Below are 144179 nucleotides of genomic sequence, written 5' to 3' on the forward strand. Positions count from 1 at the left end.
AACAATGACCGGCGCACGGAAGAGAAAGTGTGGCCAGGATATCCGTTGGTTACACCAGAAGCCCAGAAATATTGACCGTTGCCCACAGAGACTAAATCGTAGTCCCACCGATAGCCGGTGGGCTTTGAGGTTGGTTTGGCAAATACTGTGCATAATTTCCCCCCTGCCATGATATCCATAATGATGTTTCAATCTGGCACTGCTTCAGGACTGGATTATACAATGAACAGACTGCAATAGCAGACATTTGTACTTTAATTTGCTGTGATGCAGAAAGAAATTGATGGCTAAGCAACATCCTCAGGGGGATAATTAGCTTCCATGTTGTACTGTATGTTAATGTTCTTTGAGAACAATGACCCGTGTGCACAACTCATCACATCTTACAAAAAAAAACTATCCAGAGGACATCTTAGGCCTGTAAAACAACAGTGAGTCTGGGACAAATTAACTCTTAATTTGTGTGCTGCAGAACAAAAGAATAACTGCCCATTAAACAATTATGCAAGCATTAAAGAATGTCTTTTTTTCTTCTTGTTGTTTGCATGATATTAGTGCAACAAACCGTATTCTACATTCTAATCTAGCTGACCCGTCTCCATCCAGTAAAGAAACAGGGATTGCACGCCGGCCGAGCCTTTTCATCCAGGTAAAGTCTGGGAGAATTTATCAACCATGTGGTGCACACATTCATACAAGACTTCATCATATACGCTGGAAAAAAGAGGAGGCTTGATTCATGGTTTCTTGCCCAGTTTGATGGCTCTTATCTTTTTTTCTGACAGCCGCATTTGCTTTTCAAAACCAAAACAATAAAAACTGGAAACACATGGCGAGGTGGAACAAAACCAAAATGACCTGTTGCGCTCTCCCCGTCCAGCCACAGAAGAGCATTTGTTTTCAAATGCCTTCTTTAAAGCTATAGTGCGTAGTTTCTGTCGCCCCCATGAGGAACTCTAAGTAATGACAACAAAACTGTCGGCGCGTCAACATGGTACAAGCCTTCCGTGACTGTGCACCGCCCCCACGCCTCCACGCCCACTCCACACAGTTGCTAGTAGCCAAGGAGGACACGGAGGATTAAAAAACCATGATGGAGTCTTCACTTTAACTTCTGCGCGGGAAAGTCACCGAGGTCACCATCTTCTGAACATAGCCATACTGAGAAATACAGAGCGAGTTGTGTGGACCAGATAGGCTTAATTAGCTTTGTAGCAACTCATTTGGCAATGGCTTGAATGTGTTCAATGTATGACTGAGGTGTGGAGAATGAGGCAACTCTTCAACTAAAGACAGAGCTATAAAGGGATTAATGGAGGAATTTGTTTTAAAAGATAGTTTTGATTAGGGATTTATTTTGCCCCATTAGGGAATGAAGTTGTGCCAATTTAGAGAAAACAACTTTTAATTTGCAAATACCAGACCTTTGGATCATCTGTATAATGCACAATACACTTGCAGAAACGCCCTCACTTTCTCAACAATCACTATAAAGTATCTGAATGCATATTAGCTTTCAAAAGTCAATGAGACAGCAACTGTTATCCTTCAAAGCAGGAAACAAACATTAATTTAGGCTTATCATCTGTTGAAGTATTGAATATTAAAAAAAGAAGAAATGGCAGTCAATTCATGCAAAAGGTGTAGCAATAATCAATTCCATCTGTACCTCTCTGTTATGTTTTGGGAGCTTAGTATCAAGACAAAGAGTGAGGCAGATGACAAACAAATTGGCCTTTAAACGAAAAAACACTGGTAAAAAGTGGAATAATCTCATCCTAGATTCTCTCAACCGTTGAAAAATATTTTTAATAATAAAATATAAGTATTTCTTGGATGTTTTTTTTAAGATGTACCTCAGGGGAAGGATGATTGATGATAATCAGTGCTGCATTGTGGAAAATGTGCATTAAAAAAAAGGTTTCAGTAAACTGGAAATATATCTCAACATCCAGGCACATTACGTGTCTTTTTCTATTGTCTGCAGGTGTTTATGGGACCTTATACTGGCTGTAGAATGAAAAAAAAGAGATAGAAGGGAGTTAGACAATAAGAATCACATTATGCTATAGAATGAAATAGTCCAGAGCAGAAATGTAAATGTACAACTAACATGTTCACCACCATGTACCATTAAACTACAAACATCTGCATATCTGGACTTGCCGGGGAGCAATCACGGTGGATGCTCGGAATTTAGTTTTTTGTTTTGTTTATATATTTTTCCTCGGTACTGCCATATTCCAGTGAAATAGAAGATTCCTGCCAAAACAGACTGCTCCACCATCAGATTATCATTCCTCGCTGTTCATTTCCTCGCAGCATTTTCACTTCCTCTGCCAGAACTAGAGCTTGTTTAAAACCAGTTCCAAAGTGGTCCCTGTACAAGCAACACTCAAAAATGATGAATATGCTGAGAAGGGCCAGCACCACTCTGCCATTAACAAAACGTAAGGAGCAGAAACTGAAGTCAAGAACATGTCATCCATCATGAATTAAAAAATGACTTCATTTGAGGTGATTACTTAGAAGGGTGTTATGTGAACCCTGCATAGCTGGACATATTTCTCCCCCTGCAGACATTTATTACATTCATTTCAATTGTTTTATTTCAAGGTCAGATGTACAACATGTTTAGAATATGTAATTTGATATCTTGGACCAGTCTGAAAGTATGAGTAAAGGAACGTAGCAGGTTTCAGAGGGTGAAACTTAAGCATGGAAAATCATGAACATCAAATTAGCAACAGGGGATTTCTGTTATACATCAACCTATTCTTTTAATATAGCAATTTCTGGACACAATTGCGAGCTACATCATCATGCCGCATATTAAAGCTAAATGGAGATATTAGTTACAGTTATAGCTGGACATCCACTGAGTCCAGAATATAAATTGATTATTTTACAAATGGAATCAGGGTGTCACCAGAAATTACATTTAATCAAAAACCCATTCTTTGTTCAAAAAGAGGATGTAATATCAATGATATACACATATTTAATCCTAATTATATTTTTTTTTCTTTTCTGCAAGTTTCCTTGCTTTAGATTCTCTTTAGATTACACTCTATAATGGAGGAAAAACACCCGCTATAATTCTTGAATTAAGAAAGTCTCAAAGGCCCATTAATTGGAAAGTGGGTGCATTGCTCTTGATATTACATCATGGTCATGGGGGCTTTGTTATTGTTTTGAGAATGGGTCATTGTGCACAGAACACCTCTTTGTCAAGTCCCTGTAGAACAAATGAGTTCACATTCATGACTCATACGACACCGCTTAAAATTGACTTTCCCATGAGCGAGCTGTAAGGAGCGAGCTTAGTGTAAAAACAGCTCTGTGATCTGTGCAAACGTCTACGTGGTAATCTATTCAAATAATCCATAACATGTACCAGGATGCTTCACACGCGGTCTATTCATAGGAACATCTGCAACAGCTCCAGTATGTGGGCTCAAGAAAGGCACTATAGTTAGATTTATTTCAGGGTGGACTGGAATTGCAGCTAAGTGGCTTGGGTTTGAAATAGAGAGTTGTGACAGCTCCCATTTCACTTCACACTTTGACAGGCGTAAAACACATCAAACATTCAGCTTTGGTTGGACTCTGACTTTACTGTATAATGTTGACCAAGATCTATATTGTTTACCATACATCCCTTTTGACTTTGAATATAATACTCTGAGACAGTCCAGACCCCCTGAGGCTGAAAGGTCAAACCATATAAGTGTTACGTTTTCAAAATGGCTTTAACTGAAGTAAACAAGCCACTCATGGAGCACTAAATCCCTCACTGCAGCAGCGCTTGGATAAGTCTTTTTAATGGTATGAATGTAGACATTTTTATTCCCAGAATGTTTTGTTCAGCCAACCACCAGCCTCTGAAGCCAACAGCAACTTTTCAGCACCTCCACAAAGGATCCCTGACGTTATGTCAACGTAGCCAGCTACAATAGCTAACCAGCTGTCAAAGGTGTAAAAGATATTCACACTGCTTTCTAAAGACGTTGATGGAGATGACCCGCATTGGCAGTAAGGGAAACGTGGTTACTTTTTATTTGGTAACGATTTGTGTAAGGGAATACAATTTGAAGTTTAGTAATTGCAATACAGTTGGAGGTCAGCTTATTAGCTTTCTTACTGGTAGTTTGTTGGATGGGTGCTAGTCTATATCCACGACGTTCCACTTCCGGGAATGCTCCATTGCCTCCGGAAATTCCGCCCGATTTCCTTCATTCGGCCGGATGTCCGTTATCTTCCGGTTTCTTTGTGTTGGAATTTTAAACTCCGGTGGATTCATGAGGACTATGGCTAACGGCTCCTTAGATCTCTGCAGGGTAAATCGAGACAGCTAGCTAGACTATCTGTCCAATCTGAGTTTTCTGTTGCACGAATAAAGAAAGACGGTTTAAAGAAATGACAATAAACCAAAGCAGGTTTTTCTCCCATCCCGGAATGCTGTGTGCACTAGCCAGACTCTCCTCCGCAGCGCTGTGGAGGATGGTCTGGCAATCCGAGATTGGATGGTCTCTCTGCCTTTAGTGGAGAGACTGCTGGGAGACACGTTAAGCTAGGTTTATGGTCACTGTAGTGTCCACGATGTAGGAGCACGCAAAATATGTAATCACGTCTTTTGCGTCCAGCACTTGGTCGTATGGTGCACCTCTGAATTTTTGTAGCTAGGCATGTGCTGCACTTTCCATTTTAACATGTACCTTTAGTGTGTGGGGGCAGTTAGCCTATACCAAAAGATGGAGAAATGTGGCTCCTGTAACTCCAAAATTGTCTTAATTACATCTTAGCTAGCTTGCTAACATTCACCTCTGATAAGCCTACATTTCGAAATCACCTGGGTTTTATTAGAAGGTGTATGAACCCATAGCTTAACTGTGAGAATAGTCGCCAGAGCTAACATTAAGCTAGCTATTCTTGAACAATGTCTTGTTTTTACTCATGTCAAGTGCGACAAGTTGTAGCATACTTCCATGAGGAACTGGGTAGTTGGAAATATTACAAAGTTAAAAACTTTTCCCATAAAACATAACTTTATTGTACTTTTTAGAATAAAGATTCTAAAGCTAATTTATCCTCTGATACCAATCCTAGCTAAATAAGTGACCCACTTTAATCTGATAAGTTAATGTGTGCCACCATCTGCCATCCCTAAAAGCCCCTTGGGAAAATTGTGTGAAGTTGGCAGGAGTCTGGCTCACTAAAGATTCAACAGGACAAGAACAAGACCCTTCAAGGCTTCCAATAGTGACAAAAAAACAAAAAACAATAACCAGGATTAATAGCAATGCTCTCTCATCTATAACATATTGTACACACCACTACTGCTAAGCTACTGGTTGACATCATCCTAAGCCAAAAGTTAATATATCCAAATGTTTTAAATTATCTTTAAGGTTCTCCGTTGGACCAAATGACACTATCCTAAATCAAGACTCGCACGAATAACAGAATGTTTCGCTCTCTGGAAAATAGTCTGACTTCATAGAATGCCTTGCTGCGCTGTATGATAGATATACGAGTTGGGAAATCTATCAAATCTAGTGCAGATATGGGACACATAATGGGTAACCTTGATGAATTTCAGCCTCTAGTTAGAATCATATCCATGAATTACAATTTGGAAGAGACCATTCCATCAGTTTTAAATCAACATTTACTACATTTTACTGTGATTCTTGTGTTAATTCATGTCTGACAGACCAAATAAAGTCATCCCGCACTCAGAAATTAAAAGTATTTTACCCTCCCAAAGGATGGTTAAAATAGCAACCTGCTGTACTTCAGGTTGTGGAACCTCTCTTCTCTGGCATGGCCCTCGGTCTGACTGATGCCACGGCCTTCAGAGAGCCTGGCATAACACGTGGCTGGTACTTCTGTGGTATTTGCCTTCTGGTCGGAGCAGACATGCCGTGCCACCCAGTGAGAAGGCAGTGCCCATTCATCACAGTGATTATCACTGGGAGGTCCAGTGTCTCCGTCTCAGTCTCTCTCTTATTGCATGTCTTATCCGACTGTCTAGAGATACATTCCTTATGACTCCATGTTGAAATACAAGATATAATATGAGTCATCAGATCAGGTGTAACCATAATACACAACCTATGCACTCTATAACTCACCCTTAAACCTATCCCCCACCTTTAGAAGTCAGAGCTGTTTTACCCCCCCCTGCAGACAGCTGAAAGTCTCTGAGGCAGCTGGGCTATGTGTGCTGCACTCTCCGGTTTACAGACTCTCGCTATGTGAAAGAGATTGCGTTTTGGCAGGCGCACTGACAGAGGGCCAGGGTGGAAAGTATCAGTAGGAGCCTGGCTGTGGAAAAGAAGCTGTAGCCCCCTGATCCCTGGGGGAGGATACAGTTCTCACCACACTCTTATTCTGCAGAGTTTCAGGGTGATATTAAACTTATTGAGAGAGCTTTGAAACCATTTAGATCATGGCATCTCTCACAGGAGAGAGTAAATGTGATAAATGTGATGTTTCTCTACAGCAGTTAAAAAAAAAAAAAGGAGATTTAATGAAATTCCCTTGCAGAAATTTGATATGATATGAAAAGACATTACATACATTACTGTATGTAAGTGAGCAATCAAATTGCACATTCTCTGCTCAGTGTTAACTATGAGAAATAGTTGATTTCTTTAATATTAGGAACTAAGGTAGGAACTATGTGCTAGGCATGGGCCGATATGAGATTCTGACGGTATGATAACCTTCAGAAAAAACCTCACGGTTCCACAGTATTACGGTATTGCAATGACAGCTATAAATGTATATATTTTTTTAAATGTCTGGGTAAAAAACAACAACTTTTTTTCCATAGAACACAATGTATTTTAGTTTTAAACACACTGCACACTGACAGGGAAAGGGATTTCTAAACTGCATTTTCTGTCCTTGAAGCTCATACCTTAGGAACAGTATGACAGAATTTTTTTGTGGTTTTGAAACAGTGACTTTTTCAAACTTCGGTATACCTTGAAACCGGTAACCGGCCCATGCCTACTATGTACTGTAATGTGGCTTCTCAAAAGTAGGAAAATATGCACTTCCATGTCAACACAATTTAACAGAAATATAAAGCCAATTTGTTTGTAGCGTTATCATAACTGCATTCATTTGTTTGCATTAATTCCTACATGTCATTTCTGCTTTATCTGTAAAGTGTCTTGAAATGACTCTTGCTATGATTTGATACTATAAATTGAATTGAAACTGAAACATGAATAATGTTCTATACCAAACATAAACCAAAGAGGAAAAACTTCCTTCTACCATAAGGTACAAAGCTTTGCACTATTTTCCCTGAGATTTTACAGCTGAATATAAACATAAAATAAAACAAAATATAAAATGTTCACTGTTGAAATACACAAAAAATAAACTAAAAAACAATGACACTCAAAAGGTTAGCCTAAAGGTAACATTCGATATTTTACCAAGGAGGGTCTGGCTGCTCCACATAGCATTCGGGGATGGGAGGAAAACGTGCTCTGGTTTAATGGCATTTCTTTAAACCAATCAGAATCGTCATGGGCGGTGCTAAACTCCGCACAGAGCCGCTGCAAAATAGTTGTGGAAGAGAAAACTCATATTGGACTATATATATAGTCTAGCTAGCAGTCTCAATTTACCCTACAGAGATCTGAGGAGCAGTTAAGAATAGTCCTCATAAATCCACCGAAAATTCCAACACAAAGAAAGCGAAAGGAAACAGAAAATACATATATACAGTATCTGGCGGAATTTCCTGCAGCACCAGAGCAATCCTGGAAGTGTAACGTCAAGGATATAGACTAAAAATAAGGTAATCAGCAACAATAGATTGTTAATTGGCCACTTGGGGGCAGCGCAAACAAGCTGTGAACATGAGATTAAATATTATCTTTTTAATTGCTATTGCTCACGTGTTGGCAAACCGTTGCCTATCTTATCCAGCAGATACGGAGCAAAATATAGGCCAAGATTCTCCCTCTTTTTAGCTCCGGTTTTAGTCTCCATTAATTCATAATGAAAGTACCTGGCTCTTTAGCAAAATGCCTGACTTTCTTTCAAAGCTATAGTTGCTAACTTTTTCTGTCTGCTGTTTGCCGGAAACAGCTGCCTGCTGCTGCCTAAAACAACGCTGATGATAGCAAGGAGACCAAACCAAAAGTTGAGGACCGTAAAAAAAAAAAAAAAAGAAAAAAAAAGAAAAAAGTGGTGTAAGTCGCTATAAAGCTCTGGAAGGCAAGTGATAATTTTCTGTGGGTTCATCATTAAGAGAGACCTCTGTCACATATGAGTAGTCATGTGATCCACTGTTAATTACAAAAATATTGGTTGCCAACTAAAGCCAATAATTTACAGATAATTACAATCACAATTAAGACATGTCCAAATTTCCAATGTCATGTCTTGTAAAGTAATTTAACTTGCTTGTAGTCACTGATACCTGCAAATGTGTTTATATTCTTACAGCAACAGTGATGCGATGCCTGCTGGCTCAGTTTGTGTCTTATTCCCCGTGCTGGAGCAGCTTTTAAACTATTTATTTTGGCTAAAAGTTGCCAAGGGATTCATACTAGAAAGGACTGGCACGTACAAAGAACTTCTGAGCAGGCTTACATTTTTCTTTCTTGAACACAGAACAATGACAGATTTTTAACACTCACAAACACCCTATTTTAAAGAGCGGGTGGCCACATCCTGGGTTTGTTGACCAGATAATGTGCTGCTGCTGCTGCTGAACACAGACACGTCTGAAACACTGCTGACTATCGGGGAACATCGCAACCATTTCAAGATGTGCAGTGCAGTCTGAGGTATACTCCGCATGCTAATATTGACATGTACTTTACTTCATCTTATTCACCTCTTTAAGTGTTTTTCTTCTTTTGACACTTACTTTATCTTTCAGCAATGCGTTTTTAATCTGGTCATCCTCAAGACCCTATCAGATCCTTTGACTGTTTGTTCGTGATAGATCCTAAGATCGTTCATGTTATATTGAAGTAAGAGATATGGCCAACCACGTGTATTTACTACAGACAACAGAGGAATGACTCAGGTATTACCAACTGTATGAACTATGAGACAGAAGTGAATTATTTCACCTGGCTGGCTACCAGCCTCATAAATCAATCATGCATTTATGGCCAGGACTGTAAAGATTGTGATGTTGAAAAAAATATTTTTTACATACGTACCACCTTGCATATTACTCTGTACAACACTGATATCAGGTGATTTGAAAGGTTTAGGAGACACTCGGGAGGCCTGCTATTCTCAGAAGTCAAGGGTTGATAAGAAGTAAGTGGGTGTTTAAATGGTGCAAGACACAGAATTTAGTTTTATTACCGGATACACATAAATTTAAGTGTCGGTGTACTTGCAAAAATGTGTTTAATTGCTTTATCGCCCAACGTTGTATTCAGATGAAGTTATAAAATGGGGTGCTGTGCCAGCTAGTTCTGCCAGACCATGTTTCATTTCACTTATCTGTCCTACTGCCTGTTTTATTTTAACAGTCACCAGAACTAATAGACAACTGTGGGGGGGACCTGTCCGTTTTCAGATTCACAAAGGAAAATCTCTGATGTCATCGTACTCTCTGGCGTCGTACACGAGTCAGATACTTGATTTCATTAAGTGACACCAGGTTAACTAACTGTACCGCCAACCTTTTTTTTTTCAGCTTTTCCTTCCAACTGACATTACTACCATACTGTATTCTATTCTGACAACTCGCAAAAAAGGAGAAGCTCTGTAAAATTACATACTGTACATCTAAAAAGCAATACATGCTCACCAAAAGCATAACTAACTGAAATAGCAAATCCAGCTATTTCTCTGTGAAAAATTTGAAGTTCAAAATCATCATCGCTCAGGCAGGGTGAATTGTGAACTACGACCTTTTACTATATGAAGAATGGACATGTAGTCTCTTCTGTGGTTAGACAGCAAAAAGTAGTTTGGCTTAACAATTTCAGACAATTTATCCTAAAACAGAGCCATGGCATGATTGAAATAACACCCGCAACTCATTTCTGCAAGCGGCATTTATCTTTAAGCTGTGTAGCCAGTCCAGAAAATTGGCCTTTTTTTCTTCCTCTGAGTACAGAATTTGACTCCTGTGGGTTGTAAAAGGGGACTTGTGAAAAGCCTGAGCCAAATAAAAGATAAAAAGATAATGTTTTCACCCGCACAGGTTATGGAAGTGGCAGCAAATAAAGCAGCTGGGACGCATTTTTCAAACACCACATTTGGTGAGTAGCTGGGGAAGTGGCTCAAGTGTTCTCTTAAGAAATAAAAAGTACTTTATTGTAGGTCTAAAAGTCCATTTGCTCCTTCAGATTACAGTTCATCAGGCTGGAATCCACTTTGTCGGTTAAGGGGTGAAAAGATTATGAGGTTAAAGGAAAAGTTATAGTTAGAAGGAACATAGGAATATTTTTGCATACATTTGCCAAGAGGTGAATAATCAAATCAATGCCACTTTCATGAGTGTACACTAAATATGAAGCAAATGATTAGCTTAGCTTAGCATAAAGGCTGGAAGCAGATGGAAACAGCTAACCTGTCTCTTTTTTTTTTGAAATGTGCCTACAGACACATGTATAATAACATAAATAACATGTTGCTGTATATAGTGTTTGTTTAAATTGTACAAAAACCAAAGTAGCTAGCTTTTTTCCAGAATTTCAAACTATTCCTTTAAAGCTTTTTAGGGGGTTAAAAGAACACACCACTCCAGCTATACAGTTAACACGTATTTACTTCTTTGCTTTACTGGTGTAGGTCATTCATGTGATTATGATCTGAAGGCAAACTGCAAACACGATAAAAGAGTCTGCCGAGGTAAGCGCAGTGAGATAATGGCAAAGTCAGTGTGGTCAGGTTGAACACGTGAAGAAACCAATGAAACAATAGGAAACACATGTTCCCATAGTCCCTTGGGGAGGCGACTACGGAAAGTGGTACTTACGTGCAATCATGTCTAACGACATGAATTTTAGTTTCAAGAGGGAATGGAAATCCCTGATGCAAATGTACAGTAAGGTTGAGTGCAGATATTCAACACTGGTGACCACAACATGCTTCTCCAGTCACTGGGAGGTCACGTGTTCATCCTAACAGTATCAGCAGAGGCTAACTGGTAGTGTGATGCAATCCATCCAATGGGGCAGCTTTCAACATTATGTCACACATGAGGCTAAATATTCTGGCCCTCAGTGTATCAGAAGCCATCCTGTAAATGGAGCGTGTAATAGCCTGTCTTGCACAATAAGGCTTTGTGTTATTAGAAGCGATCGCAGCAGCGTGCTTGCTTTGCATGCACACTGCCATGCTTCCAACTCGGCAACAGTCATGGGCCAGCTTGCCACTTGAGTGCCCGCCAGCTATCACCAAATCCCTGGGAAATAAGTCAGATCTTTCGTCACTGTAATATAAAAATACTTAGCATACAGGGGGGAGAACGTGAAGGATGGAGTTGTTTGTGACAGATGTATGCCACTTGGGGTATTTTGCTGCAATAGCAAATTAACCGTAGCTCCCAGACAACAGCAGCAATTTCAAATCAACATTTTCCACTTTCCACTCTCCCAGTAAACCAATATAGGAAGCATATGAATTTCTGTCTGAAAATAATGTATTATTACACAAGATAACACGCGTGGACATGGCAGAAATGCGTCGATATTAAAATGGAAGAACTTAGATTATCCATTCATAAAATCATTCCTACCACTTAGCAGTGATAAATGAATCATGACACCATCTACCGCCGTGTCCAGAGCTCATTAATGTGAGCGGTTTGGCTGCAAATGAAGACCACAGGTGCTGAGCTAGACTCTTTCACAGCAATAACCTACTTTAGAGTGCCACCTCGAGGTTCTAGTGAGAAAGTGAAACGCCAGTGAAGTCTCCCATTCAAGGAAATTAGAAATGAAAAAACTCAAAGATTACAGAAAAAGGGTCCATTAATTTGTTTAGTTTTGTTACAGTTAATATTTAAATCCTTTCTGATGCATGTGCCAGTATGACAAAAGACATTTGTGAAGACAATTAGGTGTAAGTCATCTTGAGGCTGCGACAGAACAATTGCCAGTGAACCTTAAGAGAAGGGGCACTGAAGTAAATGAAGCTTGAGTGCCACTTGGGAACCTCTAGGTGAAAATAAGAGCAAACGCACTTATCATAGCTGTCAGAAATGGCCTAAATTTGGAGACTTTGTAGGTGACAACAACCCTTCAAAGTGGGTCTGACCTACATGGAAGTTTTCAATTGTTTACCCAGACTGCAGAGGTGCAATGACAAAAGATTCAGCACTCTCCATAAAGTTTTACGGTCTTTCTGCTGCGGCACCAAAATGTGAATGAGTTCTTCAGTTTTCCCTGGCACGAAATCCGAGCCCAAAAGAGCACGTACAGACAACCAAAACCCAAACCCGAAGCCACAAAGATACACAATGATACAGCAAAGGCCATGGCTTGGAATGGAATAACTGTCCACATCCCCAGGCACTGGCATATCTCTGATCATAGCCACATAGCGTGATCCTAGAGGCACTGAAAGACCTCTGAAGCAGTGCCACAGATGACTCCGAGCCCCCAACCACACACTCTCCCATACTCTGAAATACAGAGCAGAATGGAACTCTCCAAGTGTGATGTCAGTCCTTCCAAGGCCTTAAACCAGAAGCAGTGTGGTGACACTGGCTGCATACCCTTGCTAACAGTATGTCTCTCCCTCTCCTCTTTTCACCACCACTCTGCTCTAGTTCTCCTCTCCGCTGGTTCAAATGGCTCCCAAAGTGAGCTGTAGTGGATCTCCGCTCGACCTTTGAGCGTGGCTGTAGTTTCCAATCCCCGTGTGAGCTTCAGTGATGATGGGGTTGGAGTAAATGTATACCTCATAAGACAGCTTGGGGAGAAAATCAATAAAGCCCTTTAAAGCAGATTGTAAGATATACTTTACTGTAAGAAATACCACGCTCACAGACTATGGAATTTGAAACCAGTGAGATCAAAATAAAGAATTATCACAACATTTGTCTTCCTGTTGTCTCCTTTCACTCATGCGAGAAATGAGTGCTGTTCCAAAAAACCAATTACTCAAGTGTCTCAAAGTGTAAACACATCTGGCTCCGAAATCTCAACTGGGGCATTGCCTCGCATACATCTGTTTGCTGCAAATCAGCCTCGCCAAAAAAACAACTTGACGAGGAGACAGTCAAAGCTCAAGGGTCCTCATCGCCGCCACACATGTGGAACATACATGTAGATTCAGCCCTGGGAGAGTTTTTACACCGGCTTGGCTGCTGTGCAATGGAGCAGACACATTTTTATGGTACATTATAAGACTGCCCCCCCCCACCCTGTAGATTACTTACCTGTTATAAGACTGGGCCAAAGTCATCTGTGCCATTTATTAGACTGTATGTGTCCAGATGGACAGTACAAAACCTGCTGCGGTATGCTTGAAGGTCAATAAGTATAATATTAACTTCTTCAGAAGCAGCTGATTAAACATGAGTTTCCTGGTTCATATGGGGGGAAGAAAAAAAAAACTGGTGTTCAAATGCTATTCATTTAATTTCAATGAATCCATAACAGGTCCTTTACTCCCCTCATGTGGAGGTCATTGGTATTACAACCGAATAAATTGAATTACTCAAATTATTGACAGGCGACAAGAACAAATTGCCCAAAATAGTTCAAATTAACTCCAACACATACAGGAAAATACAATTTCGTGATGAATAATATAACAACAACAACCAGTGCCATCCTACCTGCATAATAGATCTTTTTTTTGTAGCAGCAGATATTTGGACTTAGCATAGTAGAAAACACAACAGGTGTTCCTAATAACATTACTGATGGCTCTATTCCTTTCACGTGTCCCTCTAAGCCAGGAGCCACCGAGCAAAAAACCAGGACCCGGAAACTTAAGCCGCTAAATGGAATCCATCCACTAATTTTTATTACTTGCACCTGCATGTCCAATTCTGACACGTCAGAATGTCTTCCACAAGGAGTGCTTTTATTTTTTAATATAATAAGTCATTTTTTTCCTGATAATTATTTGTGTGTGTCTCAGTGTTATACAAACTAAGCTCACTGATATGGCTTGCTGAGGCATCGTTAATGTTATTAGTTTCACCTGTGACACGTCAAAAGGCCTGCTGTATTGTTGCTTTACCTATAGTATATATAGGATCTAAATAAGCTGCTTCCACCAGTGCTGGGAAACAGCCTTTATAGTGCATTTAAACACTGACCTTTGGTTGCACACAGTCTTACGTTTTTAGTTTCATGTATCACAGGGCTTATAATTCGATTTTCTTTTTCTGGTTATCCTGCTCAACCGGTTTCATGCTCTGTTTGTATAATCAGACCATACCAAAAAAAACTGTCCTACATAATGTCTAAAGCCAAGGCCAGTGTACAGTATGTAGTGTGGAGTACAGCATTGCACAATATTGTGGATGTGATTTTATTTCAGGCAAAGCCTGTTTCTCATTGACCACCAAGATCAACAAGAGCTCTACCTACATGACAGCACTATGCTTGTATAAGACAACATAATGCTGTCATGTGGTCTGAAACAACTGAATCTCCAGAGACCTTTTTCACAGCAGACACGTTGACATGTTATAGGGGGAAAAGCACAGGTGTATTCAAAACCATTAAAGAGCCCCTATTATACTTCTTTTCAGTATCATATTTGTACTCTTGGGGTCTACTAGAATAGGTTTACATGCTTTGATGTTCAAAACAGATCATATTTGTCTCATACTGCTCATTGCTGCAGTGCCTCCACCTGGAACACTCTGTCTGAGCTCTTGGCCCGCCTTCCTGAAAAGCCCAGTCTGCTCTGATTGGTCAGCTGGCCTACTCTGTTGTGATTGGTCAACCAAATTCAAACAAGCCATTGGGTGGGCTGTGCTTGCTCAGGCAGCACCTATGGTCAGCACACATGAAAAACTGGGCTGGCTTTCTTAATCAATGACATCATTAAGTGAGGAATTTCAAACAGGAGTAAGGGCGAGGCGTTTTAAGCAGTTGAGAAAAAGTGCTGTCTGTGGGAGAGAAAGCTCTATTTGCAGTGAAATGTGTTTTTTTGTACTTTAAACATAATCATCTATAACATACACAAAACAATATATAAATATAAATAAATATATAAAACACAGCATAATATGGGCTCTTTAATGATGGCTGAATTCCACTTAGAAGAGGCCCTGGTATTGTGCATGCTGACTCACTGAAATAGCTCACTGGGACTTGTGCCGTCGTTAAGGTTATCAATTTCAGCTGTGCTTTTCCTACTATGACAAGTCAAAATGTCTGCTGTGAAAAAGGTCCACAGCCTCCTGTAGGCTATGTTGAAAATGAAACTGTTTGGTTATTTCCTCACATGTTACTATCAAAGATAAATATCATCAAAGACGTTCAACAGAAAAAAAACTTTTAATTGAGAAAATAAGGAAATGTGTCACATTTTAGCCTCATCAGTTATCCTCTCACAAATAAATAGCCTACCTCCACAAATTCATTTTGAGATTAATATTCAAACATTCATGAAAGAAACAATGTGCAGTTGTTTTCTACCATTCTTGAAATGCTGCTGAGAAAAGTTTGCTACTGACGAAGAGAAGATAAAATAAGAAAAAGAAAAAAAGCGTCTTGCTGCGTGTTGACTTCCTAGAGTGTTGCTATGGTTACCAACGATGACTTTGTTGAAGTCCCTCCCTTCGGTTTGCCCCAGTCAGTCAGTGCTCAGTCAAATTCCTGTACTCACACCGGTTGACTTGTAAACAGTGAGGTTAACTACAAGCGGATAAGGCTGATACAGAGTACCAACGGAGACAATGAATTCCTCTAACCTGTCTCACTTTTCATTCACCGGTACGGTACGTAACGTTAACTTTTGTTCCCATACAGTCCGCTTATTGACGTTACGTTACTAGCGTTAAAAGTCTGCTCTTTGCTGGTGCTGTTAGCCTAACGGTAATGTTACAGCTATTATCTTACTGGATGTTAAAGCTAAGTGTTTCCTAACGTTAATTTAGTTTATGCAAAAAGTTTATTTAGTACAGTGTCAATGAGACTTTTTTCTATCACAGGAAGTTGCACACTGAAAGATAGTTTGGCTACAGGGTAGGAAGTAAATGTTTTTTACCTTGTTACACGTGTTGTTATATTAGAACCTGTTGTCTGCCCTAACGTAGCTATAGCTGACTATTGTTTTGCTTATCACAAGCCTACCCTCTTCTACTGGCATTGTGTTTAACATTTCGTATTGGAATTCTGTACGACATTTCTGTTGTAACAAGTTAACTGTCAAATACACTGTCAAATACACTGTTACTTAACAATGACAGGCAAATTGCAGTTCCTCAAAGACAACGTAGCTGCAGATGATTGTTAGTATATGTGGGAAATGGTCGTGACCTCACTCCAGGAAGATAAGTAAGTGAATTTGACGACTTGAAGTTACTTGTTAAAACCTGCCTACCTCCAGCGTGTCACACACAATATTTAGGTAATATTAGGCAAATCTTTTGAACAGTATCCCTCGCCAGATTTGTTGTGCTGTGCTAGTCGCACTGTTATTGCAGGCCATAGCCATAATTCTATAAAAACCGAAACACTCATTGAAGTTAGGGATCGTCAGAGAGTGCAGCCATGTAATTAGAAACTGTTCAACAACATGGACACATTTTTTTTTTTTTTTTTTCCTTTTTAAAGGTAGGTTCTAGAGACCTTTTTCACGGCAGACATGTTGACATGTCATAGTAGGAAAAGCACAGGTGTATTCAAAACCATTAATGATGGCTGCATTCCACTTAGGAGAGGCCCTGGTATTGTGCATGCTGACTCACTGAAATAGCTCACTGGGACACTTGATGGAATTGAACCATCGTTAAGGTTATCAATTTCAGCTGTGCTTTTCCTACTATGACTACGACTATGATAAGTCCAACATGTCTGCTGTGAAAAAGTTCCAGACGCAGGCGTTAGAGCAACTACATCTTTTATTGTAGTTTTTGAAATATTACTTTTAGGAAGAAAAAACAAACAAAGAGAGAAACAAGCAGCATGCTGCAAAACCTTCCATTGTGTTTATTTCTCAATCGCATTTGTCACCAAAGACACTTAGAACCAACTTTAATTTTATCTGTGCACATTTTTTTTTGTTTGTTTTTTTTTTTGGAAATGAATCATGTAATATAGTCCAGTAAGATATTGCAGCTAGATGTAGTCTACTCAGTAGTTTTGTAAATCTTGTCAAGGCCTATCCTTATTTGTGCATCTTTTAGACCTGTGCCACATAAATTATAGGTTGACATTGTTGATTGTGGCTTTTTTTTTTTTTTTTAAATCATACCATTGTTTTGATGATAGTGACTTAGGCAAGAATTACCTTTTTTTAAGTTCAGGGTTTCCCCGAGAAAACTTGTTAAGCCCATTGGCAAGTGTCTTTGGGGCCAGTCACAGACTGATGGCAGCATCAATGTAATTCAATTTTATTTATAGTATCAAATCTTAACAAGAGTTATCACGAGACACTTTACAGATAGAGTAGGTCTAGACCATACTCTGTATTTTTCAAAGCCCCAACAATTCTAGTAATTCCCCCAAGAGCAAGCATTTAGTGCGACAGTGGCGAGGAAAAACTTTTTAGGAAGAAACCTCGGCAGACCCAGGCTCTTGGTAGGCGGTGTCTGACGGTGCCGGTTGGGGATGTGATGAACAGTGGAAATAAAAGTCACCATAAAGATAATGGAACAGTGACTAAAAAATGGTAGTCGTAGTAGTTCATGTCATAGCAGGGCACCGCAGGGCGTTACAGGATGTAGCGTGGCACAGCTGGACACAGCTGGACGCAGCAGGACACTGCAGGACACTGCAGAGTGTAGCAGGGTGTAGCAGGGAGTGCAGCAGGACCACGGCGACAGCTGCAACCAACATCTTGGTGCCATCCTAATCCAATGAAATATGCTGGTCGAAAAAAAAACAAGGACTCCGGGGAGTAAACTCCCCAGAGCTATGTAGAGCCCAATAGCCTTTGTGATCACAGAATCATGGATGGATTTGCAACATTCTGAATTTAAAAAGCTATCAGACAGATTCCATACATTATCTTACGTTATGTCAGTTTTAAAAGCTAACTGGAAATTTGAAAATATGACTACGTCTAAGTTTCCAATTGAGCCGTAAAAAAAAAAACTGTAGTATTAAAAAAAAATGTCTTAAAGCAACACTAGAGAACTTTTCCGTCTTCGGTCCCCCTACAGGTTGGAAGCGGAATTGTGTCCATTATGTCTCATTCGAACTACAGATCCACTACCCAATCTGGCAAACTTGCATAGTGCGGTTATAGCCATTAGAGAGCCGTGCAGAAGAGCCATTCACCCTGTTAAGAGTTGATGAACCACTGAAACAATTTTGGAAACATTATTTTAAGTTACAAAAAGTTCTCTAGTGTTGCTTTACAATAGATTAAAAAAAACAATTCCCAGTGGCTTAGGCCTAGTGGGCCACCAGGCTTGCAATACACTGGGGGAAACACAGAAGTTGATGAAAAAGAAACAAAAGGGGCGTCTTTCGTTGTGGCCACGACTATAGACCACACTTACTGCGTGGTCGATAGTCAACTATAGACCACGCAGTAAATGTGTCTCTCTGTAGCCCTGACCACAGTGTGTTCTTAATATGTAGCGTTATGAACATTGTGTGACCTCTGTAGGCAAGAGAAACTCTCATCTGTTGAACACACAGAATCTTATTTGCATGTATCCTGTAGAATGTAGTGACTATTTGTGACTATAGGTGCACAATCATCTGTCAGGATGTTCATTAATACGCCTCTTTTGTGTTGCTTTAAACAGAGTTTTAGATTCTGGTTTACTTTAATTTGCTTAACTGGTAGTAAATGCTATTGCGCAGATAGCTGACAGCTGTTCCATATCAAACCCTGAAAGAGATAAGGTAACTGTATGCAAAGCAGTAAGCTCCAGCATTTAAAAGTGAGATCTTAGGAAAACGACATAATACTTTAAGATTCGGTACAAATTCCCTAAACTTATTGACTGCAATTTAGTGAAGTTAGAGCAAGACAATTTAGTGTTTAAACATGTGCCAGATGTGGTCATTGGACAACATGTCTTTCCATTACATAATACTGTAAGTATCTGTGTAGAAGCATGCATGTTGGCAAAAGCCATCCGAGTGTTTTTCTTGTCTGTCTGTTGACAATAGCATGCATTTCTCGTGCACCCGAGGACAAAAACACTACATCACTCCTAACAAAACACCAAGTCACCTTTTACTTCCTTTTCTTATTTCCTTTCTCAGGCGTAAGCTTTGTCTGTTGCTCACTGTGGGGACTGCTTGCAATATCTTGCACAATGTTTAGACTCAAACTTCCAAGCATGACATATTCACAAATGGCAAAATATTTCACAAAGAACATGCCACTCCGTAGAAAATGTTGAATAAAATGTTTACATGCATTTTTGAAGTACGTCTCTGAAAACCAAATGTTCGATAAGGTCCAGTGTATATATTCTGTTTGCGATGCGGGCAGTAAAATCAATTTCAGATTAAGTGTATCAATTAAAAAGGCTTCAGTGAGCTTTATGAGCTACAAATATAGATTCTATTCGTGCCAGTACTAGATTTAGAAGGCATGTGTATTATGTCTCTCACCCTGCATTCTCGTCCTTCTACCTGCCTACATGCACGTCTAGTTTTTTTACAGTCTGTTTAACTTGTACCAGTCCCACATGTCTACATTTGCGTAGGTCAACACACACACACACACACACACACACACACACACACACAGTCTGATGCTCTTGTTCATGAATCGACTGAGCCAATTTATGGTGCACTCTTCCAAACCAGTGCACATAGAAGTACAGTCCCCATGAAACCCACCACTAAGTGAGTTATATCAGTCAATACTTCCAGGCAGACAAGGCCCCTCCTCGTCATACCACAACTTTTCTTTTCGGTTTTGGCTTTGCTTGTCAGATGACGTTCGTCTCAGCAAAAGCCACCGTCCCTGAAGTAAAGCAGAAGAGCAGCAGTTGTTTTAGGTGTACAGCACGCAGTGGGCCATGTTTAACAAATGCGCAACTAGATGCAAATCAAACAGAAAATGTTTGCGAGAGATGGCAGAATGAGCGAGAAAGAACACTATCAAACACAAAGGTTTACATGACGACACTCACTGGCTGTTTAATATAACATAATTACAAACTGAATTGAAAGTGCCCTCCCCAGCCACACATGTGCTAATCAAAGTCTCTTAAGTATGTTCCTTTTCAATGCGTCTGTTGTTATATGATGATGACGACGATATCGTCTTTTGAAGTCTCTTTCTGATTTATCAGATTAAAAAACCACTACCTTTTCTATACTAGACTACACTCGGCACAGTAACATGTTTTTGATGCAGGTCATACATTTATATTAAACAAAATATCAGTTGGTTATAAAGCATTCTCCTACTGTGCCCCTCATCTGTGGAATAGTGTCCCACTCAGTTGACATTTAAAATTTTAAAATTTAAAACCCACCTCTACTCATTTTATTATAGCCAACGGTAACACACCATCCTTTCTGCGTCCTTCACAAACGAGCCTTTTTCACCCATTGTCTTATGTTTCTGGTTTTGTATGGTTTATTATTACTGCTTTAGTGCTGTTCAGTTGTTTTGTTGCTGTCTGTTATTTCTGTGTTCCCTCAATTGTAAAGTGCACTGAGACCATGTCTAATGGTGATTTTACACTTAAATAAATGTGATTGATTTGACTGACATATATATATTTTTTTTTTAACAAATTGTATTGGGCAAGGATCTGTGTTTATTTTTAACAGAAGACTCTCGTGTCTCTCTCGCCTAGGTTTCCTCGACTAATTAAAGAGGCGGTTGCTAAGAGATGACAGTCTGTGACATTGGCGAGAGCCTCTGATGCTCGAGCAGCCTGAAGCTCGACTTCTCCGGGATCTCTTGCCTCCGCACCTCGGTCCGTACTGTACTTTGCTCATGTGAAGGGCGCGGGGGAAACTCTCAAATCAACAGACATCACAAGTACCATGGCAGCTTTTCCTGCTCCCTGTGCCGCCACCATCACCACGGCCACCGGCGTGGCCCGAACTGCGCGGCAAAGGCAAGGAAGCAGCGGCGAGGCGGGCAAGCGCGAGGACTTGGACATGGGACGAAACGCTATCGTGGAGAAAACCCACGAGTTCTTCCAGATGTGTGACATGGAGAACAAGGGCTTCATCACCCGACGTGACATGCAGGTAAGGATGCTGGTCCAAGGGTGTGACGTGGGGGTGGAGACCCACCTTGGTTGCATGAAAGTAATACAAATAGAAGAACTTAAATGATGTCACGGTAGCTTAGATTTCATTGATGGGCTTACTGCTACAGAAAATAATAGAAACACATTGTTACCAACTTTTCTAACTTGCGGGGACACCTCAAAGTCAAAGTATTAGCGCGGTTTGGACAGTGTACAGAGCATCACATTCACATTTTAGTTATTTTTGTTTTAGAGATAACTCCTTATTCATCACGAATGAGCGTACAACGCAGGGGCGGTCTGTGCACTCATTCATGATGCCGAGCAGGACACCGATGGGACATGTGCAGCTTATTGAAAGCGGCATAAAAGAGACTGAGACACAGAGAGCCAGGCGGAAGCTTTGTCATGCAACTCCTCCACTCCCATTATTGTGCAGATTCACTCGCCACTCGGATATTTATCCCTGCCGTGGCTAATCCTTTGATGAAGCACTTGTAGGCTCTTGCTCCGAGGAGCATAAATACACAGCGGGGAAGCTTTGATCTGGTGTTTATGATAATGGCTTGGAAATTAGATTGCGAGCAAGGACAAAGGTCCAGTCCTTCTCACTTCTGTTTAATATGAGCGTCCTGTAATGAAGAGTAAAATCAGTACTTAAAAGTAGTGCTTGTTACTGTTAGTTATATTTATTTAACACTTTCCATACATCGGTCAAAGGTTGCAGATGATCTAACAAGACAAATGAGTGGTGCTGCCTACATTTATGTGCACTCTTGACAGTATTTTCACTCACAATATTTTCACAGCTTAAAAGTACGCTTCACGCAGTGGCCACCAACCTGTTGGCTTTACAATTCTACTCTTTGCTGACATTAGGGATATGTTTTGCCCAGATAACACACTTTACAAGAACAGCTGATAATCGTACGCAGATGCTACCCTTTCCCTGTCCCTCCCCTGGATCGTACGGGTCACCTCAGTCAACATTTGCAGCAGTGTAAACACGGCATAAAACCCGAGCTGCTTGCAGAGGTGTGGCTGTGTTGGCTTTCCTCGTAAACGATCCAGCAGTTACGGTCATGGTCAGTCAAGGTTTTTTTGGGAGGTTCTCTCTCTGTCATGTCCCTTTTTGGATTAACCCTTTAGTTAAAGGTCCAGTGTGTAACATGTTTAGTTGTTCATTATCAAAATCTGTGTGGGCCATTCACAAACTTTGTCCTTTTTCATGAATATTTACCACCACCATCAATTCAAGGTATTCCTATTGGCTTGAAATTTTACATTTGCATGAACTGGGGTAGACGCTCCATATTCATGCGCCATCTTGAAATACGTTAACCGATAAGGGACATACAGGACATACTGCTCCGCCTTTCACGTTTTTCCTGTCACATGATAAACTCACAAGTGTTGCTAATGCTGCTAATCATCGCTTCCCGGCCCCGGCAAGTTTGAAGAAGGAAACCTGGAGGACCACACGTATTCAAAATCCAAATTTCAGGAACCTGGAGTCTTCTTCTTTAGGATGTTGAAAAGAGCAAGAGACCGGCTTTTTGAAGCGTGAAGGCTACCGTAGCTGTAATACGTACTTTGAACTGCGTGGCGCGAGAGAGTTGATTGCGATATATGATCTCAACGCTAGATGCGAGAAACTCCCACACATTGGACCTTTTTAAGGAGCAGCTGTCCTCCCCTCTCAAATAGTATCTTAGTCTACTTGAAATATTCTGTCAAAGGACTTTTGACAGTCTCACTTGAACCAACATCTGTTCCTATGGAGTTGCCCAGTGGTCAATGATTGAAGACTGTACTGTAGCTGCACTGGGAAGATTCCAGGTGTTAATGTGTTTTTAACTGTATCAGTGTGAAGCACTGTGTTGCTGAAGATGATGCACGTCCATTGACTATGTTCCAGTTAGAATAAGAATGAGAACGAGGCTAATTGAAATATAACTTGCGTCTTGTGTCTTGTCTTGACTAATTTTAGTCTAATTCTGACTGGTAAAAATAACTGCGAAGAACCACCAACTGTTCTGTAGCCACCGCACTAATGACTGTCCTTTACATGTCTGAAGAAGCTGTTGTTATAGCTACAGTATTGTTAATGCCCTTGAGGCTTTGTTCTTGCCAATAGCAGCTGTGTTTGTGTGTATATATATATATATATATATATATATATATATATATATATATATATATATATATATATATATATATATATATATATATAATATATATATATATATATATATATTTAATTTTATATATTTTCTTTTTAAATAGAGGCTGAACACTGAGCTCCCTCTCAGTGCGGAGGAGTTGGAAAATGTGTTTGATACCCTTGATTCCGACGGCAACGAATACCTCACCCTCGAAGAGTTCTCCTCCGGCTTTAGTACGTTTTCAGACTGTTTCTTTCCACTTTAAACAATGCTGCTATCATCAGTAGGTGTAGTCTGATGTTTTGATTGTGCACCTGTCTTTTTCTAGTTGAGTTTTTATCCGGTCAGAAGATTTCTGTAGAGGAAGGCATGGCGGAGAAGAACCCCCGTAAAAGCCCGACAGAGGTCCTGTACCAGACCCAGTGGGAGGAGAGCCGGGCAAGAGAAGACGAGGATGAGGAGGAGAAACACTTTTGCATGCTCATGGAAAACCTCGGAGCCAACAGTGTCTTTGAAGAGTGAGTACTGCACTGTGTGTTCTTGTTTTGTTCCCACGTCATATCTTTGCTCACTTTTGTTAACGGCTGCTTTGAGTCTACACTATGTTTTTTTTGTTTAAGATGAACTTAGCCTGAGACTACAATCAGCTGTGCAAACTTAGCAAACAAGACAAGTTGGAAGTTTCCACTCTCAAGCAAAGCTGTTCCTGTGCTCCCTCTCTGAGCAATCTGTGCTCTGCCTCTCTGTATCAGAGTGAGACTGCTTCTGCTTGAATGTCATAGTCTAGTTTAATGTGATTTTTTTTTTTTTTTTTTTTTGTTTTTTGTGTGTGTACATGTTTAAACAGTCACACTTAAAAAGCCTTCACTACCGCATCGGAATCATTAATCATGAACTTTCTCAATATTTAATGGGCTTTAGTAATTCCTGTTGAGGTCAGTTTAGACGTTGCGTTGTTCGATTAAAAAAAAGATAGACTGGCTAATGACAGGATCTTATGAAATGCATGACTAGACTCACCTTTAACAAACAACTCCAACTCAATAAAAGTAAACAGTGGTGGAGGTGGATGCCAGATTTACCCATCCTATTGGCTTCCGCCTACCTGGTTGGCTCGAGTTGACATTTAAGATCAGATCAGTTTGTGCAGCACTAACTGATTTTGACGTTGGCCAGAGTTTAAGGATACGTATTTGAAACTGTTGAAGAGTTTTCTGGGGAGTCGTTTAACTTCCCTTACCTTCTCATACCTTACAGGCACATGCCATTTGTTTCTGATTACATAGGTATAACATTTCTGTCATCACTCAGGTTTGATTGTCTCACTACTGATATGAAGGCACATTTCAATACCTATATCATTGTTTATATTCAGTGTTTCAATCTCGCTGTCTCGTCAGTGCGTTAGCTGCAGAGCCTGGATCACACAAAAGCATTCAAACAACCACTTATGGAATAAGTTCAGATATTTATTTTTTTTGCAGCAGTAAGACATGGATTTTTCAAGACAAAGAACATCATGTCCTTTTTAAAACAAAACAAAACACAATGATCTGGTACCTGAGCTGCTGCCTCTATGCATGTTTATGTGTTGTGCTAGAATTTCCACCCCCACGTCCTTGACATTTTGTTTCTACTATTTATCTTCTAAAAAAAGAATAGTGCAGTTCTTGTGAAACCTCACGACAAAGACTGCAAATGTCATTCAAGAAGTTGACACTTGTATACCCCTGCTTCTTCATTGTGTCCCATCAGTGCTGCTGAGGTGCGCAGTTTGTGGGCCCAGGTGCGGCGAGACGAGCCTCACCTTTTATCCAATTTTGAGGACTTCCTGGCCAGAGTGACTTCTCAGATCATAGAGGCCAACCAGGAGAAGAGGGCGATGGAGAGCGCTCTCGAAAGGTCAGCGGCGGGTGGGGGTAGACTTGTTTTCATACTATAATTTGAGTTAAAATTCTGTTCTGGGCGGCTGTTTCACACACCCTGTGTGAGGTACACACTGTACATGGCACATCATCGCATCTGAATTTGATCCATACAGGAAAGCAGCAACACACGATGATGAGATCCAGCGCCTTTATGTGGAAATGGAGCAGCAAATAAAAACTGAAAAAGACAGGATTGTGCTGCAGGTACAAACCTATTAGTGATACAGTCAAACAAGTGTATTTTCTTTTGTTGCGAAATCTATCACATACTGTACATCATCATCTTCATCTTCTTCCTCCTCATCACCCTTGCTCTTTGTCTTCCTGCGTTTCCTCTTCTATCGCCGCACTAAAGGACTACGCGCGCTTTCTGTCTCGCAGTCAAGACCTGGAGCTGCAGCTGTCCACTAAGGAGAAAGAGCTGGATCAGCTCTTTCAGAAGCAGAGAAGGGTGAGTGAGCGATAGCAAAAGGATTTCTCAGAAAGTGCACTGCAGTGGCCACGGTCTCTGAGAAACCCTTCATACACGCACTTTGTCACTTCAGTTATCCCATAGGGAAATTCTGTCTGAGCAGCAACACATGGGAGATGCCTTAAACAAAAATGACAGGGAACAGAATGTTGTAAAATGAGCTAATAAAGTGATTTAGTGCCACTGTACCATAAACACACATATTCAACTATCATCATACAAAACAGTTATAGGTCTCTGTATTTGTTTCCACATGTTCAAACACACAAGAGAAATTGTAGAATTTGTTGAGTACATAACAATCGTGGGAATCTGAAGTGTTTAGTGATACTGAGTTTTGCTAAGTGAATGACTTAGTTAATTCCCCAGACTACAGTATGACTGTGCCTGTTGGGTAGTGCAGTCTCATGTAAAGAACAGAAAGGTACAGGTTGTCAGAACCTCCTTTTTATTACACGGCTCTGTTGAATACTCATTCTACGGTCTGTTATTTCTGACCACTGTTATTTCTGAGTAACAGACCTTTGCTAGGAGCAGTTCAGATCATAGACTCTGGAGGTGCATTTAAAAAAAAAAAAAAAATGTCTTTAATAAGTAGCTGTGTAATAAACAGGACAATGTAGAGCGAGTGGGACATTATTGATTTGAACTAGGGCTGGGCGATAAATCGATTTTATCGATTAACTCGAATGTTTATTTGACGTTGATTTGTTTAAATGAAACTCGATTTTCTCCTTAACATCCGCCGTTGTTTCATTGACATGAATAATCATAATGGTATACATGCCCCATGTGTGTGCGTGTGTGTATGAGTCAAAATAAAACTTGTTTTGAACAATTTCTTTGTCATCTGCAGATTGATTTTAAGTAGATGCAGAAAAAAATCGATTTAAATCTTAAATGGGATTTTATTTTTAGGCCATATCGCACAGCCCTAATTTGAACCCCTCCTGCAGTAATGACCGGCTCACTCTACATTATCCCTTACTTCGCTTTATATCGTAATTCAAGTGTTCTTAGAGAAATCTAGACTTCTGCACCTGCTCTTTGCTCCGTTTTCATGCTTTGGATAATCTAGCCCGTAGGGCTGGGTTGAAATAATCAATTCTCCAATTAAAATCGATAGATTAATAAAATCCCCAAATTGATCTTTCAATATATGCCTTGTCACCATGGATGTATAACATAACGGGCCGGGAGTTTGACCACTATATTTTTGCCATACAATTTTGCTTGCTTCTACAATTTACAGCATAAATTCTCTTAGAATAACTTTAATATCCAACTTTTGAACGTATGCATGTTCCACCAAAACAAGTTCCTTCCCGAGGCTATTTTGCAGTGGCTCCGTGCGGAGCTTAGCAAGACGATTGTGATTGGTTTAAAGAAATGCCAATAAACCAGAGCACATTTTTCTCCCATCCCAGAATTCTGTGTGGACTAGCCAGACCCCTCCTCCGCAGCGCTGTGGAGGAAGGTCTGGCAAAGCGAGACTACCGTACATTTAACAGTCATGCATGTTTAGAGCTAAAGACTAGATTGTGTAAGCACCACTAGGAGTCGCTAAAGTCGTCGTTTTATCTTCCTACATATAGTGTTCTAGATTGTTTTATGTTGATGTGATCAGAGAGGGACACGTGGTTCAGTAACATTTAATGAAAGGTCAGTACTGCCTCAATAAATGGACCGATCCTTGTGGGAAGCAACCAGACACATTTGATCTAGACCCCTGGGGGGAGGGGGGGGTGGCTCAATCATTGCAGGGGGACAGCAAAATTATTGTTTAATACTTTTTTGAAAGTCCGAATCCCCCCCCCCCCCCCCCCCTCCCTCAAAAACAACAACCTCTATAACATTGATGATACAGTTACTGGCCTGTAAGGTAGCCACTATGGTAGCCATCAGTAAGCTTATGTATTCCCTGCGTTTGACATTGAAACATGATGATATATGAATATGTAAACAATTATTGTTTTATAGCTTAGTATTGCAGGGCACCAATTAAAGTGGGTGTGTTTATAGACTTTAGGCCAACCTACACATTATTTTAGGCCCAGTTTATTCAACTTATTTTTATACAATATATGTAGGGGGGTCCCTGCTCCTCTTTCTTTCAGGTTAGGGGTCCTTGGCCTAAAAAACATTGAAGACCCCTGATCTGATCCTAGGAAATCCCAAAGTATCTTTTACACGTTTCCTATTTTTAATTTTTTTTGTGTACTCCAGTTGGAGCATCAGTGCCAGGAGCTTCAAAGTGAACAACATGTAGCCAAGGTGGAGAACGTGAAGCTGAAGCACACGAATGAGGAGTTGGCGCGGGAGCTGGACCACACCAGCCAGGAGCTGGCCTTGGCCCAGGACCAGCTGAGTCTGCTGCAGGAGCAGGCCACACAGCTTCACGAGGAGAAGGAGATGTGAGTGGTAGCTCTTCTTACTCTATGTAATCACATTGTTTTTGCTACAGACAAATGGAGTGGCCGTAAAACACGCCGACATGATGCATACTTCATTCACAATTTAGTCTGTCAATGAACACATTTTTGTAAGCCTGTACTAACCAGCCTGTATACCAACCGACTTCCACAAATTTGGATCTCTATGCTGTCATCAAACAGAATCAGAATCCGTTTTTATTGGCCAAGTATATTTACATACACAAGGAATTTTACTTTGATAGTTAACTCTCCATACATTCCACAAATAGATGCTGACAGACATAGTAATAATGGCAGTCGAGTTGCTTTGACCCACAATTATTTTCGTGTATCTTGATTATTAAGCTGATTCCGCTGATGTTATTCTTATATACTGCGCATCTACATTCTATTAAATCTATTTAAATTAAATGAATTCTATTTAAATCCTAAATTTCCTTCGCGATTACTAAAGTGTCTGTCTGTCTTGTCTGTCATAAAGTCTTTCGTTTCAAATGCTGTGATACTGTATCTTACAGAAAGTTGACAACAAAAGACACGGTGTCTGTCTCATATACACTCACTCTAGTCGATGAACTCATTTTGCCTTTCTTTGCTCTGGGTCGTATTTTTTATTACTTGTTTCTTTAATAAAGTGTAACCACAGCGCATACTGTGTATGTTTGGTCATAAAGTATTTGTAATAAAGGATGCGTTGTCCAACACAGTGAAATATACAGACTGACCGAGGGACTGCAGCGAGAGCGAGCCAGCCTCCTCAAACAACTGGACCTTCTGAGGTATGGATCTAGAGGAGCAGCTGTTCTGGCCCCACGCTAGACCAAATTTGAAATGATTTATTTCTTCATTTGTCAATTTTACAAAACAAACAAGGCTAGGCATTCAAACTAATAATGGCTTCAGCCAGGTACACAACATTAAACATTGTGTAAAATTTAAATCTTATGAATAGACTTCAGGTTCTCACGTTCTCTTTATTTCTTTGTTGTATCCAGGGAAATGAACAAGCACTTACGAGATGAAAAGGACATATTCAATCAGGTATGCGCTGTTTATTATAGCGGGATTAATACACTGTATTGTTTAAATGTCCCCTGTCCCCTCTTCATATGTCCTCTTATAAAAGATTAGAGAAATAGAATGTAGGATGTAAGTGACAACCAGAAGCCCGGAATAGCTACCCCAAAAGTTAGATGGAACACTGAAGCTCATGCTGCAATATGAATAATAAAATCTTCCTTTCTGCAGAATCCAAAGAATTCTAAGACAACCCCACGTTTAAAGCAGAGGCCTTTGGTCAATGTTGTGAAACGCGCCAACCCAAATGTCTTCAGAAGGTAAACCATCACCAAGTGATACATTCACACGTCCTTAGACTTTGCCACAGTTTGTGCAGTAGATGTTCTGTTCCTGTGTTGGATCTGCGTAGTTTCCATTAGCACTGTAGTGTGGGCTATAATGGTACTTTGTATCACCAGTGAGGATGAGGAGGAGCTGACCCCCAGCTCTGTGAGACACAACCTAGCCAATGGCTCCGCCCAGCCCTTCAGCCTGGCGGAAACCAGAGGGCACCTCCAGAGGATCATCTCCATTGAGGAGGACCACCTCCCACACTTGCTCCAGAACGACTGCCAGTCCCAAAGCCCACTGCAGGAGTGTAGTGAAGGAGAGGATTCCTCAGACAATGAGGAGGATATAGACTTGGTGATGAGCGATATTTGCCTGTGTGAGTCTTCTGCCCAGCAGCAGAAGTCAAAGGGAGTTGTGGAGAAAAGGGAAACCCCCACATCTCCGAGGGTTCAGCCTGTTGGCAAGGAGACCAGCATACATGTAAGCACATCCAGTTATATACTGTATCTAAAGAAAGCCTGACAAAGACTAACCTTTTAACTATGTGATCAGCATTTAATGGTCCCATGATCCCCTTTGGATGCTTTTATATAGACCTTAGTGGTCCCCTAATACTGTATCTGAAGTCTCTTTCCCAAAATTCAGCCTTGGTGCAGAATTACAGCCACTAGAGCCAGTCCCACAATGAGCTTTCCTTAGTATGTGCCATTTCTGTGTCTGTAGCTATTGAGGAGGAGGGGGTTGGGGGGGGACAATTCTCTGGGAGGGCAAAGCAGAGAAAGGGGAGGTAACCTTGCTCCTTATGACCTCATAAGGCTCGGTTTCCACCTATCGCCATTTCTAGCAACTGGGGGACCATAGGCAGGCTGGGGGAACGCATATTAATGTTAAAAAACCTCATAAAGTGAAATAGTCATGCCATGGGACCTTTAAGGAATACATAGTCTATATCAACGACGATTCATTTAGGGGATTGCAGGATGTCCGTTCCCTTCCGCATTCTAAACTCTGGTCGATTTGAGGACTATGGTTAACTGCTCCCTCAGATCTCTGCAGGGTAAAACTAGACTGCTAGCTAGACTATCTGTCCAATCTGAGTTTTCTGTCGCATGACTAAAACAACTTTGGAACGTACACGTTCCAAAGCACAGACCCTCCTCCGCTTGGCTGTGGAGGAAGGTCTGACCATGCCCTGATTATCCATAAGGGCACTTGGGCCAGTGCCCAGGGGCACCAACCATTCACAACAGGACACAAGTTTTAACAATATTTTCCGTAAATTGTTATATTATTTATTTGAAATTGTTGAAAGACCATACATTACATAATAATAATAATAATAATAATAATAATAATAATAATAATAATAAAAAATAATAATAAAAAAAAAAAAATATTACATGACCACTATCACTCCCTTCCCCAATCTGTCAGAGTTGAGTTGGTCCACAAGTATGCGCAAAATGTATCATTTGGGGGATGGGGGGGGTTTAACAATAATGCGAGCAATATATAGTATAATGTTTATCTTTGCATAATGAAAATGCTTTGTTTTTTGTTAGTTTTTTGGATTGTCTGATGGACTGATGTACTGATGTGTATTGATTTTGACCTTTTTGAATTGAGTGCTGTGCTTTTTTAATTCGATATTTTGAAATCAGACATTTGAATATAGTGCTCGCTGCTCATATGCCTACATGTATGTAGTTGGACAAGTTAGTAAATTACATTTGATAAATCCCATTGATTATGTCTGATATTTTTGCCAGGAGGACAGCATGGGTAAAGGGGGGGGGCTTTGAGGTATAATGCCCTGGGGTACCACATTGTCTTAATACGGGCCTGGGTCTGACAATGCGAGACTAAGGAATACATGAATGCAATTACTGTAAGGATTTAGGCAGGAGACGTTTGTTCATTTTATCAGTTACGTGGCATCATTATACAAGTCAGCCACTTAACTAATTGTTTACAGCAAGATCCCATAATTATCCTTTTAATATTTATTATATACTGTAACATATCTTGTTCAGGAGGAAGGTGGTCCGTCGCCGCCAGACCGCCTCTTCAAGATCGTCCTGGTGGGGAACTCCAGCGTAGGAAAGACCTCCCTCCTTAAGCGATTTTGTGACGACAGCTTCCATTCTGGCACTTCTGCCACTGTGGGTACGTACAGTGTAGTGCAAACACACCCTTGTTAGTTCCTGTGGGCAAAGGCAACTAAATACACCCAGCCCTGTTTGTGGTTGACCTTTATGTGTTTGCTTACAAAGCACTGGATAAAAATGTTAAGTACAGCAGTGTCAGCAAAGAAAGGCCAGGTTAACAGACTGTATATAGACGGATTTGGTTTGGCCTATGTAGAATATATGTATTTGAATGGTTTAAGAGTAACACAGTGGCTGTTGTATTCATTAACAAAATGGCTTTTTCTCAAATAAAAGTCAAATTTTACTGTTTCAGTTTCTTCCATTCTGAGCATTTTTTTCCCCCTAATATAAACCTCACGTGTAAATCTGCTACCTTTTTTTAAAATTATGCAACAATGACATGCATTCAGGTCAGTGTATAGATTTGCATATCGGTACGTATGTATACCGAGATTTGTTCGGTGCTGTTGGAACAGTATACAGTTAACAATAATAATCAAATGTGCTGACTAACATTTTCTTGTGTGTTTATGTGCAGGTATAGATTACAGTGTAAAGACGATAGCTGTGGACAACAGCCAGGTGGCACTGCAATTGTGGGATACAGCAGGACAGGAGAGGTGAGGCAACACTGGGGAAAAGACCTCATCACATTGGAAACGTTTCTATAATGTACTGCAACAATACTTCCACTTCAGCTGTGGCACTTTGATAAGGTTACTGTGTACCACTGCTTTCTTTCATAGTGCATTTGAATTCTAAGAAGTCCCATTAAATCAATAGTTTCCTTGTGAAAGTTGAAATACATGTTTGAACGTAATGCCCCCTCAGCAAGTTCCCTTTTTAGCAACTTGTAAAAATGCAGGGTTAGCCAGGGATTTTTGAGCCAGTACCAGTGAAAACACACACCTCACTTCCTCCTTTCGTCTACTTCCCCTTCTCCTCCTGCAGATATCGGAGCATCACCAAGCAATTCTTTCGCAAGGCTGACGGCGTGGCCGTGATGTATGACATCACAGCCGAGCAGAGCTTCACTGCTGTCAGACAGTGGCTGACAAGTGTAAAGGTGAGACCGTAACAGTCACCCTATGTTCTTCACAGAAAATACCACAGAACAAATGTTTGGGTTTTACTAATTTTACTATGTTTTGGGGGTTGCTCTAATTTTGATTCCCTACAGCAGTTGGGTGAATGTTGAATACATATTTCACAGTGTAATGATGTAGAAGCTATAGGACAAATAAAAGTCGGTTGCTGAATTTGTTTTTCAGCGATGCTTCTATACACCACTGGCTGGTTTCCCCACTGGGGAGCCAATAGCAACCGGGAAGCCGGTGGTCTTTGAACTGCAAAGGACTCTTTGAAGATCGGTTTCTTTGAGTCTGTGTGATTTTGATTTTCCTTCTTTGACAGGAGGGAGCAGGCGAGGACATCCCCATCATGCTCTTGGGAAACAAAACGGACAAGGAGATGGAGAGACAAGTTCAGAAAGAAGTGGGCGAAAGACTAGCCAAGGTCTGTTGGTCGGTTATATCCGCTAGGCTTAAGGCTCCTAACGGACACATCAGTGCCTAGCCCGTCAGACCACAGTAAAGTTTTCTTTTTTTTTTTTTTTTTTTTTTTTTTTTTTTTTTTTTTTTTATTAAAAAGGAAGAAACTAATTCCTGAATAAAGTTATATTTAGAAGCATCTCCAGTATGATTTATGATTTTTTTTTTTTTTTTTTTGATTATCCTCCTTTCTTTTCTTATTTGTTTTTATTCCTCTAGTCCAGTGGTTCTCAACCTTTTTGGGACCAGCACCCTCCCTATCCATTATCCAGGTCCCTTACCGCCCCCCCATCAAATAAGATGTAGGCGAATTGCCCTGAATATTAATGATTAGGTCCTATTATTGTTATAATAATTATTATTGTTGTTTATAGGCCTATTATTGTTATCAAAAATCCTCAAAAAAAAATCATATCATTGAATGAAAAAATGGTCAACAGCTATGTTCATAGACCTTTTTAAGATAAATTATGTTAACGTTTAATATGGACGACAAGAGCGCTTCATAACGCGGCAGTACGGAGTTTATAGCTGATACTCTGACGTCCCGTTCACATGAAGGCAGCACGGATCTGCACCACACAACGCCCAAAGAAACGCTAAAGAGAAGAAGAGTTACGATCCACCGTCTCGTCCAGTCGCAGTGGCGTAAACTGGCAGGTTTTAATGTTGCAGAACGCCGTTTTTCGAAGTAGTTTAAAGTGTAAACTCGTATTGTTGTGAACCTTTTGGTGTAAACTCTCCTTAAAGGTGCTCTATGCGTTCCTGCATGACGGCCCTTCTGTTGAAGCTCCAAGTAAATTCAAAACAAAACGGAGCAAGCTCTTGTTTTTGACGTTTAAGACCCCTGTGTTGTCTCCCGAGACCGGGCTTTCTCAAGGTGTATTTGGGGGGGCAGGCAGCTAGCAGATCGAGGAGAGAGGCCTATGATTTGAGACAAAAATGAAATTGCGCTGAAACCATGCAGGTTTAGTGCACCTTTTTAAAACAAATGCCCTCCAAAGGCACCTCAACCCTTTCCCCATTTTTTTTTTTTTTAAGCCTTCCCCAATGTTTCTTTCCTAAACCCAACCATGTATTGTTTTCCTAAGCAAGTGACGTTGGTCACTGTCGTGTTTTTGTCTTTTTCTCGTTTTTTTCTCGTGTTTTTGTCTTTTTTTTTTTTGTGTGTTACTAAAGCCTTTCCCAATGTTCTTTTCCTAAACCCAACCCTTTTTATTTTTTTTTATTTTTTAAACGGGTGTGACGTTCTCGCGATAGTACAGCACGTTCTCGCGATAACACTCAACATAACGTGTGAGTGTGTATGTTTACATCCGCTGTATACAGCATAGACATACACGTGTATAGCTCAAAATGCATACAGATAACACGCCATTTGGCTTTAGGAAAGTGGCGTGTATGTTTACGCAAAGTCATGATGCCATGACCATGTAAAGCTTAATGTTGTCACATGAGAAACGTTTTGTGCTTTTGCAGCTGTTAGTACCCTGATCAAAAGTTGAAACGTGTCTGCCTCTTTTTCAGGACTGCCAAATGATTTTCTATGAGTGCAGCGCATGCTCCGGACACAACGTGGTGGAGTCCATGATTCATTTAGCCAGGTGAGCAGAAGTAAAGGCGTGCGAGTTCATGCGACAGGGAAACACAATGACGTCGCTTTCACACCTATAGTCCGGTAGACTCGGCGCAATTCAGGAGGAAAGTCACAACATCGCAGCATTTTTTCATTTGGTTCGGTTGATGTTGACACTGCACTTTGTCAAACGCACTAAAATATTGTAAACAAATGTCACACGGTCGAAAGGGTCGCTTGTTTATTGGACATAATATCCAGAGTGAAACTCTCCTTCAAAATTATAACGTCTTGGGGTTTCTGTTGTGTTTCTAGTGTTTCTAATATTTGAAATGAAGGCGAATAATGTGAGCAGCTGACCATAGGGCGAGTGAAGGAGATGATGTGTTGTCATGCAGACGACCAGCGGGGGTGTGTGTGTGTGTGTGTGTGTGTGTGTGTGTGTGTGTCATAATAGCTGGTGGATCTGAAAGCTATCATCATAAAATCATAGAGAAGTCCGTAAAATTGTGTGCAAGGTTGAAGTTTTTGGTTCACTTCCTATATTTTGGTCGGATCGTGTTCTCACCTGAAGTGTACCGAGCTTTAAGTGCACTTGGAAGCGAACCGAGACCCCCGTTTTTAAGCGGCCCAGAGTTCGGTGGTTTGGTCCGCGCCAAAGTCAGAATGAGCTTTCACAGCACCCCAAACCAACCCAACTCTACGGCGGAACGGTCCGGTTAAAACCGCTTAAGTGTAAAAACAACCTAAGACTAAATATGTATCCACCTATCTGCTTGAACAGTTTGAAAATGGGATCCTAGCGATGTTTAATTTACAAACACGTGCTGCAATGTGTTTCTCTTCATCTTTATTACTGCTTGACATTATGGTTCTACTCTCAGGGATCACTCCATGCTGTGACAATACAGCAAAACAGCATTTAATACACATAAACATGACAAATGCGCAGTGAAACTAATGCCCCAGCATGAAATACAGCCCCTACAGGGTTCATACAGACCTGATACAGACAGAGCGGAACTGAAGCATGGATGCAGACAGTAGCAGTAACAGCTGCAAAGGACGTGCATGTTTTCAGAGCGAATTGTTGCGGGCAAAAATCCTTGATTATGCGGCACCTTTTCTTAAAAAAATGGATATTTATTATTTATTTATGATTTCCCCCAACACCCTGCTTTTTTTTTCTTTCTTTTTTTTTATAATAATTTTATTGAGCACGTAACAAGTATACAGTCACAAATGTATACAATACGATCAGGTCAAGTACGCCAGGGGAGATACAACCAATAATAGAACAAAAAAAGAAGAAAGAAAACCACTCAATTTACATAAAGCTTTTGAAAAGTACAAATAGTGTGTGAGTTCTAACAGCTTTCTTATTACTGCAACAGGATATAGTAGATATATAATGTTTAATGTGAATGGACAGCTCAATGAAGTTAGGTGTTTTATTTTGGAATTTTGACTTATGGATGTAAAATTTGGTCAAAATTAAAATCAGGTTGATTACATAAAGAGAGGTGAGATTTGTGTCAAAGTTAATGAAACGAAAAAGTAAATTTTCCCAGCACATGGAGAATTCAGGGTAAATAAGATCAGCTAAGTACCGAGATAGTTTACTCCAAAGTAGTTTAGTATGAGGGCATAGCCAAAATAAATGTAAACGCAACATTTTTCAACTTTCTGCTAAGATATGTATGTGACTTTTTTGCAATGAAAATGCGAGGATTATGAAATCATGCAAGCCCCGCATATTTTGCGCGGAAATTGGCAATTTATGCGGCGAAAGTGCGGCGTATTTGAAAAAATGCGGCCCCCGCATAAATATGTGGACTTTGGCTGATTATGCATTGAATTATGTGATCGCATAATCGCGTTTTTCTACAGCCCTTCTCCCGTTAAGGCGGCCCTTCTAAATGGGACGCCCTCTTCACTGATCCCTGCTACACTGACGCTGCGTCACTCTCTGCCTCTGCTGGCAACGCGTTGCCTCCACCTTCCTATTTCAGAGTCCTATTTTATTTCCATTGGGATTTTATTTATTTTTGCTTGCTTGTTTTCTGTTGGATCCTACATTTTTATCATTGTGACTTTGTCTGTAAAAGGTGCCATATCAAATAAACTTATTATTATTATTATTATTATTATTATTATTCTGACGATTACTATTATTTAGGGCTACGATTTAAAAGTTTTAATCGCGATATTGCCATTGCAATAAGCTTTAATTTTGTTTATCCACCAATTCAATTTTCTTTTCAGGTTCCTGTAAGCGTGGCAGCAGTCAGCAACAGACTTTTACAAAATAAAAGAAATAATAAAAACTGCGTTAATGTGCGATAAAATAATTGTCGCCGTTAATTAATGAGTTAACGCGTTAACTTGCTTATTATTATTATTATTATTATTATTATTATTATTATTATTATTATTATTATTATTATTATTATTATACGTTTTCTGCATGGTGCTCCCTGATTCAGCTTAGCATGCTGCTTGGCTGGTCCAGGGAGCATTATCAAGAGCGGAACCATCAGCGCCAAGCATTAACTGTGTTTCCATTAGTTGCAATAAATGGTTAAATCTGTGATGAGCTTGTTCCTGACTGAACCAGAACTGGTTCATTTGTTCATGTCTCATTATGTCCCTTTTTCTAGAATTCTGAAAGAGCAGGAGGACAGAGAGAAGGAGAAGACGGTGCAGCTGTTTAGCAGCCCCTCGGAGAAGAAGAGATCCTGCTGCTAACCGTTGTAACACCGCTCACACACACACACACACACCGTAGCACTACCCTTCACTAAGATACACAGTGTGATAGTGTGACCACGTGTGCCACTAAGGACACATTATTCTGAATGTCAGCACAACTGTTTCTCACACGGTCTTCCTCTTTGTGGCACTCTGGGTAAACCCACCACCTGGATGGATGGACTGTACATGATTGCACTATTATAAACTGTCTTCTCTACGTTTACCCAAGTAGTTTGAAAATAACCTCAAATTGTGGAGATATAGTGAAATAATAATAATAATATGAAGGAGAGTGTAAGAAAAGTTTGAGGAATAATAGATACAACTGAACAAATGTTAAATTGAACTAAGTCCCTTCTGAGTCAAACTAAACCGTTTTCATGTTTTAAATGTACGATGTTCCTCAAAGTCTTGACCGTGACTCCTTAAATATTTATTTAACTTCCAAAAACCCTTTATATGTCACATGTGGGCTTTAACTCTATATATTAATATATTCATTCAGTGTTATGAGTTTTTTTTTTTTTTTTTTAAGCTGCTTCCTGCTTCTTCACCTTTTTGGTACGTGGATGCAGTAACAACCGGCTGTAAAATGTGTTCAGTTGGTGTTGCGACTGGGAAGTTTGGATTGAACTATTAGATTAGTTCCGTGGCGTTGCAGTGTATTGCACCGGTGTCTTTAGTTTCTTCACCTTGTGGATGAACTAAAAGCGAAAGTACTGCCACGCAACACAGCAAAGCACAGAAGTCATGTGCTTCTGTGTTTGTCCGCTGAATAAAGAAAAAATTATCATGTAGTTAAAATAATAAGCTTAAAATGTGAAGTTTGTTGCAGGGCTGTCATATATAATAGTATTTTATTTTACAGGCGTGGGTGTTTTTTTTGTTTGTTTTTTTTGTCATCTGTACATTAATATTTATTTGTAATTCTGTTTTTTTTTGTAACAGTACTGAAGGTTGTTAGGATACCTGAGCCCTCCCCCTACAGACCAAATTAAGTTTAGTGCAGACATTTTTATTTCATATAACCTTAATCTGCCTCATTGCCAAGTATTTTATGAAAATTGTTGTCGCTATGTGTAATCTGTACGTTACAGGAAGGTTCAAATTTGAAAGGTTTTGGTGAAAAGTTCCAATTTTTACTGTTTGATATTGCACTATGGTCACTAATAGTGCTCCACTACTGCCAGTGTCTTGCACATTGCTTTAATCTACATATAAACATGTAAATTCATAAAATAAATAAAGATTTGTTTAATGTTTATATCGTTTGTAAAGGACTTCTTTCTGATACAATTCAAATAAGTTATAAAGCGCCACCCAGTGGAGGAGTTTGGACATTGCTGTTTATTCAGTTTTTAAGTTGACATGACAATATGTGAAACAACATTCAATATTTTGGGAACTAACATGGCAACTTTTTTAGAATTTGTATGACTTATAAACTATATGGAGAACTAGATTTTGGGGTTTTGAGCATCCAACTTTTAGAATACATTTTTCGTAAAGGTGTAACTGGACAGAGTCAAACAGTGCTTTTTGAATATACAGGAAGTATCATTCTAGAGTTAAAAAAAAAAATAAAAAAAAAATAAAAGGTATAAGTGATTGTAAACCGTGTAACATTGTGTTGATTATTTGAACCAGCCAGCACACTGTAAAATAAAAGAAGCCGTGTCCTCTGACACAGCAGCACTCGGTTTGATACTGCACTATTTGTTGTCGATTGTTACAAGCATTAGTTTCATGCTGTATATATTCAGTTTTCCCATTGCTGCCAAGTGCTCCTATTTTGAATACAGCCCTGAAAAGCTTCATTATGGTGTCTGCACAACACAGTAGAAGATCATCAGGAAAGGAAAAAGGATCGCTAAATGGTTTCAAAGCTATTGTACTTTATATGGTTTTCCTTAGTTGAGAGTTGCAGTAGTTTGAGGCTTATACTAGGAATATTAATGTGAAGTAATCTGTGGCCAGATCCACGTCTTGAGTGAAGAAACCCCCCCCCCCCCCCCCTCAGGAAGTACCTATAGGCAATGACCTCAGTAAGAGCACGGGTGGAGTGGAAACAGCTTCAGTCAGTCCTTCCAGAAAAATGTTTTTTTGTGATTGTTGCGGGCAAAAATCCTTGATTATGCGGCACGTTTTCTTAAAAAATGCGACGGAATATGCGGGATATTTATGCAATTTTATGCGATGAAATTGCGGGAACTTGCAAAAACTGCTGTTTGATGAAAAAGAAAAAAAAAGTGATTCCCCCAACACCCTGCTTTTCCATGATCACGATGTTCACGTTGCGTAATTACTAGGGATGGGGGGAAAAATCAATACAGCATAGTATCGCAATATTTTCCGTGATAATACTGTATCGATACACAGACGCCAAGTATCGACCTCTTATATGTTTTGGTCAGTTTGTCTGCTTGACGATCCCATTTTGCAGCAATAAAATTGATGTGAGATGAACAAACGGAGAAATGTATCTTTTTAGACAAAACAGATGTTGACAAAGTTTTCTTTTGGTGACAACATTTGAAATTGGGAAAAATTTGAAGTTGGAAAAAAGGTAATAAATTGCAATATATCGCAGAATATTGCAATATCTTTAAAATCGCAATGATATTGTATCGTGACATAAGTATCGTGATATCGTATCGTGAGGCCGCTGGTGATTCCCACCCCTATAGTAATTATGTCACTTCATAACGTTCCCATGGCAACAGGGGATAATGGCTGCTCTTGTGTGAAGTAAACGCAACATTTTTCAACTTTCTGCTAAGATATATGTGACTTTTTTGCAACAAAAACGCAGGGATTATGAAATCATGCAAGCCCTGCATATTTTGCGCGGAAATCGGCTGATTGTGCATTGTATAATGCGATCGCATAATCACGTTTTTCTAGAGGGACTGTTCAATACACCACCACTTTAACTTTAACTTTGTGCAATGCGGTACACTTTAGCCCGAGATACAGTCTGTAAACTCCTACCACATTGTCATCGTGTGCTACTAGTGTGCATGTTACAAGAAACATGATTCTCAATCTCATTAGGTTTTCCTTTTCCTTTTTTTGTATGCTTTTGGCGCTTTTTTAAAACGTTTTTGTACCTCTTTTCAAAAAACTAAAAAGGTTTATTTTCATGGTCAATAAACCTAATTTAAATGTACTTAATTCTCCTCATGAATTATTTTGACTAATAGTTAAGGTCAGAGGATGTTGAGTGAATCACAGACTGGTTAAGTCAGCATTTAGTCAGGATACTGTTTTCAAACCATTCCAAAATTATTTTTTTTCAAATGCTATGAAATAAAAAATAAAACAACCAAAATTCAATGGAAGTAATCATTCATTTTACCTGGGAAGACTGTTGTATGGGTTGCATACAACGTACATGCATGCTTCCAAGTTATTTTGGGGGCAATTTGGTTGTAAGAAACCCATATTTCTGATATATAAAAAAAACATATCATAATCGTTACTCCATTGTCTCCTCTTGGAAATACTTTTTCTGAGATCAGAGCTAGTTGCTAGGACTATGTGGGGTTGGATTGCTTGACATGGATTGTGCCCAGATGAAGACTAAAGAAGCTTCATGCCTTGAGCCTGCCATTTAAGTCAAATCTAATATCAATAAACCAATACAAGGAGAGTGGCCAGCGTCTATATATGAAACTATAGGAAAAAAAAGCTAAATGCAGCATGTCAACGTCACTGCTCAAAGTGACAGCACGGAGCACATCTGGAGACCAGGCTGTGCGACAGTGTGACACCCTCTGTTACACGCTCACAGTAAAGCTACTACTACACTGACTATGCAAACACGCGTTACCTTTCACATTACACATACTGCGCCGGGTTCGTCCTTGGCTGTGGCGTTCCATTGCTGTCAGTTTTCCGACATGGCTAAATTGACATTTGCTTAAGTGGCACTGCACACTATAAATGAAAGTGCGTCTTTGATAAATAGTCATTCCCTACGGTACATAATATGACATAAGAGTTGCACCTTCAATGTATTGCCTCCTAAAAGCAATGCGGACAATACAGTAATGGATTGCATTAGCTCTACTGTCATTTAAAAATGGCAATTATCCCTCCATAAGGTCTGGGGTTACTGTGGAAAACAAATACTGACTGTACAAAACGCACAGGTACATCACTCCATCGCACATATACGCACATCAATGGTCAATAACATTCATCAAGACGAGGAAATATTCCTGACCTCTTTTTGTCTGGGTTACATTCAGATTTGTTTAACATACAACACGAGTAACTCCCTGCCTTCAACAAACACTGTAGTGACAATAGTGATATTGCCAATGGGCCACATCTGCTTGGTCTTTGGCCCTGTCTGGTCTCCTATTCTACGGAACCTCTTACATCGCACAATGTGTCTGTCTGTGTTTGATGGGAGTGTCTCTGTCTCCCTCTGGTGTTCAGGGCTTGTATTCAGTGGGGCACCACCGTCCCCCCCCACCCCAGTCCAGCTTAACGCATCTTGTAGTCGTGGGATATGGCCGCTTCACACAGCTGTCCTTTGAAATCCAGCTCGAAGGTAAAGTCCAAGTCTCGCTGCAGGTCAAGAGAGGGAGAAAAGAAAGATGGTTGTCAGAGAAGAGAGAGAGAGAGAGAGAGAGAGAGAGAGAGAGAGGGGAGGTAGTGATTAAGCAAATCCGTACTTAGCAGAAACTGAAAAAAAAGAAAGAAAGTAAGACCAGAGGGTACAACAATGTTTTATACAGTCTACGGAGTACAGTCAGATTTTCCCATTTTGACCTGACAGCAGGATATGGTGTTAAGTAAGCCCAGACTGTTTGTGTGAGACAACAGGAAGAAGAGAGCCCCTATTATCCATCCCAGAGGGGGAGGAGAGGATACAGACAGGGTCAACAATAGAATCTGTTGTTGTTTGTCTGGAAGTCACTGCAGTGCTGCTGATTGCTTGACCACTATCCAACAGTGAGGAGAAAACAATCTGTTGTGGGCAGGCAGGCAGCGCAGGAAATTAATCTTTTCTTAGCTAGGAGATATATAAAAAAGGTAAGAGCTCAAATAATACAGTGAAACACTGTTATATATTATATTTGTATTATACATTTTCTTACATTCTATATTTTCCTATATATTCTATGGACTGTTTATAAAAATGGACGAGTCTCCACTTCATCTCCCTGTACAGAAGTGAAGCCAAAATATCCCAGATATGCCAGCTGGGATGCCAGCTTGTAATTTTGGAGCCGGAGTCTGCGCAGTAGTGATCTGGCTTTGGAGCTACGTTATCAAAGTCCCTCCCATACAACTGCCTGACCAATCGCAAGTCAATCCCAGCTGTCAATCATGAAGTTTCGCTCCGTTTTTATAGCGTACCAAAAACCATGAATACCTTAACAAGCATCAGCGTGGTAACAACTACCTGAAATGACAGAAACCATGTTTGGGAAAATGTATTTGACGTGTACTTTGATTTTTTTTTTTTTTTAGATGTCCTATCCACTAACATGGAGGATAGATATATTTTGGCTTCACTTGTACAGTCTATGCATCGACCCCTGATATACTGTATAAACACACAATACATTGCCACTAAACATGACTAGTGACTAATACATCACTTCACGGCAGATATCATTGGTGTTATTATTCCCCTACTAACCCTACTACACAATACCAACAATAGACGGTACAATACTCACAATGTTTTTCTCATTAGGCTTCATGTCAATGCTGCCGACGATCTCCTCTCCTCTCCGCACCGTCAAATAGTCCTCCAGGTAAAACACTGTCTGCTTCCAGTGGGTGTATTGAGCATCTGGTGCTGGGACACACACACACACACACACACACACACACACACACACACACACACACACACACACACACACAAACAGAAACACACATTTCAAAAATGTACATCAGCAATTTCAATCTTATAACGAAGTCGGACCACTTTCTAATAAAGCAGCCTTCATAAAGGATTTCGAAGTTGTGACTAATGACTTTAGTACTGGCTAATAAATCATGTATTGATGCTTTATAGATTTACTGGTTGCAAGGTTGTGAAAAAACCCTTTGAGCATTACCTAATGGGATTTATACACAATCTGACAACCCAAATGTTTTCTTATTAATCACTTATAACTGATTTGTAAAGCTTTAGTAAATTATTTATTAATCGCCAAGAAAGCCATCAGTTACAATTAAATCCTTCATAAAGGGTTACTGATAAAAAAGTACCAACAAAAGTTTTCAACTTTGGCAACACACCTTTCAGTTGTCTACCCAGTTTAACCCTCTTCAGTATCACCAAGGATCTTATGTCTATATGCCAGCAAACACTGGGCAGAAGGCAGCGAGACAGCCTGGACAGGTTGTCAGTCCATCATGGGGCTACCAGAGGAAGTAATACACTCTTCTTTCTACCTGACGTGAATGTCAGGCATGAGAATAAACACAAACTGTACAATGGGAAGAACAGAGGTATGGAACTGAGTCTGTGTCCTTCTGGTTGTGAAGCGATGGTGCAAAGAGAGCAGGTAGCTCAACCTGAATTCAAGATAACAGCGCTGAAGTGAAAGGCGGGAAATGCATGACTGCATTCTTGACTTCTCCACTGTTGCACATGACAATCTTCTTTCATCACTTTGTATTTATTGTGCCATCTTATGTGCACTCATCTGTGTGTATGTTTGTGTTGTGTGTGTGTGTGTGTGTGTGTGTGTGTGTGTGTGTGTGTGTGTGTGTTCATGCATGGAAACACAGACAACAGGTACAATCTGACACACCAACCCTAAAATAGGCCAGAGCATCCCCAGTGCCCTGACCATCACAGAGACTCAAAAGGTCAGTAGCCCTTAAATCGAATTTCTGCCAGCTGGGCAGGTAGCTCTGCCTTTAAGGGCGAGCTCTTTGTGAGTCCATAGATGAAAGGGCTTGTCAATCATCATGGCTGCTGCACAGGCTGGGCTCTCCGTTTCCTTTGGGCAGAATTCAATAAAGACACTGACAAGCTAGCTGTGTTTCTTATGCTTATTTAGTAGATGAGATGGCATTTCTATTGACTAGCATGAATTGTAATCTTTGACCCCTGTTTGCCGTTTTTTTCCTCCTTGGCTGAGAGTATGTGTGTGCCTGTCATATGGGGAATCAGTTGCACACTTTGGCTCTCTCACTGTCTGTAAGTTTTTGATCTGTATCTTAAAGTTTTGGCAGACAAATCTCGAGTCTTTGGGTCTGACATTGAAAAACATGCTTGACAGACAAACTTACAGAAAATCAATAGAGGGGAAGTGGGTAGGGCAGAGGAGGAAATTATTTGATATATAGTTCTCTTTATGGAAAAGATACATGGTTTTGGTGATGCCATCATTTGATATATACAAGATTATCAGTACCAGAGGCCGTACAGATCTATTGTTCAAACCAGCCTTTACACTGATACGGTCTGCTCTACGTCCCAATTTTAATGTACAATATTTACCACTACCACTAGAGGTCAGTCACACACAGATTTTGACACAACATCATTTGTTCACTCCAATCCATCATGTTCAATCCAGGCTGATTGTCATGTTTCGATCATGACAGATCAGCCTGATTTGAATTGCTCTAATGTAAAGTGACAATATCGTTTACTATTGTGATAGATGCCTTTAAAGTCTTAACACAGACCACATTAGAAAGGAATGCTCTTTTTATGTATTAGTAGAGGGCCACTGTATAACCTAGGGTGTTGTATGCCTGTTACTCCCATCTGACTTCACTACATTAATACTGCAAGTGCCTAGTGAAGCTGTCCAGCTGATGGTCATGATTTCAGGCTCCTTGGAACATTTGGTTCCACATAAAATGTTTGCCTGTGGATGTTTTCTGTCTGCTCAATGAAGTGGAATTTGGTTCCAGTTCATATGAAACAAATCCAGCCATATCCTCCCTTGTTCTCTCATTTTTCCTCCCTTGCAGTAGTGTGTGAAGTGCTTGCTACCAGCATGAACCGCACCACAACTCACATCCTAATGTCTATGGTCTGGGTTCCCTATGGCAAGGACATTTGCCAACAAATATAAGTTGATTTAGCTAAATGTAAAGTTAAAAGTTTGTGAATATTTAACTCTCATTGTTTGTTTATGTCCAGTACTGGATAATCAAATACACTTTTTAAACTAAGTGAGATGAAAAGATTGACACCACTCTCATCTGCACGTTAAATATTAAGCTATAGCCACGACTCGGTTAGCTTAGCTTGCTGAAAGCAGGGGGAAACAGCTAGCCTGGCACTGTCTAAAAATGTATGAAAATATACACCTACCAGCACCTCCAAGTTTGACTAATCAACACATTATACCTTGTTGGGATATCCTGAATGAAACAAGTTTAGTGGTTTTACGTGATGTTAAGTCGTTTTTATCTTTGGATTGATCAGGCCATTTTCCTCCTGCTCCCAGCCGTTAAGCTAACTGTTGCTGGCTCGTAGCTTCGTAGCTTCGTATTTAACATACAGACATCTGTCTGCTACAAACAGGAGACAGTTAGCTTAGCATAGCATAAAAACTTAAGCAGGGGGAAGCAACAAGCCTGGCTGAGGGTAACACATTTAAACCTAACTAATTAACACATCTAAACACTATTACGTTGAGCACTTTTTTGTCCACCTGTTCAGAGGTCCGTGCTTTCATGCATTCAAACCGATAAATGTTTTACAGCATTTGTTGTAAGGGCTGTTTCATTTCAAGTTTAGCCCATAACATTATTACTTTTGTTCCCTTGCTGAGAATCAAGAGGGCCTGCTTCTTTTACATTGCAAATTTCATCTCTACAGAGCTCACTGAAGCCATTAAAGGTCCAGTGTGTAATGTTTTTAGTTGTTCATTCTCAAAATCTGTGTTGCCCGTTCACAAACTTATATTCTCTGCCCGAGCCCAAGCCCGAACTTGACCCGACCAGACCCTGTGGGCTTGATTTTTTTGGGCCCGATCTAAGCTCTAACAAACTTGTCCTTTTCATGAATATTTACCACCACCATCAATTCCAAGTATTCCTTTTGGCTTGAAATTTCACATTTGCTTTTGCATGAACTGGGGTAGATGCTCAATATTCATGCGCCATCTTGAAATACGTTAGCTGGTAAGCGACATACGGGACATACTGCTCCGCCTTTTTGCGTTTTTGCAGGTGCAGCTAATGGGTATCGTAGCTTCCCGGCCCCGGCAAGTTTGAAGAAGGAAACATGGAGGACCACACATATTCACATTCTTCTTTGCCCAGAAAAAGGATATTGAAAAGAGCAATCAGCATCAGAAAAAAGCATGAAGGCTACCACAGCTGTAATACGTACTTTGAACTGCGTGGCGCGATAGAGTTCGAGATATATGATCTCGACGCTAGATGGGAGAAATTCCCACACATTGGACCTTTAAGAGACGACAGCATATCAAATTGGAACCAAAAGTGCTGTTTTATTGCTTTGAAGGTTGGTAATCAAAAAAGAGATTTATATATTTTTTTAGACTACCATCACTATAATACATAATATTGCTCTCATACTTACTTACTGTACACACATATCGCTGTATGAAACCATGTGTTAGGGATCTTACCGGTGGAGAAACCAGTTTTCTTGTGACACTTGGTGAACTCAATGTTGAAGTAAGTGACCAGTGCATGGATGTAGTCATTCCTTTGGACCTGTAGGCAGAACGCTGAGGTAAATGAGAGGTCCTCAGTCTTCACTGTGTAGATGTCCACCTCCTGTGGGAGTAAAGAGATGGGCTCTTCTCAAATATCCGGAGCACATAAACAAAACTATGACAACGATCTCCCTATTCACATCTTGTTCTCTTTTAAAATGAATATTTCGATATTTTGGGGAGTATGCAAAGAGTTTAAAAAATATGAAGCTACCGCCAGCAGCTGGTTAGCTTAGCACAAAGACTGAAAATTGGGGAAAAAGCTAGCTGGCTTAACAACGACATAAAATTAAACAATAATGTCGTAGATTAGAGAAACTAGATTAGTTAGCTGTAGTTGTGCTGGTAAATCGATGTTTACTACTTGGACAGAGCCAAGCTAGCTGTTTTCCACTGCTTCCAGTCTAAACTAAGCTAACTGGCTGCTGGCGTTATTTTTAGGGTACAGACCAGGCTATGGTACAGACCAGTGTTTACAGAGCAAAATAAAGCTAGCAGAGCTTCACTTCAGGAGGTAGGCTAGTGAAGACGTGTCGTCCATCTTTATACACAGTCTTTGTTACAGACGTGTGAGTGCAATCGTTATTCCTTTACTCTGTAGTTCTGATCTCAATCAGCTTTAAACCTCCAACTAATGATCCTGCAATCTTAAAACAATCTAAAAATGCAAATCCAGAAAAATTCTATAATGTCACATCATGCAATACATTAAGGAAACCAACAAAAAAACCAACACAAAGAAATACAGCACCGCTTCTACCTGCAGACAGATATAGGGTCACCAGACTCCAGTGGGACTGTGCTAATATAATAACCATCAATAATTAAGCCCGTAACCCTTGTGTAGGTAGGACAAAGATAGGTCATCTGGAGCTCTAACTATGGTCAGGCTCCAGATGTTATTCACGCATGGTGCTAGAAACCCTAAATCTGTAAATGTACTTTGGTTCAAGTCAGTTTAACAGGGTATCTGATAACCCATCGTCCCACGAGGACATGTTCTGAAAAGAACATGTTGTTTCCAGGTGAACGGCACTGCGCCACAACATATCACGTTAGCTTTGATCGCTGTGTAACACAGGGGGGTGCAGCTCATATGAAAACCCACAGTACCCAGAAGGGTAAAAATGTAGGCAGAGGTGTGATAATCTTGTTTCATGTACCAGCGGTGATATTAGTTATTCACTGACTTTGGTGCCAGATGCCACATTAGTTAGAGGAATGAGCCTTATGTTTGCTGCCAATGAAAACAATGCTGTATTAATGTCAGATCCCCCCCTGCTGTCTTTAGAAAATGATCACCCCCATAAACACATTTACCAGATATTTACTCTGGTCATGCAGTACAAACTTCTCAAAGTCACATTTCAAAGTTTAAGTAATATAGAATGCACTGCAATGTTTACAGCCTTGCAATTACTCTGAAGGCGAAATGAAACATTTAAGAGCCCTATCATGCAGGTTGTTAATGTAAATTAATTATTTTCTGCAGGATTATACTTGGTGGTTATAATCCTCACTGAGTCTTGCTACCAAAGTTTCAAGCAGCAGTTTAATAACACGAGGTCCTATGTGTACTTCTCCGTGGCTATGCAACTTTAATGAGGTCTGTTAGTGATCCATTTGAAAACAATTAAGCTTGTCAGCAGGGAATCATTGTTGTAAGGCTTCTATTTAATTTATTTATTTTGTATACAAGATCCCAAGCAGCATTCCCATCAGCTTCATAGATTTTTCTATTAAACTCTCATGACTGATCTCGTTGCTGGTTTTATGTAATATCTCACTGCATTATAAATGAAAGACTATGTGATATCAAAGGAAATAAAAACTGGAAAAAAAAAACAGCACATAGCCAGAGGTGGAAAGTAACAAAATACATTTACTCACTAACTGTATAATTGTTGTGTATTTTTCAAGTAGTTTTTAAAATCGGTAATTTAAAATGTACTTGATTTCGTTTTGAGTGAAGTATTGTATTTCGCTACATTACCCATCCGTTACTGAGTAAAAAAAACAACAAAAAAAACGTTGACGGTTTCGGTAGAAATGCTAGCTGAAACATCGAATTCTGCTGCCCAAAAAGACAAAAAATCCTTGGCCACATTTGAAAGGCTGTTTTACATTTAAATTCAAGAGGGCCAACAGTATCGTCATGCAATGCCAGATGTACCTGCCAAAGGTGACTGAACTGGCAGCATTCAATAACTCCATGCATGTTTTGGTAAGTATTTCTGCATTGGTACTTCAAACAAAGTTTTCATGACTAATAGAAAATTTGCTATCATTATTATTGGCAATTGCCAATTAGCAAAACAACATGTTTCGTGGCATTACTAATTTTTGTCTAGCTCTCGCAACCCGTAGGACAATGTATAGGACACTGGCTAAATTACTTCACATACATCTAATGTTTTATGTTTTTATTACATGTGTATATATATGTATAGATGTTTATACATTGTATTGATTTTTCTTTAATTAAAAACAAAAAAGTTTTGGATTCATGACCCCTTGTCCTATTTTCACTACATGGGAGAGATCCCCCGCCCCGTTTTACAGTTGTTTTTTATGTAACAAGGTAACTTTTAATCAAAGTACATTTTAAATGAACTACTTATTACTTTTACTTGAGTAATTTTTCAGATAAGTAATTTCACTTGTACTTGAGAAACATTTCATCAAAGCTTTGGTACTTTTGCTTGAGTACAATATTTTAGTACTTTTTCCACCTCTGTGCACAGCAAGGGTTGTAGTGAGGTGCTGATCACTGGAGGTAGACTTAGAAAATTAGAATTAAAATGTCACACAGTCTGGCTCCATATGCATATCTCTATGTTTTGGCCCCTCAGGCCTTCTTCAAATTAACAATGACAACAAATTGATAATCAGCAACATGAGAAAAGCAATACTGAAGTCATGGTATGATTAATCACACAGCAATTTTTTACCAGGACAGAGGTGAGACAGGGGAGAGCCGTCCAATCAATGGCGGCGATAAGAAGGTCACTGTGACAAGAAGCACAATCAGGTGGACGAGACGGGCTGCTATTGACATGCATTGCACAGCAGCCGGATCAGTCTAATCCACACAGTGAGACGCGCAGGGCATCAACTGCACATTGAGGTTATACCCATAGCAGCCACAGCATGTCATACAGTACAATATGTTTACCAATCAATCAATATCACTGAGTAGTTATAGTACTGTAAATGTATGTGTGTGTTTTACCACTGTAATCATGCTGGCATCTCTGCATTATAGTTTATAATAGCCATCTTACTTAGCATTCTCTATGGGTCAACTGCTAATGTATTGACATTGTACTACTGAATCAATCATTATTACATACTGTATGGTCAGCTCATTTACTTCTGGTACAGTTTTTTTTTCACCTAGCAAATGTGGTCCAGCTTTAGAAAATGGTGGTAACAGGAAAAATGTGTCATGTAAATGAGAAAACAATCCCCCCACAAGGTCCATTTAGCAGCCGTTCCCAAAAGGCTAAACTAAAGATTTGTGCAAGTATCTCACCAAATGGGTGGTGGCTCATCCATACTTAAAGGTCCCATGGCAAGAAAATTTCATTTTATGAGGTTTTTTAACATTAATATGAGTTCCCCCAGCCTGCCTGTGGTCCCCCAGTGGCTAGAAATGCCGATAGGTGTAAACCAAGCCCTGGGTATCCTGCTCTGCCTTCGAGAAGATGAAAGCTCAGATGGGCCGATCTGGAACATTCCCTATATGACGCCATAAGGGGAAAGGTTACCTCCCCTTTCTCTGCTTTGCCCACCCAGAGAATTTGGCCCACCCATGAGAAAGAGAGAGACATCATGGCTTGCAAACGAGCGAAAGCATGGCAGTTGGTCAAGGCCACACCCCCACCCTCCACCTTGCCCCTCCTCTCTCCTCCTCAATAGAGCTCAACAGTCCCGCCCCTCCTCCGAGAGACCTTGGGTTCCGGAAGTAAATTTCCCATTAATTTCTCCCATTGACGTCTGGAAAAATCTGTATATAAAGAGTTTTAGACCATGCCTTAAGCTAACCAGATGGTACGTGACTCATAAACATACAACATATCATTTTGAGTAAAAAAATGAACAGAAAACCCCCAAAAAGTCAAAAGTACAAGACTGTGTACATATCGTCATTTCATAGCGAAGGAACTACTCATCCCATAAACCACCGTGCACCACTGAATAAAGGAAGCTACGTTAGTTTAACTAACTAAGCTAATTTGGCTAACCGCTAGCTGAGACAGCATGTAATAACTTTAAAAGACCCTCAAAATAAAACCTGAAAATAACCGTTAAAACGGCTGTCAGCTGTAGCCTGCTTTCCCAGTTTGAAGTTTGAGTTAACGTTATTTTAGACTGAATCAAGCTGTCGGCTAGCAGTTTGCCGAATTAGCTGTTTGCTAAACTAATGTTAGCTTCCCGGCAGAGGCTAACGGCAGAAGCGTGGAACAGATAGTGATTTGTGCAGTGTCGTAAATCGTCGTAAAAGAGGATTAGCATTTTGCGCATTTGCATGACGGATTGTGCCGGCAGCTCCCCCTCCTCACCAGCATGAGTTCCACCAATCAGAGGCACCACTGTGGGATTGTGGGATTGTTCAGGATAATGGAGTACTTATCCAAGAAATTGCAAATAAAAGACATTTATCTCAGAACAAGGTTGGTGCCCCATGAACTTTTGGCGTCTATTTGAGCATATGTCGCTTAGTCATGTCGTAGCTGGTTTTAAGTCTACCATCGACGGTTATGGCTTATACTCCAGTTGTCAATGGAGAAATTGCATTGTATTTTTACTTTCGGAACCCGCTGTGAGTGGGACTGTTGAGCTCTATAGCATTTAAAGCTACAGACACAGAAATGGCACGTCCTAAGGAAAGCTCATTGTGGGACTGGCTCTAGTGGCTGTGATTCTGCACCAAGGCTGAATTTCGGGAAAGAGACTTCAGATGCAGTATTAGGGGACCACTAAGGTCTATATAAAAAGCATCCAAAAAGCAGCATGTCATAGGACCTTTAATGAAAAGCAGCGTCGGTCAAAGTTATGCTTTATCTAATATAAGCCGGAACAGTGGTAGGGCTGATGGGACGGCCCGGGGCGGGAGGATGGAAAATGTCCCTTTTTTTTTTTAAATCCCATTGTTGACAGGTTTGCTATATACACCAATGTAAACTCTCATCTGCACTGCATTGGGTCAACAGCAGAGATTTATTCAGGCATGAACTGATCATCTGCCATCAGCAAAGAGTATTGTCAATATTTTACTAACCTTGATGAGGCAGGAGTTGGTCACCACCTGTTTAGGGTCCACTACGTCCACCAGTGGTTCTTTCATGGCAACATTACGGATACAGGTCATGTCGAAGCCATACACGTTCTCCCACCCTGGCAAATACAGCATCAGCCAGCATGTTTTTTTAGTGAATCTTTGTAAACTGCAAACACATGACATCGTTTTCTTCTTTCCAAGTTTTGATTCAGTTTATTCAGTTTTCTAGGCTGGGAGAAGCCACAGGAGATACAGTACAAACTGTTAGGCTCCTGCTGTAAAACAATAGGTCTTACTCCCAGAGCATCCCAAAATACTTTGATTTACGCCCCCAGAGTTAGACCTCCTGTCAGTTTAGAACCGTTTTTTCTTTTGACAGATAAAAGTCCTATTGTATTCAGTGATGATTTATAAACATGAGCCTCCTTGAACGCGGCCTCCAATCTTGCCTAGAAAATCCTTGCAGCTTTGGCTAAATCATGCCATACATTATTCATTAAGCTCCTTAAGATAGTGTGTGGGCAAACATTTCTATCATGGCCCAAAAGGCAAGAACTACTTGAGTGTGTCGGAGAGCTGGTGATAATGAACAGGTCACAAACCCTGCAGGGAAGTGTAATGCACTGTATTTGCATTTGTTGTTGCCCACTTAACTCTTGGCTGCACTTAACTTGTGCAGCCCAGAGTAGCACTAATGACCGCAGGATGCTCTTAGAATACCGGAGTGCTTCAGAAGGCCACTTTAAAAGGCCATCTAGCCCAGAGAAAAAGAAGTTTGTGGTTAATATGTGCACTTGTATCACTATTCGTCTCAGTCTGGCTATGTGTAAACTTCACAAATACAGAATAATGGTATCCAGACATCATTGGAAAGCTTTTGCAGTGCAGTGAGCAAATTATATGACTTTATGGTGCAGTGTGGTTGTGTAATTTCCCAGATGTATGGGGGAGTGTGGGTAGGAGGTCTATTTGCTATTGTCCTGTTTGCGTGCCTGTTGTCGTCTAGGTTGTGCACTGGCTTAACACTGTCTCTGATGCTTTGTGTCCAGCAAGCAAAACATCGCCCACAGTCCTCCCAGCAGGTTTAGAGTGGGATGATACAGAGATGGAGAGGCTTGTTGACTTATAATATAAATTTCCAACCCCAGTGTTATGCCTGAGGAAAAGCTTTTCAAAATAATTTGCAGGGCTGGAAAGGTTGTGCATGAGTACACCCACACTCGTGTGAGTACAAGGCGGAGGTGTGGACGGTGTTCTGCATCCATGGTTCACTTAAAATGTGAAGACATAATCGTGGTTACAGCAACCCAAGAACTAGGCAGTGGGTACAGTACAAGTATGTGCCATGTCACAGTCCAGGTTCAGGTAAAACACACATCCAGTCCCACATATTAAACACTCTTCACAGCGAACTTACAATGTATTTTGAAGTCTTTGTACTGCCTGTCCTCTATGGCCTCCACGTACAGAGAGGCACGGTCAGGAAACATTAATCCACCGGGTTTCTGTTTGACAAATGAGGCAAGGAAATAACTCTGCAATTAATCCTGAACACATTGTAAAAAGGTCTACATTACAGCAGCGGTGACATTTCAGTCCTCAGCCAAGTACAAGTTGGAATTATTGAGGTGTTATTGTTCCCTCTGCGCACAGACTTGGAATAGCAGAGCTGTTCATGATGTATAACTGTAAGACTATAAGTATTATTTTCCAATTACAGAAGACAATAAACAATAATATGAGTAGTAGTTAATAATGTAACATCCCTGCTAACATCCCAGACTTCCTATTCATTTAACATACTGTATATTCCCCAATCTGGCATGTTTTGAGTATATGATATCAACAATAAAGTTAATTTATATCTCTGGTTTTATCCGTGGTATCGTAGCTATTTAGTAGTATATATTGCTGTATATTTTAAAGCAGAAGGTCGGGATCCCCATCTGGGGTTGCAAGTTTATTTTGAGAGGTAGCAAGATGGATGGAATGACAATTCTGCCCAGAAAGTCTCTTTTTTACACTGTAGTCGTGTTCAGCCGACAATAGGTTACTGGTAGCCGGCTACAGAGCTCCGATAGCCGTTGGTCATATCTGCGCTACATTGCTAGTTGAGTTTAGCTGACATAAGGGGGAATTTGAGCCAGGTACAGAGCATTGGGACCTGCCCTGCCGTCTGCCTTCCAACCTACCACCCTTCCGCACCTCGGCTTTGCTCCAGTCCAGCCACACTCCGGCGTTCCTCTGTTACTCATCATTCCTTCCTGCAAACCTCTGGGCATCATTCCTCCATCTACATCTTACAACCTCAGCAAAAAATCCCCATTCTCTTACAACCTCACCCGCTGATCATAACAGCCGTAGTCACTTGGTCATACTAACTTTGCACTCGCCAGTAAATGTATAGGTTAGTATCTCCTAATTGACCGTTCGCAAAACCCCGCCCTTGAACGGTCCTCGTCCAATCCTAGCTCAGCAACTGTAACTAAGGAGAAGGACCCCCGTCAAACATTACGATTTCAGCAAGATGGTGAAATGATGCGCCTATGGCACCTGCAAGTCTGACACCAGGTACCCCAAAAGTTTAGAGGGAGGGGTCGTTTTTTTTCGCCTTTCCAAAGCCCAAGACCCAAGCGGAAAGATGCCGACAATGGATTAAGCAGTGTGGGAGACCTCACTCACAGCTAAATGCCTCGAAGATTAATAAGAATAGCTACATATGTCTGCTCCAAGGTAAGTAAAGCTAGCGAGCTAACTTATATCAATTATCAATAAGTAGTTTAAGTAGCTAAGTACATAACAGTTACAATCTGTAAAACTGGACTTAAGTTAACAGTTGTGGTTCTATATAGCATTATTATCGAAAGTAGTAATGTTCTAACTTTGAACATATCCCTCCACTGCATATTGCAGATCTTTCTGTCGTGCCCTGGAGGATATTGCCTTTTTGGATAATTTACGTTTTAGGGCCTTTAAAAATTATTCATGCAATGAGGGGTTGCAAATAAACAGGGCTTTGTTTGGGGCTACTGTTTTAAAGGATGATAGCTGCGCTATATAAATGTCAGCCTAACTCTTGAAATACTTTACTCAAGTATTGGGTTGTAAGGATTATTACAATATTTGCTAATAATATTTACATTCATGATTCATTATTTCATGGCTATTGCGGTGTTAGTTTATTTTGTCTGGGATATTTGTTACTGATGTTACTTCCGGATCAACTTACATATCATGTCTATACACACACACACACACACACACACACACACACACACACACACACACAAACACACACACACACCCTACCAGCCACTTGTCTCTGGCAAAGATGACGGTGTTGAGCATGGATTCATAGAAGAGGCAGTAGCCCATCCACTCAGCTATGATGATGTCAACCTTGTCAACAGGAAGCTCCACCTCTTCCACCTTGCCTTTGAAGATGGTGATCACTGCAACACACAACATATGTTTTAAGTGATAATCATTTTTTCATATTTTGGCGTGAAAAAAAGGGTCTTTACAAACCCCCTAAACACTAAAATGTAGGAACGATAATGCCTAAATGTGTATAAATGAGTATTAAGGACATATCGAAAAGCAAAGTTATGTCTCAAAATGATACATCAATTAAACATGTGACACAGATAGGACAGTATTCTAACTGTGTGCAAGAAATAAACTGGTGTGTGAGACAGAAATAAGTTTGTACAGTATGTGATACCACGACAGCCATGGTGTCCTTATGACAATCAACCCAGCTGGGGTTTACAATGAAGGAGTGGATCTTTGCCCTCTCCGGATTAGCAGACGTCAGCTTTGTTTGTTCTGCCTTGGCCAGAAGTTATTAAAGAGTTTCCCTGGTGATTCAAAGTGTCTGTCAGAATGACATGTGAACCCTGTTAGTCTAACGGGTGATTGCTTTCCTGCTTATTCACTGTCTGCAACTCAGAGTAAACATAGTGTAAACTCTCCTTTCAAATACTTGAGCATAATTGATATTCATAGGTTTATAGAGAGAACATTGGCTGGCAGGGTGGGTTGTGGAGCTATCATTTGGTAGATGCACAGTCAGTAGCTTTGGAGTACATTTTCAAAGTTAAAGGGGTGTTATGATGTAAACATATGCTTTGAAGTTTCATAAGTTGGCAGCGTGTGTGTGCAGATGAATACAAATAAGCCGGTCCAGTGCAGTATGGAAAATGGAACACAGGATCAGAACGAGACTCTGTCCTCACAGATTAACGATTATTCAGAATCAACGGTGTGATACCTATCACCAGTCCTCTTCTTCTCCTCCTCCTCCTCCTCATGTGTATCTGCCAGCCTTCCCTTCCTCCTTCTCGTTCACTATGTCTGTCACGCCTATAACCTAGTCTGTTGCTCCCTTCGCTGCAGATGAAGTGCAGTGTCAACAGAATGGAGCCAAGGGGGAACAGCTGCAGGTCTTACCGCTGTCGAGGTGGTTGGCCTTGATGATCCTCTCTGAGTACTCGGATATACTGGAACATTCAATCTGGCAGAAAAGACATAACAACATTAAAGCTATAGCGCGTAGTTTCTGTTGCCCCCCCATGAGGAATTCTAAGTAATGACAACAACGCTGTCGGCGTGTCCACTTGATACAAGCCCTATGTGATCGTGCGCGCGCCCCCACCCCTCCTAGATGCAGTTGCTAGCAGCTAAGGAGGAAAAGGAGGATTAAACAAACATAATGGACTCTTCAGAAGAGGTAATTATCTTCACTCGAGCTTCTGAGGCGGGAATGTCACCGGACAACACAATCTTCTGAACATAGCCATACTGAGAAATACAGAGAGAGTTGTGTGGAGCTGATAGTCTTAATTAGCTTTGTAGCAACTCTTTTGGCAATGGCTTGAATGTAACAGACGTTTATTAATATCAAAAAGTTACGCACTAAAGCTTTAAAACAGCTATAGATGAAGGGCTATGATGCTTTGAGGAAGATATGTTTAGTGGAATGTAGTCCTGTCTGTGTATAATGCAGCTTCAGAAGACTTCAAATGTTACCGGAATGCCTCAGATAAAAGCTCAATCGGCAGCAATTGACAATATGGATTACAGATGTACTCGGGCTAAATTTGAAGGGGGATGCAAGAACAAGAACACTGTCTTACATTATTTAAATCTGAACATTTGATGTTTATCCATATGTTTTGTTAGAAGTTTGTGACGCCCTGGTAGCTCATCTGGTTGAACGTGCGCCCCGTGCACCAAGGCTCAGTATCGCAGCAGCGCAGGTTCAGTTCTGACCCGCGGCCCTTTGCTGCATGTCATCCACCTCTCTCTCCCACTTTCCTGTCTTAAGCTGTCCTATCCAATAAAGGCAAAAAAGCCCCAAAAGTAATCTTAAAATATGTAATGGCTAGCTGTGGTCATAACAGGTAGTCTCTAAAGACCAGTTGTGGAAGAAGTATTCAGATCCTTTACTTAAGTAAGTATAAGCAGCATAATGTACTTAAATGTACGTTTGTATTAGGTAATACTTTATTTGAAGGGGTGTTCATAAGACATGACACTGTCATTATCAGGACATGACACCTGTCATGAACATGAAGGAGTCATTTTGAGTGTTAATGACTAAGTCCAAATGGTTCCACTTTACCTGAGGTCAAGGATATTACTCATGACACCTTCATATAAGCATTTGATGATGAAATCAAACTTCATGACAGGTCCAAATTGTTTCACTTTACTTAAAATATACTGCTAAAATATTGATGACACAATAATAATGCTCTCATGACAGCCAATGTAAAAACCAACCTCTTAATGACAGTTTAATGTAATGTTAACACATAGAGCTAAATAGTTTATTAAAGTTTGATAATTGGGCCTGTCATGACACATTTATGGCAGGTTATGTTGTCTAGGTTAATGTCAAGTTGTCATTACAAAGACATCGACAGGTTGTATTGTCTTTGTTAATGTCAAGTTGTCATGACAAAGACATCTCGGACAATGCTAACTTTGCATTCAAAGAGTCATAATTTACCGAACGACACTTAATGACAACGGTTATGAATACTCAAAATGACTCCTTCATGTTCATGACAGGTGTCATGTCATAATAATGACGGTGTCATGTCAGTCTTACACCCCTTCAAATAAAGTGTTACCGTACTTTGTATACAGTACAGGCCAAAAGTTTGGACACACCTTCTCATTCAATGTGTTTCTTTATTTTCATGACTATTTACATTGTAGATTCTCACTGAAGGCATCAAAACTATGAATGAACATATATGGAATTATGTACTTAACAAAAAAGTGTGAAATAACTGAAAACATGTCTTATATTTTAGATTCTTCAAAGTAGCCACCCTTTGCTTTTTTTGATAACTCTGCAAACCCTTGGTGTTCTCTCAATGAGCTTCATGAGGTAGTCACCTGAAATGGTTTTCACTTCACAGGTGTGCTTTGTCAGGGTTAATTAGTGGACTTTTTTCCCTTATTAATAAAAAAGCAAAGGGTGGCTACTAGGAGGAATCTAAAATATAAGACATGTTTTCAGTTATTTCACACTTTTTTGTTAAGTACATAATTCCATATGTGTTCATTCATAGTTTTGATGCCTTCAGTAAGAATCTACAATGTAAATAGTCATGAAAATAAAAAGGAAACGCAATGAATGAGAATGTGTGTCCAAACTTTTGGCCTGTACTGTATGTTATTACATATGGCATCAGTGTGTACTGTAAGTGGCATAGTTATTGTTGTAGCAGCTAGTTTTAACTTGGTGGTTTAGTCCAGTGGTTCCCAACCTACAAGCCCCCTGCTAAGGGTCACAAGACAAATCTGGAGGCTCATGAGATGATTCATGCACAAGGAAAGAAGAAAAAAAAACTAAGTTCTGCTACCCAAAATTGTATTCATTTTTTATAGGGATTTTTTTTGTTTTGGGAAATAATGGATTAGGGTCATGAGAGGTCACTAGCCAAAATGGTTGGAAACAACTGGCTTAATGTTGTATTTTATAATCTTATCATACTTTTTGTTGTGTAAAATCTTAATCTGAAAAGAAACTGAAGCTGTCAAATGAAGTAAAGTATCGTAAAATGGAAATACTAGCAGAGCAAAGTGCAAGTACCTAAATGTACTTTCCCCCACTGCTAAAGACAGATGAGGCTGTTTTACCAGGATGCTATTTATTTCCTTAGAAGTTAAGTGGAATAGTGACAATCCTTTACTGTATGTCCCACTGTGGCCCTTACAGGCAGTGGCATTCCCTTCGGTCATGTTCATATGGCTCCTCTGGCTCTTGAGGGATTTATCAGAGTGAATTCCAATTCCTTGTGTGTTTTGGAGTAAAGACAAATCCAGAATTGAATCTCTATTTTTGATGTATTCACCTGCAGCCACCATAAGGTGCTCTCTGGAGTAGAAAACAAGGTCATCTTTGTTCATTGTCTGTCTGTGGGTGGCTTCCATTGCAGTCGTGAATACGACCCCGCTTGCAAAAGATTTCAAAATTGAAAACTGGGCAGCTGGATATTTGCCAGGAGGGGTTGGAATTACGAAGGGAAAGAATTCACAAGGTGACCAGCCTCTGTGCCGGTCCCTGAAACGCTGCCAGAGCATCCTACTTTAAGCAATTGAGTTAATGATTAGTCCTTCAACTTCCAGTTTCATTAGTCATTGACATTTCAAATTCTTTTAAATTATCCTCAGCCCCACTGCTCTTTTATTTGTCCCATTTCTCTCCGCCTGAAATACCTGCATCTCTTTCACATTTTTCTCCATGCCCTTTCACTGTATACCTTTTCCTCCGAGTCCTGAGCTCCTTGTTTGACATACTACTGAATGTTCTGCTCACCAATGCAGGACTCATGGCTGATTAATTGAGGTGCCAACGATAACGGAGAAACAAAATAAAGCCCCTTCATTCATCAGATTAAACTCTTGGTACTTCTAGTAAGCGGCTCCCAAACAAAATGAGAACATAATTCAAAGGGAGGCATTTGTCAATACCAACCCCTTAGAGCGTCAGGGAGCCCAAGAGTATAGATTTTCACCTGAGTGTGCTCACTCTGTTCCACCTTACCTGGGACTCTGTTTGTCGGAGGTGTGCAGACTTATACATGCTGCAAGAGATCCATTTGCTTGTAATCAAAAAGGGGACTTTTGAATCAACCCAAGGTTCTTAAAAAAAAAGGGCCAACCCAGACTGGGACATTTGTGGAGAGACCAGGCAAAAAAAAAAAAAAAAAAAATAGAAGCACTCAGTTTTGCCTCGGCCTCTCGTGGAAGGTCTGCGGGGGCTTTTATTTTGGAGGCAGAAATGGATTCGACATGCTGTGTAAGCAACACACCAACTGTGAGATGGACAAATAAGGAATTATCAACTTGGATGTTTCTTTTTTTTTTTTTTGTGCTGAAAATGTAATCCTGGCTTTCTGCTTTCTAGCTGAGGTCTTCAGTTTCACACTGAGCATGCGTAGGGTGCGAGGATTTGACATTGGCACTGCCACACTGGAGCAGCCCTATTCTATGCTGTCTATTAGCGGAGGCTGCTGGTGGCGCCCGCAGCCTTCTGTCAGTATTTCCGTCAACTGCTCACACACAACACCGATTCCCCTGCCAATTAAAAACCAGCTTTATGCGTCAGCCCTCTAATTGGCAATGATTCCGCATCTGTCTCTGTCCGAATCTCTGCGAGAAGAGACAGCCATTAGCCATGTGTCCATCAGAGTCATGCTTCAGTGGGAGCACTGAGGCCTCGAGGCGGGGTTTAGAGTCAACACACCCTCACACGGTGCCTCTTGCACCTCTCACTAGTGTCAGGAGGAGTCACTGTCACTGTAGCCCTCCCACTTAAATCCTAATTTAGGATTTAAGTTTAGGTTCAGTTTGTTTCCTGTAGTTTTGAATGAATTTTAAGCTGCATTGAGACTTTTTGTTTGTAAATTCTACAACAAGCATATGAACAAACTTGTATACTATTAGCTTATCAACTAGCTAACATTTAGCCATGCTTGCCTAATGTTACATCCAGGAGAAATCGAGCAACATGGGCATCTCATGTCAACAGCGGGAGTTTTAACTCTCAAGACCCATTTGTGGTCTGTCACATTCTGAGAAAAGTAAGGGTTACACTTTACTTGAAGTTTTCTACATAAGAGTGACATGACACTGTCATGAACGTGTCATGAAACATTATAAACAAGTTATGGTTATGGTTATGGTTATGGTTAGGGTTCATGTGTCATGTGAGTGTCATGTGTTCATGAAAATGTCATGTCACGCTTATGTAGAAAACTTCAAGTAAAGTGTTTATCAAAGTAAGTTTAATGGAAAGTAGCCAACGCCTGCTTGAAATGTCACTGGACTACGTCCCATGCTAATTTGCATATCTGCGTAACTGTTTACCTCCTGTATATACAAAACTGAAAAGAAAAAAAGTATTAAAAAAATCTTAACTTTACAGACTCTAACTGGCTTCACCATTAGCTATTATTGTTTTTTTTTAATCAAGCTGTTACCATTTCATCAACTTGCATCTAAATCTTCTGTCTTCAAACGAAGCTTATGTTGTATAGACTGTGGAACTGAAGTGTAATGAAGAGAGAGGATCCAGACACTGAATTAAACTCACTTCTGTGAATTCTGTGTAGTTCAAGAAAAATAAAAATAAAAATAGAGAGAAAGTTGCTAAGTTGGCAACTCTCTTTAGCTTGCTCTATGTACAACTTTATACACCAAACACTCCTTTACTTTACTTTTGTCTTTTGGGTTTTGAGTGTAACACAGAGAGCAGTTATCTAAATTACAAGACTCTTTGAATGAGACGCAAAATGATTTATTGAGCCCTCGTGGTCGAAGGCTGGATCATATCCTGTCGATGTGCACTGCAAACAACACACATTAAACCACTTGTTTAAAATCTGCTCCGCAATCATTTAATTTCAGAGTTGCTTTAGCTTTTTGGACCCTGATATACCTTCCTGCAGATCAAGTTCACGTTGGCCCTCTGTGATTTCATGCTGGGCAGGCATTACAATCAGCACCTGTGAGCTTGTGGATTAATGCTGCTGACCGTGGTTTTATATCAGGGGTTGGTGAGAGCTGGAATGATTCGAGTATATGGACTGACCACATAAAATACACAATTTATTTACTGTTACTTGTTGGTTATTTGAGATCCCACATACTGCTCTCCATGCTGTCCTTTCCCTTTAATGTACATTCCCTCTGCAAATAACATTATTTGATAAAAAAGAGAGAGTGCTCTGCGCTTCTGTAGACAACAATCTGGTGCAACCACGGCAGGACAAAACAGTGTAAAGTAACAATAAATTGCCGGTGCCACACAGATGTCTTCTTACTTGATAGTTTTATTTCTTAAGGTGCATAACAGTGACTAACGTTTTGATGTAGGATTACATCTTCATCAGAGGACTCTGATAGTTTTATTTCTATCATATATACATCTTCATGAGAGTCCTCTCATGAAGATGTAATCCTACATCGAAACGTTAGTCACTGTTATGCACCTTAAGAAATAAAACTATCAAGTAAGAAGACATCTGTGTGGCACTGGCAATTTTTTTTAACATTATTTGATATTTTTGTAACGTTATCAGGGAGAAAAATATTCAGGCAAAATAAAAAAGAACAAACCCAATAAGGAACCCTTGTTAGATGTTATTCATACTAATTAGTTGTTGACGATGTACGATACATTATATTACCTGTGGGCTCAGTGTTTCATGATTATATGGCTCCGATACATATGGAATTCAGCAGCAAGCTGTCTTTTATGGGTACTCTGTGGAGCCAGAATAGAGGTTATCACTTTTCCTTTTTATGTAACGAGGTCCATATGACAGAGTGATGTTTTTGTTGGCCCAGAGCCCAGTCCTTCCACCTCACAAGCCCATCACTCACATGGATCTTTATGAGCTTTAGGTACAATAAAGGTGTTGAGCAGTGGTGCAGAACTCAAACCGAGAACATCTAAGTCAAATGTGCACAAAATCCCTGAATTCTTAGACCCATTTATGTGGATAAATCTTTCCCAGATGGATAGATGCATAGAAAAATGCAAGTGTGAGGTAAAGGAAAAGGAACTGAAGTGATATTTCGGTTTAAAGTACAAAGACAGGGATAGAGGAACCGAGCGAGACAGCAGAAGAGGGAAGGAAAACAAATAAGACGCAAGAAATCACACAAACACACACACAAACACACACACACACACACACACACAGACACATATATTGTCAACAAGTAGCTCAGAACAAGTCTCTTGGCATTTCCAAGTTAATCACTCGTCCCCCTGAAGCAAATACACACTGTCGGGAGCAAAAATAAGTTCCATGTGGTTAACCCAAACTGGTGGTGTGTATCCAGCATGTATTCTCAGACATGCCCCGACTGGCAATTACCTCTGCTCCAGTACATGATAACAGAAAGTGCTCTTAAACCGCTACGACTACGAGGCTGTCAACCTGCCGGAGAGGCCGCACACTTTTATCACCTGCCTGTCACACGGGATATTCTTTGAAAGATTATACGGAGCCTGAGGAAAAATGTTTAACACCTATACACAGAGAGCCGGTCATGCACATACAGTAAAAACAGATATTGATTTTTTAATTATTGGATGATACTCTAGATAGACTGAGATGGCTGTACACACGTGAAACACATACATTAGCTAGTTATCTTGAGAAAGTCTACAAAATAAACTTAGTCAAGAACAATGGTTACATTTGTTGCTGTGATTAAAAATAGAGAGAAGGTTGCTAAGTTGGCAACTCTCTTTAGCTTGCTGTATGTGCAACAAGAGCAAAAACCGAGATGATTTGTAGATATTAGTTTGTATGTATATATTTTTTTTTATTTATTTCGTTTATTTTTGTTTTTTGTTATTCAGACGATTTCTCCACATGATTTGTGTATGTGAGACCGGAAGATTCCTATTAAATAGTGGTGTCTTGTTGGTGGTGTCAAATGTTTGGCATGCCACAGAAATAAAATAAAACTAACTAACTACAGTAGATGCAAACAGTGTGAGCAGCTTGTCAGGCTGGGCTCTGCAGTGATTAGAGCCTGATGGTTCAGCATGATGACGCTCCACTGAAAGGAAACACGTCTTACCCCATACACGTGCTTTGCCCCCGCTTTGGCCGCGAACATGGACAGGATCCCAGTCCCGCTTCCAACATCCAACACTATTTTGTCCTTGAAGACGTGCTTGTTGTGGTACATGGCGTTCCTGTAGGTGAGCGTCCTCACTTCGTCCTTCAGCATCTCCTGGATTAGCATACGACAAAAAAAAAAATATATGAAGAAGATGTTGACACAGCTAACCCCTGCGGGGAGTTATAATTGGTTTTGTTGATTTAGAAAACATTGGCTGGACAATGGGAATCTGGATTTGCTGTAATCTCCGCAGTGGAGCGGTGACAAATAACACGCAGCCTCCCCCCCCGTAATCTTACTCTATCACGTCTCAGCCGTACGGTTCTACATTCAAATCCATAGGCGGTGTTTCCGAATAAGCCGCCCCATGAGCCTCCCAGGCTCAGCCTGTCTGCATTTCTTACCGAGTGCAAGCATGTGTGAGTGTGAAGAATATTTAGAAATGACACAAAAATTACACCTGACCTACTTTCCAAGAAATATCAAAGATTCATCTCACAGGCCACACTAGAGGAACGTGATCTTTTTTTAAACATTCTGCCTCCTCTCCTTACAATGCAGCTGAACTCTGATAGAAAAGTTAACCACGTAGAACGCTTCGAGTATCATCTTGAATACTGGAAATATGAGACACAAAAAAAGTAAGATTTTTGTTTTTTTAAACAATATGTTTAATAACGGCTCACTGTTGCTTAAGATTGAAGTATGTCTTCATCAAAGTTGCACCAGTCCTCCAGCATTCTCCATCAATTCCAGAGTGTAGTGCTAAGCTAAGTAAGAGGTAAGCCTCCCAGAAATATCCTCTCATGCAGGGTTCAGATCTCATGTCCTTTGATGGGATTGGCTGACTGTAACCCCACCCATGGTTCTAACCGTCTATGACATATGGGATTTGGTTGTTATAGGTTGTTTGGGTAGTACAGCGCAGGAGGAGGCTGGGAGGGTCAGTTCAGGAAAAATGTCACACAGGAGCATCATTAAAGTGCCTTGCCAACACACAATAGAGGAGTCTATAATATTGAGGTCTAGAAAGAAAAAGAAGAAGCTAAGGTAAAAGCCACATGGAGAACAACGTCAGCAGACAACAAAGGCCAAGTTGTGGCCATGGGGGTCCGCATGACGTACATTTTGTCATCTGCCCAAGTCTGTGAGGGTCAGCTACTCCTGGAGTATGATCAAGGGTTTAGTTGGAATGGTCTACAGATTTTAGTAACTTTTGCCCTTAATTTTTCAAATTATTATCGGAAACATTGGCAAAAACCCATGGGAAAAATGGTATAGATTTTATTTAAAGGAAAATTTGTAAAGATACAACTTAGACTTGTAATATAGCCTTTACTCCTATTGGTTATGATGACATTTCATCCCCATGCTTCACTACGAAGATCAAAAGCCAAAGCAGCTTTTCTGCTTTGGCAGAAAAAAGTCTTTTTTTCTTCAGATTATTTTTTGGGCATTTTTAGGCCTTTATTGACAGGACAGCTGAAGACATGAAAGGGGAGAGAGAGGGGTGAATGACATGCAGCAAAGGGCCGCAGGTCGGAGTACAACCCAGGCCCGCTGCATTGAGGAGTAAACCTCTATATATGGGCACCTGCGTTACCAACTGAGCTATCCGGGCGCCCCAAAGCAGCTGTCTTAAAGGTGAATGGAGAAACCACACCACAGATCAAACAGGAAGTCTGCGTTTAACTATATTATCTGAGCCACTTATGGGGAAGTGAAAAGGCAAACCTAACTGTCCATTTAAACTACAAGTCGATCTTGCAGGGATATTTCATGGTTTAGTTTTGATCCACTGTATCTCCAGACATAGTTGTGTTTGCACCCAGGTTTACAATGCGATGGATAACTTGTGTTCATTAATTGGCATTAGATATCTAACAGCAACATACTGTGCAATGTGAAAAATAAGTTGTTAGCATTATGATAGTTATGCTACACTGCAATATAAATATGGCTATATTTGTCATGTAAGAGTTGTATTTGCTACACCATATGCAGAGCTTGATCTGATGTACAATGAGTATTTGAAGGAAGATGCATATTTTACAAGGTCAAGTGTTAACGACAGGCAGTACAAGAGTCCCGGAGCTTGTGGTGGTAATGCAAACAGGAATGTGCAAACGGATGTTTTTTAGTTCCCGACTTTAGTTCCTGAGAATATTTGGCCAAAAACAGTCATCATGTTGGACATCTGTCTAATTATCCCTGAAAAAAACACACAGAAACAAGAAAACAGAAAAACATACTGTAGGACATGCAGGCATACCTCATGTATACCAAAGTGGGCATAAGAGTCAAAGTAGTAGTCTCGTGAGGTCATCTCCTCTGGGCTTAGAAATTTGGACATCTTCCCCCGCCCAGGACAGCTGGGAAGGCTGGCAGCATGGGGCGTGTGTGGCGGCAGAGGAGGCCGTGAGGCGTGCTGGATGGAAGGCACCGGCTTGGGCAACGAGGTGGGCTGTGCCGACTGGGATGGAATTATACGGATTGGCCGTGGCTGTGGTTGCTACAAAGAGAGATAAAGAAGAAAAACACTTGATTGAGGTTGAGGAATCTGGGCTTTTGTTAATCAAACCACTTTCTGAGTAAGAAACAAAACGAGGATGTAACAGCAACTTGGCATCACATTGTGTGGTTTGGATTCATGGGCAGTAACTGGCTTAGACTCATCAGCCATTCCACTCAAAAATGTAATCTGCTCTCATCCCTCTCAGCTCATCTGTCAGTCTACTCCACGAAGCAGCCTGGTGGTTTCACAGAGTCCAGAGAGTCTATTGAGTCTGGAGAATACTCTGATTACTGACATGAAGTCAGCCTGTCTGTCAACAGAAGGCAGAGATGACCAGAAAGCTCTCCTCTGCACAGACGGTACACCAATAACGCCATGATTATCACCTCTAAGGCCAGCTGGGAAGGTCTAGTCATAGTGTGTGTGCATGTGTGTGTGTGTGTGTGTGTGTGTGTGTGTGTGTTTCGTGTCAAGAGAGAGATAGCGAGAGAGAGAGAGAGATGGAGAAATGGACTCCCTGCATCTCAGTTTTGAGCAGTAAGCCATTCTGGTGTGTATTCTCATTCCAACTTTTTAGCCTTCTAAAAATAAAATGATAAATAATTGGCAAGGTGGATGGAAATATGGAGTGTTATCAGTGATGCATCTGTAGATTACATTTTTAACCTGAAAGAAGCAATAAAAAAAGTAAAATTCAAAGGCTTGTGTCGAAGGACAGCGAATAAAGGTATAGGACAAGCTCCATCAGAAAACAAATGTCTCTTCAGTTTGCAATCATACAGTCTGATCTTGCAGCACACCCTGACACAATGCTGCTGCTGGAATTTAAACCATTTGTTGCATGTTTTAAGATTTGCTACTGTATCTTTCAGATCTTCAGTTTTTGTGCCACATCTTCACCTCAATCTGAGGCCATTCAGCTTTTATAATCGTCTTTAATGAGGTAATGGAGAGTAGAAATATGCTCAGCTTAAAGAGATATTTTGCTGATTTAAATCCAGCTCTGGGTCATGGTAGTGTGGGCAGTGTGAAGTGTGTGGCATTCCTCTGTGACTGCAGAGCATGGAGCAGCCGGGGTCTGCCGAGATCTCTGCTGACCTCCATGCCGCGTTTCAGATCTTGGCAGACATCGGCTGCTCTGTGCACTGGCACCACGAAGGGAAGTCAGACACTGTTCATCTAAAGACACTGCCCACACAGAGATGACGCAGAGCTGGATTAAAACCTGTAAAATCTCTTTATGTGCTGAGATTACAATAACCCTCAAAAGTGCATCCAATTCTAAAACTATGATTTCAAATAGGTTAAGATAATTGTCACAATTTAAACTTCACTTTGAAGTTTGTTATTTTTCTTTTTTTGCAGCAGCTCTGTGCGATGCTTGGTGCCATCCATGACAATTCTGATTGGTTTAAAGAAATGCCATTAAACCAGAGCACGTTTTCCCATCCCCAAATGCTATGTGGAGTAGCCAGACTCTCCTTTAGCGCGCTTTGGAGGACGGTCTGGCAAAGTGAGACTACAGTAAAGCTGACCTGGGCCAGTTACATATCAGATATTCACTAATGATGCATTGAAGAAGCGTTCTTAGCCAGTCAGTCTGTCCACCACTTTGGTCCAGACTGAAATATCTTTACAACTATTAGATGGGTTGTCATGAAATTTTTCTCTAGTGCCATCAGGAAGTCAAGATTGTAATTTGGCTTTGGTTGATGACCAAAATACCTACGAAATTAATCAGCCCCAGCTGTGCGTTGTGTTCACAGCTAATTAGCAAATGTTATGTCAATGTTAGCATTTGCTCAAAGCCCTGCATTTGCCCTGCTGTCCCTATTTATTGAGCTGCTAGCATTGCTGAAGACTCTCATATCTTGTGAATGACAGCTCATTTCATAGCTACCCATTTAGCCTTCTGCTACATGCTTAGTGTGAGTCTCCTAACTATAGATTTAATATCTAAACATGACTAACCAAATAAATTAATAATTAAACCATGCAAAATGTAAAGCCAAATTTGTATGGAAATTCAACCGCAATAGTTAAGTAATTATAATTTAAGTGCTGCCTTCTCTCTGGCTTTAATGGATTTGAAGTTGATTTATATAATTGATTTTAGTGAAAAAGCATCTGTACATACAAACTAATACAATTTCTGATTATAGCTATAGTGCGTAGTTTCTGTCACCCTCATGAGGAATTCTAAGTAATGACAACAGCACTGTCAGTGCGTCCACATAATACAAGCCGTACATGATCACGAACCACCCCCACCCCTCCTACATGTAGTTTCTAGCAGCTACATGGAGGATGGAGGACATGGACAGGACAGGAGGATTAAAAAAACATGATGGACTCTTGAGAAGAGGTAATTACCTTCACTTGAGTTTCTGTGCGGGAAAGTCACCGGACAACACGGTAACACTTTACAATAAGGGTACATTAATTAGCATTACTTAATGCATTAATACTCATTAATTAACTGTTAATTACAGTTAAATAGGGTGTCTAATACACATTTATAAACAATGTTCATGTTTGTTCATGTTAACTATGGTATTAATTGATGCATTATTTACCATTAGTTAATGCCTTAACTAATTGTTAATTACAGTTAACTAAGGTGTCTATTTTACCAATAGTTAATGCAGTAATACGCTCTGACTTACTGTTAATAACAGTTAACTAAGGTGTCTATTTTAACATTATTTAATGTACTAATAAACCTTAACTGGAAATAACAGCTAACTATTACAATAATAAGCATCACTTAACAGTTAATCATTCAATATTAAACAATAGGTAAATGTTAACAAATGTCTCTTGATAACATCAACTAAGGGTTTACTTTTCAATTAAGGTATTTTCTAATATTACTAGGTGGTTGATAAAGATGTTTGATAGCATGTATGTCTTAAGGTTCACAGCCAAGCCATCTCATTATGAGAAAACTGTTAATTGTTTATTTACGGGTTATGGTTGTCCACATACTTTTGTCCACTATCCTCCAACGTATGACTTACTTTTGGTAGAGGGTGAGGTCAGTGAAAAGACTCCATAGTCTCCATGCAGAGGTTTGCTTGTTCCTTTGTCTTCATGTAGACATTAACTTAAAGCCCAACCTATATAAGATATTGTGCATGCTATATAAGCATTACTAAACCATAATTAAACAGTTATTAATGATCTTTGCCTTATTGTAAAGTTGAGAACATATGCACCTTAACTTACACTTGATAAATGCAAAATAGTGCTGCTAAATCATCACTTAAAGTGATGGTTCGGAGTAATTTCACCCTAGGGTCCTTTGCACCATGACCTCGAGCCAAACGTTTGTATCTCATAAATGAAATGAAAAACCAATTCTTTATACAAAATGTATGTTAACAATTTAACTACAAATTGCCACTTGCCAATTGCCATTTCTAATAAAATTAAAGAGCCTCCAAAAGGAATGAATCATAAAGAAAACATTACAGTGGTCTATACAATTACTAGGATTGGGTATTAATTAACTTTAACATGAACTGTGTCACTTTATAACTTTATATAAATATAAATGCTTGCATGAGGCAAATTATTTTAATGTTTTTTTTTATTGGCAGAAGCTCTTGAATCTCTTTCAACTGCTGTACTTTTTTCAAAATGGCTTCATCAGCGTCAACCGCTTGTTTACATTGCTTGGCAATGTCTATGAGCTTCCTCCCCTTGAGCTGAAGAACCAGTTGACCAGTCTAGCTACCTGTCTCAATTTACATATTATTATTAATCAAGTGATAGTTAAAGTCCATATGTTCAGAACTTTACAATAAGGCTATCAAAGAGCATTAATAAGTGTTTAGTTATGGTTTAGTAATGCTAATTCAGTATTATTATACATTAATCAGTTGATAGTTAATGTGCATATGTTCTCAACTTTACAATAAGGCTATCAAAGAGCATTACAAACTGTTTAATTATGGTTTAGTAATGCTTATTCATTATTATTATACATTAATCAAGTGACCAGTTATGGTTAAGAAATACTTATATAGCATGAACAATAATTTATATAGGTTGGGCTTTAAGTTAATGAACAAGCAAACCTCTGCAATGGCTTGAATGTAACGGACTTTTATTAATATGAAAAAGTTACACACTAAAGCTTTAACATTCAACCCAAATAACATGTAGTTGATGTACCGCCAGGATTTCATTGAGCATTACAGCAGGGAACATGAGAACATTGAGAGACTCTGCTTGGTCAAGTTTGCACAGTTTTTGATTAATTGCTAAATATAAAAGCTCTCACGCTTTGCGAGGAACTTGTAATTAAAAGGGAAAGCCCAACTGTTGAACTTCTCTTAATCCTTTAAGCCATGCATGATGAAGATCTAAAGAGGGAGCACTTGGTACAGTGCAGCATATTAACCTACTATTTCTGTGAGAGAGATATCTCTCACAGTAATAGTAGAATAATATGATATAAATATTTTAATATGATATAATTATAATTAACATGTTATGTTAATCTTTTGGATCATCAAGGAGACTTTACTATAGCTGCCTGGAGATGCCTGTTTTTATTGATGTATCACTTCATTTATTTAATCTGAAAAGACAAACAGATGTTTCCATTTAGCAACTGATCTAAAGTCATACTCAACTGTTATGATAAGAAATCTTGGCATCTTTTAAAAGAAATTCCAACAGTGAAAGCAAACAAAAGCATGATTTGATGAACAGCTGGCTCCAAGCCAACATTTAAAGAGCCAATAATTACAAGACAGGGCCACAGAATCTGTGATTAAGGCTGCCAAGTTTAATACAGAATCGATCAGGACTTTCTATAAGTTGCAACGCAGAAAAAACAAAATTGCTCAATCTTTCATTAACGGAAAGATTGAAGTAGACTTGGTCGGGCAGTACGGTCAGAGGAGAGCAGCTGCAGCGAGTGTAACCGAGATGCTTACACAGGAAGGAGAGGGTGGCACACATCCTTGCCTCTGACCCCCTAGACAGATAAACACATTTGGGCTTGTATTTCAGATTGGATCCTCCTCCTTACACAGAGGTGAGGATTGTTATTTGAGAAGGGCATTCAATTGACACTTATGAGGGGACATACAGTCATTTTGTACCTTAAAGATGATGCCTGTTTATGAACTGTTTCATAAATCAGTGGTAACGTCAGTAGGTGGATTTGTAAAGTAAACTATGTCTGCTGAAAGGAAATGAGCGTTTCAATGCATGTCTGGAGAGAGGTACCACATAGATGACTAAAAGGCTATAATGGCCTACTGTAGGTAAGGCGTTTTTCTGTGATAAGGTCAAAGGAAATCAGCATCCCAGTCCGGAAAGAGAATCACTTTGGTCCTCTGCCATTATGGCACTTACTGTAGGTGCTTCTGAGAACACAAATATTCCAAAGCAGCAGAGAGCAGCGGAGGGCACAGACCCATCCATAAAGGCAGTGTCTTCTTACCATAATGTAAGAGGTGCCTGCTGCCCTCAGACATGAGCAAATTGATAAAATGTTGAGAGCTTGAGGAAGGCTTTTCCCATGAACAAACTTGCTTTGAGGTAACTTTTTTGTTAAATGAATAATGTACATGAGACTCCAACTTCACAGGGTGTTTTGGATCTTTTAAGCATTACTTATCAGCACTGCTTCTTTAGTATCCAGTCACACTGTGAATACAGATGTGGCACTGCACTCAACAAAACACTAGGCTTATGTTGTGCTCTGATGCAGAGATGGGGACTCAAGTCTGAGCCCCGCGACTCGGACTCGAGCCGCACTTAAGTCGCACAAACAGCTGATTTCAGACTTGACTTGCGACCCGACCCAAAAGACTTCAGACTTGACTCGGACTCAAGTGCCGAGACTCTTCAACAACCTCTTTTCATGCAATTATTGCTTTTTAAATATAAATTCATTCATGTATTTCTATTTTCTTTTATTGGCGCATATACGTCGGGGAGACGTATGACGAGCTGCATGTCCCCTGCCCTTTGCCATAATGTGCAACGTAATGCATGCGTTATGCCTTACGTGCACGCACTCACATAAATGCATTGACAATGGCGATGCCTAGTCCTCGCGGAGTTGTGCCTTTTGTCATTAGTGTTGCTTTCAATAACTTCGGACTTCATCAGGCATCTCAAAACGCACCCAGATAGGTCAGTCACTTGCTAATGTGAAAGCGACGTTACATTTAGCATATATCGTCACAGGTAACAAGCTGTTGTGCTGATGCTGGGAACAGGCAAATTGTATCTTTGTAGTTGTATCCATATGATGTGACATACTTAGGTTAACACCAGGTTGTTGTTAAATAGCAATACGCATAAGTATCAGTTCTCTCATGCTTGCACCATGGTTGGTGTATTAACTTTCAATACAGATGTTTCCCTCACACTTTGAACACTGAAAAATGTAACGCATGATGAGGTTGGGCTTTGCAGCCAGTTAGTAACACAGACAAACATGCATTCTTTGGTGCAGATACCAAAATGTTGAAAAATACAGTTATGAAATTGAAACAGAGTTCTTAATTTGTATTTCTTCAGATTGCATTGCAGTAGACCCCATAAAGTTATCCTAGGGCTGGGCGATATATCGATATTAAAAATATATCGATATATTTTTAAATGAGATATGGAATTAGACCATATCGCATATATCGATATAGTTCAAATGTGATCCTTGCTCCCATAGATATATACACAGATGTCGCCTTGAGGTTCTAAACATACGTCAAAACCGCCGCCATCTTGGAACAGGGGTGCGAAGCATTCAGATCAACGCTAAAGATGCCGGACTTTTGTACTGCTTAATTATGTTTGATAGAGGAAATGAAAAGAACAAACAGCAATGAATAACATTTAACAGGTGACAATGTGTTTTATGATTATGTATGCCGCCTTCGACCAGCAACCTGAGCTCCGGCGGCAGCGGGAGGCGGAGAGCTCCGTGGCCGGCCGCAGCGTCTCTTCCCCCGGGAAAAACACAGCTTTGCCTCGCTGCTGCGCCGGTCCCCGCTGATCCAAATCGGACCAGCCAAAGACAGAGTGGTGATCGGTAGGATCTTACACGTAGTCCAGGACGACCTGTATGTCGATATCGGCGGAAAGTTCCAATAAGTTTGCCGGCGGCAGGCGGACGGAGAGAAGCTACAGCGGGGCAGCAGAGACCGTCTGCAGCTGCAGGATCTGGAGCTCAGTGCCCGTTAAAATGACATGTAACGCATAAATACATACAGAAATAAATAGTGGAGGAATGAGCCTGGACATTTCAGTCTGTTTTAAACTTCACCTTGAAGCAGAAACTCTTAGTTCAGAAGGGTGAAGTTTCCGTTTGAACTCAGATCTGTGAACCGATCATAATAAATATTCTTTGTATTAACACATTAATTAGTTTCTTTGTTTTGTAGTCGATAGTTCATCTTTTAGTTTACTTAAGTGGAAGCAGTATCAAGTGGAAGAATGGGACTATAAACCTAGGCTTACAGGCATGAGGCATTACATTTTGAACAAAGTAGATTATATTAATATCAAAAGCTTAATTGACCTTTGGAACGAATCACAAATATGGAGCTTTGATTTCAAAAAAGGTACTCCTGTTATACAGTATTTAGGTTTACATTTTATTATTTGAACAGCTGAGCATTTAATCATGAACCAGGTGAAGAAACCGGTTTATTATTTATTTGATTTTGCAACTGTCTCTATGAAACTACTTGTGACATGTCATATTTGATTTTGGCTTTGACTGAACATTTGCTCTCACTTTGCGGAAAAAAAATATCGGGATATATATCGTATATCGATATTCAGCCAAAATATATCGGGATATGACTTTTGGTCCATATCGCCCAGCCCTAAGTTATCCTATAACGGATTTTGATACTGTACTGTATGGATGGTAGCTACAGGACCAACACGGTCTCACGGCAGTTCGTGAAATGGACACGTTATTTTTAATCTATTGATACGTGCTCACAGGGACGTTTTTGTCGTTTGTCAACAATAACAGGACGGTTAACGGGGAAACAAAACGCCACACATGGGACGCGATCCCCGGCCTTCGGGGTAAAAGTCCGGAATTGTTTGACCCATCCACCCCCCCAACCAACCTCCTTACACGGATTTACGGCATTTCATACTACTCACTACCGTAGTCGTGCTGTGACCACGACATATGCTTTCCATTTAAATACCTTAGTTTACATTTTCGTGCTAGCCACCACGAAAAAACATCTATTGATACGTGAACACGTATCAACACAAAACCAGCAACATAACACAATAAGTGAAAAAGGTTTGTTTGTGAACACGTATCAATAGATTACATAACGTGACCATTTCACGAACTGCCATGAGACTGGGTTGACAGGACATTCTTTGAATTCATAAGATTTAACAATATAGTGTTAGGGACAGAACAGATGGCCAGAGACTTGAGACTTGACTTGAACTTGCCACCTCAAAGACTTGAGACTCGACTTGGACTTCCAAAAAATGACTTGTGAGCATCTCTGCTCTGATGTTAATAACAAAGCTACAGTAGATGACTTCTATAATGAGATGTAAAAGAATAATGAGTATTTGGGGGCTTCAAATCAATCAATCAAATCAATAACATTTAGTGTAAAATCCCCATTAGACATGGTCTGAGTAAAGGAACACAGAAATAACAGACTGCAACAACAAAAACTGAACAGCATTAAAGCAGATATAATAAACAATACAAAACCAGCAACATAACACAATAAGTGAAAAAGGTTTGTTTGTGAAGGACGCAGAAAGGATGGCGCGTTATGGTTGGCTATAATAAAATGAGTAGAGCTGGTTTTTCAATCTAGATTTAAAAATGTCAACTGAGTGAGCTTCTGTTATATGGAGGGGTAGGCCATTCCACAGATGAGGGGCACAGTAAGAGAATGCTCTATAACCAACTGATTTTTTGTTTACCAGGGGAGTGGCCAGGAGACCAGAATTACATATGATGTAATGAGCTCAGATAAATAAATCAAAAAATAAATAAATTACAGCTGCACTTTCATATGGCTCTTCGTAGTTTGGCTTATTTAAAGCTAATGCACTTGCACTTACTTCTTGCTGTCTGGAGATTGTACCTTCAAGGTTGAAAGCACTTAATTGGAAATGGCTTTTGGATAAAAGCCTCAGCTAAATGACATGTAATGTAATTTAACGGTCAAAGATAAATGGTGCATTGTATATGGAGCCTATAATGTAGATTCGTAAGCCACTGACGCATCGTGTCTTCAGCTCCAACTTCTTTTCCTCGATAAACTGCTCCAGTCCACACATCAAGTCCCAGCGTCCTCCGCTTTGCTCCTGCAGTACCGTGGACAGCGCAACTTCTTCTGCTCTCAGCGCAGCACACCCTGTCCCGTTCAGCCTCATCATGTGCCTTTTTTTATTTTATAAACGGGTTGCCTTTATCCCAACACATTTAGACGTTGTCTGAGGGACCCCCCCTATCCGAGGACGGGTGGTCAGCTGGTCATGTTGTAAGGGTAAGAGTCCTGTCTTCTAAATAAAAGTGGAATCACTCTGAAACCCCTGCAGAACACACTATAACCTTGGGAGGTACGTGGCTTGTTTTTCCAAGTGTAGGCTACTCGATGTTGGAAATATACTCACTTGCCTCGCGCCTGCTCTGCACACAATGCCTGTTTTATCGTAGGGGGGGGGCTAAACATCCCTGCATAGATGGAGCCTGTCCTATCACCCGGACTGTTGTCTCGCTATCCGGACAGTATGTCGCATTTTGTCCGAGGTGCGACTTCTACGTAAAGGTAGGACACAACGCTGCAGACATGGAGGCATTTGGAACTCTTGACAGAGCACCCTCATTTTGACTTCTGAAATGCCAAAGGTGTCACTCTCACACTTACCTCGGTGCTCTCAGACTCCGCCATTTTTCTCCTGAGGAGCATGCAGCGGGACGAGTGCTTAATTCCCATAGGAGCCGGCAAAAACAGGTGCTCACACTTTGTAAGGAAGTGAGGAGGATGAGGAACCCGTATGCGCCTCAACGATTTTTTTTCTCCGTAGCTCTTTCAGTCAATACTAATTCTCATTCACATCCCAAACTGCAATGTTCTTTAAAAATCCTAAGACTCGGAAAAGACACAAAACTACACGAGGTCCCAAAAGCATTGCAGCAGCTGTTGCAATTAAGTGCAGAGTCCATGGCGCGAAAGTTTGCCGTCCCCCGGTGTGCTTTCCTGGAGAGCATGAGAGGGAAATAAGGCATCATTTGGCACTAGCTGAGATAAGATTGATATAAATGCATCGTCCTGTCCCCATGACACAGCAAGCGCAGATAGGAGTCTCAGAAGATTGCAGCAGTGAAAGCAGCAGATTGTCCTGAAAACACTGCTTTAAGCCCCACTTTGATTAACTCCTCTACGGTAACACTGTTTCTAAAAATAGCACCGCTTCCGCCGCTCGTCTCTCAGAGGGGAAAGACTTTGCCGCTGAGTAACATGCACAGAAATCTGCGAATTTCTTATTAGGCTACCACATGCCACCACTGATGCACCCCCCCTCTGCTCTTCATTTTATATGGAGCTCCTCTGGATTCCAGCTCTTCGCTTCATTTATCCCCGCTCTCCATCCTCCAGCCTGCCCAGAGGAAAGTTGGAGTTTGGCTCCGCGGTGGTTGAAAAGCCAGGACGCTCTGTGCTCAGGTTACGCGCGCACACACACGGAGAGAGAGAGTGTATAGAATGAGAGAGAGTGTGTAGAGAATGAGAGAGAGAGAGTGTATGTGTGTAGAGAATGAGAGAGTGTATAGAATGAGAGACAGTGTGCAGAGAATGAGAGAGAGTGTGTGTAGAGAATGAGAGAGAGAGTGTATGTGGGTAGAGAATGAGAGAGTGTATAGAATGAGAGACAGTGTGCAGAGAATGAGAGAGAGTGTGTGTAGAGAATGAGAGAGAGAGTGTATGTGTGTAGAGAATGAGAGAGTGTAGAGAATTAGAGACAGTGTGCAGAGAATGAGAGAGAGTGTGTGTGTAGAGAATGAGAGAGAGTGTGTAGAGAATGAGAGAGAGAGTGTGTGTAGAGAATGAGAGAGATAGTGTGTGTGTGTGTGTGTAGAGAGAATGAGAGAGAGAGAGCGAGAGAGAGAGAGAGAGAGAGAGAGAGAGAGAGAGAGAGAGAGAGAAGTGACCACTCCTGTCTCCCTGGCTGTAGGGGCAGTGTCAGAACTGGCTGCTGTTTGCACGCATGTTACATGCTTCACCTGCTCTGCTCACTCCAGGGGTGAACCAGGACAACCTCAACACACACACACACACACACACACACACACACACACACACACACACACACACACACACACACACATTCACAAGCATACACCCTTTTCTTTGATGCCTTGATGCTTTTTTTGTTTTTTTTACTTGACCCTGCCTTAACCAGGATGGTCTCTTGAGATATCCTAATAGTTATAACACCCATGATTGGGCCCATACTGCACCGGTTCTATAAATGACCACAGACTGCCATCCACTGCTGTCAGAACTGTTTTATACCCAACCAAGCGTGTGCTAGTGTATCTTGTCTCTAAAGCTTTTTTTCCTTTTGCAACGGAGTCTATTTTGAGTAGAGGCCGTCCCTCTCTGCCACCCACACCACTCACCAGTTGTTACATTATTCAGTAAAGAGGTTAGGCAGACAGTCTCCAGGCAGTAAGCAGGCACCAGGATGGGAACCTGGCCAGATGCTCTTTTCGTTACCCATACCTCGTGCCATTACGCAACGTAAACTGTATATTTGGGCAAATAATCATGACAGATACAAAGGCTAGGCATGTACATTGCCTGCAAGCATACAGGACTAATGCCCTGTTTCCACTGCATGGCACGGCTCCGCTCGACTCGACTCCACTCACCTTTTCGGTACCAGTAACTTTTCTCTTTTCGTTTTTCCGCTGCAGATAGAACACATGTGGGCAGGACTTTTAGCTGATCGCCATAGCGACACCGTGTGAAACTGTTGTGACATCATCTTACTGAATCTTTTCATCAGCAACCGAACGGAGGAACATCTGCACTTCGTCAATTGTATGGCGTACGCAGTTTTGCGTGATGCTGTTGTTGTTGTTTTTTTTGTTTTTTTTTATCTGGGTCGAGTGAATAAAAAAAATTGAGATCCCTATTGACAGAAGCTTGGCTATTTTTAAAATGACGGGTTTGTGCAGGATGTTCCGTACTAGTGACGATTCTCTCTGACCAATCAGTGGTCTGCGGTGTTTTAACACAACCTTTTTAGTATCAGCTCAGGTCGCTTGGAACCCAGCTACCAACAGAGAGTCATTACCAGGTACTATCCAAAACTTTTGCTAACGGAAAACCATTAAAGGTCCCATGGCATGAAAATTAATATGCATTCCCCCAGCCTGCCTATGGTCCAACCAGTGGCTAGAACTGGCTCTAGTGGCTGTAATTCTGCACCAAGGCTGAATTTCGGGAAAGACTTCAGATACAGTATTAGGGGACCACTAAGGCCTATATAAAAGAGACTTCAGATACAGTATTAAGGGACCACTAAGGTCTATATAAAAGAGACTTCAGATACAGTATTAGGGGACCACTAAGGCCTATATAAAAGAGACTTCAGATACAGTATTAGGGGACCACTAAGGCCTATATAAAAGAGACTTCAGATACAGTATTAGGGGACCACTAAGGTCTATATAAAAGAGACTTCAGATACAGTTTTAGGGGACCACTAAGGTCTATATAAAAGAGACTTCAGATACAGTATTAGGGGACCACTAAGGTCTATATAAAAGAGACTTCAGATACAGTATTAGGGGACCACTAAGGTCTATATAAAAGAGACTTCAGATACAGTATTAGGGGACCACTAAGGCCTATATAAAAGAGACTTCAGATACAGTATTAGGGGACCACTAAGGTCTATATAAAAGAGACTTCAGATACAGTATTAGGGGACCACTAAGGTCTATATAAAAGAGACTTCAGATACAGTATTAGGGGACCACTAAGGTCTATATAAAAGAGACTTCAGATACAGTATTAGGGGACTACTAAGGTCTATATAAAAGCAACCAAAGAGCACCATGTGACGGGACCTTTAAAGAGCGAGTCGAGCCATACCATGCAGTGGAAAAGCGGCATAAGACTCAACTCTTGCTTTTGGTTTAGAGCTTTCAACACCTCCACAGAACCCATCCATGCATTGCTTTCATTGCTGATATTGCTGGTCTACCTGTAATTTCACAACAATCTATCCAGTCAGTTTTAAAGACATTTCCATAACAACTAAAATGTCAACCTGCTGGTGAATCTAGAGAGAAAAGGGAATTGTGTTCTGGGACTTTGAATGTCCGCACAACATTTTAGTACCAATCCATCAAGTGTTCTTGAATACCTTGAGCGATCTACCAGTAGTTGTGAAGACATTCCACTAACGCCTGACAAGCCCACAGATTCAGGGTCTTGCCAGAGCACGAGGATCAATGTTTCACCACACAGAAAATGTATCATGCAGTCAGGCAGATAACAGATAAGATGTTCTTTGAGCTCAGTGTAATTACTCCTAAAATGTGTGCTATCATTTCTTACAATAACAGCGGATGACTCTGGCTTTCTCAGGTCGTCGATCCTCTTCAGTCTCACAGGGAGAGGATCAGATGCACTGAAATCACTTCAATTACCTCATTTTCCCTTCCTCTGATGTATATCTTCTGGTCTTTTATCATCACTGCCAACATTAACTAAGTTTTTTATTTATTTTTTTCCGAACAGAGCAGTGCTAAGAACAATGGTAATACATTGTCCAGAGTTACAATAATTGCATCCTCCTCTCTGATGGAGAAATTTGTCTTAGGCTGTCGAGAGAACAAAAAATGGCGACGGATCGCACATAAACACAATAAACATACAGTAAACCTGCATTAAAACATAAGCATACATTATCTCATCCAAATGCGTTCAGTAAACATCCAATAAACCTCACACAAGACCCCCCTACCTTCCCCCACACCTTCCCCCACACTCACAGAAGAAAGAGAACCCACAGCACATCCTCCCCCTCATATTGCACTTAATTCTACCCAGATTGCACATTTCCCATTACTTTGATGTATGTATGTATTGCACAATGCCCAAATGTACAATTGCACAATACCATATCAAATAAAAAAGATTGCCCCAGTGCCCTACCAGATATTGCACATTCCCCCCACCCACCAACACACACACACACACACACACACACACACATCTTATCTCGTATTATTCAGTAGTTTGAATGAAAGCGGCACAAACGGAAATTTATACATGTTCACCTTGCAGTTTGGTAACCTGTACTTTCTGCCTGACGGCATCATCTGTGTGTGTGTGTGTGTGTGTGTGTGTGTGTGTGTGTGTGTGTGTGTGTGTGTGTGTGTGTGTGCGCGGATAAGGAGCTAATCGTTATCATGAGGACACCGCAGCTCTGTGAAGCGTAATTAGGCAATACTGCCTCTTTGATTTCAACATGAACTTTCTGAATTGCAGTTCGACTCTTACCAACCCGCAGAAGTAACAGAAGGAGCAAATGGCTTGGACTTCATTAACTTCACTGTACATTGAGAGCTACAGGAACAACTGTCAGAAGTTGTTTAATTGTGTGCTTCCAGTTTATTATTCAGCTTGGTCAGCTGTACAAAGATTAGCACTCTTTTCTTTCTTTATTTGCTGATTCACTTATTCATTCAGTTCAAATTTAATAAATATTCAAGCTGTATTTCATTTGCTCTCTCCTGTGGCCTTGTTTGATTTTGGCTTAGCATTTGTTCTGTCCCTGTTTACTCAGAGTTCATTGTGGGTTCATCTTTAGCAGCTGTGTGGGGAAAACTTAACAACTTTCATATGCGTTTCTTGTCAGTTCACTGAGAGCAAATATGACTTTTCATACATGATAAAATGGGGTTGTACAAGGATGTATTTCTAGTGTAACCCAGGAGCTTTGATAGAGCACATGAGCTAATGTTTGCCTACCTTTGCAGAAAAATCCAAATGATTTTTTTTATCAGTTGGCAGATATAAAAAGTGCAAGGTTACCCAGCTATTGATGCCCTTAGAATGCAAGAGCACAACAGAAATTACAAGAAAGCAGTATGTAGCTTTTTTAGGAGGGTTTCACACATAGACAAAATAGGATTTTAGCAAAGATACAGTGCTTTCCCTCCACCGCCTTGTTTATTCAGCTTTGTGGACATGTTGATGTCTAGATTTCAAGGCTTTTTTTTGAAAGCCCTCTGTAACACATTGGCCCTTGATGATGACATTAAAATGCTACTGATTATATAAATAAAAAGATAAGGAAGATGTAAGGAATGTAAAAGGATAAGGAGATTAAGCAAAAGTCAGTTGTTTGTGACAACGTAATGTCATATGAAAATCCTTCTATTGATCAGTTTTTCAGACTTGCAAATAGTGATTATGTCAACATCAGTGATGGACTGGTAATCTGGCATTTGGGCAGATGCCAGAGGGGCCACAGCCGTTTGGGCCGTCTGGCCATTCAGAGATCCGCATGATTGTCACTTACTTAATTGTAAACAGCGGCCCATATAATTTTTCTCGGCCCCCTTTCAAGCATCAATAACAAAGTTCTTTTGCCAAACGATAGCCAAATGTATCCAAATCCTTCAAAAACTTATTAGTCATGTAATCTTATTTGTATTTATACGACATATGAGTCTCTCGATATCACAGTCATGGTTACCCTCTACAGTCACAAACTTTTACATCAGTCTGTATTGTTTTGTAGCAAAATTATTTATTCAGATCAGATGTTCAAAAACGTAAACGTGCATGGTTTGAAATAAAACAAATCTACCGGCATTTCTTTTATTTGAATATTTGTTTGCAAAAGTTAAAATGACAAGACAGAATCAAGTAGACCCGAGTAGACCGCGTCTGCGTCTTTATGTGTCTATGGTCTGCGTCAGCGACAGCGACAGCGTGGTGGTTGGAAGTTGAAAATTGGAAGTTGTAAGCTATGGTTGGAAGTTGTTAACAAAAAAATTAATTGAGGCATCAAGCGACACAAAGGGGCTGGGGGGGGCAGAGAAAAAGAGAGAGAAATATAAGAGAGCACTGTTGGCTGACGTTGAAAAATGCTGCAAACTGACTGATTTGTTTTTAAACTCAAGTGCAGCTTCAGCTAGCATTAGTGCTAATACAGCTAGCATGTTAGCGACACAGCTGAGCCAGCACACCAGGGAGAAAGACAGGACAGTGAGGAATATGAGGAAGAGGAAGAACAAAATGAGCAAGAGGAGGATGAAGAGATAACGAATCTATGGAACTAACCAACACAGAACAAGCCTGCTGTGGGTCTGAATGTGGATTACCAGAAGTAACAGAGATGGAGACCAATGCTGCAGGAGGGAGTGTAGGTATAGTAAGTTTGGCTTCTTCAGAACATTATATTATTATGGAGCGGCTGGCTCTGATGATTTATTTATAAGAAAAGACTCAAGTAAAGTACAAGTACCTCACATTTGTACTTAAGTACAGTACTTGAGTAAATGTACTTAGTTACATTCCACCACTGATATTAGTTGGTGTTTTCTTGTTCAGTGTCAGATTGTCTGCGTTCGTCCTTGGCTATGTACTGCTAGTGTGTAGTTTCCTCCAGTTTGTTGTCTTTCTAGTCTTTCTGGATTTTCTTTTACTGCCTGTCTGTCTTTGGATTAAGCTTTATTGTTAAAGCACACTTTTTGTTCAATCAACCTGCTAGTCTATATCCACGACGTTCCACTTCCAGGATTGCTCCGGTGCCGCAGGAAATTCCGCCTTTTTTGCCGATGTCAGTTTCCGTCCGCTTTCTTTGTGTTGGAATTTTAAACTCCGGTGGATTTATGAGGACTATGGTTAACTGCTCCCTTCGATAAATCGAGACAACTAGCTAGACTATCTGTCCAATCTGAGTTTTCTCTCGCACGACTATAAACCAGGCATGGGGTGAGGGGTCAGGGGTGAAAAAGGTGAGAAGGATATTACTCCTCTAGGGGGGTCCGGGGGCATGCTCCCCCGGAAGAAAATTGTAAATATTCCATATTTTAAAGCATCAATCTGATGCATTTTGAGATGCATTTTTTGCCAACCAACAGTGTAATATTTCAATATGCGCCCATTATAGTTAATTTGACTGGCAAAACAGTTAAAGTCCTTCTTACATTACACAATAATACAAGTCATAAACCATCAGCTAGGAGGAAATACCCAGGTGGAGGCTAAGTCCCCCTAGTGTAGATGGGGCTCCTACAGCCTCTGCACATCCCTGCACACCACATAGAGCACAAGGTGTGTGTGTGCTTCCTGCATGGGCTCACATATGGCATTTCTCCCTGTTCATTCAACTCTCACCGTCTGCGAGTGTGTGTGTGCATGTGTGAAAGCGACACACTTCATTTAACATGACACCAAAGACTCAACACCACATGAAAGCATTGCGTTGCAACAAGGATAGCCTGTGTGGATCCCTGGAAGAAAACTTTCTAGTGTTACTGTGTTTCTTGGCTCTTATTGGGCAAAAATTAAGAGATATTGACATTGATACTATAAAGGAGAAGTGGTTCCAAGCATAGTGAATGTCACAATTCATGGCCCAAACTGAAAGGGATGTTTGGGAAGGTGACATCTTGAAGACAGCAGCAAAAATGTTTAAACTATTCCAGGTAGTAGAATGTGTATAGTACACTTTGTGTGATGCCCATGTAGTGACATGAATGCAAAATAAAAGTTGTCTTTTTAAGAAAATGTGCCGAAATGAGAAAACGAGTCTTTCTAAAACCTCCAGCCAGAGTGGAGATTTTGAAAAACCTTGTTTGCATGTAAACTGACCGTGCGTTCATGGACATCGGAAAAACGTTTTTCCGAGTGAAAATGTCACCATTCATGTAACGTCTTGTGGGAATCAGAGGTGGGAAACTCGGGCTCGATTTTGATACCCGAGTTCCCCAGTTGGTGACGCGTTGTTGACAACTGACGTTTGATGGAGGCGACTTTGGTTCACTGAACATATTTTAATGACAATAAACTGTTTAATGTGGACAAATGCCTCTGCCAAGAAACATACACAGACATAATATGTTTGTATGTATGTATGTATAAATAGGCCTATGTATAAAAAAACAACACATTATCCGTGTCTTTTCCCGTTGGTTGTCCTGCAGATAACACAAACAAACACCTGTCCATGTGCTGTTTGGAATGCTTGTATAAGAAAAAAGCAGAAAATATTTTGGTATTGTGGCCTCCATGTTTTCACACACCTGATGCTCTAGGTTACGGCCAACCATTGGTGGCAGTCATGCAAAAAGTTGTTATGCCAAACGGCAATATAACAGAAGAAGAAGAACACTCATCCCGACCATGTGAACGCTGCCAGTCGGAAAAACAACGTAACCACGGGGGCGGTCCCTGTTATTCCAAGGTGGCATGAACGCACCATGAGACAAACGGAGGTTTAGGCAGCCGAGGAAGTGAGGAAGAGAAGAGAGAGGAAGTGATTCGTTGCTGTTGTTGCTATTTTTGGGCTTGAGCTTCTAATTACACTGCCACCTACAGGTTTGGCATGCTCTTGACGGCATATATACACTGTAAACAAACACTTTTCTGAAAACTGACAGCTGTGCACAATGTCATTTTTGAAAACGGAGAGGTTGAAATGTCCGTTTATGAAAATAGCTGGCCACGTGTAAACATATCAAAAGTTTTGCTAAGTTTCAGCAGAGCTAAGAAGATTCTAGGAAACAAACTTCAGTTTGCAACAACAACAACAAGGGCTGTGCCCTTGCCTTGCAATGGAATTGAATGGAAACGGTCTATAGAACTTTATTTAGCCTATAGTCTTTACTGTAAAAATAAATGCATTGTTGTTTAATAAAAATATTTTAATAGAGAAAGTATAACATTTCATTTTGTTGCATTGTTAAGAAGACCGACCCTAAGTGAACTTCATATCAAATACCATGTTGGGCTATACACTTCTACTTTGCCGTTTTTCAGTCTGGAGAAGTCATGTGATGCAGCCTAACATCACAGTGTGTCATCACTATAGACATACACACACAAAGATCCCAGTTTTAAATATCTGTACATATTCATGTCTAATGTAAAATGTTAATGTCTTTACATTTTTATTAGAATATACTTTTAGTTTCATATTGCTTAATAACCAAATAGATGTATAAAATGATATAAACCCATCCTAATATTGTGTTAATGTACTGTACATATAACTGTTTGTGTTTTGTCTGATCCTTTGGCAACATTGTTATTGAAACATTCATGCTAATGAAGCCCCTTGAATAGGCTATATGCATTGACATATATATAATGGACCAATAGACCCCGTTGCTCTGGACGGAGACCAGTGAAGGCTATTAGAAGCACTTTTCCGGCGATCTCTTCCTTTACTGCGGAGCCTCCAACTGACAGAGACAACATAAATGTGACGTGAGCAACGTGTCTGAAAGTTGTAAGTCTTCTGGTTGCTGTGCCAAGAGAAATCTCAATCATTCCCAATCTTACAGAGACGGAGAGTGTAGGTATATGTAAGGAGATAACATAAGCACAGGCTAATTATTGCTAACTAACATGCTAGTTAACATTAGTAATTAAACCTAAACAGCTAATGTAAGTCGAAACTGCCTGCGAGCTTCTCCTGTACTATATGGTAATTCCTCTACTGTGCGACAGTAAGGCACTTGGTTATGACAATCGTTAGCCAATTTTTTCAAAAACGTCTGCTATGGAGCCATAACGTGAGGTACAAGGTAATGGAGCCTTTTATACATTCTCATTTTTCTTTAGAAATAAACAACGGACAAAAAGAGTATTTAAACATTTTCAGATGTAAAGTTATTCAGTCAAGTGATGTAAAATAAAAAAAAAAAAAAAAGGCGGTCAGTGGAATGCTAACAAGAGGTGATACCTTTGTAGCAACAAAATGGCGCCATTGAAGGTTCAAGTTCTGAAGCGGAGCTTACTCCCTTGGCTATATGCACACGGAGGTGATGACGTACTTCCGCTAAAATCTCAGCCCGCTAAGCCATTTCCGGTAGCGCTGAGGCAATTGTTTACAAAGCAATAGATAGCAACAACAATATGACTTGTAAGAAAAAGTTCAAATTTCAGCGAACCAACAACAGTACAGCAGAGCATTGCTGTGTGCCTCTGTGTCAAGCTTCGAGCAAGTACAACAGTTTACTTAGTTTTCATACAATTCCATCTGACGCGGAAATCAGGCGAAAATGGCTTGTCGCTATCCGGAGGGACAAATTCACAGTTACTCCCCATACTCGAGTATGTAGCCGGCATTTTAATAAGGAGGATGTTTAGGAGGGTTCAGGTTTAGAGGTTGATTGCCATCGTCATGGGGCATCGGTCAGAATGCATGAATAAGCCAGAGAGAAGTTCAGTCCATTCAATGAAGATTTATTTAACAAAGGGTGAGGCAAATGATACTGGATAACATAACAGAACAGACACACACATGGGTTGGAGAATCTGGGAAGAAACAAAATAGAAATTATAACTTAACAAAGTTAATATCCTCACATGATAATCATAAAGTAACTAAATAAAGCTGTCATGCAAATATCAAACATGTTATCAAGAACTAAGGTGCGAAGTAAACTTCATCTTACCAGCAGCTGCCCCATGTGAAGGTGTTGAAGAGACTGACTGAGAGTGAGTGCAGTCTTAAATAAGGAGTGACCAGGTGAACTCAATCAGGTAATCAGAGCAGAAACAAAAGCCAGTGATGAAGACTGGGAGAAAAGGAAGTGAGGTAAAGGAAGTGAGGTAAGTGTGAAAAGAAAGTGGCAGAATAAGATAAAAATAGGGATCTTTAGTACAGCTGCCCCCAGATTTCTAGTTAGAAATGTGTTTACAGACCAAACCAGAATCAACGGTCATCAGGTAGGCCAGGAACGGGGATTAGATGAACTACAGGTCTGACATAGGACTTGTCTTTCATTGTAACTGCAGCTTTCCTAATGTGGCCATCTTTGCTTGGTAGTAGGCGAGTCACCTTTCCTACAGGCCAAAGAGCTCTTGGTAGTTGCGAGTCAACAATCAGCACAATGGAGTTTAGTTGCAGATCTGGTTTGTCCTGCTGCCATTTGTGTCGTGTTTGAAGTGATGGTAGATAGGATTTGATGTAGTGTTTCCAAAAATGGTCCGACAATATTTGGGCATGGCGGCATCTCCGTTTACCGTGAAGATCAGAGTCTGGGTAGGACACTAGAGGGAGTATCATGCTGTATCATGTCGTCCCATGATGAGAAGGTTGGGAGTGACTGGATCAACCTCTGCGATATCGGAAGACACATAGCCGAGTGGTTTTGAATTAAGGATGCCTTCAATTTCAATTAACACTGTTCTCAAAACCTCCTCAGTAACGATTTGTGCACCAATGGTTGTCCTGAGAGCACTCTTTACCGAGCATACTTCCCTCTCCCAGACTCCACCGAAGTGGGGTGCGTGTGGAGGATTGAAATGGAAGTGGATTTCTCGTTGCCAGTACTGACTGGAGAGTGGGAGAAAGGTTATTCAGAGCGTCCTGTAATTCTTTGTTTCCTCCTCTGTAGTTGGTTCCTTGGTCACAGGATCTTGTTTGGTTTTCCTCTCCGAGAAATGAATCGTTGGAGGGCCATGAGGAAGGAGTCTGTATCCATATGACAGAGGAGGTCAAGATGTACACATTGTGTTGAGAGGCATTTGAATATTATACCCCATCTCTTCTCAGATCGGTGGCCGATCTTGACATTGTATGGTCCAAAACAATCTGTTCCTGTTGAGTAGAAGGGAGGTTTAAATAACCTGAGACGAGCAGCAGGTAAATCAGCCATCTTTGGGAAGATTGGTTTTGCTCTCCACTGCTGACATGAAACACAGTTGCGCTGATGTCGGCGTACTGCCTCTCGTCCTTTCAAGATCCAAAACTTTCGACGCATTTCAGCAAAGAGTCTCTCTGATCCAGTGTGATGCAGAATTCCATCATAATCCTGAATGATCAGTTTTGTCACATTGTGAGTGGGATCAAGTACAATTGGATGAATTGACTCCACATCTAGTTGATCGTTTTGACGTAATCAACCTCCAACATGAATTAGTCCAGTGGTACTGCACAGTTCTGGGGATAAACATAGTAAGCGACTGTGTGGTGGAAGTGGTTTCTTGTCTTGGAGAGAAGCTAGGTCCTCACCAAAACTGTCCGCCTGTGCTTGTCGAAGGACTCCCTGTTCTGCTTTCAGGTAGTCAGTTGCAGAAGGATTTTGACTAGTCAGGTTGGTGAGGGATTTGGCAGTGACATCCAGAAGCTCTTGGTAAGTCTTGAAACTTTTAACAGCAGTGTTGATAATACCACAGAAGTAAGACCTTTTCAACTCCATCCAGTCATTAGATTCATCAGGTTCAACAGATTGAAGTTTGGGCCAAATATCTGGCGGTCAATACAAGAATGGTGGGCCATTGTTCCATCGTTTGGACAGAGGCTATCCGACAAAGATTTGCCTCTTGTAACATCGTCTGCAGGGTTATTGGCTGAGTCAATATATGTCCAGTCCTGACTGCTTGTGAGATTTTTAAATCTCAGATACTCTCGCTCCTACGAATACTTTGAAGCGGCAAGACTCAGCTTGAAGCCAGTGGAGTACAGTGGTATAATCAGTCCAAAACGTATCTCTGATTGGTATCGTCTTTTCTGATAAGGTCACAAATGTGTGCACCGGTTAGTGCAGCACATAGCTCCAATCTTGGTACTGACAACTGCTTCTTTGGGGAGACACGTGAACGGGCTAACATGAAACCAATCTCCACTTGGCCTTTGTTGTCTTTGGATCTTAAGTATGCAACAGCACCATACGCATGCTCAGAAGCATCACAAAATATATGGTTGTCTTGCACTGTGGGGGAAGTATCCATCTCTTTAGAAGTGTAACATCGAGGGATGTGATTTGAGGGAGATAGAGAAGTTCCTTTTCCCAGGATATCCAAGCTGCTAGGATGTCCTGTGGAAGAAGAGGATCATCCCATTCTCTTTCCTTTCTCCATAGTTGTTGAACCAGAATTTTTGCACGAGTTGTATAAGGAAAGAAGTAACCTAATGGGTCATACAGACGAGCAAGGACTCTGTAGATGTAACTCATTGTTATGGTATGTACTTCCAAGGTTCTGTATTTGTACCTGAAGAGGTCAGGTTTGCAGTCCCACAGCAATCCTAGTGTGCGTTCTTGGGGATCAGCTCGGCCTTCAGAGAGCCTAAGTTCACTGCTTTCGGATCTTGCTTCAGATGGTAAATGGCTGATAACAGCAGGATCATTGCTTGCCCATTGACAGAGGTCAAAGCCTCCAGTTGAAAGGCTAGCTCTTAATTTGTCAAGGAGTGTTTGAGCTGCGACAGATGAAGGGAAGCTTTGCAGGCAATTGTCAACATAGAAGCACTGGGTTACTGAATTCTGCATCAATTCATCAGGTTCGTTGTCCTTCACATGTTTCTGCAGGGCATACATTTCACAACAGGGACTACAAGTGGTACTGAAGGGTAGGACTTGCCATTGGTACACTGTAGGGGGAATATCTTTGTTCATATCACGCCACAGGAATCTAAGAAGGGGCCCGTCTGGAGGCAGGAGATGGATTTGATAAAACATGCCTTTAATGTCACCACTTACTGCTATGGCATGTTGCCTGAAACGCAGCAGTACACCAAGGAGTGACGGCCCAAGGATTGGTCCTGGTAACAGATACTTATTGAGGCTTTGTCCTTGGAAAGTGAATGAACAGTCAAACACAACTCAAGCTTTGTTGTTATGCGTTACCATATGGTGAGGAATGTACCAAGCTCCGTTGCTGCTGTGAACCTCTTCAGGGGTCAGCTTGGCCACATAAGCAGCCTTCTCAAGCTTAGCAATTTGATCACAGTATGATATGGCTTTCTCTGGATCCTTTATAGTCGGGTTTCAGTGTTATGAAGTCGTGACATTACTGCAGAATGGGGAATGTTTAGAAGAGGAGAATTTGCTAGCCTAAGAAGAGGAGTGGCATAGCGTTCAACTCCATTGACTTGAACGCTCTGTGGCCTGTTCAAGACGCTTCAGGGCTTGTTTGTCTTGCCTTGATCTGATTACTGCTTTCTCACTGTGTATAGGTAGAGTGTCAAGTTTCCAGAGTCTTTCAACATTGTAGTGCAATTCATCTGCAGGGGAACGGAAGGATGTAAACAGACATTGAACAGGCACAGCGTAATCTTGTTGTTGGAAGTCTGTGATAGGGCCTTGAAGTGTCCATCCTAGACAGGTTTTGACAGCTGCTGGTGACCTAGGAGGGCCTAGTCTGACAGGAACAATAGGACTGATTAAGTGGATATGATCTGAGCCTATGAGCAGCAGTGGTGATGCTTTGTTAATGGATGGTAATGGAATCCCTTGGAGATGCTTGTATTTCCTTTGAAGAGAAAGCACAGGGTAGGTGTGATTCGAGAGTGCTAACTGGCTTGCAGTAAATGCATGATTGATGGTGAAAGTTTTCTCAGGGTATGCAACAGGAGAGAGCTGAAAACTTACAGATGAGCCATGAAGAGTTTCAACATCTTGGCGAACAGTTCTGAGTGATAGTTCTTCAGCTTTACCTTTCAGGCAAAAATGCTGAGCAGCTGACTGCAGAAGAATGGTACGTTGAGAACCATCATCAAGGACAGCATAAGTCTCCAAGGTTTTCTTCCCATTCTGAAGCAGCACTTTTACAACTTTCAGCAGTACGCCATTGCAGTCACTTGGTCGGTCCAGATATGTCCTCACAGAGGTAGAAGGATTATTGGATCTTTGATTCATCTCACACAGTATTTGTAGATGTCTTCCTTTGCAGGTGGCACAGGACTTCTGCAAGTCACTCTTAGCGGCTTGGTGAGTGCGAGCACAGCGCCAACAGCGTTTATTGTCCTTTATCCAGTTTACCTTTTGAGCCTGTGTCTTATATATGAACTCTGAACATCTGCTGATATGATATTCACATGATCGGCAGTAGGCACAGGTTGCTCTTGACTTTGGAAGTAGTTCTTGAGTTGGCGTGGATTCACTGAGTTTGTGTGCCCCATCTAGAATTGTGGTGGGAGCAGGTATGAACTTACGGGGATGTCTTTGTTCATTGGAGAAGATGGAAATCTCTTTTCTGGATTGACAACAAGCCTCAGATTGCAACCAAGATGAAAACACAAGCAAGTCATACTTCATGATACCTTGGTTTCTGTAGACATGCCATTTAAAGCGACTGGAGTGTTCTGCAGGCAGCTTGTCAAGTAGACGATCCACATGAGAGCCACAGAGAAGTTCTGCATGTCCTTGATCGTCCATAGTGCTAAGCAGACCAACCAGTGCTTGAACACGAAGAGCAAAGTTATCGAGAGCATGACCATCACCTGCTCTAATAGGAGGGAGATCCATGATGTTCCTGAGCTCCTTCAGTGCTAGTTGTCTAGGTTGCCCATAATGTTCATCAAGAGCGTCAATGGCTTGTGTGTATGGGTCAGAAGCATAGGAAAAGGCAAGGGCTAGTCGTTTGGCTTGGTCCACTTTAAGATGATCTAGGAGAACATGATTGAGTAAATTATTAAGTGCCATCCGTAACATCCTGTACTGCATTTCATCCTCTCGAGTAAGGTCTGGGAAAGAAGGACCCTCAAGCTTGTATACATGTGTTCTGCCTGTAGGGAGTGCCAAAGGTCTCCGTTTGTGGTGACTAAGAGATGTAGAAGACTGAGGCCTTAAAGGGGAATACTGCCCCTGCTGGGGGAAGGAAACAAGAGGCTGAGCACATGAACTTTGTAGGTTAACCTCTGCTGGTGCTGCAAGAAAACTGGGAGGTGGCAGCTCTTGTAAAAGGATTGGTCCAGGTGTACCAGCTGAAGGAATTGCATTATTGAGGTTTGGAAAGTCAGGTAAATAGGGCAGGCTCGACGATATAGCAACAGGATGATGTCTGATCACTGGTGGACAGGAGGAAGAGTGATGTTGCAATTCAACACTTGGAAATCGAGAAGCTTGCGGTTGGGCTTGAGAAACTGCTGTTGGGGCATGCACTGAGTGTCTACTCCCTGTAGATAACCCAGGCCGGGATGTACAGGAGGAATGAGGAGTAGATCTATCCATCATATGCTGAATACCCCTCATTGTCACTAAAATTTCCTTCATGATTTCAACATGATCAGTTGGCACAGGAGGATCATTCATCTTATCTTGCCCTTTAACGTCCTGCGACCCATGTGTGTCTGTTGTATGATGTGGGCATACGGTCTGGCAAGCAGCACCTTTCACTCCAGGATATTGAACTTCATAATCTTCTAGATAAGCAGGAGGTTGAGTTTTCCGATCAGAACGTCGAGGAGTCCCATCTAATGGCTTTGCATCCATGACAATGGTATATTCCGGCTCGAAGGACCATGTTTAGGAGGGTTCAGGTTTAGAGGTTGATTGCCATTGTCATGGGGCATCGGTCAGAATGCATGAATAAGCCAGAGAGAAGTTCAGTCCATTCAATGAAGATTTATTTAACAAAGGGTGAGGCAAATGATACTGGATAACATAACAGAACAGACACACATGGGTTGGAGAATCTGGGAAGAAACAAAATAGAAATTACAACTTAACAAAGTTAATATCCTCACACGATAATCATAAAGTAACTAAATAAAGCTGTCATGCAAATATCAAACATGTTATCAAGAACTAAGGTGCGAAGTAAACTTCATCTTACCAGCTGCCGCCCCATGCGAAGGTGTTGAAGAGACTGACTGAGAGTGAGTGCAGTCTTAAATAAGGAGTGACCAGGTGAACTCAATCAGGTAATCAGAGCAGAAACAAAAGCCAGTGATGAAGACAGGGGAGAAAAGGAAGTGAGGTACAGGAAGTGAGGTAAGTGTGAAAAGAAAGTGTCAGAATAAGATAAAAATAGGGATCTTTAGTACAGAGGATGATCGTGAGCCAGTGTCAGAGACAGGGAGGCGGCTATTAAACAAGGGAGCTGTTCCAGCATTATTTGAGTGGAACAATTTCACCATTCCTACTTCACGACCGGGGGTATGGGAGAGGAGAGGGCGTCCGCCGCAGGTGTCGGAGGATGACGGCGACGCAGCGTGTGACAAAGCTTGTATCCCTATGGACCACGACTACGCTTCGGCTCCAGATCCTGCAGTTGTTGATTTAGCCCTTGCTGACAACATATCTCTCAGAGATGAGATTCTCAAACTGAGGGAACATGTCGAGAAGCTGACAATGAATCAGCGCTTTGGAATTCATCATTTTGCTGCCTCAGACAGGGACATACGTTTTTTCACAAGGTAAGATGTCCCGATTGTTCTGTAGTACTTTTGCAACAACAGATATAGGTGTGTGTGTGTGTGTGTGTGTGTGTGTGTGTGTGTGTGTGTGTGTGTGAGAGAGTGAGAGAGTGAGAGAGTGTGAGAGTGTGAGAGAGAGAAAGAGAGAGATATGAAGGATAACAGAGTTGTATTTTTGAAATACTTCCTAGTAGTTTCATAGTATACACTGATACAAGATTGAAATGCTAATATCTGAATGGTTTTTATTTAGATTTGCATCCTATGACGTGCTGATGAGATTCTTGGTCAGTGTGACACAAGCACAGAGAGGCACCTTTACAGAGCCAAGTTCCACTGTAGTAAGTAGCTATTTACATGGACCATACAATACAACTTAAAGGGATAGTTCACTTCAAAATGAAAATTGTCATCACTCACCCTCAAGTTGTTTCAAACCTGTATGAATTTCTTTCTTCTGCTGAACACAAAGGAAGATATTTTGAAGAAAGAAAGAAATTCAGTGAGTATATGATTTTCATTTTGAAGTGAACTATCCCTTTAACAAAGATCAGGGCTAATAGAGGTTGAGAGAAATATAATGCAAATTGTATTTCTTTTTAACAGACTCGTTCCCTGCAGCCCATTGATGAGATGTTCATGTTTCTCAACTACCTGGCACTGGGTTCAAAACAGCGTGACCTTGCTGACCGGTATGGAGTCCACCAGTCCACAGTCAGTCGGATCATTACAACATGGAGCAACTTTCTGTACACTGTGCTAGGGTCTGTGAGGATCTGGATACCAGAAGAGAAAATAAGGGCACATCTGCCAGCTGAGTTTAAGGACTATGCAGACACTACAGTCATCCTGGACTGCACAGAGCTGAGGTGCCAGTGCCCTTCATCACTTCTTCTCCAAAGTAAAATGTTCTCAGCATACAAGTCCCACTGTACTCTCAAAGGGCTGCTTGGAGTGGCTCCTCATGGGATGGTCACATTTATCTCTCCACTGTATGCTGGTTCTATCAGTGACAAACAGATCATGCGAGAGTCTGGAATTCTCTCCCTTTTGAGACCTGGGATGGCCATCATGGTCGACTGAGGTTTTCTTGTTGATGACCTTGTGCCTTGCAAGATTTATAGGCCAGCATTTCTCTCTGGAAGATCCCAGATGTCTGCCTGTGAGGTCAGGGAGACCCAAGCAGTTGCACGCCTCATGGTGCATGTTGAGCGCCTCATACGGCGTGTTAAGGAAAACAAGTTCTTTGACACAGAGATTCCACTTTGGCTTTTTGGCAACATTAATCAGCTGTATACTGTTGCATGTCTTCTGACAAACTATGAAAACGGGCCTCTTGTAAAGGCTTGGGCAAAGAAGCCAGAGTAGCAGTAGTAAAAGAAAACCACTTTCTTTAAATGTCTTAAAATTTGTAAATTACTTTGTATAAATTGATTTTTATAGTTCCTCATGTTATGTATGCACTGCTGTACATTGCACATACTCTTTGAATAAAGAACTACTGGATTATTTGCATGTTATATGTACTTTACCTCACCAGTGCTTTTAAGCCATCTGTAATAAAAGAATACTTTCATGCACAGTGAATTATATTTACTGAATAATAACCTTTATTTAGGGCTCCCAAATTACAAACAACAGTTATAAAATACTATTTTTAGGTAATGAATTATTACCTAAAAAATGAATAGGAAGAACATGTAACATGTAATTTAATAATAGATTATTACATTAGTATGCAAATACAGCAAGAAACATAGTAATACAATTAAGAATAAAACAAATATAAACTTGAATCAAATATGTACAAATATTTTGAAATGGATTGAACTGATAAGAGCTGCTAGATTAGAACTGCCAGCATTCTGTAAAGAAGCGTGACAGGCTATCAGAATCTAATTATTTAGGGAAGCATAGAGGTAACAATAAAAAAAAGAAATAATCAATTTTTACTTTCAGTGATTTGGTGATTTCATTGTCTCTTGGAATCCTCTGAATAAACGTGTGTAGACAACAAAGTCGCACCAGTCCAAACCAGAAATCAACATCTGGCCCTGGATCTGCCAAAAGTAGGAATGAGATTTCCTTAATGTGTGTGTGCCCTCACTGATCTTAATATATGGGCAGTCAACATAGCTTGCTACATTGGGGCATTTAATTTCAACAAGGCCAAACACTGTCTGCCCCTTTGGATTGTACACAATGCCAGGTCAGGTGATGGCAGTGGATAAGGAAGCCACAGGGATAGTGGTTAACCTCCCTTACTCTGCAGTACTCCTCTACTGCAGCAGGTTCCATGTCAAGCCCCCTCCTCATGTCTGCAGTCTGATGGCTATGTCTCAGAAGGAGGTGATGCGGGGACGCCTTAGTTGGTGCCACTCAATGCAGGAACTCTGCTGTTTTGTGCTGTTGCCAATTTTGTGTGCGGTTTCTAATGTTGTTGCCAGGGACATCATGTGGTGCTGCTGATGTTCAGTGCAGACAAAAGAGCAGGTAGAGGGTCCCAGCCTGTAACCCTGAAGTGGCAGCTGTGGGGGAGAAGGAGCATCTGTGTGGGGACAGGTTTTTGGAACTCTTTTTGCTGGCATATGATAGGATAACACACTTCCTTCTTGCACTTTTCCAAATGCAGAGTCAACCAGAGGAACATTAATGTCCATAGCCATAGTTGTTATCAGTGGAGCCCCATCACTTGGAACATCATGGTAGACTTCATCCACCCTGAGTGTGGAAAGTTCAGGCAGAGCTGAACTGATGCCCTTATACAAGTTGCTTCTATGGAAAAGACAAAATAAATTAACACCCTGCATTTAAAAAAAAAAAAAAGGTTATCAATAAAAACAAACATCCATAAATAGAATCAAAGTACCCTATTAGAAACATTAGTTACCATGGATCTTGGCTTATGCCACTGTTGTTCAGTCTCTGTGCAGCTGTGTGTTGGGGGAACAGAGGTGATGCTTAGCTGGCAATAATGTGCAGTCTGGTACAATCCCAGTGATTAGCGTACATATTTAAATATTGATAAATATTACAACACACCAGTATTATTTATGGTATGGTAAATGAAATATGTCTTTAAAATAATCTTTAGCAGGATTAGATGCAATGATTCACAGAAACTTTGACCTGTCTCATGAACCAGTCTGCGCTGAACCTGCAGGATAACTTTCTCTTATGCTTAAGCTGTGAGGCTTTTGGCTTTTCCTCATTGATCTGTAGCACTCAGCCCTAATGGTTACCTCTCCTGTCCTTGAATCCTTGTTTGAAACTGACATTGACAAAGGCGTTAGGAAAATTGGATGTTATTGACACATAATAGTAGACAGACCGACACATAGCCTACATTGCACCTGCTGCGCTAGCACTAGATAACATGCATGCTAAGGGCATGTAAACACAAATACGTCCAGATCTTACCTTCAAAATTGTGGATGTAGCTCGAAACATACAACTTGAAGCCCTTCTCCTTCCTGGTTGTCGATGTATGACATAATGTTTGTATAATTCAACTCACGTCGTCAAGGGCGTAAATCTGATCTAACAGTAGGGGGGGACAATAAACATAAAATTTCTGAAGAGCAATTTTTGAAGGGGACACAAATAATACAGCCACAATTATACTAGTAGAAGACATGCGTACACTGAGGAAAGCCTTAATACTATATCATTAGTGTAGCATGGAGACTGTACCATTATCCTTCTTTTCAGTGTTTCTCGTGATTCAATAAAAAAGATCTTGCGTCCTCCACATAAATATTAGGTTATGTCTGGGAAGAGGATATATACTTAACTGATCAGCCACTTAATTTCATATTGAGCAAAAAACAACTGTAGATCTCCAAAATTAACCCTAATATAAGTTCACACACATAACGTAAGGCTTATCGCCGTGGTAACGTTAGTTGTAGTGGGTGCATTTCTATCCAACAAGCTAGGTAAAGTTACACTATATTACACTAACATAGCGAACTTTTTTGTCATGACTAATTCATTAATTATTCAGCATCATTTCTATATGAGAAAAGAAAAACTTAATCTGATGTTTAATGTGAATAAGACAGCTTTGAACCGTCTACTTGCTACATTCCTGTCACTACCGATGTGACTGTCACCGTGAGTGTAGCGCAGATCCTAAAGCATGCAGTGGACCAAACCACTCTCAGGCAAAATGTTTCTAAACTTAAAAACCACTTTTTGGGGTTTGTATTTTTTTTTCACGGTTACCTGCCACATTTCAAAGACTTGCAGGTTAAGATAGTGTTGTTTACTCCAGGTGATCTGGTTACCTGCCACATTTCAAAGACTTGCAGGTTAAAATAGTGTTGGTGTACTCCGGGTGATCCGGTTTTACTGCCACACTTCAATTATTAAAATGTCTTTTTTTGGAATGAATCTCATATCTGTGCATTTGTCTTTTTAAATGGGTTCAATAAAAACACACATCTGTGAAAACCTGACCGCAAATGTTTCACATATTTACCTTTTTTGATTGAACTGAAGATGATCATATAATTTTCACCTGAAAAAGGACAATTCCAGCGCAAAATGAACCTAGGGGTTAATAACATATGTGTACCCAGTCGACCCTTCTCTGCTAATCGAATGTGTATTTATCTTGAAACAAGCTAGCGCGAACCAGCGATTAGCTGCTAACGCTACCTTTCAGGGCAGAGGGTAAATCGCTATTTTATACAACTAACAAGGCTCAAAATAGCACCACACTTTAAAGGTAGCATAATGAGGGTCCCTACATGTAAACCGAAGCATTGAGAACTTTGTAAGTGTACAGACAGTTTATTAAAAAGACAGATTATAAAGACAGTAGCGTTCATGTTTACATGCGGGTGGCATCTTAAAAAAAAACAGTCATGAACAGTCGACTCACGAATGCTGTGTTTGAGCTACAGTACAGGCCAAAAGTTTGGACACACCGTCTCATTCAATGTGTTTCTTTATTTTCATGACTATTTACATTGTAGATTCTCACTGAAGGCATCACAACTATGAATGAACACATATGGAATTATGTACTTAACAAAAAAGTGTGAAATAACTGAAAACATGTCTTATATTTTAGATTCCTCAAAGTAGCCACCCTTTGCTTTGCTTTGAGATCCAGTGTACAAGCGGCCAAAATGGGTTTCCTCAGGAGGGTGGCTGGGGTCTCCCTCAGAGATAGGGTGAGAAGCTCAGTCATCCGTGAGGAGCTCGGAGTAGAGCCGCTGCTCCTTTGCGTCGAAAGGAGCCAGTTGAGGTGGTTTGGGCATCTGGTAAGGATGCCCCCTGGGCGCCTCCCTAGGGAGGTGTTCCAGGCACGTCCAGCTGGGAGGAGGCCTCGGGGAAGACCCAGGACTAGGTGGAGGGATTATATCTCCAACCTGGCCTGGGAACGCCTCGGGATCCCCCAGTCGGAGCTGGTTAATGTTGCTCGGGAAAGGGAAGTTTGGGGTCCCCTGCTGGAGCTGCTCCCCCCGCAACCCGACACGGGATAAGCGGACGAAGATGGATGGATGGATGGATGGATGGCGCTGAGCGTTACTGCGCAGCCTCCAACTGAGAGAGACGATGTAAATGTGACGTGAGCAACCAGTCTGAAAGTTGTAAGTCTTCTGGTAGCTGTTCCAAGAGAAATCTTAATCATTCCCAATCTTACAGAGAGAGAGTGTAGGTATATGTAAGGAGATAACATGGACACAGGCTAATTATTGCTAACTAAAATGCTAGTTAACATTAGTTATTAAAATTAAACAGCTGATGTAAGTCGAAACTGCCTGCGGTAATTCCTCTACTCTGCGACAGTAAGTCGCGTGGTTATGACACAATCGTTAGCCTATTTTTACAAAAATGTCTGCTACGGAGCCATAACATGAGATACAAGGTAATGGAGTATTTTATACGTTATTGTGTTTCTTTAGAAATAAACAATGGACAAATAAAGTCTTTAAACGCTTCAGATGTAAAGTTATTTGCTATCAAAGTGATGTCAAAATGAATGGCAGTAAATGGAATGCTAACGTCGGGTGATTGTTTGGTAGCATCAAAATGGCACCATAGGAGGTTTGAGTTCTGAAGCGAAGCTTACCCCCTTGGTTTTGAAGTGGAGCAAAACAAATATGGACCCCACGAATATAGTTAAATAAGACCCCCCCCCACACACACACACACACACACACACACACACACACACACCAGCCATACATTAAAGTGTCTACATGTCTTTGTATCCAGTCAAAGTACGACCTTGGGCAGTGGGCTCACAGTCTGACGGGTACCCAGGTGGATCATTGGCCCTAGTGAGGCAGGTGGGACCTCATTACTGTTAGTCATCAGTGTGTTATGTTTTCACCATGACGTCCGAAAACTCATCTGTTGCTGATAGCTTTCTTTGCACAATTCAATCTCTCCCTTAAAGTTTGCAAGAGCAGCCTTATTTTCCCCTCAAACACACTGATAATACACAAAACAGACCGGATACTGTAACTTCCATTTCACATTTGCTTCCCTCTTATACCGGCACCTCGTCTGCTGTGTTTAAAGTGACTATATGTAACTTTTAAATGTTTCTGAAACTGTGGAATTCTTCACCTGATGATCATAAACGACCTGCAGCTAACAAGACTAACAGTGAAAAGAACACTATTTTTACTTGGTTTTTATCAATGCCTTTTCTCGGTTCCGATTTTTCCCGCAAAGTCACAAAATGATTTACGACAGGTAGACAGCGATACAGTCACACATTCTGACAGGTCACAGATTTCAGCTGAACACCGAGTCCGAGTCACACTTGGTCGGGCTTTCAACAAAAGGAGACAATTACAGGATTTTAAATGATTCATAACCATCCCCGATTTGGCCCTCCGGTATGTCAATACCGGAGTAAATATGTCTATTTCATTCATCATATAACTTCAGATTGCGCGATGTGGGTGTACGCCAGTAGCCAACATTAAATGACGTCCCCCTTCCATTTAGCGCAGACGTGTTATTCCTTTTAGTCCGTGTTTGTGTTGGCCTATTTTTTTCTTTTCCCTTGTCCCCCTGTACTTGTGTAAAGTGTCCTTGGGTTTCATTAAATGCGCTTTCTAAATCAAAGTTATTATTACGTTGGTTGCTACAACAATCTCTTAATGCTTTGGCTCGTGACACAGTGACAGTGATAACATTACCCGGTTTATCTCACGAGACACTCAAAGTAGGCTAAGTTACCGTATGCAACACTTGAAATGCGATGAAGCATCTGTAACGTATTCTCTTATTATAAATGAATGATTTTTTTGTCTGACCAAAACGTTCATCGCAACAATACGACCTCCCGGTAACGCTAATTCGGTAATACAGTGGGCAATACAACACCGTAAAGGAAAGAGCTTTGCGACAACAAGTGTGGTAAAAACTTCCGGTCCATGGGACCTTAATTCGTAAAAAATATGAACGAGAGTCAATGGAGAGATAATAATTATTTTTGATCCCGTTTGAATTGAGCCATGGATTACAAATATGATGTTCGTCAATTTAAAACATTATTTTTCAACCAAAGAAAGTCTCAGTTTATTGTTAAACTGTTGAAGTATAAGACTGTGAAAATACCTAATTAGAAAGCCTACACACTTCATGGATGACGTCTCGCTGAAGCTACGCTGTCTGTGTGTACTGTACCGGGGATGTAACATTACTCTAATGAGCAGAGGATCTTGCTTGTTCTTTGGCTTATCTGCTGAAAACACTTCACTGGATAAAACACATCAGTTAAGATAACGTTACATGTGTTGTTTAACAGAGCTAGCTAGCTAGCGAGCAAACCAAGAATCAAGCTAGGTGAGGTAGATTGTGTGAGACGGGAGATGTAGTTCACGGAGCGGTTTCACACAAAACTAAGTGGTCATATGACAAACCTACGGCTAACTGAGACTTTCTTCGGTTGAAAAATTATCTTTTAAATTGACGAACATCATATTTGTAATCCATGGCTCAATTCAAATGGGATCAAAAAATGATTTGCTTCTCCCCGTTCACTACCGTTCATATTTTTTCTGAGTTAAGGTCCCATGAGGTCCACCGGAAGGGGCGTGACTTTGGCTCTCTATCGGGACTTTAGCCTATTCACCGTAAACCCCAGAGTCAGACAAGTCCATACATACCCTTCTCATCTCCGTGCGTGTTGTAACTCTGTCTGATGCCCCCAGCGCTAGCTAAGCCTAGCACAGATCCTGGAGGTAAACCAGTTCCAACTAGCCTACTGCTCTGAATAAGTGACAAAATAACGCCAACATGTTCCTATTTACATTTTTATAGTCACAGGGTGTACAGATAACAAGGTCATATGAGACACAGCCATCTTCTAACCGTATAAATACTGGGAACTATATTCTCAGAAAGGCGAAGCACTACTGCTACTTCTGCTACTTGGGCGGAATGATTTGCTAGCAGCACCTGAAGCCCCGTGGCGAGGAGCAGAGAGTTTAGCTGGTGTTCGCTCAGAGTTATTTGTCTATAGAGTCAACAATTACTAGATAGTAAAAGCATAGTGACCTTGTTATTTGTACACCCTGTGACTATACAAATCACAACATGTAAACAGGAACATGTTGGCGTTATTTTGTCACTTATTCGGAGCAGTAGGCTAGTTGGAGCCAGTTACCTCCAGGATCTGTGCTAGATGAGAAGGTTATGTATGGACTATGTATGTGAATAAGCTAAAGTCCCAATAAGTCAGCGTGTTCCTTTAAGGTCAGTTATGGAAATGCTGTACTTGTTAGAACAAAAACAGAATCATTTCACATCAGTGGTGAGCCTACAAGATACAAAATGCTCATACAATCTACAGCTAAATGCTGTTGCTGTTTTTAACATGGTGGCTGTGTTGTTTGGCTCTCTTTTGTTCTGCGTTGATTAGACCTCAGTGTAATGAAATGATGCAGAGGATGTAGCTGTCATTCACGCCTACTGCAACAAAGTGTACCTGATGAGATGAGTGACAGATCAAAGGCTGACTGGGAACCTTATTAAGCTCTTTCTGTGTGTAGCGGTTAAATGTTGCCTGATTTGTGTTAGGTTGTTTTTAGCTGGTTTGTCACATGACCCGCAGTCACGGATTGGTGACAGTGATTGGCTTCTGATGATAAATGGTGCTTACGCTGACATTTAAATGAGTTGTGGTGATGTTTGAGATTTGCAGCAGCTGATGTACGTTGCATTGTCTTAAAAGAATGGTCTATGTTGGTGTAGTGAATCAGAATACTTAAGTTGGAAATTGGAATTAATGAAGCTGTGTGTTTTTATTATATAAGGTACTTTGATGTTGGAAGTTAGATAACAGTAACGCAACCTCCAGAATAACTCACACAACAAGTTAGAGAATAAATCAATGTCAGGAACCATAAGAGAGTGATAACCACATCAATCTATACATAATTCAATGATCACTGCTGGAGACATTGTGATATGAACAGCATGCTGGTGCATTTTTATACTGCCGAGATGAAAAAAAACTAAAACTTAGTAAATTACATGTATCATACTTGGACAGCCTTTTGCTCACATTAGAAGTGTTGTTTCAAAGACAAAGCCTTGGGTTTTTTCCAACTCATTATCAGCTGCTCTGCGGAGCGCTCTGTGGGTTACGTCTCTGCATTGGAAATGGATCAAATGGAGCCGGCTGAATTCATTGACAGTCGCGTGTGTTTTTGACTTTGATGAGGCAAGGTGGTAGTTTCAGTACAGACTCACATGAGAGTGACAGGAAATTCGGGCACGTAGGCAAGTCAAGGCAACGTTAATTTATGTAACACATTTCAGCAACACAGCAATTCAAAGTGCTTTACATAAAACATTAAAGAGCCGTTTAAAGAGAAAATAGAATAAAAAACAAGCTAAAATGGAATAAGACAGGTGTAAAATACAAGAATGAAAGTTACAGTGCAGTGTGAGAAATGAACAATTAATTGATTTAATAGAAGGCCATGTCAGTCCATGTTCCCACGCCAGTACACAACTACTTCTCATTCTCCACACGCATACACACAAACGGATTTCGTCATTCCAGTTTCTTTTTAATATCCTTTGTTGTTGCCTGTTTGATAGGACTGATACATATGTGGCAGGTTTTTTGTTCCATGTGGCTCTGAAAGATTAAACAAATCTGCTGACTGACAATAGTTAATGCAGATACAGTAACGCAGATCAGTAAAGCAGTCCATTTGACAAAGATTATTGTATAACAATACTAGTAATAATACAGCATTGTTTCTCTTTTGATGCTTTAACCATAAACAAAAGAGGTGCTATACTCAACAACCTAATTTTAATTAAAATAACCACTGCACTGACAGAACAGAATAGGAAAATCAAATGTAGACTATTAAACATTAGATCTCTGTCTTCTAAAGCAATATTGGTAAACAAATTGATATCAGATAACCAAATTTATTTATTTTGTATCACCGAAACATGGCTGAGCCACGATGAATACGTTAGTCTAAATGAAGCCACTCCTCCCAGTCATAATAATACTCAATTTCCATGAGGCTCAGGCCGAGGAGGGGGAGTTGCAGCCATATTCGACTCAAGCCTGTTAATTAATCCTAAACCTAAAGTAAATTATAACTCGCTCGAAAGCCTTGTTCTTAATCTTCAACACCCAACATGGAAAACGGTACAGCCAATTACATTTGTTGTTGTTTACCGCGCACCAGGTCCGTACTCTGAATTTTTATCTGAATTCTATAGTCCTTCAATCAGACAAAGTACTTATTGTAGGTGATTTTAATATCCATATGGACTTGACAGCAATAGCCTCAGTACTGCTTTCAATTCACTACTAGATTCAATTGGTTTCAGTGTGCATGTTTTACGCACTGTTTTAACCACACCCTCGAGCTTGTGCTAGAATATGGAAGCAAAATTGAAGATTTAATAGTATTTCCGCAGAATCCTTTATTATCAGATCATTTTTTAATAACTTTTGAATTCCTATTACCAGACCATAAGAAATTAAATGAAAGTCTCTACACTAGATGCCTATCTGACAGTGCTATAGCTAAATTTAAGGAAGATATTCCAACAGCATTTAACTCAATGTCGTGCCTTAACATAACAGAGGACCATTATCTTAACTTTAGTCCCTCCCAACTTGATAATTTCGTAGACGCTGCTACGGCCTGCCTACGGACAACTTTGGACTCGGTCGCTTCTCTCAAAAATTAGACCTTGGTATAACTCCCAAACTCGCAAATTGAAACAAATCTCACAAAAACTTGAAAGTAAATGGCGTTCCACCAAACTGGAAGAATCTCGTGTAGATTGGCAAGATAGTCTGAAAAATTATAGGAAGGCCCTCAGAATTGCCAGATCAGACTATTACTCAACACTAATAGAAGAAAATAAGAACAACCCAAGGTTTCTTTTCAGCACTGTAGCCAGGCTGACAGATCTAGCTCTAGATCTAGATCTAGCTCTACTGAGCCTTCTATTCCTGTAGCTCTGAGTAGTGATGACTTCATGACCTTCTTTAATGATAAAATTATAACAATTAGAGATAAAATTCATCACCTTTTGCCCTCAACTTCTAACAGCTCTCCACTGGGTGTAGGAGGACTGGAGAGAACGATAAGACCTGATACATATTTAAACTGCTTTTATCCTATAGACCTTCAACAATTCATGTTAATGGTTTCTTCAGCCAAGCCAACTACCTGCCTCTTAGACCCCATTCCAACGAGGCTACTTAAAGAAGCCCTACCCATGGTCAACACCACAATACTAGACACGATCAATTTGTCTTTATTAACAGGTCATGTACCGCAGTCATTTAAAATAGCTGTGATAAATCCTAATCTGAAAAAACCTACCCTCGATCCTGAAGTCTTAGCCAACTATAGACCTATATCTAATCTTCCCTTTCTCTCCAAAATCCTTGAGAAGGTAGTCGCTAACCAATTATGTGACTTTTTACATAGGAATAGTCTATTTGAAGACTTTCAGTCAGGATTTAGAATGCATCATAGCACAGAAACAGCACTGGTGAAAATTACTAACGACCTTCTAATTGCTGCTGACAAAGGACTTGTCTCCATACTTTTTTTATTAGACCTCAGTGCTGCATTCGACACTATTGACCATACTATCCTGTTACAGAGACTGGAACACCTAGTTGGTATTAAAGGAATTGCACTAAGCTGGTTTAAGTCCTATTTCTCTGAGCGATCCCAATTTGTTAACATTAACGATAAACCCTCCAAGTACGCTAAAGTTAGCCATGGTGTTCCTCAAGGCTCAGTGCTTGGACCAATTCTATTATCCTTATATATGCTTCCTCTAGGCAATATTATTAGGAAACACTCAATTAACTTTCACTGTTACGCAGACGACACCCAATTATATCTGTCAATTAAGCCAGACGAAAGTGGTCAGTTAGCTAAACTTCAAGCGTGCATTAAAGATATAAAATCATGGATGACCTACAATTTCCTGATGTTAAACTCAAACAAAACTGAAGTTATTGTGATGGGACCCAAGCCCCTCCGAACTTCATTATCTAAAGACATAGCTACTCAGGATGGTAATGCCCTGGCTCCCACCACCGCTGTCAGAAATCTAGGAGTAATTTTTGACCAGGATATATGCTTCAACGCCCACTTAAAACAAACCTCAAGAACAGCCTTTTTCCATCTTCGTAACATTGCCAAAATTAGGAACATCCTATCTCAAAACGATGCTGAAAAAATAGTCCATGCATACGTTACTTCCAGGCTAGACTACTGTAATTCCTTACTATCAGGTTGCTCAAATAAGTCCCTTAAGACTCTCAAGCTGATCCAGAACGCTGCAGCACGTGTTCTGACGAGAACTAAGAAAAGAGATCATATTTCTCCTGTATTAGCTTCTCTGCACTGGCTTCCAGTGAAATCTAGGATTGAATTTAAAATCCTCCTCCTGACCTACAAAGCCCTAAATGGTTAAGCACCATCATACCTAGAAGAGCTCTTAGTACCTTATTGTCCCACTAGAGCACTGCGCTCCCAGAACTCAGAGCTACTTGTGGTTCCTAGAGTCTCTAAAAGTAGACTGGGGGCCAGAGCCTTCAGCTAGGCTCCGCTCCTGTGGAACCAGCTCCCAATTTGGGTTTGAGGTGCAGACACCGTCACCACATTTAAGAGTAAACTGACAACCCTCCTATTTGATAAAACGTATAGTTAAGGAGTGAGGAGTTGCAGCGTCCGCCTAACCCGGCCCACCTGCTTCTCTTCGTAGTCATCAGATTTATTTATCATATAATCAATAATATTGTGAGAGTAGAGGGAGGCAGGCCAGTACAGCCCGATCCGGCAGGGGAGAGTTCAAGCCCGATCCAGCACCTCTCTCTAAGCTAACCTGCCTCTCTTAGCTATGCTATTATAATTCTAGACTGCCGGGGAAGTTCCTTCCTTCCTATGACACATTGAGCTGCTCTCTCATCTCTGTTTACACTTGTTTCCTTTTGTATGCATCCTATCCCAGAAATGCTTGTTACTAATCTAGCTCTGGGGAGTTTACTCCCCGGAGTCCTTATGTGTCTCGAGATAACTCTGTTATGATTTGATAATTGAATTTAATTGAATTTAATTGAAGTGAAGATGAAGACGGGAGGTACAGTAGGCAGATGGAAACATACATACACACACACACACACACACACACACACAATCCTACTGTATATACTGTAAACCAGTGTTGTAGTAAAGTCACCAACTGTCAAGTCTGCAGTGTCCAAGTCACCAAAGAAGAGTCTGAGTCAAGTCCAAGTCCAGTTACCATTACCTGAGTTTGAGTCCGAGTCGAGTCATGAGTCCAGAGAATTGTGACTCGAGTCAGACTTCCAGGATTCAATTAAAAATAGTCAGAAACTCTATCCAACTTCCAAGTCCTATTTCATTGAGTCCGATTTCATAAATCCTCGAGTCCAAGTCATCAGTGCGTGAGTCCAAGTCGGGTCACGAGTCCAGGGAATAGCGACGCAAGTCGGACTGGAGTACTCACTGCGGTAAACACATGCAGACATTTGGATTTGTGCTATTGTTGTAGAGATTAAACACCTATGACTACTGAGGGCCAGATGTACGAACGCTTTTGTGCCCAATTCAGGCGTATTTGTTTTGCAGCGTGCGCGTAAAAGCATGGCGAGGTATGTACAAACAGGCCGCACAGGGGTAAAAGCGCAGAGTGCCTGTCGCGGGGACTGAAAACGGCAAATTCCGCTTTTCCGTGTCATGCATATGCATTCACGGTAGGGTCAAGGAGAAAGTGGGAGTTTACCATAAAGAGATGGGAGGGGAAAAGAGGTGTCAAGTAACAAAGTACAAATACTTCATTACCTTACTTAAGTAGAAATTTTGGGTATCTATACTTTACTGGAGTAATTATTTTTACAGCAGACTTTTTACTTCTACTCCTTACATTTTCATAAAATTATCTGTACTTTCTACTCCTTACATTTTAAAAATAGCCTCGTTACTCCTATTTCAGTTTGGCTTGTTATCATTCTGGCTTGTCATCGTTAAAAAAAAACCCACAAAAACAACCAAAAACCTATCCAGCTAAATCGCGCCATCTGGATAGAGTGAATTTGATTGTTGGGTGGATGAGAAGTATGAACATATACCATTCCGACACCCTATTGCAGGGATCATCAACTAAATTTTTTCAAGGGCCAGAATTATTCTAAGTAGACACTCTGGTGGCCGGAAGCTTAAATAAAGAAAATAAAATGAATTAATACCTATAACGCCTATTCTTGTTCGAAATTTTCACTTTCTTACTGAATTAATGCTATTTTTTATTTTTTTTTTTTTACATGTAGTAGTGTGAGCAAACTCCTAAAAAACATGGAAACTCCATAATGATAACTGGCTCTTTAACTAGAAAATTATCTCAGACTAGGAGGCAGTTCACTGAGGAGCAGAGGTGTAGTGGTAAAAAAAGAGGTGGGTAAACTATAAATTTTGGTGGACCACGACGTGGTCACCCGGTAAGGTGGGCCACTGCCTACCGGTCGTGTATGTGTATCCTGATGACATTGCTATAGGCTATCATTTGATGGTACTACCAAGGGTATCACTGGTTGTTCCCTCATCATAGGTCACACAATCACTATTCAATTCATACATTAATCTAAGTTCTTGTTAAAGAGACTCAAGAAGGAATAATATGGTTGAAATCTATAAAGTTTACTAAATGACAAAACAGAGAGAACAAAAATATTTAAGAGAGATAGAGAGGGAGGCTCATATCCAGGGCTTCCAATGCAATGCACTTGTACATAATGATTAGGGTTTAGGGATTTGGGATTATTTTCATAGTCAATTAATCTGTTGAATATTTTCTCGATTAATCGATTAGTTGTTTGGTCTATAATATGTCAGAAAAATGTGGATCAGTGTTTCCCAAAAGCCCAGGATGATGTCCTCAAAAGTCTTGTTTTGTCCACAACTCAAAGATATTCAGTTTCCTGTCACAGAGGACAGAAGATACTAGAACATATTCACATTTAACAAGCTGGATTCAAAGAATATTTTACTTTTGTCTTAAAAAATGACTAAAACCGACTAATCGATTATCAAATAGTTAATTTTCTTTTCAGTTTACTGTTTTTTGAGAGCATAATTTTGTTCAGTCCAATGTAAATATATCTGCTGTGCAAATGTTGCACTGACTTGTTTGGTGAAAAATAAAAATAAATAATATAAAATAATATAATATATATAATATTAATAAATAATTTAAATAAAAAAATAAATGTTTCAACAGCATGTGTGTATCTGCAAATACTTCTGTGCATGTGAACAATCTGAAGAATTTTCTATAATTTGAACTATTTTAGTATTATGGCCAAGCATACTAAAGATGAGAGTGATAAAACCAGCCTAGTTTGCAAAATGGTATTTTAGCAAATGGAAAATACTAATTTAAAAGTTGACAACTAATCTTTGCAGCTCTAATAATGATATTGCATTATGCTCCTTGTCTTTCTAGCAGAATGTTTAAGTACATTCTCACAGGTGATAAACAAGTAAACAAATACAATATGTTGAATTGAACATGTCACATCTCACATGAAGGTATTCTGTTTGTAGCCCTGTAGAGGGAAAAGTCTTTAACCTGGTGCAGACTTGATTCCCTCTGAATCTCCTGTACAGTTGGGTTTCGACATGCTCCCTACATTAAACCAGCTGCCTGTAATGAATTAATATCACAACAATACCCAGAGTGCCTCTTTGTCCACTTGAGGTGATGGCTTGCAGGGGCGTGTCCGTGTGTCTGTAGCTCCTCTGTGCTTTACCAGCCAAGATTTCACATACAGCGTTGGGTTCCACTTTGACAATGGAGGAGCATTCAGGTTAACAAACATCAACGCTGAGACGGTTTCGTTCAGGAGTCTACATCTTAGTGGACACATGATCATATTCATTAAGCTGAATCCTCGCTCACATTCTGCACTGCTCACAGGGATCAGGCTGAGAATGTTCGTGAGTGTGGACAAGTCTTCAGGCATCACACTAGAGTCGTCTTTGTAATCCCTGAAGCCCTCAAGCACTTTCCTTTGGTCAATCCTGAACCTTAGTGTGAGCTGTTTGATGCAAGCTTCCCCATACTGCTCCTGTAAGGGAACAGGCCAGTTTTCTGGATTGAGAACTTCAAAGTGATCAAGCAAATATACTGACTGGTGTTCTCAGCTGATACACCAGGGTGTCTGCTTGAACCAGTGCTCCAGGTTCCCAACGAGTGACTGAAAGAACACTGAGGAGTCTGTCTTACCCTCGGACTGGTTGTTAAGGTGATGCCCTTAAACTCCTGTCTCTCTGCAGCTGTAAGAGCTTCTTGTCTTTTATCACCTGGAGTGGTCATCATGGATGAAATACTGTGAATGTTCTTCTCATAAGTTTGTCATTCCTCTTCCTTGCAAGTTCAGGGAAAGGTGTGAAATATCCTCTAACATGTCATACATTAAGGCTAAATCACACAGGAATTCTTATGTCTCCATTTTGGCCATCAGAGCCCTGTACATAGCTTCTCATTTTCATCTCTTGTGCCATCCACAGAAGCAGCAGTAAAGTGCTGATGCAAAGCTTTGTACGAGTTCCATACAGCCTTAACTGTTCTGAAACTGCTGGCTGCCCATCGAACATCAAGGACCCTCCCAATTTTCTGCAAACTTATTTCAAGTTGTTGTGCATGGTGAGCCAGTTCACAGCAGTTCTTTGGTGACCTATGGTAGAGTGTGTAAATTTTGTCTAAAAATGAAGTGAAATGGTTTATGTTGTTAACACGTTTGACTGTATCTCCCACGGCCAATTCCAATCTGTGGTTGAGGCAGTGCCACACTATAAGATTTGGATACATCTGTTGTAGATGGGTAGCAACCCCAGATTTCCTCCCTAGTGTGGCTCTTGCCCCATCACAAGCAAAAGCAATTCAGTTTGCCTGGATGAAATTTTCATCCAGTCCCCAAGTTTGGAGGCACTGAAGCAAACTCTTTGTAATATTCTCAGCTGACTGGCTTTCCAGCTCAACTAAATCGAGGAATATAACTGTGGGTACATCATTTATTACAGACGTTAAATACACTACTACTACACTGTCAATTAAAACAGCATGTGGTGCAATATTTTCTGTCTCATTTCCTTTGCTGTGTGATCAAATATACATTTTGCAGTATATCTGGAATGGAGAGTGGTGCCCATGTCAAGACCATTTTCTTGCTGGAGCACCACCAGCTCCTGGTAGTCTGTGTATGGCCGGTTGTTCTTTGCTAGGATGTATGCTGTTCGAAACAGTGAGGCTGTCTTCTCTGCTTCCTCCTCCACTTGTTTTTGTATGGAAACATCAATTGTTTTTTTGTGTTCACTGTATTTTCTGCTGCTTTGTGACTTTTTGATGTCCCATGCTTGTAGATTTTGCTCCTTAAGCATGACAGCTGATATTGGTGATTGCCATTGTGGCTGTAACTTAAGTCTGCGACCATTCATTCGAGAAAGACATGCCCATCTCTTTAAATACTCATTTGACAGTTTGGCAAGTACGACATCAAGAAAGTAAAAATCACCATTGACAATTAGCCAAGGGTTAGCTTTTTTAAACTGACTGTGTTGCTTTTCAGTCCAAATGTGTGGGTGGCATCGTCTCTCGGTCTCTCCTCTCTCTGTTCCTTCGTCCTCAGCTTCTCCTCTCTCAGTCTCTCCTCTCTCTGTTCCTTTGTCCTCAGCTTCTCCTCTCTCGGTCTCTCCTCTCTCTGTTCCTTCGTCCTCAGCTTCTCCTCTCTGTCTCTCCTGTCTCTGTTCCTTCGTCCTCAGCTTCTCCTCTCTCAGTCTCTCCTCTCTCTGTTCCTTCGTCCTCAGCTTCTCCTCTCTCGGTCTCTCCTCTCTCTTTTCCTTCGTGCTCAGCTTCTCCTCTCTGTCTCTCCTCTCTGTTCCTTCGTCCTCAGCTTCTCCTCTCTCGGTCTCTCCTCTCTCTTTTCCTTCGTCCTCAGCTTCTCCTCTCTGTCTCCTCTCTCTGTTCCTTCGTCCTCAGCTTCTCCTCTCTCGGTCTCTCCTCTCTCTGTTCCTTCGTCCTCAGCTTCTCCTCTCAGTCTCTCCTCTCTCTGTTCCTTCGTCCTCAGCTTCTCCTCTCAGTCTCTCCTCTCTCTGTTCCTTCGTCCTCAGCTTCTCCTCTCTCGGTCTCTCCTCTCTCTGTTCCTTCGTCCTCAGCTTTTCCTCTCTCTGTCTCTCCTCTCTCTGTTCCTTCTCTCTCGAATTGTCCTGTCTCTGTTTCTTCATTCTGTTTGTCTTACCTCTTTTCCTCCTCTTTCCTCATCTCCTCTCTCTATCTCTCTCCTTTCTATATCTCCTCTCTCTGTGCTCTCTGCATAATTGTCTGTCTCAACTCTGTCTGTAATATGAAGTTCAAATGGAGACAGCTTAGCACACCACATCCTGTCAAGTAGCTGGTCACATTATAAGGCCTATAGACTAACCTTTCAGACAAACCATTAAAATAAATTATTTAGTATGCATTCAATGTTTAGGTATCCAGTCTGAATGCTATAGCCAATCTACACCTTTAAGTTAATCGACTTAATACTGTCTCTGTGCGAGTACAGTGCCATTTCAAGAAGGGCAAGGGGTGGGGGGACTCCCCCATCAATCATTTCAAATGGTAGTCACAGTAGACTAGCCCAGTTATTTATCCAAAGACTTTAACAGTCCTGCCCACAGCCGGTTGCAGAATTAAAACTCCCATTGATTTTTCTCCATAAGGATTTAGATTATCAGCGATAATGTCTAAACCATCTGAGGTAGACTGACCACGAGCTACGTGGTTGTGAACCGAAAGTTTCTGCTCCCGTAGAAGCTAGAGGTCTGTATGAAATCAACCTCGTTACAAGAAAAACATGTTTTTATCCGCAATCTTATGGAAAAACTACACTACTCACAGTCCTAAGCTTAACAGTGACGTCTCTGATTGGTCCAACTCGCTGAACGCCAAACCGCGAACGGCTATAGCGATAACATTAACTAGCTAGCTGACTAGCAAAGGGAACTTGTTGTCACAAACTTTCAGTGGTTTAAATGCCAGAGATAAAAAATAAATCGTCTTACGTTTAACAACCTATGAAACTAATAATGAACAATATGAAACTAAAACAACATAAGCTTAATTTAAAATGGCTTAGGAACTATAGGCTAGAGGTGGATGAATGCAATTTAGAGGCGGATAAACGCACTTTGGAGGTGGGTAAATGCTATTTCCGAATTTTGGGAGGTAGGCAAATGGTGTTTACATGCGTTTAGCCTCCACTACATCCCTACTGAGGAGTGATGGTTAAAGTCTGTGATTATGGAAACATGGTTGTAGTATGCAGCGTCCTGATTGGTGGAAAATGCTTGCAGAAAGAACCGGCTGTTGTCAGGTAAACATGTCACTGTCAAAGAGGCTGAAGCGAAAAGTTGACTGGAAAAGCCTAGCTTTAATGATGAATGGACTGATAAGCAGGCTATGCACTCGTCATGTATGCCTCATTTGCAATGAAAGATGCTGTTGCAAAATAACACAACCAGCATCATCATCATCAAGAATGAAGAACTCGAACATAACAATTGCGTCATTCACGTGCATATTAAGTAGCCAGATGCATCTGTTTTGGTCTTATAATACCTCGATGGATTGTCCGCTCTAGCGGAGAGTTTGGTTTGTTCAGCCAGCAGTGAGGTTTACAAGACTTTGTCCAAATTTCCAGATTCCCGGCAAACTAAGCTAAACAGTTAGACTAAAAACCGACAGCTTTTGTTTTAGCTTGTTTGTAAAAAAATTCTATTTGCAGAGTAGAGCTGTGTATGCGTAAAACAGCGCGGTGGACAAGAGTGGACTGAGCAGACAGAGCAGATTGAAATAGGCAAACATCGCCGCATGGGACACTAGTAAACATTACGAGGTAAGCTGAAGTATCACAGCGTGCGCTTTCTGCGGTTTGGCCATGGCGCCGATAACGCTACATTCGCAAATGTACGTACATCTGGCCCTGAGACTCAAACCAAAGTTTTGGCCTAGACCTGTTTCTTGTCTTTGTGCTTAGCTAGGCCTCATTGTGGGCTATTTCTTGAAAGCACAGATATAAAATTGGTTTTAATTTTTTAACTTGCTTTCAAGTAGCCATTAGCAAATGTTTAGGCTTTAAAAAACACTATGAACACTTCCCTTCTGCTGACCTGCTTGCAAATGCAACATAATACATGTAATTAGAGTTAGGATAGCCAGCCTTTGTTATAACTAGTAAAGTACAGATGAACTTTCTTGTCTAATGTCATTCTCTTGGCTGTAAATGTAGCTATCATTACTGAGTTTGTTTTTATGCTGTGCTATAATAAAGCACATTACTATAAAGAAGAACCAGTTAACTAGTGCTAACACTGCATATGTACTGTATATGTCAACCTCTAGATAGAATACATTATATTCACAGCTTCTACACTGTACAACTTAACCAATACCCTAGCATTTTGTATTATCAGACCAATAGCAACCACAACAATTTGCTGGATAATAATTTGTCATAACAGACCATATTGCTATGTTACAGTCCTACCTGGGACAGCATCGTAGCTCTGTTCGGGTCCTGCAAGTCCCACAATGTTTCATTGTTCTACAGAAAGAGGACGATAATTAATACAGCAACATTGAGTTCTAAGTTCTAAGGCCTCACTAAGCCTACATGATTCCCATGGCAAATTAGCTCAGTAACGTAGCTACAGTAAGCCAACATTACTTGGCTTGGTTAGCATTTGTTTTAGATAAAGTTAGCAGTTACCTAACGTTCTGCGGGTTGGCCATGGCGCCGATAGACCTGTTTCTTGTCTTTGTGCTTAGCTATTTAGATAAGCCAATTTCCTGTGTTGCTGCTGCTGCAATTCAATGAGCAACCGTCAATAGTTAATTAGATTGAAAAAGCAATTGCATTGCTTTGCTTATTACTCAATAACAAAAGTCATCTGTCAGATAAGATTACTTTAAATTACTCTGCCAAACGTGCCTCTAAACAACTCCAAAGCCTTCCTATGTTTGGAGTTTGACAGACAATCAAGCTGGCTTAAAGTTAGCCCTGGGGACAACACAAGTCAAACAATACTGGGATTAGCAATTGTATAAACACAGAATTTTAAATTGTTTTGTGCATTTCAGTGCACTGTGTAATAACTCTTTTCCCTCACAGTCTGATAATATCTATTATTAAATTACAAGAACTTTCTCCTTCAAGTATGAGTGCAAACCTTTTCACAGACTTGTAGACTGCAGCTGTTGTGTCTGTGCTGACTAACTGCGTGGTTTGGTGGGGGAGACATTTAAAATAGATACATCAGACAATGCAATATGAGATTTAGTCTGTCTACTCCCAGCGCAGAAGATGCAAGAACCTCATACTGATACTTTTAAAAATAAAATTCTCCCAGAAATAGATAGCTCAAAAGGCTGAGTCACTCCAAGCAAAACTGCAGCAGTCATTGTTTCGGGTTTTACCCACAACCACACACTGTGAGAAATTAAGGACATGCTGAGCGATGAGGTGAGTGATGTAACATCCACGTAGGAGGGCGTTAAGGGCATGACCTACATCGTTTGGTTTAGAAACCAACAGCTTCAGGGTATTTTGAGGGAGGCAGGATTTTCATGTGGCATCCTGAGGCAGTGACAAGAAGATACAGGTGTCTCATGCTATTTTTAATCGGCTGCTGACTAAAATTATAAACAGTCTTTTATCATTTAAGTGTCAGTCATTTTAGGTTATTTGCCACATTATTGACGTGTTTCGCAAGCAAAGAAAAGGAAATTGAAAACAGAGCCTAAAGACCTAAAGACGATATTCTGATGTGACTTCTGACTGTGAGACTATATCTAGGCAGTTTTGTATGTATTTTTTAGGAATATGTGCTTGTGAGAGAGGTAAATAAAATCCACAAAGAAGAGTTCATGGTATAAACACAGGATTAGGGAGACTAGAGTACTGTACATACTTGGTATCAAAATGTTGCCAGGGAACAGAGGGTTAAATGTTTGTGCCTTGCTGCAGTTTTTTTGTTGCAATTAGTCTTGCTATCTTTCTTCCTCCCTCCTGTTTTTCTTCTCTTCCACAAGTTCCTGCAGTTGTGTCTCTATGGAATCATTTTGTGCCTTTTAATTCCAAGCAAAACTTCTCAAGTATCAAACAAAAATCACTAACTCAAGCAAAAGAACTGTCACCTCAAAAAGTAAAACTCAAAACTTGCAAACAAAACATTTGTGTAGTTGTACAATTGGTCTTTTATTCGTTGGATAATGTGTCCTTTTGTCTTGTCTTTTGCTCTCTCTCTCTCTCACGTTTGCGCATGTGCTCCCAGCTTTCTCGTTTGCGCTTCCAAACGCTTTGTTTGCAATTCTGGCACAAACCTCTCGCGTGGGCGGGTCTCACAGGGGTGCGTCCCCCATTGGCTAATTAGCTTTTGGAGTACTTTTGAGTGACAGCTCAGTGCCTGCCTGCTCTGACGTCTCAGTGCAGCTAACGTTAGAGACTTTGGAGGACACTCAAACCACGCCACACAGCGGATTCCTACAAGATTGATGAAGTGTAAGTATTGATTTTATACAGTATATTGTCTGTGATCTACATTGCAAGCATGGTTAGATGTTTGTTGTTGTGTTAAGTTACTAATTAGTAAAGCTGTGTAAATTAGCATTTGACATTAGCAGTTAGCTAATGTTATCTAAAACTAAATGCTAGCCAAGCCAAGTAACGTTGGCTTACTGTAGCTACGTTACTGAGCTAATTTGCCATGGGAATCATGTAGGCTTAGTGAGGCCTTACTCAATGTTGCTGTATTAATTATCATCCTCTTTCTGTAGAACAATGAAACATTGTGGGACTTGCAGGTCCCGAGCAGAGCTACGATGCTGTCCCAGTTAGGTCTGTAACATAGCTATATGGTCTATTATGACAAATTATTATCCAGCCTACTGTTGTGGTTGATATTGGTCTGATAATACATAATGCTAGGGTATTCGTTAAGTTGTACAATGTAGAAGCTGTGAATATAATGTATTCTATCTAGAGGTTGACATACATACATTAGATAATGTTCCATCTGTACATAGTTTCTTCTTTTATTGTATTGCTGCAAGATGGCAGATAACTGACATATTTTTGTATATTGTAACGCTGTAAATTTCAACAATATTTAGAAGTATATAAATGCGCTAAAATAATAAATAAATAAATAGGCGCTATATAAATCCAAGTTATTATTATAATTATTATTATTATTATATTGTACTTTACACACATAGTCAACACAGAGGTAGGAATCTAGAAAGTGTGATCAATAATATTAGATAAATAAGTGTTCCAGTAGTGATTATGAAAGCTAGAGAAATGGTCCCAGAGTGCAATGGCTTTCTTTTATTATTATTATTATTTGTTTTTTTACTATTGAGCTAAATTCAAACACTTATCTAATAAGGTACTTCAAGCTTTACAATAAGAAGTCAAGGAAGGAAGTGAAGGACTACAGCCACATCCCAGCCCTTCAAAGAACTGTCCTGCAGAAAAGGCTGTAGTCCAGACTGGAGCAGTGAGCCATCAGTGAGCTCAGGAGACCAGATGTTCCCAGGCGTTGTGTGCAATTTTCCTGCATCACCCTCCAAAGTGTCATCGCGGACACAAGCCAGCAAATAAATACAGCTTGCCTTAGGTGAAACAGAATTTGTGAAATATATACATAACAATTACTTAGTATGAGTGTGTATTGTTGGTGATGAAAAACTGATCCTGATCTTGTGATGTAAAGCAAATAATGACTGACACTGAGTTCCAGTTCCCAGCAAAATACATTCAAATATCCATTATGTAGATATGATTTGTAAAAAAGTTTTATATTGGACTAAAAGTAAAGCATTATAATAGTTTCAACCTTATTTCCTGTATTATATAATGAACCAAACAGACAAGGGTGAATGTAAAAATGTGTTTAAATATATTATGTGCATTTAAAAATATAATTACAGTAAAACAATGTAAACAAATTAAATTACAGGAAAGTATACTGTAGTAGGATATATTGACGTTCAATGGACTTATAAACAACGACACAGATTGTACAAAGTCAAGCCAGGCTGCAATGACTATGTGGAAGAGATACAGTACATGCTGAGGCAAGAAGGGCATTCAAAGCATGGGTTGAGTCAGGCAGACATAAACATGGTCCCTTATTTGAATATAAGAAACATGCAAATGCAAAATTTAAATATGCTCTATTAAGAGAAATGAAAAAACAATGAGATCTGACTCTCTTGCAAGGAAGCCGCAATACAATAGTCCTATTAATTTCTGGAAAGAAATCAAAAGAATGAATAACTGGAAAACATCGTTACCAACGAATATTGATGGTGTCAGCGGCTCAGAGAAGATTTCTCAGTTGTGGCAGAAACATTATTACGAGCTGTTTAACTGTGTTAAAAATAACTCCTTTACAGTGGGAAACATTGCTATTAATGAAGATGTGACAGTTTTCCCTCAAGAAATATATGATGCATTTATGATGCTAAAAGATAATAAGACATGTGGTATGGATAAAATATCTGTGGATTTTAAAACTTGCGAGTAGAAAACTCTGTCCTCTAATTGCTATTTGTTTTACTGGGTTGTTTGCCCATGGTATTTTACCTGATTCCAATTTTATCTGTCACTTTAGTGCCTATCAAAGACAAAGCTGGCAAATAATAATTACCAGCCTATTAGCTCTGGCCAGTATTTTATCAAAGGTCTTGGAGAGGACTATACTGAATAGGCTGGAACAGTTTGTCCTGACCTCTGACAACCAGTTTGGCTTCAAACCTAAACATGGCACGGATATGTGCAGATTTGCCTTAAAGGAGGTCCTAGATTTGTATAACAGGCATAATTCCACAATTTTTATGTGTTTTATTGATGCCTCTAAAGCCTTTGATCGTGTAAATCATGCGAAGCTATTCTACAAATTGCACAACAGAGGTGTTCCTGAATATCTAGTGAGAATCTTGGCTTTTTGGTATGCTCATCAGTCAATGTATGTAAAATGGGGTAACTCTATGTCTGCCCCATTCAATGTAAGCAATGGAGTTAGGCAGGGAAGCATTTTATCTCCCTTTCTTTTTAATATTTATATGGATGGAACAGGCTGTATGGTTGGGAACACCCTTATCAACCACCTGATCTGGTGATTCTTTGTCCATATAGTGTTGGCCTTCAACAGTTACTAAGGCTCCCAGTATGGCTCAGACTTTGACATTAAGTACAATGAGTGCTGTTAGGTTCACTTTGAGATTGTGGAACCACTGGCGTTTTAGTCTATACGCTAATATCTGAACACTCTTTTTGTGTATTGTGGCACTCTGACTGTTGTAGTCATTTCTTATTGTACGTGTTTTGTCTTGTATTTGTCTGTCTTTTGCTATGTTTTGTATTGTGCTATTTTTTTGTGTCCTGAATAAAGAATATGATGAGTACATACTCTCGGTCGCAACCCAGGCTGTTTGAAGCCTTGCACACGTACTGTAGTGTTTCCTCCACAGAGAGACCGAAGGCTCCTCTCCCTCTGCTGTGACCACATCCTCTTGGTTGCCCAGATGCCTGCTGCCTGATGTGAGCTGTGATAGAAAATGATAACAAAAATCCTTACACAAATCAAATGGTAACAAAGTTCTTATTGATAAGTGTGGCTTCTAAGCTTGGGTGATTCACAATTAAAATAACTTGCTTTCAAGTAGCCATTAGCAAATGTTTAGGCTTTAAAAAACACTATGAACACTTCGCTTCTGCTGAACTGCTTGCAAATGCAACATAATACATGTAATTAGAGTTAGGATAGCCAGCCTTTGTCATAACTAGTAAAGTACAGATGAACATTCTTGTCTAATGTCATTCTCTTGGCTGTAAATGTAGCTATCATTACTGAGTTTGTTTTTATGCTGTGCTATAATAAAGCACATTACTATAAAGAAGAACCAGTTAAGTAGTGCTAACACTGCATATGTACTGCATATGTCAACCTCTAGATAGAATACATTATATTCACAGCTTTTACACTGTACAACTTAACCAATACCCTAGCATTTTGTATTATCAGACGAATAGCAACCACAACAATTTGCTGGATAATAATTTGTCATAACAGACCATATAGCTATGTTACAGTTCTACCTGGGACAGCATCATAGCTCTGTTCAGGTCCTGCAAGTCCCACAATGTTTCATTGTTCTACAGAAAGAGGACAATAATTAATACAGCAACATTGAGTAAGGCCTCACTAAGCCTACATGATTCCCATGGCAAATTAGTTCAGTAACGTAGCTACAGTAAGCCAACATTACTTGGCTTGGTTAGCATTTGTTTTAGATAAAGTTAGCAGTTACCTAACGTTAAATACTAACTTACACAGCTTTACTAGCTAATAACTTAAAACAACAAAACACCAGATTTCTAGTAACCATGATTGCAATGACAATATATAAAATCAATACTTACACTTTATTAATCTTGTAGGAATCCGCTGTGTAGAGTGTTTTGTGTGTCCTCCAAAGTATCTTTAGCAGGTAGGCACTGAGCTGTCACTCAAACGTACTCCAAAAACTCATTAGCCAATGGGGATGCACCCATGTAAGACCCGCCCTCGTGAGAAACAAGAAAGCTGGGAGTACAACCGCAAACGAGATGGAGAGAGCAAAAGACTGATCATTGAGAAAGAAGCAGAGGGAACTGTAAACAAAAGGACACATTATCCAACGAATAAAAGACCAATAGTTTACGACTACACAAATGTTTTGTTTGCAAAGTTTACCTTTGGTGACATTTTTTTGCTTGAGTTAGTGATTTTTGTTGATACGTGAGAAGTTTTACTTGGAATTAAAAGGCACAAAAATAATCCCATACATCACTCTCTGTGGACAGGATCCATATTTAATGACCCGGCAGGAACTGCATGGAAATGGGCCACTGTATAACCCAGCAACACTGGCTAATTTTTAATGCTGCATGGATATTTTAGGACAGCAAACTTTTATTAATGAAAACACATCCGTTTTTTCCAATGGGGAAAATCATGGCAGGGCTAGTACTCTGCCATGGGTTTTACAATGAACTAAACTTTTCAATGGGTTACACAGCTGAGAAGTACACAAGATGGCAGGATTTTCAAATTATCCTTTTGACTTATTAAATGGGAGACAAAACTAAGAGATATTGTCACTAGACTGAACTTTGCCATGCAGAATTTCATTATTTCCAACGTGTTGATTGTATGAGTGGTGATGCAACTGTCTTTATATCTGAAATACTGCAGACATAGAAAGCCTCAATACGTATTTATCTATTCAGGAAGAATAGCTGCATCTCCACACTGACCTGTTATTTATTGTGTCTTCATAATGAAGCTCTTATCGCTCACTTGTGTGTGTGTGGGGTCACAGCTATTTGTTTTGTTGCCGCTATCATTACTGATCTCCATCTCATTATATGACTGAAGCCCAGATTGATTTACAATGTGCCTTTAAGCTCATCTACTCAAGCAACATTGTGCTGGCTTAGATCACACTTCCAGGCAAAACGTTGGGAGGAATATGAATCATCAAAATACAACCCTGCAAACATTTTGACACCGAACAGGTGTTAATGGGACAGCCTGCACCAAAGTTTAAAACCTAAAAAACAGAAAGTTTGGCTGAACCACTTGCTTCATTTAGAACTAATTATCTCACCTTATGCCATTTAAGAATGATTAATAAAGCACTTTTCATTTGAATTTGTGCTGTAATATTGTTAAGCCAAATCTGATCTTGGCCACATCTCACATATCACATTTGTCAAAACTACACCACGTATGCATACAATGCGCACATGGCATAAACATGAGTGCTTAATGAGCATTTGGGCAGCAAGCTGAATAATGAATAATGGAGTAACCTGATCACTGTTTGCATGTTCAACCAGTATGGAGTGCCTTTAATGAGCCATTTTGGAAACATTGACATTTTGTGTGTGTGTGTGTGTGTGTGTGTGTGTGTGTGTGTGTGTGTGTGTGTGTGTGTGTGTGTGTGTGTGTGTGTGTGCCTGTGTGTACGTTTTTGTATATCTGTGTGAAACTGTGCATACATCCCTCTAAAGCCATGAAACCCATTTCATGTGTTCATCAGAGCTTGACGGTGCTGCCGGCACTCACTTTGTTATGACTTCTGGTGAAGTCGTTTAGCATTAGGCTGCAGTGATTTAGACCTCAGTGTTGTGTCCTCAGGCCTAACATGTTACCTTTTAAGATTAAGTGCAGCAACCTAAACATTTATCAAGGCAGAAGTTATACTAACCACCTTTCAGTCATTTACATGAATGCAAAATAGTATTATGTGTCTTTTTGCTAGACTGCAAATCTGATCACAATCCGGCTTTTATTTTCCCAGGTGCATGCAAATTAGGGTCAGACAGTGAGTGGCTAGTTCCACTGATTGCCTACTGACGCAGTTACACTATTGGAGGAGTAAAGATTACGTATGCACCTTGGTGAGACGTATGCATTTACACCTTTTCAACATTGCATCTTAAAGCATCCGCCTTAAATGCTTCTTGGATGCACTTACAATTCAGATAGCTATCTGAGATGATTGTATTTATGCCACAACTGCCCAGGTTACATTGTAGGTAACATTTGCTACCTTAGCGGGAGTTAAAGAGCTAAGTTAATCACCATTAATTAAGACTGTGATTATCACCCTGTCAATATAGCTAAAAACTCCAAATGTATACGAACATCCATCTGGCTCTAACAGCCAATTGGCCCTGCTTGGTATGCAGGAGCGAGGAGGGCTATAAAACGGCTCATTGCAGGTGACATCCTCCTGAGGGTAAAACTCATTCATTCTGGAGCACCAATTCATATTCATTACTCTCTCACATCTGCGGAACATGACAGATTGATTGAGAGTGCCTGAAAATGCAGACCCAAACTGTTTCTCTGTAAGCCAACTTTCCATCAGCAATAACCGCATTCCTGTGCGACTTGATTAATTATCGCTGGTGTCTCTGGAGCACGGCGCCAACTGGAGAGGGCCAGTGTGGAGACGAGATGAGAATGAAGAGGTTGAACATCAGGGAGAGTAGGCCACTCTCATAGAGGGTAACAGTAGCGAAGTCCTTGAATAAGAAAGAGAGGATAATGTAGCCTACACCACCTAGTTCACTTTACAACTTTCCAAAGGCAGCAGTGGAGGTAGTATTCTGATGCACTACTTAAGTTAAATTAGTATTACAGCAGAACACCTTGTTTACCTAAGTAAGTACAGAGGTATTATCATCAATGTATTGTGTAATGTAATGTGTTAAACTGCATTATGAAGCAGAATGGCTCTATCTGTATAGTATTAATATAAAATGAACTTATTGGACTATGATTGCTGAAGTGTAGCACCTTAAAGTTGTAGCTCTAACTCATTTGAATAACTTTATATACAGTAACCCACACAGCGGCCACTTTATTAACCACAACTGTGCAGTCTAATGCAATCCAATACAACTATGTTATGCTATGCTTTTATGATGCCTAATGTTCATCGTTTTTTTTTTACACAGTCATAAAGGAGTTAATTCAATTATATGTTTTAGCACTGAGGTTATTAGTGATGGTGTTTCTAATATTATGCTCCACTCATGTATGTGAATGGCAGTAACAATAAAATAGTCTATAATGTAGTGCAGTTCACCACCAACTATGACCTGGATAATAAAGCTGTAATTAAATCTACACGTCTGACTATGTCAGCCACAAGTGCAGGGCTGTTGTAATTAATTGCAACAGATTGTATAGGTGTACTAATGAAGTGGCCACTGAGTGTGGAATCATATATTAGGATTTTTTTTATCACAATTTGCAAGATAACAAAGTCACTATATTGTCAAATAAGTGTAGTTGAGTGAAAAGCATTTTCCCCTAAAATATAAGTAGCCTATAATGTATATTTAAATAAAATGGAAGGTGTCTCTGTCTGTATGTATGTTGACTATCCTTCAATTTCTTGAGAACTGTTCAACTTCATATTCGGTGGGTGCATTGCTGAGTGTGAGCTCTTGTGCTCTACGGGACATATTTGTTTGTAGTGCTTCATGTAGGCCTTTTGTTCCTGGAAATAGCTTGGTCCCAAATAGCTGGCTGTTAGCAAATGGCTTGTATACTCTAGCAATGCTAGGGGATTATGACATGTATTGTAGTTTTTGAGAGAAAGCTACAAGCAGCAAAACCAGAGACCAAGCAATCAAACCATTCTGAACAGGCAATGCCCTAGTAAGTATAAAACAGCTTGAATATCAAACTTAAAGCTGCATGCTGAATCCTTTCTTTATTCATCAAGGGCCGCAGAACAGGCTGAAAAAATAACATTGACGTGTTATTGCCTCATAAAGTTCATATGGCAGTTGCCTATTTACACATTCAGCAGACACAGAGAACTGATTTGAAGTTGTGTGTCTCTCAGCATGACAAATGTTAGTCCAATATTCACTCTCTTTTAGCTCTTCTAAGCCTTATGGCTATACCAGCTACTAACATGCCACACCTTATCTAAATGCCTTGGTTGCCACTCAAGGAAAGGATTCAGGCCACACCTGCCACAAGTGAGCTCAGCTGGCTTTCTTCAGTCTCTTCACTCATTACCTGTGAGTCTTCCACTCGATTGCGTGGTCCGACCAGCACTGTTCAGGTCCGGTCTCTCGTTGTGGCAACTGTCCACTGAGCTTGGTTCCAGTTAATTTAGGGTTAACAAATAGATGCAAACAGAAAGTGAAAGGAAATACTTAAAGTGTAACTCAAGCCAAAATGCAACCTAGGGTCTTTTTGTGAATGTATCCAAGTCACAATTTCGTTTAAAAGCATATTTAGGACAGAACCACCACTTTTAAGATTTACCGTATTTTTGTTTTTTCGGTCAAAATGGCCTTTTGAATGGGAGTGATAGGGGCACTTTTATGCTAGCCTCAAAATATCTATTTTTAAAACACAAGAAGGCTCGACACAACATGAAACTATGCTCCAAGTATCACCAAACATTGTTTGTGTACCCAGAGTTTACTAAAAAGAGGGGTTTTGAACAACTCACCTTAGCTCTTGTTGTTTCCGGCTGCAGCCATTTTATCAGTCAAAAACAATTGATTTGTGAATGCAACGTAACAGGGAGGAGAGTAAAGACGGAAAGCTCCTAAAGCTTAGTTCCATATAAATGCATGGATAAGTCGTTGTTTTGTCGTTATTGAAAAACAATATTGACCTTGTAGTTGAAAAAGGAGCCTCATATGGAGTCTGTTCATTCGCATTCGGATATCGACTCGTTTTGACTGCCGAGGTGGTAGTGGCCGGAAACAACAACAGCTGCTGTGAGTTGCTCAAAAACTTTCTTTTTAGTAAATCTGTGTACACAAAGAATGTTGCCAATGCTTGTGTTAAGGTGTAGAGCTCATGGTGATACTTGAAGCAAAGTTTCATGTTGTGTTGAGTCTTCTTAGTATTTCGAAAATAGCTATTTTGAGACTAGCATGAGAGTGCCCTATCACTCCCATTCAAAAGGCCATTTGACTCAAAAACGAGAATACGGTGAATCTTAAAAGTGGCGATTCGGTCCTAAATATGATTTTAAACTAAAGTTTGACTCACTTACATTCACAAAAATACCCTAGGATGCATTTTGGTGAGAGTTACGCTTTAAGGAATGGTGGTTGTCCTTCATTGTCCATCACAGTCTCAACAAAAAGAGTTATAACTGTAATTAGTTGCAGTCCACCACAGTCCAAATGAAAAGGCAAATATGTTGGTTTGTTATCAGACTCTGCATCTTAGCATTGGAAGAATGATAGCTCTATGACCTATATTCTACTTCATTTTGTGAGAAAAAAACAATTACATGAATCAAATAAATCCTGACGAGAATTAATGCAACAATTCCTGATTTAGTGGAAATTCTCCAAACTTTGAATCCATGTTTTGACAGTAGAGATTATCAACCCGGTGAGCGACAGCACCACTGATGTGTGTATTGACGTGTCTCTGTTTGCCTGTGGAGGAAGCGGAGATGGTGGCTGCCTATCTCGGCCCAGCTGTGGCTCAGCAAGATAAGAGCTACCTGGCTGCTATCTTTCTGACTTTGATGGCTGACTACAGATGGCAGAGGATGATGGACAGCAGACCTTATTATGGATTTGACATTCAGATCAGGGGGATCTGACACAGTACAGACGCAGGGCCTCACAGGGCATTGACGAAGTCCGTCTGCGGGTCTGGCTGTCTGCGTTTGTATAACAAGTCTTGGGGCTTTGCTTCTGTCAATTTGTTGAGGTTCAATTGATTCAGATTTCAGTAATAAAAGCCCAGTATACAGTATAGGGTTTACATGATACATTAGCTGGTCATTGATTCATTTTGAGATACCACTCCATTGATCTTAAATGTGATCTTGGCATTGTGAGCTTCAATGATAAAGCTCTCAATCCTCTGAGATAAGTGTCCTCATGAAGATGAATCCACTCTGTGAATCCATGGCAGTAGCTTTAAGGGGACCTGACCTCAACCCGGCTAAAAGGAAGTTGACATTTCTTCCTCTGACACCTTAAAAGTGTCTTAGTCCCTCATGGTGAGACACATTTTGCTGGGAATTTGGAGGTTAAAATGATAAGGACGTAAAGGATATTCAGTCTCCCTGACTTATAAATTGAGGACAGGAACACCAAGCTGTCTGTTACATTTAACAGCAGTTTGTCATTGGACTTGCAGAAAAAGCCAGGACACAAAAGACACAAATTCTTATCTGGTGTTTACCATAGTTTTAAAAATGTGCTTTATTTTTTTGACAATTTTGATACTCAACAACAATTGAATGAGAAGCCAGCCAGTTCATTAAATCTTGATGTTGAAATAAAATAGATCGATAGTTACGTATTGTAAATCCAGATTCTATGAGTATAGTAAACCCAATAGCGTAGCCTTAGAGGGCAAAGCCTATACGAAATAGAACACCACAATCAAGAAAAGAACAAACTATATGGACTTTCTTTTTAATTGCCTTTCCTCAACCAAAAACACAACAGCAAAAGTGTAAGAAATGAACAAAACAGTGTGTTTATTAGGGGTGGGGGGAAAAAATCAATACAGCATAGTATCGCAATATTTTCCGTGGCAATACTGTATCAATACACAGACGCCAAGTATCGATCTCTTATTATATATGTGTTGGTCAGTTTGTCTGCTTGACCATCCCATTTTGCAGCAATAAAATTTAAGGGAGATGAACAAGCAGAGAAATGTATCTTTTTAGATAAAACAGATGTTGACAAAATTTTCTTTTGGGGACATAATTTGAAATTGGGAAAAATTTGAAGTTGGAAAAAAGGTAATTGCAATATATCACAGAATATTGCAATATCTTTAAAATCGCAATAATATTGTATCGTGACATAAGTATCGTGATGATATCGTATTGCGAGGCCTCTGGATATTCCCACCCCTAGTGTTTATCTGTGTTAACATAATCTGCGAACATTAGCATGTCTGGCTAACTAGCTTACCACCTAAAATAGCAACGATAACATGGTGTTTACTTTCAAAGGCACAGAAATAATTACATTATTTTGTGGGGTTACCCGTTACGTTAGAAAAATCCCAGTCTAGTAAACTAATTCAAACAGGGATTACTTTAGAACCTAGGTTTTCAAAGTGGGAGGCTCCAAACTGTTTTAGATGCCTTTTTCCAAGTTTTGTCACAGTCCCAGACTTTTAGTATGCTCTTAGGCTCAGGCTTACATGTTAAACTCTACTTTCTTCCTGGAGCATGTAATTTAAGCCTCAAACATTTAGCATGACAATAATACATATAATTTGCATATTTAAGACCTTTTTACCTATTTCTTGTTTCAAGGCCATTCAAGGAGTGTTAGTAACTAAGTAAATGTGTAAGTAGGTATTAATTAGCTAGCTCATCAGCTGATAAATTAGCTAGCCGTTGATCAACTTTCACCAACTGGAAATGAAAAGCTGCTTTTATCTACCTCTGGAATTAAGAACCCGCTGTTTTTGTTTTTTTGATTTTCCAAAAACCTCTACAGCCTCTGTTGTCTGGATTATAGAGTTCAACAGTCCCGCCCACAGTGGGTTCCGGAAGTAAAAATACAGTGCAATTTCTCCATTGACAAATTGGAGTATAAGCCATAAAATGGTAACCGTCGATGGTAGACTTAACTAAGCGATTATATATGATCATATAGATGCCAAAAATCATGGGGCACCAACCTTGTTTTGAGATAAACACGATCACGATGTCTTGGCTAAGTACTTCATTACCCACAATCCTGAACAATCCCATAATCCCACAGTGATGCCTCTGATTGGTGGAACTCATGCTGGTGAGGAGGGGGAGCTACCTACATGATCCGTCACGAGGATTTACGACACAACATCTGTTCCACGCTTCTGCCGTTAGCCCAGTGGTTCTCAAACTTTTTCGGTCATTCCCCACTTTGGACAAGGCGGAATTTTCAAGCCCCACCTGCCCCCATCGGCCCAACACAATGCTAGTGAAATACGCAACAAGCTTAAACTGTTCCAAATTATTGAACAACTAGTATCAGTATAGTAACAAGTTGTATCTAAATACAAACTAACAATCTACATCCAATAACAACAAGTTCAAAATTAAAGAAAATAAAAGTACAGCTGTGTCAAAATTTGTATCAAGTTCAAAAATACAAAATAAATAAAAGCGGCACTTTGCAATCTGTTAAAAAAAGAAAAAAAGAAATCAATTTGGCAAGACAGGTCTATTTATCCCTGCATTAGTTGCTGCAATGGGCAGGTTTTGCATTGGACAATTTCTCAAACTGGGGTTGCAGGCTTGATACTGCCACTCTCAAGTCATGCTCGATGTTCAGCTGAGATCTGTACTTTGTTTTCAGTGAAGCAACAGCTGAAAAGCCCATCTCACAGAGATATGATGTGGCATAATAATATAATATTATCCAATAATATAAGATATATTACACTGCATAATGAGCACTTTTACTTTTTGGTACTTTAAGTACAGTATGCAGTATTTTACTTGAGGACAATGTTGAATGCAGGACTTGTAACTGACAATTTGTAACTCTAAAACACTGTTTTTTTTTACTTTTACTGAAATACATGATGTGAGTAAGTCTTCCATCTCTGAAAATCACCAACAACAGTCATGCATGAATAGCTGCAGCTGTGTTTAACACTGAAAACACACAGCTCAGTACAGCATTTACTCAGGGCTCTTAAGTTTTAAGGACAGGCAGTGACAACTTTTGTTGAGGAAGTAACCTCCTTAAATGCGCATATGACAATTATTCACCTCAATGATAAATTCATTAATTTTAATGAATTAATACACCCCTGGACTGTAATATTTCAGATGTGTTTTGAGCAAGATTTCTGCTCATGTTCAAAACTTTTTGCACATTCAAAATATATCTGTGTTCTCTGAGATTTGGAGGAGTCATGATATTTTGAGAAAAATAAAGTACCTAAAAAAAAAAAACTATAAAATAATCTACCTGCATCATAGTCTGCTGTGCATTACGTGATTGCTGTGCTGATACGGTAGATCTCAGACCTTCTGACAGACTCAGAGCCCTGTTTGGGAACGTTTAGGGAAGTGTCTGTACGCTGCTCTATGCTTTTTTCTCATTGGTTGTTGCGTTAAATCTTACCCAGATACAATAGTACTATTTTCTGATTGGCTATTGTATAGCCCCTTTTTTTTTTTTTTTGATTGGCTGATAAGTGGCAGGCTTGACTAAGAACTCCAGGGGAGCCACGCTGGATTCCTGTCAGTTCCATAGTGAGAGCGGCGCACCAGAAAACTTCTGGGCGCTGCAGAATATTAAATATGTTATAAATAGTTTTTCCGCGTGAGAAATACAATGTGTGGCGGGAGTGCGTGACAGTCACGCTCAATGTGTGACACTTGAGAGCCCTGTTTTCCTTGCAGCTCTGCTACAGTAGCAGCGAACCTTTAACGTTACCTGCCGGTCACATGGTCTCTCACAAGTCCTGCACGGATCACCAGATGTTAGAGTCCGGCGGCTGCTCGCTCTGTTTGTAATAAGAAGCACCGAGCAGATTAATATGAAGCCGCTCGGTGTTTGACTAGCTAATAAGCCGTTAGCCTGTTATCTTGAGCTTTGTCTGAAGGCTCCGGTGCGTCCAGCGACGGGTGACGGTCAGTTTTTAATTAGCCTACATTGGTAACAGTTAATTTTGTTACGGTATGAACTTAATCCTAGGAAAGGCAAACAATATAAGACCTTTGTAACGAAATCCATGACTTTGTATACCAAATTCAAGGCTTTTAAGGCCTTAATTTGAGACGATCAAATTTAAGACTTTTTCAATGCTTTTAAGACCCCGCGGGTACCCTGACACACACACACACACACACACACACACACGCAGTCACTCACTCTCTAGTCTAGTGCGCGTTCTTGCTCCAAATTCCGGGAGATTTGATCTCATTTGCGGGCGTCAAGGAGCCGCTATCAATATGCGGGAGATTCCCGGAACTTCCGGGACAGTTGGGATGCCTGGATAAAGATATAAAGGCATAAAAAGGAAAATTTCCTCCCGTTTGGCGCGCCCCACCTTTCACGTCTCTATTCCCCACCAGTGGGGCGCGCCCCACACTTTGAGAACCGCTGCGTTAGCCTCTGCCGGGAAGCTAACGTTAGTTTAGCTAACAGCTAATTGGGCTAACCGCTAGCTGACAGCTTGATTCAGTCTAAACTAACGTTATCTCAAACTAAACACTGTGGAAAGCAGGCTACAGCTGACGTAACAGCCGTTATATATTTTAACGGTTATTTTCAGGTTTTATTTTGAGAGTCTTTTAAAGTTATTACATGCTGTCTCAGCTAGCGGTTAGCCAAATTAGCTGTTAGCTAAACTAACGTAGCTTCCTTTATTCAGTGGTGCGCGGTGGTTTATGGGATGAGTAGTTCCTTCGCTCTGTGTACACAGTCTTGTACCTTTGACTTTTTTTGGATTTTCTGTTCGTTTTTTCACTCGAAATGGTACGTTGTATTCATATGAGTCACGTACCATTTGGTTAGCATAAGGCATGGTCTAAAACTCTTTATGTACGGATTTTTCCAGACGTCAATGGGAGAAATGAATGGGAAATTTACTTCTGGAACCCAAGGTCTCTCAGAGAAGGGGCAGGACTGTTGAGCTCTATTGTCAGACAGACAGTCAGATGGGTCTTGCTTGGATTGGACATGAGCATGCAAACACAAACAGACAAAACCCCACTTTGTGAGTTTACCCTCCCACTGAGGACAGTTCAGTAAAGTCTAGACTGAATAATCAGGCTCCAATCAGCCTCAAAGCATACCCTGCTGGTCTCTCTCTCTCACACACACACACACACACACACACACACGCACACAAAGGTCCTTGTGAGTTAATTAAAGAGTGGTGCTGACGGGAATGAGAAGAGCTCAAAGGGCTCTTTCTCCATCAGTGGCTCCTAACCAATCTTACCAATCTTCTCTAATCAGGTTTAACTCTATCTGACTGTGAGGGCTAAAAGAGTTGATGCAGGCTGAGCTTGTGATTTCTCAGCGAAAGCGCTCAGATGGAGTGCTTTCACTTCCCCTGCTACCTGTACTTGGTTTGTAACGTGATTAAAGCTCAGGGAAAAGCTTTGAAGAAGCATCCAAATTCACTCTGCGGTTGGAGGAAATAGATGCTAATTCACACCAAGTGTGGAGTGGATATTTGTGATTGGAAAATGGGTATTGAATATTTTACAAATTGGTAACAGCGTTTGAGCTCATTGCTCAGTTAAACTAAAACAGTTTACTCATCAAGATGTAAGGCAGTCAGTGACAATCAAGAGATTTTTGTTCACTGTAATGATTTTTTAGTTTCTTTCCAATTGCTAACACACTAAAATGGCATGGATAGCACAATTATTTAAACTGACACACAGAGAGAAAATCCTCTTCTCAAGTCTCCAAAAGTTGAAACAAATTTTCTGCTTTACACACATTTTGCAATTCAAAATGGCACTTTTTAAATGCACTGAACACGGTTCTCTACATAAGACACAACAATCTGACATAAAGTCACATGTTTGCCATTTCAAAACACTGCCATTGAAAATGACACTACGTGAGCTAATTGGCCGATATATGTGTCACCTAGCCAAACCTCAATGGTTAATTGTTACCATTTCTGCAATTTTTGTTTTTCAGTTTACTGTTTTTTGTGAGCATATTTTTGTTCAGTCCAATGTAAATATATCTGCTGTGCATTTGTTGCACTGACTTGTTTGGTGAAAAACATTTTTTTTCAACAGCATGTGTGTGTATCTGCAAATATTTGTGTGCATGTGAACAATCTGAAGAGTTTTCTACAATTTGAACTATTTTAGTATTATGGCAAAGCATAGTAAAGATGAGAGTGCTTTTCATTATGCCCAGCAGTGTGTATAGTTGGTTAGACAAAACTCTGGTAACATGAATGAAGTGAGTGCCATTTGGTGCAAAAGTTTGAATTTGATAATGCTATATGTAGTTTTGGTTGCAGTACTTCATTTTGGAGGATATATGAGATCTTTTGCAGTTTGGGTGTGTGGTTTTGTTAATTTGTTTTAAGTATTTTTATAAAACCAGCCTAGTTTGCAAAATTGTGTTTCGGCAATTGGAAAAAAACTTTAAATCTTTATCTCATATTCTGCAGGACAAACTTAAATTCTCACATATGACTAGTTGATACAAACTACATGGTGTGTTTTGGAATTGAATAGAAATATTTAAGCATTTTGTGAAATATGCACATTTGTCTGTTTGACGGTCATATACAAGCCAAAGTATGAAAGAGAATTAGGAGGCATGGTATTTTCCAGTTGTATACTCTATAGCAATAATTCTTACCACAACGGCCCATTATGTGTCAAAAAGCTTCCTAGCAACTGTAGCTGGAAGTTGTGACTGTGTTTGTCACAGGAAATTCAACAAGAAAGGATTGAACAGCCTCCTGCAGCACAACCTACTGTCAAAACAGTCCCACTGTTTAGGTGTACATCTGTACATTTCCCAACAGCCCGCAGTGAGAATGTTGTATTACTAACATTGGGCCTCATTCACCGTTCTTAAGAACAAATTTGTTGTTGAACCCCACTTAACGCAGTTTTCACAAAGATTCTGGCATTCACCAGTGTTTTCTTATTTGGGATTTGGGATTTAGAACAGAATCTATGAACACTCAAGAGCACTCTTACATACAATTGAGAGCTGAAATGTTTGCGCAAAATAAGAAGTTATACCGTTTTCATCCATTCTAATTTAAAATTGAAATATTTTACACATAATTATACGGTATGTTTCTTTGTTTTAATAAATACACACTACACTTACATTTCTGCTCATTTGTAAAGCACTTTGAATATCCAGTTTATGAATTGTGCTAGGCCTATATAAATTAACTTGCCTTGCTTCGCCTTCAATTCACATCAATTATGTTAACGGTGAACCTTGCCATCCAATAATAAGTGATTGATCACGCTATTTGTACGGCCAAAGTATGCATATTTCTGAAGACTAGGACTACACCACACAATGGCGTATTCATTTTTTTTTTCTTCTCAGATTTCTTTTTTTACTTCATCAGTTCTGCGCCTTTTTCCGGATACAGCGTTCAATGTACAGCGTTCGCTGCTTTGTATCCACTGTTGACGCTACTAAAAATTATGTCTTGTTTTTCTTCTTCTAACTACTTGCAGCAGTACCTCCACTTCAGAATTACTAAAGTTTTTCACCATCTTTACCACGTATTTTTTTTTTTTTGTATATTTCTCTGAGTGTGCACACGACCCTGCCATCTCATGCACTTTTATGGGAATTAACGGGGGCGTTTACCTATGCTAAATAGGAGCAACGTGGATTCAACACACCTGCGAACAGTTCTGCTGTTAAGAACACGTCATGAATCAGACGTAGACTTAAGAACAAATTTTAGTAAAAACGTAGGAAGATATTGGTGAATGAGGCCCATTGCTTCTACGCCAGGCAAGAAAATGATGTAAGACCTTTGTTACATAACCAGGTAGGGTTGCCACAAATCAAGCAGGGGTTTCGGTGGTCCTTCCCTAGGAGAATTCTATTGAAAGATATTCATTTCCTGCATTCTGGTCCTCTGCTACTCTCAACATGAATGTAAAGGAAACTAAAAGAGCACTCAGAGAGCACAGACCTCCACACTATCTCACAATTTGAATGCAGTGTGAATTTTCCCAGTCAGGAATTACTTTCTCCAATTATTCCGACACCACATGAATGCATCACAAATGCCCTAATGAAAGTGAAAAATAAATTATGTATTCGCCCCGTGATTCCGATCCGCTCCAAAATGTAATGGGTTTTTCCTTGACCCATGCTACACCCTTCCACCAAGTTATTACTCTGGAACTCTGGCCAGTAGTTTTTCTGTAATCCTGCTGACAGACAGTCAATAAAGCACAGTTACATTCATTATATTTAAGATTAAGACATCAGATCCTAGACATTGGCAAATGTTTGGTCTGTCAAAATAATAATTTGGTATATTTGGAAGAATCAATTGATAAACTCTAAAATAGCACTGACTTGGTAGCCACAGAGATCATTATGGTGGATGACTGAACAATGCATTTATTTATGAAAATAAATTCCCTTTTAACAACTTCTCTGGATATAGGCATTGAAATAACGTTAACCTTCAGTCCAACACCTCTTATAAATGATAAAGCATATTATCTTCTCTTATGTAGGAATTGAATAAATCTAATTTTAACCTTCAGTCCAACACCTTTCAGGAAGGATGGGGTATCCTACTCTTTGGAAGATTATTTCCACAAAGTGTGTTATCGGTAAATATTCTCTTTCTCACACATACACGCTTGCTCGCTGGCGGTCTTCTGATATATATCCTCAGAGAACTGTCAACTTGTGTATCTGGGAGAATGGCACGTCATAGCTAACTATAACATGATGACTCTAAACCAGACCGTCCTCACCAACAAAACGTCTGTGTGGGTCGGTTATGCAAGCAGCATATTAGGATGCAGGTTGGGGTGGTAGATGGGTCAAATTAACACTCGACTTTCACTTCACACTCAGTGTTTGTGTCCCATGTGAAACCAAAAGTCGAGTGTCCTTTTGAAATCAACCGAGTTTCACTGACCTTAGTCCGTGACGTCACATTTCACCCTCATTTAAATCATTTACATCATCATTTACAGTTAAAGCTTTAATGCGTAACTTTTTATTCTATTGGTGAACGTCCGTTACATTCAAGCCATTGCCAAATAAGTTGATACAAAGCTAATTAAGACTATCAGCTCTACACAACTCTCTCTGTATTTCTGAGTATGGCTGTGTTTAAAACATTGTGTTGTCCGGCGAATTTCGCGCACAGAAACTAAGATAATCTACCTCTTCTGAAGAGTCCATCATGATATTTTAATCCTCCGTGTTCTCCTTGGCTACAAGTAACTGTGTGTGGAGGAGGGGTGGGGGCACGTGCGCAATTACGGAAGGCTTGTGTCCCGTGGATGCGCCGACAGTTCTGTTGTCATTACTTGGGGGCAACAGAAACTACACACTAATAGCTTTAAGTGACTCATTTTAGGCCAATCCCTGATGTTTCACTAACCCTAACTTTTGTTGCCTCAATTTAACTAGTCCCATTTCACAACGTTTACTGCGCCTGTTACATTCAATAGAACGTCACATAATTAAAACCGCCACTGTGTGGCAGTAAATAGAACGGTCATTTGTGTCGTTTTGGGAGTCTTTGGTAATAGACCTATACTGTAGTTGAGGTATGAGGATGTGTTGCTTTAAACACAGTACGATCTAATAACAACAGTGCACATTTTAGCTAACAACTAACTGTATCCGCCTCTAGGGAAGATGGGGTATCACGAACGTGGTAGTCTACTGCTCAAAGTTGCTTGAGCTCAGACAGAAAACACTCTATGGTAAAGTGTACAGATTGTATTGTACTTATTCCCGCAGACAGGACTCATCTACTTGTGGTCCATTTACCATTCAGATCTGTATTTGAACAGCCTCTTTCTAGTTAGGGGCAAGGGGGTAAGCTTCGCTTCAGAACTCAAACCTGCTATGGTACCATTTTGATGCTACAAAGAGATCACCTCCCGTTAGCATTCCACTGACTAGCATTCATTTTGACGTCACTTGACAGCGAATAACTTAACATCTAAAGCATTTAAAGACTCTATTTGTCCATTGTTTATTTCTAAAGAAACACGACAATGTATAAAAGGCTCCATTACCTTGTATCTCACGTTATGGCTCTATAGCAGACGTTTTTGTAAAAATAGGCTAACGATTGTGTCACATAGTAGAGGAATTACCGTATAGTACAGGAGAAGCTCGCAGGCAGTTTTGACTTACATGAGCTGTTTAGGTTTAATTACTAATGTTAACTAGCATTTTAGTTAGCAATAATTAGCCTGTGCCCATGTTATCTCCTTACATATACGTACGCTCTCCGTCTCTACAAGATTGGGAATGATTGAGATTTCTCTTGGCACAGCTACCAGAAGACTTACAACTTTCAGACACGTTACTCACGTCACATTTACGTTGTCTCTCTCAGTTGGAGGCTGCGCAGTAAAGCTAGCGATCACCGGAAAAGTGCTTCTAATAGCCTTCACTGGTGTCCGTCCAGAGCAACGGGATCTGTTGGTCCATTCTTATATACCGTCTATCGGTGCGTTCCAGGCAACCCGTAACTCGTGTTTTCACAACCTTCTACCCGTGAAAGTGCCTGGAACGGCAGCCAAACTCGTAACTTACTACTCGTGAACTCGTACCAGATCGTTGTACTCCCAGTTCCAGTTTTTGACGTCACACACATAAACAGCAATGGCGATCCCAGCACATGTTGTACAGACGCCGGGGATTAACGGTGAGAAATTAAAATAAACGTTAACGTTAGGTAAGGGCAACCTAGGTAGCGGCCGTTACCTAACGTTAACATTAACATTAACGTGTGGTAGGCTAACGGCCGCTACCTAACGGTAACGTTAACGTTAGGTAATGGCAACCTAGGTAGCGGCCGTTACCTAACGTTAACGTTACCGTGTGGTAACGGCCGCTACCTAACGTTAGGTAGCCTAACTTGAACCCTGCCAACAGCACAATGTTTAGCTTACCAACTTTGACGGTGTGCCAAATGTCATTATTTTATCATCAGACACACAAATCTGGTGTACATAAACGTAACTAAACCGACTTTCACTCAATAACAGTTTACCTGGATGATGACATGCGAGGTTACAAATGCCAGCGAGGCAAAACCCAGCCCCTGATTACTCCATTGTATCAGTCCCCCCAGGGGTTTTATTTCTTGTATGAGACAAATACCTGTAGGGTTCTTCTTCATCTCCCACCTGGTAAGTTTTGTTAAACTACACTATGTGAAAATAACAGGGGAACCCGCCTAAAGTTGTCATTATTGTTAAAGCAATCCTGTTAATAGTGACAGTATTGAATAAGAATGATTGTCGACTGCCTATTGCACTTTGATGTCTAATAAATATGTCTTTCTTTTTTCTACACAAAACACTGCAGTTCGAAAATATAGTGTCATTGTTAATACTTACAATCTATGCCATAACATGTCTATTAGAAATCGTAGTGCAATAACCAGTCGACAAATATCTTTAAAACTTGGGACACATATGCATGATGTTCTTGACATAGACAGTTACATTTTATTGTTGATTAAGGAATGAACTTGGAGGCACAAAGTGTGTCTGTGGAGTGTGTAGAGGGAGCCACAGAAATCAACAGTGAAGATGCAGTCCCAGGCACAAGTGATGCAGTAACAGGCCCCGGCAATCCAGGAGAGTCAGGGCAGGAGGTCGTTTTCTCAGTAGAAAGCACCAAATTTCGCATTGAGCAGATGAGGCATGTAATAGATAAGATAATAGATAAGATAAGATAAGAGTATACAGAGAAGTTTCCATCTTAAAGACCTATTGTTGATTTTTTGGTAGCTGATCTTATTTACTACTTGATAAACTCAAATTCAAACTCAAAAGATTTTGAATCAGTCTTTCTAATTGTTTCAATGTTTTTCCTCTCACAGAGAGCACCTGGAGTCAGATGGGGGTGAGCTCCCTAAGAGCCTCCAAGATCTGAATAATCAAATAAAGAGAGGAAAGGGGGCAAAAAAAAATTGTGGGAGGAGATTGCCACAAAGCTGACAGAAAAATTCCACTTACAATTTAGTTCTGGGAAAGTGGCACGCAAGTGGCAGACACTTGTCGATGGGTATAAGGCTGTTAAAGACAACAACAATAGTACAGGGAGGGGGGCCATGAGATTCAAGTTTTTCAATCAGATGGACTCATTCACTACGTTTACATGCAGCCAATAACCCGTTCAAAACCGGAATATTAGCAATAACCCGGTCGCGCACGGCCATGTAAACACCTGCAAAAACCCGAATATGCTCATATTCCGGTTTTTGAAAACCTGAATATGCTACCTGGGTTACCCCTTTTCTAATCCGAAATTTTGGTCATGTAAATCGGCATATGCCCATCAAAAGGAACATTGATTTGTGTTCCGCGCATGTTCTATTCGCAAGGAATCTTGGTCTTTTGAGTAGAGGAACTTCTTGTATGTGCCAGAAAACAGAGTTATAATAATAATTATATACTATAATAATATAGTTATATGTCAATGCAGAAAATGGCGAGACGCAGCACAGCACCGAACTTTTGGAGCGAGGAGCAAACCAATTTCTTTATTAGTGTGGTAAATAGGGCTGGGCAATAAAACGATAACGATATGTATCGCGAAAATGCGGTCGATAAAACGAGAGGTTGTGAATCAAGTTTGGTTGCATGAACAAAGACCCTCACTCTCTGGCAACCTAGCAACTTGTGGAGTGACTCTCTGACAGCCAATCATGTAACAGTATCATGTTTGGTTGCGCCACATCGCTTTCTCGTGTTGTTCAATAACAGAACCGGCATGGAGTGGAAAGTGAGTGCCGCAGCGAGCGAGGAAATCGTTGATAAAACAGGAAAAGTCAGTATAGCAGTTTTGGGGATTTTATAAGTCTGACCGTAGTCAGACCAATGTCGTCAGACCAACACTGGTAATACCATAAACTTGTTTTACCACTTTAGCCGCGCTCACACTTTCGAGCACAGCCGTATTCGCCATCAGCGTCCAACAACATCTGCAGCTGCAACACGGCACAAGCAGCAGACCGCCATGGAGAGGTACTCTGCATCAGCGCCTTACTAAACACTACAAGCAGCAGACCACCATGAAGAGGTACTCTGCATCAGCGCCTTACTAAACACTACAAGCAGCAGACCACCATGGAGAGGTACTCTGCATCAGCGCCTTACTAAACTCTACAAGCAGCAGACCACCATGGAGAGGTACTCTGCATCAGCGCCTTACTAAACACTACAAGCAGCAGACCACCATGGAGAGGTACTCTGCATCAGCGCCTTACTAAACACAAGCAGCAGACCACCATGGAGAGGTACTCTGCATCAGCGCCTTACTAAACACTACAAGCAGCAGACCACCATGGAGAGGTACTCTGCATCAGCGCCTTACTAAACACTACAAGCAGCAGTCCACCATGGAGAGGTACTCTGCATCAGCGCCTTACTAAACACTACAAGCAGCAGACCACCATGGAGAGGTACTCTGCATCAGCGCCTTACTAAACACTACAAAGAAATAACGAAGGCAGACATGCTGAGCACTGTCCAGAAGCCAGGTTACCAACCTAGCACTAAACCTGCAGAAAATACTTCCTTCTCAGGTTTCTTATATTTAGCTAACACTTTGCACTATTTTATGACACTTTATTAAGCATTTCTTACTTATTCTTTAATTTTGCACCTTAATGTTAAGAGATAATTGTTAAGTGTTCATTGTGATTTTAGACCTGTTTACATTTTAATTATTTGAGTGTTTTCCATGGTTGTGTTGACATTTCTGCTTTCATAACTGAGGGGATTATAATCAGAGCAGGGTTAAGTTTAAAATAAAAATGTTTAAATTTAATATATTTTTCTTATTCTTATTCTTATTTTAAATAGGTCATAAAAATATCAATAATTATCGATATCGACCGATATGAAAAACTTATATCGTGATACAGTTTTCAACCATATCGCCCAGCCCCAGTGGTAAAAAACATGAATATAATGTCTTTTGTTGACGGCAGAAAGTACCGAGATAGTGAGATTTATAAGAAGGTGACCGAAAAGTTATTGCATCTTAATGTTGTCCGTATGTCCAGACGCTAACCGTGCGTTGCTGTTTACATCGGGATATTGCCAATTGATTACAAATTCCACGTATACAGGAGGAACTCTCTCTGCTCACGCATGTAAATGGGTTATTCCGAATGTTTCAGAAACCCGAATAGTGACCTTAACCTGACCATAACCCGAAAATTGACAGCTTGTAAACGTAGTCATTGTTGGGAGGGTAGCACGATATAGTGTTTCCAATAACAGGAGACAACAATAACGGATTAGTGATCCGTAGGCCGGAGGTGCTTGGTGCAGGGGGAGAAGAATATGGACGGCCAGTAGACCAACACACCACGCCACTGGCACGAAGGCCGAGGGGGGCAAGGGGGCACACAGATACACTGGCAGAAGCAATTAAAAATTCAGACCAAGCAAGAGATAGGCGGCATAATGAGTTGTTGAAGGAAATGAGAGCCCAGCAGGTCTCCTTCGAAAATTTTATGAGGGAGTACCTGAACATCAATAACGAACAATAAACATTAATAACATAGCATATAACATTTATTTATTATTATTTATATTTATTGACTTGTTTGTTTAAATAGCATTTGAGTTTCTGTGTTAATTCTTCATTAAATCTAATTTTATATTTATACATTTGTGGTTATTGTCTTTTTTTGTGTAACATAAAAGCACAAGGCACATTGGAAGTAGGGGAACAAATATTGAATTAACTTTTGTAAAAGGTTCTAAAGGTTCTCATCCTCATGACAAGGGCAATCAGCATGATGGTCCTCGCAAATGTCAGCAGGTCCAGCGCAGCGGTTGTGTAATACGCAGGCTGACATGATCAGCATGACCACCACATCCAGCCTGGTGTTCTGTAGGTCCCTAATCCTCCTCCACTTGCATTTGACCCTGTCAAAATATTATAGTATAGACTAGGACAAGGTCAGTGACTTTATCGTTTGTTGTTCGTGTTTCTGAGATTGCGAGTTTGATTATCAGCCGTGACATAGTATTACCTGCCAAACGCTTGTTCCACCACAACGCGTCCTCTGCTTATTTGAGTGGTCCTCTGCTGATCCTGGATGGTCCCGCTTTGGCGTGGCGATAAAAGGGTATTCCCGACTGATGTAGGCGCTGTCACCTAGTAGCATGTACCTTAAGATAAGAGGACAGATTTTATTTATACCAGGGTTAGGAGAATAGGAGATAGGAAATGTATGGAGGGTAGTGCAAGTTACATACTTGTATATTTGAAGTAGCAAACAGCATCAGTATTCTCCAAGACGCTAAAAAATACTAAACCCTCCATTTTTTCTCCAGACCTCTCAAAGAAGGTGGATCAATGTCAGAAGTGGTTAATTGCTGTGTATGCCTAGAAGGAAAGTGCTTCCAGTATATTGGTGCATGGCAGTCACAGGATTCAATAGGCACTTACCAGGTGCTCCTACAAAAATGTTGCGGAATTTCCCAGTTGTGAAAATGTAAAATTTCCCGATCCCCTGGGGATTAGTAAAAGCAATAATAATGTACCTATGATGTTGTTAATGCCACACATCGCCCTGAATGCAGCAGACACTGACATCTTCTCACATTCCGTGTACCAGCTGATGAACATTGGCACCATCGTGCACAAGGCTTGCATCACTTCAACCACACACCTGTAGAATACAATAGAATAGAATCTGAGTTTTTTTTTGTAAATGTAAAAAACATCTAAACCTACTACCTGTGTGCAGATGACTGGGACGCATAAAATTTGTCCGAGAGCTCTTGGAAGCTGTTCTGGTTGGCCAGGTACCAGAGGAAAAGAGAAACCTGTAAATAAAGAATGTAAGCCCTCAACAAATAACCACAAAGGGAGAAATAGTGTTTATGTATTTAATTGTGGTATAGCTATTAGAATAAAACGCCAGGATGCTTTGAACAGCCATTCTTTATCGGGAGGCCTACCTTTTGCCTCAGGGGAATCTCAAATTCTTTACGTTCTCTATCCAGACCCTGCCGTCTCAGGACCTCCAATAAATAATCAAATTGGGCATGGGTTACCCGGAGATATTGGTAAAAAGTCCCTTCATCCATAATGAAGAGACGCTCCCATTCCACACCAGTCTTCAATATTGTTTTAGGCATAGCAGATTGAACAATTGCATTTCTGAAAAGTAAGTTGAAACAGGCTTAATGGCTAGCTATAACAACCAGTTAATGTTTTGAATATCATTGAACAACAACGCTGGATGTACGCTTAAAATCATGTTAGTGATAGTTGATGTTAGGTTAGGGACCGGGTATTTATGGAATGGACCACTGGAGGAAAATAGGGGAGGGTCATGTGTTTTTATTCTTTGTTGATGGGAGGGTCATGCAATTTTTTTTAGTCTATATTCATGAGAAGAGCACAAATTTCAAAGTGGCTTGTTTGGTGCATATTTATCCATATAGCTCCATGTAGCTCTCTCAGTCTCGGCCCCTATCGCTAGCAGATTTAGTCAGCCAGACCTGTAGTTTAGAGACTGTGGGATTTTCCAAACTGAATAAATTCCGCTCGCACATATAAACACAAACTGC

At 40.4% G+C, this 144179-nt stretch overlaps 2 protein-coding genes across 4 annotated transcripts; one reads left to right on the plus strand and one right to left on the minus strand.

Annotated features, from left to right (window-relative positions):
* The first annotated feature begins 15769 nt into the window (after positions 1-15769).
* cracr2aa (calcium release activated channel regulator 2Aa) lies at positions 15770-38972 on the plus strand. Of its 3 annotated transcripts, XM_028586495.1 has the most exons (19): positions 15770-15919; positions 16391-16478; positions 20924-21326; positions 23615-23726; positions 23822-24011; positions 25249-25395; positions 25535-25625; positions 25777-25872; positions 28120-28307; positions 29036-29107; positions 29324-29369; positions 29577-29665; positions 29807-30158; positions 31712-31844; positions 32367-32448; positions 32780-32894; positions 33242-33343; positions 34906-34982; positions 37615-38972. In XM_028586495.1, exons 3-19 carry the CDS (start codon positions 21117-21119, stop codon positions 37700-37702), a joined length of 2190 nt encoding a protein of 729 aa, XP_028442296.1. In that variant the 5' UTR covers positions 15770-15919; positions 16391-16478; positions 20924-21116; the 3' UTR covers positions 37703-38972. The 3 variants fall into 3 exon arrangements, with proteins under 3 accessions (XP_028442296.1, XP_028442295.1, XP_028442297.1); XM_028586494.1 differs by lacking the exon at positions 16391-16478; XM_028586496.1 differs by lacking the exon at positions 16391-16478 and having other exon boundaries at positions 15770-15914.
* A 2036-nt stretch (positions 38973-41008) lies between these two features.
* LOC114560365 (protein arginine N-methyltransferase 8-B) lies at positions 41009-77858 on the minus strand. Its single transcript, XM_028585690.1, has 10 exons — positions 77267-77858; positions 67122-67361; positions 64805-64960; positions 57134-57197; positions 55991-56133; positions 54099-54186; positions 52682-52797; positions 47308-47458; positions 43408-43529; positions 41009-42286 (listed from the first exon to the last, which is right to left on the minus strand). Exons 1-10 carry the CDS (start codon positions 77333-77335, stop codon positions 42203-42205), a joined length of 1233 nt encoding a protein of 410 aa, XP_028441491.1. The 5' UTR covers positions 77336-77858; the 3' UTR covers positions 41009-42202.
* Positions 77859-144179: the final 66321 nt, after the last annotated feature.

The sequence above is a fragment of the Perca flavescens genome, chromosome 8 (genome assembly GCF_004354835.1).
Source record: "Perca flavescens isolate YP-PL-M2 chromosome 8, PFLA_1.0, whole genome shotgun sequence".
NCBI lineage: Eukaryota > Metazoa > Chordata > Actinopteri > Perciformes > Percidae > Perca > Perca flavescens.

Excerpts from the sequence above, each read along its gene's own strand:
- cracr2aa (XM_028586495.1), top strand. The coding sequence starts at position 21,117 with ATGGCAGCTTTTCCTGCTCCCTGTGCCGCCACCATCACCACGGCCACC. Across the intron at positions 28,308-29,035 it reads CTTCACGAGGAGAAGGAGAT|TGAAATATACAGACTGACCG; the intron begins GTGAGTGGTAGC and ends TGTCCAACACAG. Across the intron at positions 32,895-33,241 it reads AGTGGCTGACAAGTGTAAAG|GAGGGAGCAGGCGAGGACAT; the intron begins GTGAGACCGTAA and ends CTTCTTTGACAG.
- LOC114560365 (XM_028585690.1), bottom strand. The coding sequence starts at position 77,335 with ATGGGAATTAAGCACTCGTCCCGCTGCATGCTCCTCAGGAGAAAAATG. Across the intron at positions 54,187-55,990 it reads TTGCCAGAGACAAGTGGCTG|AAACCCGGTGGATTAATGTT; the intron begins GTAGGGTGTGTG and ends TTTGTCAAACAG. Across the intron at positions 43,530-47,307 it reads GAAAACTGGTTTCTCCACCG|CACCAGATGCTCAATACACC; the intron begins GTAAGATCCCTA and ends TGTGTGTCCCAG.